This window comes from Phalacrocorax aristotelis, chromosome 3 (genome assembly GCF_949628215.1).
Source record: "Phalacrocorax aristotelis chromosome 3, bGulAri2.1, whole genome shotgun sequence".
Lineage (NCBI taxonomy): Eukaryota > Metazoa > Chordata > Aves > Suliformes > Phalacrocoracidae > Phalacrocorax > Phalacrocorax aristotelis.
The window spans coordinates 111,224,437-111,368,615 of record NC_134278.1 but is presented as its reverse complement, the minus strand read 5'-3'; the positions used below and the strand labels follow the sequence as shown (position 1 = coordinate 111,368,615).

Below are 144,179 nucleotides of genomic sequence, written 5' to 3'. Positions count from 1 at the left end.
TTTACAGGAACCCCAGAATAAAGATAACAAGAAGCAGCAACATGAAAAGATGGTAAGTGGAAGATACAATTCTTCCAGATGTAAAACTACAATGCATCATGGAACATGTAGACCAGTGGAAAGGAAAGTGAGTATCATGAGACATTTGAGCTACTTCTCAGAGGTAAAGAACTTCAGGGGCTCTCATTTTCATGGGATAACATCAAATTCCCAGGATGTGAAATCCTTCCATTTGATCGAAAGAGCCATAGTGTTTGGTTTAGATCAACCACTCCCTAATTAAATGTTTTTAGATTTTTCTCCATATTTTCAAATCAGAAAATTTTTATATGATGGACATTTCATATTTTTTAAGACAACATTCAATAGAAGACTTCTTTTCCAACTCTAGGAACAAATTTTTAAAGGGAAATAATGTATATTAGAGAACTAGTGAGTCATTACACAAATGTGTGAATAATCACTGGAACAAATATTCAGGCTTTAGATTAACATATTCTATTTTTATTTATCCTCCCTCTCTCCAATTTATAGCAGGGAGCCTTCAGAGATATGATAACATCATCTTTCATCTCAGACAGTAAAACAGGGAGCATGGATGCTAAGTGTCATATGGCACATTTGGATATGAAGGGAAGAACCAGTGCTTTGCAGTCAGAAGTATTCACCGATGCAGAGGAGCTGGAACAGCTCTGGGGCAAGCAGGTCACAGCAGCTGATATTGAGCTTGAGAGGATGAGGTGGGATTTTGTGCTGGCTAAACTGAAATATGAACATGAGGATAATGAAAAGCAAAGGCTTCATGAAGAGAGAATGGAGCAGATTCATCAACAGGCAGTAAAAAGATCAGTAAGTAGGGAAAGGGAAAAGGGTTGAAGGCAATAGAGGCTGAAACATTCACATTCTGTGTTAAGCAATTTGTAAGGTTTTATTGTTTTGCAATTGTATTTTTGCAATAGATTGTATTATTTGTTTATTGTGACCGCTTTTAAAGTTAGACTCGACTAGGTGATCTTTACAGCTGTACACATACTAAAGAGAATGGCGTTGTTCTACTCCCTACAATATGAACTATGGTAACTTTAATTGCTATAAAATATATTAACAGTTAACCCACAAATTAAGTTTATGTCATAAAGATCCACAAACTTTTATTTCCTTATTTTTCCTCCCTGAACAAATGCCACTTTGATCAGTTTCCTGCTTCTACAGCGGGATCAATTTCCTGGCATGGAAATTGATCAGTTAGATGACTCAGATAATAAATGCATGAGTAAATGAGTGGCTGACAGAATCTGCCAAATTAATGCAAATTTTCTAGACAATTAGTCATATTTTGCAAGCCTGTTTTTTACAGAAGCAGCTGAAGTTATTGTATGTTCAGGCATATGAATCTGCTGATAACAGTAGTCCAGCCCAGAAGAGACCATTCTGTTTGGCAGAGTTTAACAAACGGGACAGCTGCAAATCTTGGTTGCCTGGACTCTTCCTGATCACATTGGCTGTCTGTGCACCTGACTTTCCTCCGATTTAATGCAATTTGTCATTAGGCTGGGTTAGAAAGTAAGCAGAGTATCTGAATCTAAATCATCAACATTTTAGAAGCATTTGTATGTTTGTCTTCTCTTGCATGTTCTGTGCTCTAAATCAGGACAGGATAGAAGGATGTTTCACACTGTATTTGTAGCATTTGTGTTGTGGTTGTACATAGGAACTCAGATCATGCACAATAATGGCACCCAGCTAAGTACCACAGAAGCCCTGAAGTTTTCCATATACATTTTTTTTTTTTTTCCATATAGCTAATCCATAGGCCTGGATAGGATCTCACAATTAAGTGAAGTAAATTCAGTTCCAATGAAATCAATGAAGTTATATCAGAGGAAAACAGATGAGGATCAGGTCCAATATATATTTGATTAAATGACATGCATCTGGACTAAGGAAATTAACACCTGAATTCTTTTATTAAGACCTGAAAGTTTGACCACGGGCATGTGTAAATGTATGAAAATGACCATGCAGTGAAAAAACCCAGGCAAGAGTTTGTGCCACAGGTGTAGAGATAGACACACAAAAGCCTGACCATGGGCATGCACTTACTTCACATACACAGCTTTGTGAACCTGTGTGCTCATTCGTGCGGTAAATATGAGGTCACTTACCTTCATTTCAGAGAGAGAAAACCTAGCTTATGTTACGGGTATGGGTGGGAATGTGACCCCTATCACTTAACACAGTATAGCCGATTTGCTGGCAATTCACATGCTGGCTTATCTCACAGCAAATTTTTATGAACTAAGTGTGCCAGAGGGCCAGGTGTGCTCAGAGAAGCACATGGACTGGGCGCGAGTGGAATATGGTCGTGTGACATAATGTGTGTCTTCTTTTTCCACAGTGTAGCCGAGGACTCCGTGACCTACTCCAGCCCTCAAACCAGTATGCCTTGTTCCTATACTGCTTCATCATTATTCATGTTATTTATACAGTAAAGGAGCTGGCCTTCTACTTTTTCCATACCCATTACCTGTTCTGTTTTGCTATTGTGCTCTTTTTCATCCTCAAAAAGAGTTTCCAGGATTACAAAAATAAGAAAAAATGTTCTTAAAAAAGGCATCATATTGCACACTTTTTGCCCCTATTTTCAATGCTTTTTATTATCTTTTCCTCACTATACCAATCATACATGCAGGATTTCAGTGACTGTTATATGCACAGTAGCCTAATTACGGAAATCTAACTGATTTCCTCAAGAAAATTGTGACTTAATGACATCATTTGGCTTCATGTGGTCTTACCAACTTATTTGGCATCATTCAGGGGCATTAATCTCTACAAATAAAATTATATGCAGTAAGAAATAATTTTGGAATGTTTTCTTTCTATTTTATCTCACCTCCTTGGATTAAAACAGTGACTTGGGCTTGTTTGTAAGAAACTATCACGGAGCGGTTTCAAAGGTAGATTCATTAGCATGGAGGGAGGTGCTCAGGAGAATTTAATATTCTGTTATGTGTTCACTACCATGCGCTGAGCAGACACCTCACATTGGATTAGGGATGTCTCTACCTCTGGGATAGAAGCATTCCTGTCTGTGCTGTGCTATCCTCCGTAGTTACACAGAGTTTCTATCAGCAATAGACCAGCAAGCACTGGCGAGCCCTGAGAGATTGTGGAGTCTCCTTCTCTGGAAATACTCAAAACCTGCCTGGACACAGTCCTGTGCACCCTGGAGAGGGGGTTGGATAAGATGGTCTCCAGAGGTCCCTTCCAACCCCAACCATTCTGTGATTCTGTGATTCTGTGTATCGTGATTTCTGAAGTATCAAATGTAGCCCCAATAAAAAAGCGTTTTGTCTAGTGAGAATGTGACTAGACCCTTTTAATACTATTCCAGTCATGCAACAGAGGATATTTCCAGCAGAGAAAAGGTGAAGAGTCATCTACCATATGGTATGTCAGGTTAGAGTAAGTACAATCTTATCAGCCTTCTAGTGTTGTTAGAGCATAATTCACCCATATATCCCCATGCATATGCCTTACTGTGTTTTATTTAAATAAGTCTTGCCTCAGTCTACATTCTCTTTGCATTGTGTTCTTAACAGGAAAACAACCTAAATAACATTTGGTAATCAGGCTGGATATGCAAAAACCCATTCAGGTCAGGGTGAAAGGGGTGTAGTCTAGCCCTACTCAGGTTATCATGCATCCATGAGAAGTTTGACCTCAGTCAGGATGGAATTCTTTGGGCATGCCAGGGGCAGTGCATTTACAAAGCCAATGCTACATACAAGGCTGTCTGAATCACGGCAGTAGACAAAAGAGTGTCTTGGATCCAGGTGTCAAATGACCGGGTAGTTTCCTGACAGTGCAGAATGAGTGCAGAGTGCAGGATCTTCTCATATTTCCACAGTCTCTGTGTTTCTGAAGCTGTGGAAAGTTACAAGGAGGGTCCACTTTACATACATAGAAAAATCTGCAGAAGATTGAAATGAACAATGACACAATCTTCCTGACAGGAAATATAACCAGGCAAAGCGAGGTTGCTCGCTATAGGTATGACCTACATATGCAGATTTAGAGAACTAGACCAACTAAAAATAAGAAAGCGAATAAAAGCTTTATCCCAGCTACAGTTTCTGTTTTTCCAGCAAAAGTGACCATTAGCTTTCAGTGAAATCCCAGGCCCCCTCACCCACATTAGGATTTCTGTGGAAGGCAGTGATTTTACTTTTATTTTTGTGAATGACCTGAGAGTAAGACCTGTAAATAAGCTGCTTTCGAATCTGTGTTTTTCTCTCACTGAAAGCATAAGAGTGTCACCCAGACAGCTGAGAGAAGCCAGTCCTTTGTTTTCTGCTGAATCTGAAAATGCTTCCTGTAGATAACCTTGTATGTTAAAAAACATGGATAAAACCAAATACGGCTTGCAATAGCGCAGGCAACTTTGAATACTTCTCTTCATTGTTGGTAACTCTTGGGCTTTAATCAACAGGAGAAATTATATCAGTCTGCGTTTGATATTGTTAATTCAAATGACAACTAGAATTAGTCTGAGACATGAGACTACTGGAAGTTCCCAAATACGGAGTCTGCACAGAAGCATGATTTTTAATAAGTGTTTAATGCTAACTTTTGGGGAGAGAGAGAGAGAAGGAGCTGGTAGTCTTTTGCATTTTATTTACTGCACACAGAAGGTAATACTAATTAGTCTTAAGACAGCTGCCTCTCCATACACACATACTCCAAACACACACATATCCCCAAATCATAAAATCAAGGAGAAAAATAGGTTAGACTTTCCCGATGGGTACCCTCTAAGCCATTGTGTGTACCCATGCCATACTTTTAAACTTATTCCCACACAGATGAGAGCTAGATTTTTAAAGTGGTGATTTCTGTGTAGCTGCCTAGCTTCCGTGAGCTGCAGCTCAAAAAATTGTTGAAATGCCATGAATCTATTGATAAAGCCATGAGAAGTAGAAATACAGAAAAGAACAGAAAAATCCAGGCTCCTTCCTAACTGTTCCAGGTCCTTCTGAGCTTTGATAGGCTCTCACCCTTCACTGGGGTGACAAATACACCCTTTGAGCTGCCTGGCTGTGCCCTACACCCTTTTTTTACAACAGCAGGCACACTCATCACACATTGTATGGTTACATGTGAAACCACAGGAAACTAGGTGGTTTCAGCTATTTTAAGTCTAAAAGTAGGCAGTATTTTACGTCTGGTTTGATTTCAAGAGAACCACAGCAAGTAAAAGGAGCTCAGGGCTGTAGCAGAAAGCTATTCTAAAGTTTCAGAAGCCGCGACAAAGAGCCCCAAATCAACAATTAAGAATAATAATGTCATCATGACCATGGTTTGTGATTTATCAGTACCTGAGTTGGGCATTCCTGATCTTGACAAAAGCTTGCTAATTCACCTACTAGCGAAGACTACATTTCACAGACGTTATTCAGCATTCTCCCGTAAGGAGGCTGGTCAAAGGGCTAACCTGGAAGTGAAAGGAAGACACCAACCCAGCAGATTAACTGAAACTTGTTTTGTGTTTAGCAACTTCATTCTGGGGCCCTCTAGCTAGAAAGTTTTCTAAACTCGAAGCTGGGGTTTTTTAGAAGGTTGCAAGGTCAGCTTTGCTGCAAAAAGTTTGCACAGGCTCTTTTCAGTTAATTGGTGACTTCAGACCTCAGATTTACATTTTGAGCCCAAGATGAGCTCCCACCTGCAGACAGGCTTAACAAATCTGAGCAAAACCTTCCTCTTCTGGGTTTTTTTTTTCCTCTTTCTCTGCAGTAGAGGGCTAAATAGAGGGGACAAGGAAAAGGGCAGTGCAGTAGAAAGGAAGATCTTGCCAGAAGATCGTTCACTATTTTCAGTCCCAGCGCTGCAAAGCTCAGCGGGTCGAACGAGCCCCAGCTGAAAGCGGCCAAGCGCCGCGGCAAGATCGTTTGCTTTCACCCTACCAGCTGAACAAAACCCAAACCAGACGCCACCGAGAAGCTGTAGGAGCCGTGCGCCTCTTGGCGCTGCCGCAACCCGGGCCAGGGAGCCGGACAGCACGCCGTTCCCAGCCTGCCTCCGGTTCAGCAGCTGCCTTGGCTTGCCGGGGAGCCCCGGGAGCGGCGGCTCGGCAGCACCGCGGCGGCGGGAGCCCCGCCCCGGGCAGGGCAGGCTGCTCTTAGGGGCCGGTTGAGAGCACGGGGAGTGACAGCCGAAGGGAAATCACTGGCCGTCCCTGGGACCGTGGGACAAAGAAACCTTGGAGACCTTCAGCACAAGGCAGGGGTGAGTGACATGAGTCCTTCTGTATGAGGCGAGGGGGTGTTGTGGGTGCTTTTTCGTGCTCTGGAGAGTGTGAAATTAATTTTACTTTATTTTCAGCTGTGCAATCCCGGAAGAAGTGTTGCTCAGATAAGGAACCTGTAATAATTTGCGAAGAATGATTTACAAGTTGTAATTACAAGGAGTGAGGTGGGATAGGAGAGGAAAAGAAAGTGCCTTTGCTGAACTGCAGTAGTGGCCCGGCTGCCCGGCAGTACCTGTGTGCTCAGATGCACTCCCTGCCACCCTGAGCCTGGCAGGCACGGGTGAGGGAAGAGGGTTTCAGTAAAGGCAGATGGTGGGACTCCTGCCCACCTAGTTTTATGAAGCAGTTTGTCTGTGGCAAAAAGTTAGATGTAGTTTTGCTAGTAGTGTAAGGGGTTGTTGTTGCTCTAGATCAGATGCTTTTGCTCCAGGTCTTTTTGGGACTGGTTTATATGCCAGTACTATGCTTGTTAGCAGTCATGACCAGCCAACCTCTGTGTACACTAGATGTGCTCTGGGTTTGGGGGAAGCAGGGAGAAGAGACTTTCATGTTTTCTGATACCCTTTTTTTAGACTAACATAAGCTCTGCTGGAGAAAAATATTTTAGGTTCTGCCTACTGCCTTCAGCTTTATAAATTATTTTGTACGTCTTGTGGAGTAAGATAGGCTCCTTGTTGCATTACTGTTGTGGGAATGACTCCCTAACATACAAAGCTAGGGTGTAGAAAGTGTGTGTTTTTGTATGCAGCTGACTTGTCCTTCCTCTTAGTGGTGGGAGGTGAGGCCTGACTGTGGGTAAGTGCTGGCACCTGGGATGTCACTGGTCACAGACAGGTGTTGGCTCAGCCCTCTTAGAGGAGCCTCATACCCTAAATCCCAGTGCTCTCGATTTTATTTCCAAAGACCTAAACCATTGGGCCTAAATTACAGCAACATTCTCAAGTTACCCTTTTGTCTGTGCTTCTGTTGTATGAGGACTAGCTTTAACATGTGTTGCACAGTTAAACGCAAGACACTACCTCTCTGCAAAGATGCACTGTGTCTGCATAAACAGTTGTCTTCTTGGTTTTTCCTTAAAAAAGGTGTTTATGGTGCTGCGGTTAGGTTAATTAACTGTGCTTTTGAGATTTCTTTCTTGTTTGAAGCTTGGGAATTGTAGTTGCTTAGCACATCATGGACTCAACTTCTTTCAAACTACTTGGAACACCAGCCTTGGATGGGTGTTACTGAAGGTCATTTGGCTTCTTAAAAGCCATGGTGTCTTCAGATATGTTGTTACTTTATTGTTGTGAAGAGAATTTTGAAAGCCTGCCTTGGTGCTTTTGTCCAAGGACCCTACCATGTAGATAGTCTCTCTGCTACAGCCTGGTCCAACTTTCACTGAAACCAGTGAAAATGATTCTGTTAACCTCAGCGGTAGCTGGGTTAGCTGTTCTGGCTTGCAAAAGTAATCAAGAATATTACCATTGTAAAGGCTGATGGATAGTAGAACTGTAAAAGTCTTATTACAACCACACAACTCTCAAGGTGTGTACACTGGGCAGCAACTTTGATCTGAGTAGTTTGGTGTTTCCCATGGTATTCTTCTGTTGGCAGCAGAAGCTGGTGGAGTGTTTGGGGAATTTTTGAGTACTTCAGTGAGGGAAATAAGAAAATAGGTCTTTCTATGCTGTCTTCTGCAGCCTTAAAATCACTTTAAATTCCATTGAGAAATTTCTCCCCCTGCATTCTTACCTTTGTGTTCTGCCCCACCCCCCAAAAGTCTCATCGCTGTTGTGAAACTCCTGATATCCATGTGGGTTAACCTTACTGGAGAAAAACATTGAATGTGTGACCTCTTTCATCAGCTTAGGGAAGTTAATGAAATTGGACTTTATTCATGATGGTGACTAATTTCACTAAGATGGCTTCATGTGAATGCTTGAGAAAGATGGAGAAAAAGGAGGAGGTGCATCTCTAAGATGCTGAGGGTCATTCTGGGCAAAGGAATGGAATTCACTGGACTCCCATTTCTCTGCTGGAGTGAAGATGTCTGTGGGCTTTGCTGTCTGTAAGGCAAGAGCAGATGAATCTCACAGGTGTTGAGTGTGATGGTGTGCATCTGGACTAAGGGCCTTTGGAGGACATTCATGTATGTGAATCAGGATAGATGATTTGAAGTAGTACCATGCTCACAGCCATTTGTCCATCCCTAGTTTGGTAAGCAGTTCCCCAGTGCTCCTGAAGGACAGCCTGCATCTGTCCCCAGCGTGCTGCTGCTCTGCCTGACTCAAATACAAGTGCTACTGCACCTGGTCCCCAGAGCTCTGGGTGCTGCTTCCTGCACATCAGCTGGTGGCTCTGCCTCCAGTATCCGTGTAAGCAGAGGTAAATGGCTTATAGGACTTGGGTTATTTCCAGTCAGGTTGTCTCTCCACAGCCTGGGAACCACCATCAATCAGCTGGTGCTTAGGCTGGAAGTACCAGTATCAAAATGATGGGTCTAAAACATGGAGGGGCTGGAAGCAGTGGGAATTAATGGAAAGTTTTGCCTCTTTGTAGAAGCTAGTCTGCTCACTGGCAGGAAAGAAGGTACTGGAATGTGTTTAGGGGCTGACTTTTCCAAATGGCCTTCATTAAGGATTTGAAGAAAGGTAGAGAAGACTCTGGTCTGGTATAGTTTTCTATCCCTAATTGTTTAGGTGGTAGAACCTCTGCTCAGAGGGAAAAGCAGTAAGCAAGACTGACAGATAGCGTTTTGTTTGTTGGGTGTTTTTGTTTGTTTTTAAATGCCCAGAATAACCTTTGCTTTGAGGGAAAATTGCAGATTTTTAAAATCTATTTTTGCTGTGCTAGTATTTGGTCTTGCAGAATCTGTGTGATTGCCTTTCACCTTGATCTCTACTGCTGGTGAACTCGGAAGCAAGGAGAAGTGGTACTGACTTCTGTAGAACTGATGGTGCGTTTAAAGATGAGCATGTGCTTAATTGTATATTCTTTTTTTGTTGGACTAGATCTGTGTGCAGAATGCTGTTGCTTATGTTATATCATTTGTAAAAGGGAAATAATATTTCCCTCTCTTTTGAAGCTTGCAGGTGGCTAACTTGTAAATTTTGGCATGTATCCAGGGCTTTTTTTGGTGGACTGTACTATTTAAACACCAAGCATCTTTGACACATACGGTCAAATGGGGCAGAAAACAGGTGTAACAATAAATTCCTCTGTGAAGCATCCCTAGTCTAAGACTGCCCTCTCTTGGAGATTATCAGTTGCTGCACTGGGTGCAGAGAGGTTTCCAACTGAAGTCATCCTTCCATCCTTGCTTTGTAACTGGCCCTTGCTTTTGCATACTTTTCTTTTTAAATGTTGATTGTCATTGTCGAGGAAATGCTAGAAAGTTTCAAGATAATTCAAGACACTCGCTGCTATATTCACCCCAGGGCAGACAACTATCATGTAGGTGAGGTTTTTTCTCCCCCCCCAGCCCCTTTGCTTAGAAACAAGGGAGGTTTATGGAAGATTTGAGATAAAACAACCTTTCAAAACATTTGCTTAAATGTAGCATGGGTAGATTCCAAGATGACCAAACCTTGCTGAATTTTTGAAGGGATTTTGACATCTAAGTACGTCAATGCCATAAGAAATCTTGCCCTGTGTTAATATGCAATGTCGTAAATCTCCTTGCTGACCTTAAATGATTTTGAATTGTATTCTACTTAAATGCTTCAAGTAACATCTTTTTAGTAATCTGACCAGGGCAACAAGGAGGTATATGGACTAAAAGTTGTCTTTGGCTGAAATAATGCTGAAATGTTTGCTTAGATTTAGCTAGATTGGCCACATTAGGCTGGTAGACCTGTTTATCCAGCCTCATTCTGGTGCCTAGGACAGAAAATGTTTTAGTCATCTGTCAAAGTTTTTTTAAAAAAAAAACTAAATCACCTGGGAGAATTTTTTTTTGTTTTAAGTGACACAAACTCAGTGGTGTTGGTTCGCAAAATGCCCTCCAATCTTGCTGTTAAAGCCTGTCTTGATAGATTTTGGTGAGTAGCTTATTGTTTAAGGAGAAAAACATATTTAAACACTTCTGCTGGCCTAGAAGCTTATCCATTCTATTTTACCAGAATGCTACCATGGAGCCTGACTTTCCCCATACACCCTCCCACCCCGTTTCTTGGGATATCCTGAGGCCAGAGGAGAGATTCTTGCCCTGATCTGTACACATGCCCTTGACATTGAGAGTAAGCCTAAAGAATGGAAGGCACTAAGGCTTGTAGAAGAGCGCAATCCAGAACAGTGCTGTAGACAACTTGGTAAGAACATGACAGCTTAAACTGTTTTTGCTTCACTTGTTTTCAAGGACATCTTCTTGGAGCGAGCCTACCTACCTTTGGGTTGAGAACTGCAAAGGGTTAAATTATTTTTTGGCTTGACTGGGGTTGTGTTATTTGTCAGTTCTTAATGGAATATTGGAAACTTGGGATCATGCCAGCACAATCTTCAGTCAGTGTCTGGGCTGGACAAGGATTCAGACAAGCCATTAGCTGTCACATATTCCCAGCAGCATTCTTCAGCTCACTGAATCAGTATCTGTTGTTGGTTCTCCTACAGCAATTCCAATGGAGTAAATGCTTTTTCTTTTCCCAGGAGAGCAAGGAAATTAATTGACTAACTCCTGTTGGCTCACCAAAGTTGTAGCACCCTTCAAAGATGTCCAACTAAAAAGGGTGTTCTGAATTTCTGTCTCTGACAAGACTAGCTTTTCAAGGGTGAAATAAGTTATCTTTTGTGTGCTTCCTGTGCAGTGAAGAATCCCTCAGTCTACCAAGACCAGAAAATGCCCGGCTTTTGTTCTCTTCGCCCGAGCTGACGTTTGAGAACGTTCTCTGTGATGGTGGGAACATGTTCTTTCCAGAGCCTGTAGGGGGTGGAAATTATTTTGGCCTTAAACCTTAATTCAGAGGTGCTGAATATGTAGCCATTCTAATAGCAGGTGTTTTAAGATCATCCTTCCCTAAGATGCTTTAGACTTTAAGCTAAGGTGGAATAAATAATTTCAGATCAGTTGTTCTCCTGACCCCTGGCTACCATCAGAATTGTAAAAAGTGCTGTTCTGAGTGGATCCAATCTAGAATAGCTGCTGCAAGATTTGGCTCGGGTTTTGAATTTATATGTGAGCTTCAGTAGCTTGTACCTACCATGGTATTTCAGCATAGAAAATGGAAATAACTAGCTAGTCAGTTATCTGTACTGTTTAACATATCTCTCTGCATTTTGAAGACTAGGACAGCCTGTAGTGATTTATATAGAGATATCTGGTGGTGGTCTGATGTTTTCAGATCCTAGGGTTTTGGCTTCTAACTAGTGACATCTCAGCATTTTTAAGATAAGGCACGAGGTTAAACTTATTATCTTGTTTCCCCTTTCTTGCTGGAGAGGAGAATCAGCAGCACAGGAAGACCAGGGTGTCTTTTAGCATCTGCTCCGCTGAGGTGCTGGGTCTGATATGGATGTGTCAAAGTTGTTTCTCCAATGCCCTCTGCAGCCTGATGTGTTGCTGCTCCTTCTTTTCAAATAAGCTGGGAAGGAAGGAAGGAGGAGGCATGGCCCCGGAAGCAAAATTTTTCATACTATCCAAAAAACTTCTTTACTCTCACCCTTCCAGTGCTGAACACCTTGTGTGACATTCATTGCTCCTCCCTCTGTGTCATTTTTCATTCACAGCCCCAGTAACTCTCCTTGCCATTATTAACATCTCAGTCTCTACTGTTCCTCCACATCAAGATCCAAGTTAACATAAATGCAGATTGGGACAAAAATCAAGAGGGAGAGGATGAGAAGGCCTAGTAGAGACAGCAGCTGTGCGGAGGGGAAGACTTGCTGGGAAGGATTGCTCTGGAAGACACATTGAATGAGAGTCTTCTGCCTTATTCCCTTTTGCAGTACAAGGGCAGCATTTAGGTGTGTTTCACCTTCCAAAGGGCAATGTTCTTGCAGTCTCCTTTATGGTGACAGCAGAGAGCATCTTACAGGTTTGGAAGGTAGTTTAGCTGGCCAGTGACAGCCAGGCTCCTGTGAAACGTACCCCTTGGCGTCTCTGCCCCCGGGGGGGGGGCTGTGCAGAAGTTTTCTGCTGTAACTTAAAACTGCAGGGTTCCCTGTCCGACAGAGCAAGTGAGGGAGATCCAGTGTCAGTGCAAAGACCGTTTTTTATAAAAACAGAAAAAGGCAGGTCAGCAGAGGGATTTCACAGTGGGTTGCCGCTACAAGTTATGCTGTGAGATAAAACGCTCACCGGTCAGAGCGGGCAGCACTGTGCAACTGCAGGTTTGTGTAGCTGCTGACCAATATCTGGCTTCCAGCACAGCCCCGTGCGTGGCTAAGCTCTGGCTGCAGCCTATCCCTCCATGAGGTATTGAGGCTGTCTTTCCCTACCTGTTGTCAGGACTCTTACAAGAACCTAATATCCCTATGTCAAAATGGGATTGAAATTGGGAAGCTAGACTTAAAAAGGGAAAATAAAACCAAAACCCCCTCTGATAAGAGGGGCAAGAAGTACAGCAGAAATGACTGAATCTGCTGCTTCGATGGATGTGGTAAGATATTTTTTTTTCTACAACAGGTCAGGGTTTTTTTGCATTGCTAAGCTTTTTTTTTTTAAAAAAATCTGATTACATTAAGTCTGACATCAAAATAGTTAAAACACACTGGAAAATCCTAAGCCAGTATCTCTTATAATTGTGTTTCACACATGATATAAGCAAAACGCTTCCAAAGAGTGGAACGTACTTGGTTTTCTCCCTCATTGTAGGCTCTGCCCCTGTGTATTGGCAAGACAAACAACAAAAAGAGGGGCAGAGCCAATGGTGTTTGAATCCAGCTGACCTGTGATCCGTTTCCCTCATGGCTTACCTACCACAATGAGCTTCCTTTGTCCTGTCCTTGTGCATCTGGGGTCAGTACAGGGGTCTGGAGCAAGAAAGGCTATTTGTAATGACTAGTGGGGAGCCACATCCATGCTGGTTGATTAGCTGCTATGAGCCAAGATGTGTCCTAGCTAAGTTCCTCCTTTGAGGCATGAATCTGAACGTAGCTTGTCTTCTCAACTGCTAATTCTCAGGAAGTAAGTTGGGATGTTGTTATTGGATAGGCTTCCTCTGTGTAAAATTTGATTGAAATGGCTAACAGATTCAAAAATAGTAGCAGCAGATGAGATGAACAGACTGGAAAACATAGCTTGCTTTTTAAGAAATGGAGGAAAAAAGCTAGCAGAGTTCAGGAATCCTATTGTAAATATTCTTTTTTTTTCCCCTATACTGGAAGTTAGTGGAGAATTTAAAACCGTTTGACTCTCTTGACATGCAGGCGAATATAGAACCAAGACTGGAAATTTATGGGAAAGGTGGAGCATCTTCTTTCTGCTCAGCCTCTGAAGCTGTTCCCCAAAAGGTGGCAGTCTCTGCTAGCAGAAATATATTGCTCGCTGGCAGATGGATGCTTGTCCTTAGGGTTCATTCAGTTTTGTGTTCTGCTTTGGTTGGAGTGTTTTTCCCTCCCCTCCTCCCCCATAACCTTTAATCTTTCAAATGAGACCAGCAGCCTGTATATTTGACAAATATTTGTCTAGCACTGTAAATGCACACAGACTTAAAAATGACCTTTGAGTTAAACCAGAGCGGATTCCCACACAACAAGGAATTAGTTTTAGTTAGGGTTTTTTTCCTAAGCTATATAAACAGAAATTATTAGAATGCATGCTATGAATGCTTCATATCTGTATCTGTGGCTGGGTTTCCACAGCTTTTAAAAATCTTGTTTCCTAAAGATCATGCCAAAGGCCTGGACCTGTACCCTCCAGTTATAATAAAAGCTTTCTGACTTCTCCAGTGTTCAGTCAGTTTGGGGTCAGGTCTAAAGGACTTAAAGCTGTCCCTGTGTCATAATTCAGACCCTGGGGAGCTGGCACTCTCTTGTTACAGATGTTGTTCTGGCAGAGCTGTACTTGGCTTCCCTGAACTCTACAGCTCCACAGGCACAGTTATTCCTGGGCCACCGTTGGGTCCGACTGCAGCAACAAGCTGTGGATCTTCCTGCAGGATCCGGCCATTGGTCATCACAGGATGAGAGGGAATCCAGTTCATACCCTGATGTTTCCACCCCCACCCCCATCACATCCTTATACACATGATTTCCTCATCTACTTCTGTAGCCTTCTCCCTGGAGAGCTCAATGAATCTAAGGAAAGGAGTGGAAAATGTCTGAAGAAGCAGCTAATTCTGGCCTTCCATTTGGGGACAGAAATCCAAGTTTACCTCTTGGGACACTCTCAAAGGCATGTGCTGGTTGTTGCTTAAAAACAAATGGAAAAACAGATTTTCCAGAATGGTTCTTTTGCACTTAGGAGCCCAACAGTTGTATTTCAGACCCTGTTTGAGGTCAGACTAAATTAACAAGGGTGTTCTAGACACAAATTCACTGGGACTGAGCTGTTTCTACTGTGCTAACACTCTAAAGTAGCTTAGTCTTTACAGCATGACAATTTTCATGTCTGTCTGGTTGGAATAAAAGGCTCTTCATATGAATAATAATTCAAACTAGCATGGTACCATTAGAAATTTTATTAAACTAAGCTGTTTATATCAGTGAGTCTGTCCTAGGATTGTAGTCTCTTTAATTAACCAATGACTTTTTTTCTTAAAAATCTGACTTGCCTTCACTCAAAAATTATACAACTTAGAACAAAAACCTGGACTGGGGGGGGGCACAGGGAGGGATGAGGTGGGGTTTGTTTGGGTGTTTTTGACGGGGGGGGGAGAAGGTTTGGTGTTTGGTTTTTTGTATGTTAGTTTTTAAGTATGTATTTGCCTGCCGGTCCCTGAGGAACTGATGAGTGCAAAATCCAGATGCTCACCTCACTACTGACTTTTTGGAGGAGCCCTTGGTTCCACTGTTGCCTGCACTGAAGCTTCACACAATGGGATAAGTAGTCAAAAGCCAAGGGCACAGAAAATGACTAAGGGCAGCTCCACATCAGAGAAGGTGCACTAGAGCTAGAGAAGATTCAGATCAGAGTAGCAGTAATTGTCAAAGGTACTGAACAACCTCTGTATAGTGGCAGATAGGCTTGGGACTTCCTTTCTTGGAAAGAAGCCCTTGAGAAAGGATGGACGAATGTCTTTTAATGCCACAGGGAAGGAGAAGATGAAAAGGAATTAGTCATTTGCTGGTACTTATGAGATCCAGGGGATGTGAAAGATCTTAGCGGGTTTGGGGTTTAAAGCAAGGCAGGTGGTTTGTGACATCATCTAAGCTGTTGAGCAGAGGTTAGAGGTACTAGAACTTCACATGGGTTCAAGAGTCCTGGGATCAGGGAAACTCACAGGAGACCTGTGAATTGTGTTGACCCCAGCAGAGTGATCTGGTGAGGTATTACCACATGCTTGTGCTAGTCTTATGTTTCTCCCCAAGCATCTGGTATTTACCAGTGTTGGAAACAGGCTAACCTAGGCTGCAGAGACCGATGTGGCCAAAAGATGGTCCCATCTGCTATGGGTGCAGTGATCTTTAGATGCCATAATAACACATTTTCATGTGGACGAGAACCAGTTTGAAAGTCAAATTAGTACAGTCTTTAAAGGTTTTCTTTCTTTTTAAGCAATCATGACTTCTAAGTAACTTTCCTCCTTTTAAATAAATATTTTGCATGTGTAATAGGAAATCAGATGATCTGTATTATTTCATAATAGGTGTAGAATTTGCTTCCCTTTTCTACCCTCCCCCCTCTTCTTGGCTTGGCACACTGCAATTCCTCACTAGGGGCCAGATTCTGGGAGATGAATGTCCCAACTCCCACAGAAAGTTTCCTGGAGGCATTTGGCAGAGGAAAAAACACAACTTTTTCTATTAGAGAGGTTTTTTCTTTGTTTTTGTTTTCTCTTTCTTTCGTCCCCTTTTTCTTTTTTTAACAGATCAAATTCTGGAGCATTTTGCTTGTGTCTTAAATCAAAAAAGGAAAAAAGAAAAAAAAAAAACAACACCCCAGACTTCCCAGCTAGGTGGTTCCTGTCTCATGTGGGTAGAAGTACAATGTCCCTGTTGGCCGTGTGCACACTGCAGAGTTACTTAAATGCGGACAAGCTGCCACTGTTGTAAAATCATTCATTAAAGTGTTTCCATTAAAGCTTTTCAAAAGCCTCCTTTTCTTTCTTTCCCAGTTAAATTTCCATTTATTTGTCATCTGGCTTGACAAAACCAACATACTCGGTTAGGTGCTATCTAAGCTTTCCAGAGTGGTGGAGCGGTCAATAATCTTTGTCCCAAAGAGTTTTGGTTTAAATTAGATGAGAATGTCCTGTCTTTAAAAAAAGAAAAAATCTACCAACAAACTAGCCCAGCCATAATTTATGAGGCATTAATAAAGTTACATCAGTGTAACTTGTCTTTGTTATATTTCTAACATCTACTAAGGGATAAATTTCCTAATTGGATAAGGAAAGGAATGAAGGTTAAATGCACATTGCTTTAAAATAGACCTGGAGTTTTAGTTTCTTTGGATCTCTGTTGCAAAGATGTTTGGATCAAAGCTTATTTCTTTAATGACAAATAAATTGTATTAAACACAATTATATGCCTTTCATAAAGATTCAAAGACAGAGCTTGTCAGCCATGCAAATATTTTGGTACATGCATTACAGGTTTCTTCTGGGCTGGGCAACTTCTAATTTAATTTAATAAATGAGTGGGGGAGAATCATATTTATAATAATAAAATCACTTTTTCAGAAGAAGAGGAGCCTGTTTACTGCCTTCAGTGGGCTTTAGATCAGAAGCAAAATTATCAGAGTTATCTCTAATGCCCTTAAAATTATTGTAATAAACTTCCTTTTCTTCTCTTCAGTAGCCACGTGGAAAATCTTGTAATCTCTGCTAATTTTGAGGCAACAGTTTCCCTGACTTTATTAGAGGCTTTCCAGAACTGTGTTAATGAAACAATGAGACATGACAGGTTGGGTGTTATGGTCTAATAATGATCTGCCTTGGAGGTTAATGGCACTTGGCTTGCAGCCCTCCTGGTAATAGGCAGCGTGTGTGTTAACTGCCCAGGTGTAGCATTATTAATTCACTTTGGTTTACTCCAGGCTGTATGTACATCATCAAAACATTTGGCCCTCTGTTCTTCAGCCCCAGCATAGCCTGCTGTTTGAGGAGAACGGCAAGATTTTGCCAAATGAAAGTAACACATCTTAAAATAGGGACTTTCTAATGTGTTACTTTGTGGCATGCTGGGAGCTGCAACCTGCAGGAGGGGCAGGAGCAGAGACAGGGTGAGAGGAGCCTTCCCTCTCGTCCCTGGACAGTAGCCTGCAAAGCATGCCTGACACAAGGCTGCAGCTGGCATAGAGTTGTACTTTGCTATCCTCTCCCTCTACATTGCTCTCATCAGGAGATGGTAGACTGGGTGCACCGCTTCTGCTACATGCCTTGCAAAAGCTTCAACTTTGATGATTAAACCATGGGAAGCCGGCAGGCACACAGTCTGCTCCTAAACCTCCTTTCTCCCTGGCTTGGAGGCTTTACAGGTGGATTCGCTTCAGCAGGGAAGGAGGCTGGGGCAGAAGCAGAGTAGCACAAGTTTGCATGAGGCAGGGCATGCTCCCAATGACACTGGTGTGGAGGTGTTGTATGTCTTTATGTACCAAGGCAGTGTGCATTCACAAATGATATGCTTGTTGGTGCTTGAATGATTGTTTTTACTCCAGAAGAGGTAACATTGTGTGACTGCTGAATAATGTGTAATTAGCTCAAACCTGGGAGAAAGGGAGGGGGCACTTTGTTTACCTAAGGTGTGCTCCTCCTGGAAGAGGAGGAAGCCCAGAGGCTTAAGAACAAACCATGTATGATTTTTTTTTTTAGGTTACAATTCAAACCCTTCTCTAAATCCTTCTGCTATAGTAAAAATAGGAAAACTGAAACCAAACCATCTACTATTTTGTTAACATGGCCACATAGGCCTCGGGATATGAAGTAGAGTAGTGAGTATGTATTCTGCTTGGGTGGGAAAGAGAATGATGCAGATGCTGCTCTTGAATGAGACACCACTGCCTGCAACTCGGATTTTGTGAGTTACTTAATGAAACCAACCATTGCACTGCATCTGGTAGAAAAGGGCCCAGAAAAACAAATTCAGATCTGATTCTCACCTGATGAATTTTGCTTGTGGGTCAAGAGGACTGGGACCCTGGCATTCATTTCAGACACTACAGTTGTCATCACACTGAATAAGCAGAGAGTGAATATTTCTGTACTTTGAATCACTTGCTTAACTAAGAATCACTTCCAGGGCAAAATGCCTCCGCTGTTCAGAGGCAAGGGGATACAATAGCACTGTATATTTAGTTTGATGTTTGTCTAGTAGGGTGATTTCTTCTTGCGCTATGTTTTTTGTTCTAGTGGTGTTTAAAATGGGAGTTTTTCTTAGCAGCCATTATAACTAGACTCTGTGGTGGTGTTGTCTGGTGATAAAAATAGCCTTTTACATGGGAGGAGAAACTATTAATTATAGTGCAAAACAAATCCCTTAAATGCTCTCCAGGAAAGGCTAGACAACTGATTTGGAGTGAAGAATATTAAAATATCTCATCACTGCTGTGTAATACCCCCTGGCCCAGTTCTTTCTGCTGAAACTGCAGTTCCTGAAAAGAGTAAAGGTGCTGCTCCTGTGAGGTTGCTGCTGCTCTGTTCTCCAGACGCACCAATGTCTGAAGGGGTGTCTCCACATGAGAGCGATGTCTGCAGCCTAACCACGTGGGAGACCAGGTGTGCTGTGGGATGGAGGGGGCTCAGGAAGCCAGAGCTCTATTCCTGGCTTTGTCAAGGACCTGGCGTATGACCTGGGGAAAGGCACTCTGCCCCTCCCTGCCTGTGTTTCCTTTCCTGTTTATATAGCCTGTACACTCTTCAGGCAGAGTTTTCTCTGACTGTGTTCGGCGTTGAATGTCTACTCATCTCTGAAGGGCTATGGCCCTTAACGTCTGATGGTGGCTAAATTAAGAGATGGAGAGGTCCATCATGATCCTGGTGAGGGATTTGCCTGTGAACAGCAGACACATCTGCTCTTTCCTGTGAAAAATAGATGGTTCTTTCTGTCATGACTGTGAAGTTACTTCTTCCCCAGTTAAATTGCCTTGATCTAAGTTCCAGAGAATTACTAATACAATAACCACTGCTTTTGTTTTTAAAGGTCAGCATGGGCTTGAGAAGATAGGGTGCTGAAACAATAATTTGTTGCATATAGGTCTCTCTTGACGATTAGAGTACGTTATGAAACATACTTGTGGTATGGAGTAGTGACAACAATTTATGTGCAAGTTATAATAATTCAGGAAAGAGTACTTTGTTAGGGGAAAATACATCACCAGTGGCCTGAGATAAGTGAGGCTGCTGTATCCCCAGGTCCAACCAGCAGTGAGGCTGATGATGTATTCCCAGACAGTAGCAAAGGCAGCATCCCACTCCCCTCTCTGGCTGAGCAGGACAGAGGTCCTCTGCTGAGGGGTGGGGGAAAATAGATGTATATATCTTTTGGGTTTTTTTTTTATTTTGTTGGCCCTGGTCTCCAGTAGCAAACTCCCCTATGTTCTTGCCCCTAAAGATCCCTGGCTCCCAGGCCAGTTCACCTCCTCAGCTAGCTCTTTGCCAGCACTTGCACGCTCACTCACACACCTGCACTCGCTCCATGGACATATGGGCCTTCCTACCCATGATCTGACTCTAGTAGCTAAACTCAGACCCCTGTACACACATATGCATAATGAACAGGGAGTCCCTCACCTGGAAACAGTTAGATATGAATTCAATAAGAAGATAGGATAAGGTGCAGCCAGACAAGTGTACCAAACAGCCAGCTGGTTACATGCGACTGACCTTTTATATTCTGTTACCTCTCTATTTTACCCACACTTGTTCATCCCAAAATCACATAAATCCTCCTGGTTCCCACCTCTGGTGCCTTCCCTAAGCATTCCATAGTAAGTCTTGTGCAATCCTAAAAAGCTTCTCCCCCCCTCCCCATCCTACAATGTGTCCTCTACCCCTGGGCAGCAACCTCTCTCCATCCAAAAGGTGCTCTAGTATTGACCCATCTTGATGGGTTTCATGCCTGGACAGTGGGGCTGAGGCCCTGCTGGGACAGCCCCAGGAGGGGCCCAAGCAGGGTCTCCCTTTTTCAGAGTCCTTAACTTGGGTTCCCGCCTGCATTTGTGCCTCTGTGCTTCTTGGGGCTTGTTGGAGATCGGGCTGTGGTGGGCTGATGGCTCCTGTGATGGGCTTGAGAATAGCCAGGGCAGGGTATTATTTGGGCTTCCCCCGCCACTATCTCTCTGTGCTCATCTGGGCATATGCAGATGAAGTTTTTTATCACATAACCTAACTCTCCTGGGGTTTTCTTTTTAACTTCATAAATGGCTAGGGAAAACGTGGGCAACCAGGAAAACCCATATCTGTAGCTGGCTAATTCATGGCCACCCAATATGCTTAATGCCTAAGAACGACATGCATTATCCTTGTCAAAACCATGTAGTGAAACCTAAGGCAAAACAAGGTAGCTACTTTTCCATCTTAGCAATTCATCTCTTGCTTGCTATTTTTTTAAACATAGTTTTTCAAACTGTAAGTACAAAACCATAATTAGTATGCACAGCAGATACAGCAACTTCAAAAACAGAAATCAAGCAATACACCCGGAGACAAGATAACCACATCTTGGTTGTCACTAGCATGTTTACAGAGGCAATAATGATATACAGAAGTGAACGGCTTCATGGGAAGATGAGATAGGCGTTTCTGAAGGTTAACATAATTTCTGCACAAAAATTGAAGGGCTTTATCTGATGATGTTGGCAACAAACTCCTGGTTTTGTCCTTGTGGTGGGTTAGGTTGCTTATCCTGCTAGTTATTTGTTGGGTTGTTCTCTCTAGCAAGGTGAAAGCTAGTAGGTTGCTTCCACTCCAGTATCATCTTGTTACCAAATTCTTCTACAAGCCACCAACTTCGTCAGCCTGGACGAACGTCAGACCTGAAAACAAGTCTGCTGTCCACCCTCAGCTGTTGCAGAAATTACTTCTTTTGCAAATTACAAAAGCAAGCGGGAAGAAAGGCACAAATCGTGAGCCTTCCTCTTCCGTGCAATGCTGGGTGGTGGTTGTGTGTTTAGCACAGAACAGCCTTTTATGAAGAAGCACTTGCTCCAATTTGATCAGGCTGAGTGCAGAGCTATGGCTGGTTGGAGCTGGTGGGAGAGCTTGGTGTGGAAATACAAAGGGATTAGTTGACTGCAAGCCAGAATCAGATAATCAGATACTATCTCAGGTCTTGTCCTCACTAAAAAAATTGCACAGCCTTAACTGTTTCAGAGAACTGTGTTGTATGCAACCCACAAATACAGTTGCACTGGTACTGCCTTGTTTGTAGTATTTTATATTGGATTATTCTTCCCATTCATTCCTGCATATGAGACCATGAATGATGCTGGTAGAAGACACTTAAAGCTGTTTCTGTGTCACTGTACCAATTATCTCAAACAAATCCACTTTCTCACTGTCATAGTGACTGACTGCTGACCGGGGAGGACCTTGCATGATGGTACTTTGCACGTGTGGTGTGTCAGTACACACAAAGCCTAACTGCAGTCAATAGACCTTTACATGACTGATAACAGGAGTCATTAAGTGAAACCCACCCCAGACAGTCATCCCCCTACACCTTTGGTGGGTAAGGTGCCACGTGTGCTGCGCAGGCAGGGAGTCTGCCTCTTCAAGGAGGTCTGAAAAAGGGATGAGTGGAGATGAGGATCAAGTCAAAATGGGTTACTTGGGGAGCAGCGTAAGCTAGGGCCACAGAATTTGGCCCTGAAATGTAGTCTGGAAGGAGAAAGCTGTATTAATGATAACACTTTGAGGCGCAAGGGAAAGGAGGAATAGGATAAACCACTCTGCTGTGTCTTAAAAAAATAAATCCCTTGCATTTTTTTACTGACATTATTTTCCAGGTGCAGACTTGTAAGAGCAGTTAGAGCTACTCTGTGAGGTACCCTGCACCAGAATCCTTCTGTCCTCTCCCCAAATGGGAATTACTTATATTGTTCTGAGCAGTCGTAGGCTAATACTACAATGTTTACCCTTGGAGAATTTATCTATGATAATCTGGGTAAAGCAACAGCACTTCAAAGCAAAGATAAAACAAAGATATTTTTCCATCTGTGACCCTGTTATTCCACTCTATATTTCTTATTCTGTATTTTGATCAGGTAGTTTCTAATTTCTTTTCCCTTCTTCTGATAAAATAATTTGTAGGTTTAATTGAGGTTTTCTGAACTGAAAACTGATGCCTAGCACTTTTTTCTTTTCTTTTTTTCCCACGAGAACCTCTCACTTTGTGGTTGCTTGAGGAAGTTGACTTAAGCAATTTAAAATGTAGTTGTGGCTTATTTAGAAAGAGACACTGGCCGTTAACACAAAAATATATGCCTAAATATGCTAACAGGTGCAAGAGCTGTCTAATCACATGATGGCTACAGGAAACCTATTAACCATAGTGTTTGGGTTAAAGACAGGTCATGATGATAATTAAATACAGAAAGCAAAAAATCTTTTGCTGTATCTTTTTCTTTTTTTCCCCCCTCAGTTTTTCCTGCTACTGCCTGTGCTTACAGCTGGAAGTTGAAGTTTTCTATGTCCTAGAGTAAGTATGAAAGGTTGTGATACTGATTAAAATCAGTGACAGTCATAGCTGTAGTAGGAACAGAAATAGAGGTGTGAGGTTAAGCAGATGTCAGCATTCATTATGAACTTCTGTGCTCTTTCGGGTTTCAGGTCACAGCTTCCAAAAACTTTCTACATACTGCTAAAATCAAACTCCTGAAAACATATTGTGAAAAATCTTAAGTTATTGTCTAAGTTGTTGCTTAGATTCCCTTTAGCTCTAGAGGTCTTATGTAAGGCAATGTTTGGATTTGTTTTTTTAGGGCTAAGACTTTTCTTCCTCATTGTAAGGAGAGAGCACATTTAAAAAGTCCTTGGAGTAGACTTCAACCTTAATTAGGAGGGGTCTTTTTCTATATTACCTATTCTATCAGCCCTATAGTCTGAGCATCTAAGTGTGTAAATAGCCCATCTCAAAGCTCTCTAGCAGCTGAATAAAAGTCTGTTGGCTTTCTGCGTCATTCTGTAGGCAGGGGAACCCTGCTGATTCATCCTTAGCTGTGATCCAAAGCATTTCACACCCTTGATATTGATGTGCTTGAACACAAAAAAGTTTGATGTGCAGGGTACCATTTTAGCCTTACCTCCTCCTCCCCCTGCCCCACTCCAATCATGACTTCTAGGTGATATAAATTACCTGAAAGTTAGTTGGTGCCATCTTGCCACAGTACCTACTTTTGAATCATCAAAGCACGTTTATGGAGCATGTAACCACAACTGGGACTGAGCATAGTGACATTTCTGTTTTGAAATCTACTTCCTAAGGATGTTTAGGGAAAAATCCCAAACAGCCTTCTCCAGTATCTATCCTTTCCAGGGCAAGAAGCACATCTGCCTGTCTACAGCAAAGCCAGCGGTTCTCAGAGGTTAGGTCCACTGTGCCTGTGTAGTAGGGCCAGTCTTTCAGCAGCAAACGAGATATATGATTATGTACTGCCAGTGGAGGAAGGTAAGTGACTCATCTGGTTAGAAGGCTTCTTACGGTGCTCATTTTCCCTTGTCCCCAGCAGGGCAAGGCAACATGAAGAGCAAGATTTTTATTTTCCAAGATGCCCTCTGACATGGTGAGGTGACTTCACCCCTGTCTGGCCTCTGCCTGCTAACGACTAAACTGGCCTGCAGTGTACCCTCGGATCTCAGTGCCTAAACCTCCATCTGCGGTTCAGATGTCTCAGTCAGTCAGCTTGTGCTACTGTCCACGCCTTCGAAACTGTACAACAGATAGAAGTTGCTGGGTGTTTTCCTTAGGATTGCAACGGTCCTACTCCTTTCGGTATTACAATGGAAAGTTGATAGTGAGGTAGAACTAGTTAGAAAATTTGAAAGCTAGGTTTAAGTGCCAAACTGTGGGCTTTGATGCTTCTGCCTGGTGCTCCTTACTTGCAAGGTGGGAACATGTGAACAACAGTTCTGCAATGTTCCAGAGAGACACAAGAAAGCAGTTGCAATCTTTCATTATAAACTATTTCCCTTAGTGTAAAAACCCAAACACGTTAAGGCTGCTGTAGACACCTAACCTCTGTTTATACACTAACTGGATTTCTCCTTTAAACTGTCACATAAGGATTTTGAAATTGCAAGTGTCTAACAATGTTGGTAAGGAGAGATGATCCAGCGATTAAGGGACTGAGATCAGTTTGTTCTGCTACAAATTTTTTCTGAGCTATCAACATGTTGCTTAGCCTCTCTGGCTTTAGAGCAATTTCTCCTTGGCTGGCAAGCTATCTTAAAAGATATGGACAATACGAGAAAGTCCTGCCTTGTAGTCAAGTAGTCTGTAGTTCTTCCTACCTGGCTTGTCACCCACTGACATCTCAGAAACTCATCTGTGTAGGACAATCCTTTATCATACAACTGCTGTCACAAGTATAAAGTTTTGTATTACTCTTCTAGTAAGGAATCACTTCTATTCTCTTAAGTATTCCTTCCTTGTGTTGTTTAAACATTCTGATTTGTATAGGTAAAGATTTCAGTATATTTAAGTACTATTCCAATATGATACTTCTGTTATTTATCTAAGGCGGAAAAGATGTCTAAGATAGGTATCTTACGAATTTTTCCTGGAGAAATATGTCTGCTTCTCTGGATTCTCTATACCCTATGTGTGGTCTTTGCTTGAAGTTGGAAAGCACCAACCCAGATCTGCCTGCTTCTGATTACATATATTTTAATTGTATAACTGTAGGAGAAACTGTAGAGAAAGGGGCAGAAGGGTGACTTAATGCTAAGACAGCTTGTTCTGCTGTGGTCTCTCATGTTGCAAGTCCATTACCTTATTTGACTGGAGAAAGTATTCTGGAAGGTATGGGCTCTGTATTTTAGTAAAGGCAAGAAGAAATGGTATTTCATGCTATATTTACATCAATGATGGCAGATGTTGGTTTTGTTAGCAGAAAGTAAGGGTGGGACCAGAGTTATCAGAATACTATATCGTGAGCTGGAAATAGGGCCGATCCAGGCAAATGAGAGGTGGGAAAAAACCGGTATTTGCATTGCAAAAGGCCACACAGTTCTCTGCTGCTCAGCACAGTATTGAATAAAGCCACCACAGATGCAGCAGCATCAAATCTGTTCCCCAGAGAGGAGGAAGCCACCTTCTCTAGTGACTGGCAAGTCTTGAAGAGAGCAAAAACTTAATTTGTCTGCATTTCAACATTGTCTTTTGGTCTTACATCAGCTTTAAAACAGCTTTCTTCATGAGAGAATTTGGAGAGGAGGTAGACATTACTGTTGCTCGTCTTGCATAACCTCATGCTATTCCCTGCATGAGGAAACAGATAGCCTTTTCAACAGTTGTATCAATGGTATTTTGCTACCTGAGCCTGGTGCTTCAGTCTAAATGTCATGGTTGTCCCCATTGCTCACATCCTGACTCAAATGTGGAGCAAGCTGAGTGATGCTTCCAGGTCAATACTAGCATGAGGAGCGGGAGGATTGGTGTAGCATTAAACTTTGCCCAAAGAGACATACTGCTTTGTCTACTACAGAAATACGTGTGGGATGGGGTTTGAATGTTGGGCACCTCTTCTGGAACTCTTTTTTGGGTATATGGGTAGCAGAGTCCTTACATCTGGAGATACAAAGTTCTTGTCAACAGCTTGAAAGAGGCTTTGAGGTTGGCCATACCAGAAAACACTGATCTGTGGCAATCACACTGCACCTATTTCAAGGCAGCTTTACCAAAAGACCTATTGATATAAAGTACAGAAATGGAAGAGCATGCATGTGTCAGTCACAGAGGGCTGAACTAGGGTCTTTAGTTTCTAAATACATGTCCGTCTTACAAGGATTCACAGGAAGCCTGTGCAGAGCTGTTATTGCAGAGCTAGTATCTGTGCTGTGTTTTCCTGGAAGCGCTCGTATAACCTGTCAGTGCCTTAGGCCATCTATTCCCATCTCTCCAGTACAGATCTCTATCAAATGCAGTACCTAGTACAAACTTCTGGATTTTGTATACAGGTTGCCAGCAAGCATAATAGAAATCCAGGACTCAACTGACTGAAAGAAAAGAGATTGTTTTTTTTTTATGTGGTGTTTGAGCACACCCCGGTCATGTAGCAGGTCCCAGTGCTCCTTTTCACTTGCCACATTCTCTTTTCCCCTAGTATCACTTAATTTGTCATTCCTGCCCTTCTCACCAAGTAACTGAGCACCAAACAGCATTTTCTGAAAATATAGCTTCTGTACTTCTCCTTTTCCTCCCAGCTTGGGTCATCCTACCAGTATTAGTCTTTGTTCCTGAGAAAAGGAAAGCCTTGGAGAGTGGAGAAGGGACAGATGCAGCTGTGGTTCTGTACTCTGCAATGCAAACGAAAGACATTTGGAGATTTGTATACAGCAATCCGACTGCAATGACTGCAACACCCTGCAGTTAGGTTGGAGGCTGAAACCCAGCACACCCTTCGTGCTCTTGCCTGCCTGAATGCAGTGCAGAAAGTCGGAATTGCTCTTAGCTGAGGTCCCTGTTACTCTTGCTAGCAGGCACCGTGCTGATGTAGAAAAGTCAACATAAATGGTAAAAGGAATGATAATGTATTTTGTTACAAGGTGCACGACACAGCTTGGTTAAGCAACCTACGTGAGCCAAGTAGGTGTAGGAGATAGCCAGTGAGCCTGAATGGGGCCAGATCTGCATAGGCATGAATCAAGTTCACCTGGTTCACTGAATGTGAATCAGGAATGAGACACGACTACTAAAAGCAGCAGATGTATCGTAAGATACAGCCGAAGTACAAAATGTATTTGAACACTGCTATGGTTCTGTTGACGCAAGAAAATACCTTTGTGCTCTACTGAATCCACATTATTCCTCAATCAGAGGCAGAATTGAAAGCCATAGGTTTACAAGATCAGTATCTGATGTCCTTGGTCCTGTTGAGCTGTTATTTTGTTGGCATTGTCCAGTAAAATATTTATCTTCTTGAATTTTTTTCATTTCTTGTCTAATACACCCCATCTCATGGAAATTCACTATGTTTGGAAATAATTAGAAAAACACTAAATATGTAAGGAGACAAAGGAGACTGAAATACCTGACTTGGAAAGAGGTTACGGTAGTTGCTTGTAAACTGGAAGCTGGGTGTGGTTCTCACATCCACACTTCTTTTGTATTTCAAGCACTAGCAGGTCACATAGGTATTCACCTATGTCCTGTAGATATGCTCAATAAAAACGGCTTGAGAAGTATTTTTCTTATTCCACCCTGACAGCTGTGTTTGGGAGGAGAGTTTAACAATGTGCCTTTCAAGTTCATTGTCTTCAAATGGTTGCTGTGAATATCGAAGATGGAAGAATATTTGTACATTTTGTAATGATGAATACTACATAGAGCATTTTAATATCTAAATACTTTGTCATAGTCAGTAATGACCAATGCTTTTTTTCATTTTATTCCCAGAGAAACTGCGGCAAAAAAAAGCCTGTGTGATTTCCTCTCTAAGCTACCGTGGAGTTTCATGTGGGTGTAAGGGATGAATTTCAGTCTTGCAAGCAGAAGTCTGCATTACTACTTTTTTTAATTTAAGCTTATATTTTAGCTGTGAATTAAATATAATAAAAAATTGCTTGAATGCTTCTCTGACCAGAACTGAATAGTTCTTTGCTCGATTTTTTTCCATGCTTACGGCAAGGCAGACATGATTACTAACAAAGTCTCCACAATGGTTTGGCGACACATACTTACAAAAAGACATTGCAAATGAAGACAGTCTAGGATCAGTAAACAAAAGAAGAATAGCTAGACTAATTCAAGTGGTTTATAGTGTTGAAATATCTTGTAAGATACGAATTCACTGTGGGCATAGGAGTGAACAAGATCATTGTCAGGCATGATCTCTCCCCATTCCCAGCAAATTATGGTTACAGTCTGTGAATTCAAGCCTGAAAAATCTTGAACAGAACCAAAAATACATGAGGTGAATGCTTCAACCTTGCAACCCCCCCTAGATTTAAAAGAGGAAGTTAAATAGTAACTTTATAAGAAAGAATATAGTTTTTAAATTGGGCTAGCAGACCTCAATGCTGCGTTAGAGCTTTATTTTCACAGGATATGTAGGAGAGAGTTGATTTGGGGACTAATGGGAAGGAGGTGAAGGAATAGCTCTGGCAATGCTTTTACATCCTTTTGTCTGCCAATAGCAAGGTTATGTAGATGACCTAATGAATAAAAACAAAAACATTTAATGGAGACAAGGTACCCGTGAATTCCATACAAGACAGGTATGCCTTTGGTCAGGAGCTGTGATTGACAGTTGAGCATGGGTGGCCTGATAGGATCACTTTCAACAAAGAAGAGCTCATGTTCAGAAAAGATGTGAAGAACTTGGATGGAAACCTGCTTACTGGGCGGGAAGCCATGTGAAAGAGGGAAATAATTTCCAGCTCACTTATTTGACAAAAAATGTTAAACTCTAACACAAGGGTATTGCTTCTCCAGTGGTTTCTTAGGAGTATTAGAAGTTCACTTGCCCCTCTTCCCTTTCGCCTTCTTTCTCTGTTTTGAAGTTACTTTCAGCTGAGGAGATGATCTAAACTGTATCAAATGTTACACAGGGAACAATTCACACTCTCATACTCCAGACAGAAGAAACACTGATTCCGGTTTTGGGAGGAGCATGAGTCCTAGTATGTTCTCAAAACCCATGGGACTATCACAGTCAACCCTGTGTGGGGCACACATGATTTGAGATATCGGGAGTTCTAGTGTGGGTTTTGTCTGGTATGCAAAAGATGACAGCATGAAACCAAATAGGCAAAACTAGCAGTGAATTAACTAGTCCAAAGATCTTTCATCTTCTTTCATTATGACTGTGTGTTTTAGCAGGCAAGTAGGTACCACCAAGATCAAAGGCAGGCCTTTCCTCAGGGCGGTTCAGTGGTGTCTCTGAGTTGCCCTGTGTAATAATCTAAGACTAAACTTTGGGTTTTTTTTTAATGAATACTGTGCCCAAAATGTATATAAAGTCATATCTTGAGAAGACAGCTCTTACCGCTTAGGTCTAGAAGGGAGGAATTTTTCTAGTCTCTAGTTTATCTCTCGTAATTGCTGACCATTATATGGATAAAAAAAGGAGCATACCAGAAATTGTGGCTCTTGCCAATATCTCAGGCAGTTGAGCATTATAAGTGATAATTATGCTTCTGGCAACAGGTTGAGCCACATGTTCAGGAGCAGCTGCTATCGACCTGTTGGCAAAGTTAGTTGTTTCGTGGTATGATGGAGTGATTCTTGGCATCTTTCTAGGGAAAGAGGTCTTAAAATTGAGGGGAGATTACATTGAATATAAGGTGTAACGGTGTAAGAATATGCCATGATGATAGAAACGTACATCAGTAGTTGAGAATGGAGAGTCTGGAAAATGATGGCAGCTCTGCAGAGGGTAGAAAAATACTTCCTGGGCATGGTTAGTCAATGATTTCTCGCTCATCAAAAAAGGCCATTAGGAGTGGCATCTGGATCTGTTTCAAAGAGTCTGGTTCTGCATTGTTGGAATATGACCTAGAGGCTGTTCTTCTGTCACAGGTAGTCAAGATTCAGGTGCTTGGGATTTCTTTGCTAGCAAGTATTGTAAGGAAAGGAAATACAAGGTTACAGTGGAGGGTCACAGATACCGTACCACTGGCACAGGGAGGGGAAATGCATTATAATCTTGGTTCTAACATTTCTTGAACCTTCATATACATATATATAATCCCTCTTACTCCCCCTCCTAAATGGCCCAAAAGGTATCTCGGCGATTGTGGGAGCAGTTGCAATGATGATCACCTGCTATCACAACGAGCATTTTATGAGTTTCCCATAGATAAGTGGACCATGCAGGGAGATGTTTTGAAAGAGACTTAGTCCTCTGTCATCTCTAATGGATTCAGAAGCCAATTTTTAAAGGTTGTCTTTATGAATAGGAAAATGTAATGAGTTTTTTTCTTTGCGTTTTATACCATGCCTGAAAATGTTCTGAATGGGATGGTTTTGCATCTGCAAGTATGCTCAAACAGATAATATTTTCTTAATCATACATTAGCACAGATAATTCAGTCTCTAGACTAGAGTTCATTTGTGTTTTGTCATCCCTGAGAAGGGTAAACAATTCACATTGTCCATGAAATGCATCTTTTCGGTGGCATCTGTAGGAAAACTGAGTAGCACAGAGAAGAAGAATATGTATTTATGTTCTTTCCAAATATAAAACTGAAAGTATACAAGCTTTATATACTGTGCAGTGTATCTGTAACTAAATTAAATATAATTTAGCTTTATGTTTGTCTGAGGTTTACTTAACTAAATTGTCCACATTTATATAAGCAAAACACCTGATACCCGCATCTGCCTTCAGAAGCCCAGTGTTGACCCGACTGTGTGTCATCATGACCAAGACCATTTTCTCACCATGGAAAATTTAAATTCCAGCACCCAAAACCTTTGGTTTTAAGATCTTGTTTGCACTAAGTCACGACATTTTGACTCAAAGTACCTTCGAATGAGATCCCAAGTCTCAGCCTTTGGTATTCATGCACGTTTGCACATGAATGAGCTTACATAAACAGACGTTTGCGTGCTTCATTGCTTCACCTTTCTTAGGTAAATGCTTATGAGGAAATATGCATGCATCTGGGAAGAGGCATTAAAAACTTCTTATCAGGGCTAGACTGTTTCAGGGATCCTAGGGGGATGATAGAGTTTGTTTGCCCATGGTTTGCTGTCCTTCAAAAGAATATTGCCATAGGGCAAGCTGTGTAGAAAAAATAAGGTCATTTTCCCTGTTGCTTACTGGAGACACATAAAGTTCAGCTTTTTAATTGAGTATTGCACAGTTGTTTTAATGAAGAAACATATGGCATGATACTTGCACTGGTCTAGATGTTCTTTTCTGCTTACTCATCCCAGAGAGCTTAGTCTGTTATGGTTTTTTTGTTATAAGCATAAACATTTTCTAACCATTGGGGAGACTTTGTGATCACATCTGCTGATGTTAATGTTTCTTTTAGGAACTAATAAGAACACCTTGAGAAAAAATGTTTTTATATTGAGGAAAGATTGTAGAGTAAAATATACACAAATTATTGCTGTGTGTTTCCCTGAAATAAGTATGAAGGGTAAATGGGTGAGAACATGTAACAAAAAGCTGCAAGAGTAAATGAGAGAATATAGTGATGTTTCTTTTTTATTTTTGTTGTTAAACGATATTGTTCTCTTTCGTAACATTTGTGTTAAGCTCTATGCCCCAAAAACTAACTAGCTTTGGGATGTGTAAACGCTGCTTTGGGTCTGAAATCTTGCCTGAAATATATACGGGGGACAGATAGGACCTGTCCCTACCCCCCCAGTTATAACCATTAAAGTGTATAACCTTATATATTTTCTGCTGCATAAGTATTCTGCCTTTAAACCCATCCTTTTAGCACTAAAGCAGTTGAGGGGAGAGAGGGCACTTTGGGATTTTCGGCATTTATTTTTCTTATATTTCTACATACATGCCCTTCATGATACTCCATAGCATTTCTTGACAATATCCTCTGCAGAAAATTTTGAAAAATTTGTGGAATAAACTTTAAAAGTTTATTAAACAGTGGTAGCTCAAAATCCTAGAGTAGTATGGTATCTCCTACTTCTTGCTTTCCTAAGGCTCTTAACAACTGCATCCCTTACAATTCAAGACAGTTTTAAGGTTCCCATCCTACATTTAGTTCAGTGAAATAGGGTCACACTCTCAAAAATTTCTGTTGAATTCAGAAAGTCTCCACACTGAGATCAGACTGCACTATCTGGGGACAAGGAAGAGAAAGCGAATAAGATGGGAAGGGTTAAGCATGAAAAATAACCATAACAATAACGTGAGCTTTCCTGCTGGTGGCCTGTAGACTGTCATTTGTTCTGCAAATGGTTTTGCTTGTCCAAGCAATGTATGGTTGTTGGTTTTGAAATGGAATTCAGGCACCCTTACTTAGTTTTGTTTGTCTTTGCTTGCTTTGTGCAGCTGAACTTCCTTCAGAAGTGGTTCCTCCAGAGTATTTAAAAACTGCAAGAATAGCAGCTGGGCTGGGAGATGGTAAAGGAACATGTGTAAGACTAGAGCTCTAGATGAAATTCAGCATTTTAACTTCACAGAGGTAGATCTGTTAGCTTGGTGTGAGGGGGGCCAGCTAACTGCCCTAGATCTCATTGTGTCCAGGGTGGTCAGTGCATAGGCTGTAGTTTGAGTGGTTTAAATTAATATGTATTAACTGTTGCTTATGGACTCACCCCTGCTACGATTTATGATTAGAATTTGGGAGCTTAGCTGTTAGTGATTGCTTAGCTACAGTGACACAAATGCTGAAGACAAAGTGTTACTCTGTCAGATAGGGAGAGTGCTGTGCCCTGCCCTGGGGAACTCAGGGGAAAAGGGTTCTCATGAAGCTGTGATGCTTTGTCTCTAGTTAGGAAGTGCTCCAATCAGCAGACCTATTGATTATTTCGTGTGAAATGCTGGCTTTGTTGATGCAAGGGAAGATGGGCTGGACATGAAGAGGTGACCAAAAATTGCCTAGAGGATTCATATATAATGCTGATGTAACACATTGCTAAGCCAAAAAGAAGGGCACAGCAGTAGCGTGAAAGCATTACTGGAGAGTGGTAAGTGCTTAGAGTTAGAGGCTGATTTAAATACCGCCTCTACATTGTCATTCTGTGACCAAAATTCCTCTTTCTTGCTTTGTATTCTTGCTTTGTATTATTTATATCAATAGAAATTTCTGTAGAGCCACAAATGGCTTCAAGGCTTCATCCTTGGAGATACTTTGAAAACCAACAGGGACAGAAAATCCCTCCACCAGAGAGCTTAAAATCTAAATGGTCCAGTGAGGTAATGAAGTGAAAGGGGTGCTACCCCCATCCTCCTTGTTTGGCTGCAGAGCCTCTTTCCTTCCCATGGTCAGCAACCGGGAATCTGCTGTCCCCCATGCAACACACCCTCTCAAGTTTCCAAATGTAGCCTCAAGACTAACCTTCAGGACCTTCCTGAGCACCCTCAGGAGGTCTGCAGACCTCTGGTGCTAAAATGAGGCAAAAGCCACCATTGGCAGTTGGCTGGCATGGTCTCTATTTCTTAGTCCTCCTGCTGAAACTGATGCTCCTGCCTCTTGCACTCATGCCCTTTGGTGCACCCAGCAGGCTCCTGAGGTTGTAGAAGAGGAACGCAAGTCCCTGTGGCTTTCTGGGGCACAGGCTTTCTAAGAAGAGGTGCAATGTGGTGGTGGTGCTGTTGTTCATGTCTGTGCGTTCTTCGTGCTGCTTTTTGGCCCCCCCTCCCTCTGGTGCCAGTGCGTGCTGGTCCCCCGTTGCCGGAGCAGTGCCCAGCTGGGCTGTGCAGCTGGCATGGTGGGGGCAGGAGACTAGGGCAGCCCCTGTACCAGCTGCACCCTCACACAGGAAGGCCTTCGCAGGCTGTTTCCACATCTGCAGGAGAGGCGACGTGTCGTCTGATTTACCAGTTGCGTGTGGCTTGCTGCCCTTACAGCTGCACAAAAGCCATGGGACTCTGTCCAGTCCTCCCCCCGTGCCCCCCATGGGAGGATGAGTGTGCCCAGGGATGCTCATGTGGTGGTGACTACTGCCAGCTCCGCTGAGCGTGGGAGCTGCTGCCAGCAGCACAGACGGGGCATTCTTCAGGTCAGGGCATGTACCTCCGGGAGGGGCGAAACATGGATTGCACCAAAAAAGAGAGAGAAGTAGTGAGGCGTAGCAGGATGGTAAAGGCTGTGCTGCCCCACTTTGAGGAGTGTAATCACCCTTTCCCTCTCCCATATCTCTGATGACTCTAAACGATATTCCATCCTTCACCTTTAAACTTGCTTGAATGTACATTGCCATGTTACCTGCTTTTCACCCACGTGCTCTAGTTCACCTTGCAGTACTCCAAGCAACATGACTTACCTCTTTTCAGCAGAAAGTAGTTTGTGTTAGAGGAGTATTCATTAAACGCGATAGAGTCTTGAATTAACATCTAACATAAGCGCTGCTGAAAGAAAATGGATCCCGCCTAGTGTGCAGCAGGTATACTGAGGCTTCTTAAACAGCATAGTTTGGGAATAACCCAATTCCTTAATTAACTCTCTTCTTCTATGCCGAACCCAAGCTGCTCAGGCAGTTTTATTCGTTTCCCATGGCTGGGAGGCAGTACAGTGTTTAAAGACTTCAGTAAAGCTACATGTTTATTTTTAATAACACCTATGTCTTGAGACTGATTGTGGCAGATCACTGTCTGTCATTAGTCAGTCATCTTGTTTAAGCTTACTAACCAGTTTGTTGTCAAAAATACCTCTGTTTTGGAAGAATCTGACACCTTTTTGCTCTGTTTCTTTAACAGATGAGTTTGCTTTTCCTCAGCTGCTGCGCAAAGGGAGTCTGCCACCCTGAACCAAGCTCCCATTTGAAATAACTAGTGTATACCTATGAAGTATTCATGAAAGGATTCAGGCTTTTTGTTTGTTCTTTAATTATTCCTAATAACCATTAGAGGATCACTCGAGATAGTTGAAAGCCAAAATGACTTTTCTGCACAGAACTCTTCAGACCCATCAGCTCTCCGTTATTTACCTGCCATGATACTGCTGATGAGTGGCTCGGGTTTGCCTCCTATGAAGGAGAAAAACAAAAGTGCTTTCAAATGTCTTGTTTCTGTGGGTGGGTGTAGGCACTGGCTAATAGTCATGCACATGTGCTCTGGTGGTAGCCACCAGACTGGTCCTGTGACCCTCCATGTGCTCTGCCCCAGTCCTCTTACATCTGTTTCTGCAGCCAGGCCAGGCTCCACCTGGCACAGAGGGTGTTGTTATGCTGTGGGTGCCTTTGCTTGGGAGTGGGAAAGGGGAGGAGGTATACACCCTTTTTCTGTCTTCTCACCAGTGATGATCCTCCTTTCTCCCCTGGAAAGTGCTATAGGTTAACCCCGCAGAGCCCATACGGAGGTAGTGTTGTCTTGGTACCCCTAATCCTCTAAAGCCCCACTGATTCTCAACTAAGGATGTTATTGATGATGTGTGAAGGACTTGAAGTTTCTGTTGTAGCCTGGGATGTATTGTAGCAGGACTGTATTTCTCGTGTTTGGCTTACGGGTTTAGAAGGAAATGAGTTGCCTAGATTTTGTCTATAGATGCATTATGCTTTGAATGGGAGCCATCTTTCTCCTGAATTTAAGCCACGGCACTGTGCTTATTGTGGTATCATCCGGCTACAATCTAAAAAGATAACCTCAGCCCCTCCCCATCTCCATGCCTTTTTACAGGTATATCCAGTGTCTTTCAGACAACTCTGAGCCACAGTTGAACCTTATATATTTGCATCAGGCAGGTCTAGTGACACCCATAGTAACCTTGATGATAAATGTGGAGTACCCTATGGCTTCCTAAACTTGTGATGTACTTGACATTTATTAAACAGATGATCTGGGCAGGTACTTGGCTGTTTAGAGGATCAGAAGCAAGCCTTTCTATGATTACTATTATATACTGGCCGCTACTTTGCTTTCCAAAGCAAGGGTGGGATGGAGATTTGTATGTGATATTAAACAAAAAAACCACACCCAAACCCAAAAACCACCCAAAAAGAAACCCACTTGAAGATAAGCAAACTGAAGCCAGGAATGTTTTGAAATTACAATTTCAAGTTTATTGGAGCTGGGGGGGGTTTGACAATGTCACCTTTTGTGGCACCATCCCATAATCACCTGTATTCCATTGTAAGCCTCTGTGTGCGCCCCTCTGTACTCCTATTGACTTGTGACCAAAAAGCTCCGAGGAGCACTGGCAGGGGCTTGTATTGCAGCCTGGGATGGCTCTGTAATGAATCTCCAAGTGGGAATTTCCATCTCAGCTTCTAGCTTCTGTCTCCTGCTATATACATAGCTCCTGCTACCTATGTATGTATCTATATACGTATAGCTCATGGTTTAGATGGGTTAATGAACCAGGAATGTCCCAGTCCCTCCCCAGGTCCTAGACATGTCGTACGTGGCACGGGGGGGAACCAGCTCCTTGATGTGGGAGCATGCTCAGCACAGCACAAACTCCCTGCTGCCTGCAGATAGGCATTTGCTCACTGGACCATCCTAAGCCACCTATTTGGAACTTATGGGATGTATTTGTGATCCTACCAAAGCAGTTAATAAGATTTTATTTTCATTTAAGCATGTCTACAAAGTGGAAGGCATTGTGACTCCCTTACACCAATATACAGCCTGAGCTCCTCTAAATTACAGGGTATGTTGTAATAAGATGCCTTTCTGCCTTTAAGGTTTAGCAGAAGAATTATCTAATGCCATTTTTGTGCTATTACTTGCAAACAGGAATTGAACAAGCAAAGAAAGACCATTATAACTGTGGTATCAGAGACTGTTCAGCTTGAAACAAAGGGATTTCTTCACATTCCAACCTCATTAGTCTGATTAGCGGGCTTGTAAAATGAAGCATGAAAATGAAACATGACATAGACATGAATTGATTATACTAAAAATCTACACAAACTGCTGCTTGAAAGTGAAAGCATGACGGCCATCTTCTCTGAGCTGTTTAAAAAGGTAAGTTTTCAAAGTAGCTCATTTTTTAGAGCCTGTAAATTACATTTCCGTAGCTGGTAAGGGGAGACGCTAAGAAGCTGAAAAAATCCCAGTCAGTCAGTCGGGTGATTTACTTATTTATTAAATGAGCAGAAAAATCTGAAGATGTAACAAATTATCAGTAGAAAGACATGTTGGGCAGGAACACGTTATGTTTGGGTAGAAATGGATGGCAGCCCACTTGTTTCCATTAAAAAAATGGAGAGAATAGTCAGCATTATTTTAAAAAAGGCCTCTTTGTATGCTGTCTGACTTCTGCCTTCGAACACACTCTGTCTTGTTTCCTTGGTTACCACAAAAGTACCTGTTTGGTTGGAGCCTGACTAGAGATCCTGAAGGAGAGCGAGTTTACTCTTTCAGCATTAGTTCAGTTACCAGCTCCATGGGGTGCAGGTGCAACAGTGTCTCCTTACTAGCGATAGCTGTACAGCTACAAATATTATCTTTAAAATTTGGCTTTGAATGCCAAGTTTTCTTGAGAGTTTAGTCCTACAAGCCCATATTTTCTTGGTTATGGATTGATTTAGTCCTACGTACAACTCATAGTGTCAAAATATGGTCTATCCAGCTGCAGTGTGCTGCATATGACTGTCCACATCCCTTTTCTTCTCTAGCTCACTTAAAAAAATAAAACATGAACAAGTAGTTTGAATGTATGTTTCAGTGCTGCTGCAATGCTGCTTTCAAAGATGAGTCACAGTGGTAGAAATAAGATCCCAGAACTCATTTTGAATTGTGTGGTCTGCATTTCCAATAAGAGCATCTGGAAGAGGATTTCTAAATGCTGTTTGGATAATGTGAAAAAGTGAGATGGAAATATTCACTCAGGAGAAGCATTCGGCATCTTGGTAGTTAGGAAAGGGAGACTATGGCTGTGGGGTGCAGCAAATTGGGGAAGTATCTGATTGCTCTGGAATTAGCTGTTGTGAGTGAGGGCTGCGGAGCACAAGCGTGCTTGGGGGACCCTGCAGTGCTGCTTTTGGTCCTAGCAAGCTGCTGCTATTATGGTTTGGCTTGCTGGGAAGAACAGGGTAGGACATTAGCTGTAGCAAAGTGCGTGCGCTATGCTGTTGCCCTTTGGGCAGTGAAGCTTGGGGGTCTAGTGTGAAAGAAGAAAATACGTTTTTTGGAAATCTTCCTGGAGCAATTTCCTGTTAAGCAGCTTTTGCCATGCATGATGTTGCTCTGTAATGCACAGCCACAATGTATTCCCGTGAACCATGGAAGTAACGCATTGCCAGGCTTATTTACCCTCTTGCTCCATATGCAAGTGGATCGTGCGTTATCTGTGTTAAACCTAAGTAAATGGGTTTCATATAGGTGACCTATATTGAGGACAGCACATGAAATGCCACTGCACTTTTGGCCCATGACTCAATGTCTGCTGGGCACACCTGTGTCAGGGTCAGGAGTGCCTTATGGATCCTGCCATAAGCTGCAGAAGACGTGATTTCCAGGGGCTTGGAAATTGTCACCCCTCAGCAACCAGTTGGTAGTGTAGGCTTTGCAGACACATGGGATTTATTTTCTTGGCATGAGTCGGGGCAAAATTTTGCCCATAAGACTCAAAATACTCTTTGAGAGGTTTCCATGGAAAGGAGGTGTGATGTGGGGAAAGGGGAAGGGGAGGAAGGAGGATCACTTCTATTTTCTTGGAAATGTCCTGGGGAATGGCTCAGCAGGAGACCATGGAAGCATTTCCTCTCCCTGAGGTGGCTCATTTGGGATCCGCTCTAAACATACCCACCAGAAAAAGTGTTCTCCTGGTAGGCTTTGAGGAGGACTTGCTTTGAGCTGGTTTCAGGACAAGTCTTTCGAGTATGCCCAGCATGGCAGTCTGCCATTCAACTGTTGGTTCTTGAACACTGGGCACAGGCACTTTTCACCCTGTTTATTTTCAGCACAAGTTTGTGGAATTTATGCACTGAACAGGACAGAAGAAACCCTGGATAAACAAAATCATATTTAGCTAAGTGTGTGTGTTTCTAATACAAAACCTCAGTGCAAACAAACCCTGCCCAGCAGGGACTGTGTTGTAGAAAGAAGAATGAGAGCACTGTTGACTTGAACGTTCCGTCTTTCAAATGAACTGAAATGAGTTCCAAATATTTCATTAGTTCCTGGTTCCTCTGCTGTTACCCAGACAAGTATTTTATTTTTTAGATTTTCATTTTTTTCTGAAGATACTTTCTTCTTGGTTTTGCATGGGGGGAGGGAGAACATGTAAGGAGGGGGGAGGAGGTTGGAGAAGTCACTCTAAAAATGAAAGCACAAGTTAAAGTATTTATTCAGTATATTACGATGTAATTGGTGGTTGCAAAAGCCTATTTTCTGTCCCATTTTCAGAGTGGTTGGGTGGCTTTGCACACGCTTTGCTTGCTGTGGATCTGGGGAAGGCAAAAAGGGGTGCTGGACAGAGCAAAACCAGTACGTGGTTTTTCAAGGTGTGTCCTATCATTAAACAGAATCTGTTTTGCAGAACAGGGGAGAGGGAGGTTGACCAAAACTTGAAGTGTCCAATGTTGGTGTCTCCTTTATCTTTGAGATTTTTGCAGGGATCAGACAGGCCCTGAAAGAGGTGAAACCGTGCACTCCGAAAACTGACTAAAGATTAAACAAATTGAAGTTATGAATGGTGTAGATATGCTAAGTACAAGCAGTTCTGTAGTTGAGCAAGGCACAGGAAAGCTCATCTTCATGTTTGCAGCTGAAGTTAAAATAATGGAGAGTAACCTGTTTGCCAGTAAACTTCAATTGGTTTGCTTCTGTTAACTCCAGTGTGTTTTGGGGGTTACAGTTAAGGACAGAACTATCTGTGTTAGCAGTAAGGTGATAGATACAATTAGTATTGCCTGTTCTTCCAGGAATAATAAAGCCAATAGATGTCATGCAATGCATCTAAAAATGGACAGCGACAACATCCATTTTATGCTTTGTTTGATCCAGTGTAATACTGTTGTGGTGCTGCTGTGTGGAGGAGGGGCTGAATTAAAATTATATGTATTTGTATTGGTCAAAAGGCTCATCTTATGATGCAGCTTTCATGGTTTGCCACTTAGTTCATGCAACTTCTACTACAAAACAATGCTGCCGAGCTGTGGGCTTGGGTCTGGGTTTTTTGGCAATTGTGAAAAAGAGAGTAAGATTTTCATGCTGCTGGCTTTTGCACTAGAGGACCTAAAATAAAATTCAGTTGCATAAACAATTGCAACCGGGAAAATGCATCCCTCTTGATGTCTTTAGAAAGAGCTTTATTTTGGAAAACTCTGATGAAGTGGTATTGTGATACCTTTACTGTCACTTGCTCTGGCAGACGTAGGTGTGGGCTTTAGTTTGCCTGAGGGAGCATTAATCTTTGATTTTCCTGACATAGGAATTAAAACCAGAGATCCCCATGGATCACTGTCCTCTAGGGCACCCTGGAGTTCTCAAAGTTCTGAATGGCGAAACTCTGGAGCGAGTGCGTAAGGATTGCCTGAGGCTGAAAATACCATACAGTGGATACAGCTGGACTTGGAAATCATGCCCAAAGTGAGCTTGTTGGTGTCTGTCAAGCACGTAGTGATGTCTGGAAGCATGCTAACAAGTGCATGCATCCTCTCTATCTCAGGCTTAATTTTGTCCTGAACACAAAAATATTTGTATGGGGAGAAGGTTTGGGGAGCCACAAGTATGGATTATTTTCCCACTAGTATTAGCTCTATGGTGTCGATAGGACTAAAAGAGCAAAACCATACTGCTCTTCTTATGCCTCGGAAATTGTTCTGGCTTTACAGACAGAGTTCAGCCATCTGGAGAAATTGCTTAACTCTGGTCTCGTTTCTGAAACTGTAGAAGAAACTATATATACGTCTGAAATCTGTTAGGACTTTGCTGAAAGCAGTGTCAAGGGGATGATGAGAGCAGAACCTTTTTCATCCATACCCTAACATCACATGCTTGAGTAGCAAATGGTAGTGGCCATCTAATAGCTAAGGAAAACATTTGAATTGAATTGGTGGTGGTGGTGCAGCTCTCTGGGGGAGACACTAACCGCCTGTGCCTTGTAGCAATAAATCTGCTTTCATGTCAGGGCAAGGATTGTGGTCTGTCATGCCCAGCAGCTACAGCGGGAATGGGCATTGGACAATATATCTCTCTATCTACCAGGCTGTTGAGAATTTCCTATAGTATTTTGTTGTAGCCATTTTGTTGATAAACAGCGTGATCTTACCTGTATGAAATCTGGGGTGTAGGACAAATGTTGGCTCGATTGTTTTAAAAAGATAATGATAGAGTTGCAAATCAGCCAGAGCCTGAGACCAGCTCCAGTCATGTGCATGATTTTTCCAGGTGAATATCATAGTGTTGAACAACATAGCTGTGATGAGCTTTGTCTATGTTGTTGGAGCTGCAAGATCTGATGCTAAGAAACGGTACTTTTAAGCAGTGAAAGATGATGTACACCTAATTTTAAGCACTTCTTAAAAGGGGGGAGGCGGGAAATCAACATATTGAAAATGCTTTAATAAATACCTGTTTAGCAGCATAAAGCTCTGCTGTTGTGCAATCTAGGTGTTATGTTTCTGGTCAGGAGTTGGTGCTTTCGGGTGCAAAAATTGCAGTGTCAAAGCTTAGCTATCCAGGACATTCATAAGCATAAGGGAACACACATGCACGCCCACCCCAAAACTCACTAACATGTAAAGTGTTTAGCTGTAGTAGAAGCAGGGGGTGGAGAGGAGACGCTGAAGGGTGCTACTGGTATCTTCCTTAAGCTTAAGGAGAGTGGGAGGGACACCCCAAAAAATGGTGCCTGGCAGCACTATTTTACAATAGCAGTTACTGATTACACCTTTTAAAAGATGGCAATTGATCTGAACACATTAATCTCTACGTAAATTTTTTTTTTTTTGGGCACACGGGTAGGAGTCTGACATGTCTGGGTGCCCTGAAAATCAATGGGATGCTTTAAAAGGGAGGGTAACAGGCATACCACCATCCCTGCCACTGCTGGGTGTTGTGTGAGTATTAATTACCACAGATTTAGAAGCAAGGAGTTACTGTCTATGCCTGCTGAGCATCCCATCTAGAAAAGCAGGTGATGAGAGCCCACTTATACAGATTATTCAGAAGATTCACTGTTGTCTGGGAAGCTCAGCAGTGTCTGTATGGGCACTGCATACGGCGAAGGCAGTTATCAGAAGGGTCAAGCACCAACAGCTTCCACACAGTCCAATCTGAATTTAAGCACATATTTGGAAATTAATTTCTTACTGAGTCTGTCTACCTACAGTGTGATGGTGTTATTACACAGGCAAAACCAGCAATTTCTAGATCGAAAAGGATCAGCGTGTTTAACGGCAGCATTAGGATAAAGGACTGGGTGGGTGAAGAAGAGGCTTGGAGGGGGGAAGCCCATTATTCACGGGCTTGTCAGGATTGCCGGCATACGACAGTTTATGTTACTGCCACAAAAATGGAAGTGGGGAGCTACGGCAATTCAGCCTCTAAAACATAATTTTGTCAACCTAATTTTTTTTTTCAGAGGGTAGCATTACAAGAGGCACCTTCAGCTCCTCAGACAGAAATACACTTTTGAAATGGAAGCATCAGTCTGAACCATAGGACTGTTTCAGAAGGGCGGTCTGCAGGGCATCAGTTCTCAACTTGAGGAAAGCTGGGTATACTATAGAAAAAGGCTGGTGGTACAGCCCTTTGGGAGGCTACTTCCCAGCTCTCAAGTATAGGTGACTTTTGTTTGTTCTTTCATTCTTCAAAGATCAATGCAAACCTTTATTTTCTATAAATAATTTAATAAATACTTTTGTTTTACAATGATACAACAAATAACAAATTCATAGCAAACGAGTCACAAAGAATTTAGGATCAGTATACTTTAATAAGGTATCAGTGTCAAAATACATTTCCTTATCAAGTTAAAGTTCCCATACAGTTATAATATTGTCAATAAGAATTCAGCAATATAGATTATGAAATAATTATGATAAAAAGTATGATTAATATTAAGACATGGACTATTTTTTCAGAGTGTTTTAGTAAACTGTTAGGGTATAACATCTTTAATGCTGAAACTACACAAATAAGAAAAGAGCAGTATTCAAGTGTCTTTAATCCTTGAGGCCTTTAAGTCCTAGCCACTGCAAATTTGTCAAATCTGGCTTGCCAATTTTCATCAGATTTTGATGCTTACAATATATTTTTCCCACACGGTCATAACATCACTTTAGGAGTAGAAAATTTTTGGTATTAAACTCTTGAAAGCTTGCCTACAATAGGGACTATACTTTTTTTTTTTTTTTACATTATGTACCAATAACAACAGATCTTCAGCTTTTCTAAGTATGTGTGGTTAAGATTCACTTACACAGCGAACTCTGAAGTGCTCAATGAACCCAAGGCTCCCTCTCCACAAGTGTCAGTGCATGATATAAAGCAATTTTATAAACCAGGCTTCAGCAGAATCAGAAGTCTCAAAAGAATCTCTTTGTTCTAAGTTTCTGGGCCAGATTTTTACCTCTTGTACGTTGCCACTGTTCCATTTTCTTCAATGAAGCTACGATGATTTATACCAGTGGAGGAAACAAGATGATATAGCCCAACATATATCTAGGTCTGTATGTTTTAAAGTCAGAACTGCTCACCTGCCTTTTATTACTTTAATATTTTTGCTGTTTAAATTACAACATATTTAAAGTTTCAAATCCCTTTGCCTTTGAAAGCATTCAAAGCCTTATTTTTTCAAAATATGTGTATGACAACTAATGATAGCTGGAAAGGAACTCTGAAAAATGTCTGGCTGCCTTTTAATGACATTTCAGCTACTGATTAATGTAAGGCAAGTAAAAATGATAGGGACCTGCCTGCTAGCTATTCATCTCACCACGCAACCCTTAATTCTTTTTGCCTACTACTTATAACTAAGTGAGTTAGCCTAATACGCTGGGAAATGCTACTTTTAGTTTTAACAATTCCACGTTGCAATTATATTGCTAGCTAGCATGTAAAATGAAAAGGGGTAACATTAATCAGAGCTGTTAGTACTGGCTGCTGGTCAGATTCCTGCTATATCAGCAACACCCTACTATTAGTTCTAGCAGAAACATCTCTTAAAGTTGTTGTGTCCTAGATACAGCAAAAGTACCAAGAGATTATTAACTACTGACCCAGAGAGAAATTTAAAAACAAAAGCAAAAAAATAAAAATCCAAAACCCAAAGAGAACCCCAGTTTTGTATAAAAAATAAAGGGAGTAACAAAGAACAAAACAGGAAACCCCAACACAAACAAAAACAGATGTCAAAATCCTCCACTGGGGTAAATCTGTAGGACTCCCTTGACTGTAGAGCTAAGCCAGGTTAAGGCAGCTGAGAACATGGCTCGGAAAAAAAAAAAAGCTTACAATGTGCAACTTTCACAGATACCCACAAACATTGCAGTTCGCTATTCACATTTCTTTCAACAAAGTGTATAAAAAAAGAAGGGAAGGGGGGGAAGTGGAAAGCTGGGATTTTCCCTTAGTATACATTTCCAAGAGTTATGAAAGTTACACTACAATAAATGCTGGAAAACAAAGACTCAAAGGCTTTCCATTTGGCAGATCAACAAGAAACTGTGGTTGGAGATCAAATTTGTTTCATTCATCTTTGGCAATAAAAATAAATCTTTGCAGTACTACAGCCAAAGTATCACATGATGAGGCATTTATACCACAGCTTTTTATTAGCATGAAATTTGAAGAAAATTTCAGAGTATAAATTACAAGTAATGAGATAAGGGGAGGGTAATCAAACTCTCTAAACAACACTTTAATTGCAATAGAGAAAATACAGTAGATGTATTTCTTTAATATGAATAATAAAGTGAGTAACTTCAAAAGGCCACTATTTGGTAACGTGGACAGGTTCAATATCTAAGTAAAATCCTGTAAAAGTGTATTGGTATTAGAAATTGTCTACTTGCAAAAATATATTTAAAAACTGAAGCTGTTTTGAACAGTATAGGCCACGGGCTATTGCAGGATCACTCAGGTTGCCTGGTCCAGTGCTCTGAGCAGTTCACTGCCCTGCAGAAGCGTAGAGCTGCCCAAAACAGGGACGTTCACCTCACAGTCATATCTCGTCAACTCGGGCAACAAGTAGGGTTCAAAGGAGGGCCCCAGCAGACGACTGGTCATACCTGGAAGAGATTTGTGGAGTAGGTCATGGTGCTGAGACCAGAGAGACTGAGAAAGGACTTCTTTCCCTCTCCTTCCTCTTCTGTTTATACCAGTTACCATTTCATTTTGTGTTTACGTCAATAGGCCTCAAACCACCAGCAGTTACAGGTTTTAGAGCAAACCCACACATTGCTCTGCCTGTCACATGGACAGGTGCAGTTTTTCACCTCCATCCCCAGTTAGATTGTTCAGAGAAAAACAATACAGGTGCAGATGAGGAAAGCTGTAGTAAACAACACAGTGTCTAAATTGATACCCATTCCCCTTATATATTAAAAGGGGCATATATATGTCCCTCCTAATTACTTATTTTAACTTTTGGAAGATGTGTTGAGACTCTAACCTACAAAATCCCTTATCAACACTGCAGTGAAGTTGTTTAGTACAATTTAATCAATTCCATCACAAGACAAGAGTATGGCTGGAGGATAACCGGACCTCTGTGGTAAAAATGTATTGAAGGGCAAAAATAAATTTTCCTCATCATTTTACAAATGTAAACATTAAAGTTTCACACTAAAAAAACAACTAATTTTTCATTCTATGAAACAAGACATAGTTGGTTGTTGGTTTATCATCCTCCTCCATATTTTTTACAGTGTTTTCTTTCATGGAATTAGTACTGGAACCAAGTACCAACACTTTCCAGTTTCTGTATTTGACAGCTCTTACCTGATGCTTTATGAGCTGGCTGGACAGTATAGTCCTCATAATGGGAACTGTAAAACGGAGGGGGAAATGCTCCTGCTTTCAAATTTTCACCAGGACTGCCACAGGTGGGTTGCTGCTGCTGCTGCAGTTGATTCATCGGTTGGCTCAGACCTCTTGAGTTACAGACAAATTCATCTGATTAACATAGTAGGGAAAAAAAAGTTAAATTCAACATACGTGTACCTACACCTTGTCACAAAAGAAGTCCAGAAACAGCACTAGCTCTAGAAGTAGTACTGCACCCAAGATATGCTTGTGTAAGGAAACACAATGTTGTTGAGAAAGTGTCAGCTCTAGCTCTGACGTGTCTGCGCCTTGGATCGGCATGAGATGAGTTTATCTCCATTAAGCTGATCTCTGTTACCTCCAAAGCAAGGGTGTGAACATACATGAAACCATCTACCTGGTAGTTACCAAATGTACCTTAAATTGTTCAGCTTTTAGTAATACAATTTGATCTTTAATTTTTGCTTAGTGTAATATTTACAGAGCTGATTTACATTTCCTTTTGAAAGAGTTTGTTTCTATTCAGCTTGTTTTAAAATTGTGTTTCAATACTTAACATTGCAAAACCGCTTTCTTTTCTCTTACCAGTAAGCACACTTGTACTGAGAGACTTCTTTTCTGTAACCAAGGAACAGTTTTCCCCTTTGAGAAATTTCATTCTCTTCCACATTAGGTGAGATGGGTTAATGACAGATGGATCTCCCTAGAATGTGAAGAAAACCAAAACAAATAATTACACCGATGACCACGGTGAGTCCAAAGTTGTAAAGGGAATGCACTTCTTGTCATTACCCCACTCAGCTGTTGCAATGCTTGTTCTTCATAATCCAGTTGTCGCTTCAGTTTCAAACTGTTAGACAGAGCAATTCTTGCTGGGTTTATATCTATGCCTCGCTGCCCAAAAGCATCCAGGGGCCTATTGAGAAAAAGATCTCTGGGTGAGCGAACAGGGAGGCAAATCTAAACCATCTTGTTCATTTACACAGAATCTTCTTTCATTTAAAGACATTTAAGGTGTCTTTGACACATGACAGTGGACAGACCTCAAATGTCAAAAGTTTTTATTTCCTTTGGTTAGTCATCCCACAAGCTTTGGAAACTTTGGACTTCTGGGATCAAAGACTAATGAAAGTCCAGCATAAACAGCCTCTAGGAATCGCTAGGCAGACATAAGAATGCTGTGGAAAAGGAAGTCATGCAACTTTTAAGGATAGGATTTTGAGAGTAGGCCCCCTTGCTTTGCCTATTAAATACGAACACAGAGGTTGCTGTTTGGGGACAAACTCTCTCTTTCCAGATGCATATTCAGACAGTGGTATTTCTGCCAACAACAAGAAATCCCAGAAAGCAAACGGCAAGTAAACTGCACAGATTCATGTTTTAAAAAGATTGTTGCTATTTTATGTACTTCCTCAACGTCTTAGTATGAACAACACTGAAAACCCACTCTCTGCATGCTACCCAAGAGCTTCAGAGACGCTTCTAGCTATGACAGGAAACTCCCAGGAGTCTAGCCTCTGATCTATGTCTTATCCCATACTGTTCAGATGTGTAAGAAAGTGATCAAGGCAAAGATGGGCTGTAGAAAAAAATATGTATGCCAACAATAAATGTACTGTCATCCCTCCCTCTCCCCTTTTTCTGTTGTGCAAAAAAATGCATGCAAAATAAGAAAGTATGCGTGGGTACCAGCTTACTGCTAGACCAGTAAGCCTCTTCAGAATTTTTTTTATAACTGCATCAAGTCAAGCACACTTTGCAAAATCACTTAGGTAATCTTTACCCAACCAGCAGGAAATTCATTCATGCATCCTTACAGGCAGCAAAAAATTAGCCCACTTCTGATTCCCCTAGACTGACTGCTGCTGGGAGAGCACACTGATTTCCTAAAAAAATGCAGTCTGATGCCTATCAAAGAATTGACGGGCATTGATATCAAAGCATTGAATTGAGAAAAAAAAGAGAATTTTTCAATATTATGAGCCCCCTCCCCAGTCTTTTCTGAGTACCATACATAGTTATACCCCCAAAACTCTTACCTTTTTTTATACATGGGCATGCTGGGAGAATGTACTGGTGGCCCTGAAGCAGAACTTGATAGGGATCCTGAGTATTTATCCATGTGTCTCCATTTAGCAGGAACATATTCTAATGGGGGATCAGGTGGCCACTGGGTGTTTGGTCTTCCTCCCATCGAAGACAGGGGAGTGCTGGCTTGGTCATGGTATGGTGGCAGTGATGACCTGCTCATGTTGTTGAAGAACACTGATGACAGAGACCCATGACCAGGGTTAATGTTTTTATTTGATAGCTGTGGGCAATATTTCTCTGGGAGGAACTGATTCTGTGAAGCAGAAGCAAGGGGTTGGAAGATGGTACTCATGCTACTTAGACTCTGCTGGGTATTTTGTGCACTTTCAGAGAGAGGACGTTCTTCTTGGCAGATTGGGCTGAGCTGGAAATCTTCTCCATCCATAGGAATGTAAGGCGCCAAGGTTTCAAGGTCCAGTTCATTGAAGTCAGTCTGCACAAAAATAAAGATATCTTATTTCTATGACTAGCATACATGTTCATCATATCAAGCTGAAGAAAAAACCTTCCAGATAAGCAGTGTTTGCTAATGCAACTTGCATGCAGCCTGCAACATCACTGTGATCTGAACCAGATCTTGTGTTTCATTAAGCTTTGAGTAACTTGTCTGCCAAGACTCTACAACACGTGGCATGTAGTTCAACCTCAGGCTTTTTCATGCTAAAATACAAAACACAGCGTTCTCATAATCCAGCTACAAGAGAAAAAATGTGTCTAGAAAATGTAAAAGTTTTTAAAAAATGTAGTTGGAAGGACACTATTGCACTTAAAATTTTTTTTTTTTTTTTTTTCTTGGAGAACTAGTCATATTTAAATTCCTTTCTCCTGGTGTTTAACCACAGCAGAACAGAGAGGGAAATGAATGCTGGCCCACCAGTCAGCTCAGGACAGGTGCACTTTTCTAACACTTATTTTTCCCACCAGGCAAACCTGCACACCTGTGAAAGCAGATGCTGAGTCTGACAAAACTGAAGTTTGCAGATGTCAAGTCTTGCACTGCGTTTGATCCCGATCCACATTTCCCTCCTATCTGTCCACTCTTTCTATTGCCTTCATTGCTATTTCTGTGTCCAAACTTAGATGACGTTCCTTCAGGATATGGACTACAGCCTACCTGTATCTTACTAAGTCTGCAAACTGCACTGGCAAATTGAGGCACTTCATTTGGGCCAAATTCACCCCAGACATTCCATAGGACTAATAGAAGGAGATGAGTGTAAGGTCTGAGCTGCCTATTCCTTTCTCTTAATAGTTAAGAAACATAAGCTCTTAACAAAGGCATTTCAATTAAGTACCTAAAGTTAGGTGGGCTGAATCAGGCCTACGCCTTTTATACACTTGATGTAATGTTGTAATAGTGGAGGATTAAGAGAGTTATTTATGGAGGGAATTTCTACACTTACACTCTGATTAGAATGCAGGAGACTGATACTTTCTGTTACTTCATGTGCGAGTAATTGTCACATCTCTCTGAAATCCTCCAAAAGGTAAGATGAGGAATATATCCAAAATGACAGTTTTCATTTTGTAGTTAGAGGCGTGTGCTATGAGGGGCACTTCTTTCTCATTTTGAGGTTTTGCAGGAATTAGTTTACTTAACATTAGGCCAGATTAAAAAAAAAAAAATGCTGCCGCTTATATTCCTTATCTAGTCTATAGAAGCTTCCAAATTCTGCAAGCTCTCTGCTGCTTCTTTCTTCTTAGCAGTGCCACCACAGTGACACCCTAAGGCGCTTGCTTCAGAGAGGTAGGGATAGAAATTTACACCCCAGCTTTTGAAAGTGTGTATTTTTGTTAATGTAGTGCATCAAAGTTTTGGTGTACATGTGCAAATGTAGTTTGCATGTATGTTACTATATCTGCACATACAGCATGCATCTGTACTACCTGCTAGAAGGGGACTGATTCTTACGGCTTTTGGAAGAGCTACTAGTTCCTTACCTGGGAGTTGCACTGACTTTTTGATTCTGTGTCCATGGCAAAGAGTTTTTCAATCACCTCAATCTTAAGATCTTCATCCACAGAACTGTAATAATCTCCTGGGCTGCTTGGCTGCACAGAAATAAGAATTTGCTATAGGCACCAAGACAACCACGGTATTGGCTAGCATCATGCAGTTTATACTGTGCTATTCAGTAGCAGATCTCTCCTGTGATACCAGACTATATATAGTGTCCTCAGAACCCAAAACTGTCCACTTCTATCATATGCTTTTCTCCAACACTTGACGACTTGTCACGACAAAATTTGAGAGCTATACTGATTAACAAGGGCACCCAATACAGGAACCTAATTGTCATCTTAGTTTGTATGGGGTTTTTGGCAACTCAGGCCAGCAACGTGAGATGTACACTATTAAACACTTGTGTGAAGAAGGGAGACAGTTAACGCTACACCTCAATGTCTTGATTAAAATTGGACACATCCTCTAATAAAGGCCGGCTAAGAGTGGCTCTAGCTCTTGGGGACAGTGCCGTGAAAGCACATTCATTCTTTCAGTGAGGAACGCCATGGAACTGCTCTCAAAAGCTTGAGTTGGGTAAAGTTTCTGGACTAGAGACTATAGATTCTAGTTAAGAAACAGAGAGGCCATATGGGTCTGGGTCGATGGTGCTAGTGACCACACACCATTTTACACTGTTTTGTTTTATTTAAGGCTAACTCCATGAAAGGTAGTAGCATGTTCTTCTACTAGTTGTTTTATAGGTTATATTAATTACTGAGGGACAGCTGGGAGAAAATGAAGATTGAAATGTAAAGGCAGGATATAGTTCTCATCTGTTTCTGCTGTTGATGCTTAAGATATATGCAGTACAGGAGGAATACAGATCCACTGGGCCTCGTTAATAAGCAATGAGACAGGACTGCTAACATGAAAATATCATGTATGTATATTGATGTGACTTACATACAAAGTATTACATGCAGTTTTTTAAAGCTCTTCTTACCGTGGAACAGCTACTGTTGCTGCTTGCACTTGGAGTACTGTTGCCAGGTGCAATCTGAGGCATTGTAAAGGATGGTATCGTCAGTGTTTCACCTTGAGCAGTGTGGCTTTTCCCTTCCACTGGCCATGCTTTATTAGGTGTCAAAACAGCACTGGTGAAGGCAGGGGCTTCCTCAAACTTCTGTGTCCCTGCATGGAGTTTTAACAATATTAATGGATGCTTTTAGGTTGTGCTGAGTTATAATTGCAGCTATTCCCTGAAAGTAAACACTGCTCCTAGTTGCTATGACAATAAGTTGGCATAGACTTAATGCATGTTGTTTAGTCAGCAAGAAAGCCCGATTCTGCTCTCATTCACAGAAATTTTCCACTGGCGTGAGCACGTGAGCTCTTATAGCCATTACTCCTGATTTGTACACACAGCAAACAGACCTCGTCTGTTAAGTTTCTAAATACAGGCTCATATGTGGTTCTTTGCTGCACAAAAATTATTTATACAAGTACTAACCAAAATCCAGGGAAATAATGGCATCGCCGGGTGTTGGTGCCAGCTGAGCAAGTTCCTCTGGTTCCTCCTTTAACTTAGTAAACAAGAAGTCGCTCTTCTCTGTGCCAGGGATGCCGCTCTCATAGGTGGTGCCCATCGTCAGCAGGTGAGGCTTGAAGAGTGATTCTGTTTGGTCCATGGAGAACACAACATCGTTCTTCTCAATTTCACTAACAAGAAAATAGGTTTTAGGTATTTTGCACTCAAAAAAGAAAAAAGTAGGCAGTACAAACTGTCTAAAGCTGGGGCCCATACAAGCGTTTTGGCCTCTCTCAGTCGCACGCCAGGTTCTCGACAGGCGAGGCACAGTTCCAGCGTTGCTGAGCACCACCATCTCAGATGACGCAGAGAGTGTGTTCAGGACTTCTGTGGAATACTCAGGGCTTTGTTGCTCTGCTTTTTAAAGGGATGTAATCGAGGCTGTAATGACCCAGACTATCACTCAAACAAGTATTTCCTATTTTGGCCCCATCTAGGACCAAAAATACTTGAGTTTTGCCAGACGGAGGCAAAACTCCTGATTGGTCCTGATTTTTGAGGCAGAAAACAGCTTCTCCTAGCAACAGAAGATACAATTACTACTTAATTTTATGTCTGTGTCACAGCATTAGACAAACAAAACATATTAGCAGTTGTGTTACACAATAAAACCTTCAGTGCAGGCTTTATACTCTGTTGTATCAGCAGAGCAGCCACTATGCAGAAGAGAGAGGCTGTGGTGTATTTCAACAGCATGTATGGGAATGGGCATGCCACATTTTCCATCGATGGCTAACAAACATGACTAAACGGATTTCAGAATAACAACACCGAATAAATAGACCCTTCATAAGTTCCTCTGATTATTGCATTTCTTCCAGCACATGCATCCATACATGGTTTTTCTGTGCCATACAACTTACCTCAGCACATAGTTGACACAGACGATACACTGAGGCTGTAGGTTGCGCGTATTGTAAATCACCGTTCCTTGAGTCTCCAGCCATACATATCCGCCATGCTTGGCAAGCATACGGTACTGGCCCGTCACTACTTGACCTTTTGTACACACTGAGAAAAGGGGGCAGAGAGAAATAAATAATGCAGCGGGACAGGAACGCACAATATGTAACACTTGTTTTAAATAAACCCGATTCTGAGTTTTTATTCCGCAAAACTACACTAAGACATTCGTTAGCAAGGATGTTTACCTTTAGGAAAATTTAGCCATTTTAAATATAAAATGGGCTGCTAATTTGCGGTCTCAAGATGCCTGGCATTTGCGTTCTTTAGATGGTCTGAGTACTCAGATCAGAGTGTGGGTTGTTTAGTTGTGGGGGTTTTTTGGGGTTGGTGGTTTTTTGTTTTTTTTGGTTTTTTTTTTTGCATGTAATGTAAGATCCTAAGTGCCCCCAAAACAATGCTCGCTGACCCATGTGACAAATCAAATGTTTACTTAAGTCAAAATGTATTTTTGAACTAGCCTGTGTTTCTCAACCAAGGAACTGACAATAGTACAGCTCGGGTTTAAAGCTTCATCTAGATGTCTAAAGGGTTAAATCCCCCCCGTCAATATTTTGTAATATTTGAAGAGAATGAGTTTTCAATATGGAGCTTTGGACTTGAGATGTAAAGTTTTATGATTATGTTTTTTGCCTGAGGACAGTATGCCATGAAACTAATGCCCTAAAAATAACGCGGTTTGACTTAGTAAGGCTGGAAATTTGATTCTGCATTCTTTGTACAGAAAAATTCCTTGTGAATGTGGCCATTAACAGAAGCTATTTATTGTCAGTCTCCCCTACTTAGCCACCATACAAATGTACAAATCCGGGCCTGTGAAATGCAACAACTGTTTTGCAGATAATTGTTGCTGTGTTTATTCCTCTATCTCTGAAGTTTGTTTGTTTTCTTGCTAGGAGTATTTAATCATCCTTCATTTAATTTATTTAGACAAAGTAGAACATTACTTTTATTGATTAAATACTTCTGGTGGAACAAAATCAAAAGGCTTTCATTTCAAAGTGTTTTAGTGACTGGACTGTTCTGCTTTGCTTGTGAAACATAATTACACTGCTTCCTAATCATCAGCTCATCAATAAGAGTCACAGTGTAGGCGCCTGTTACATTACAAAGAAGCTTTTTACTGCTTTAATCTTTTTTATTATTATTATTCAAAGCATGTCACGTTCTGATATAATAAAGTACAGCAGAATCCCTCCATGGGGTAATCTCATAAATTACTAATACACGCATAACTACTGACTTTGCCATCAGTGCTACATTTAAGGTTCTACCTTCAGAGTGAATTTTTTTTTTTCGTAAGTATACATTACCTGTATCTTTACCGAACTAGTAATATCTCAATGAAATAGACTCCTATTATATTCCTTAACTTTGGGTGGAGGAAGGGGGAAGGCACGGTTGAATTTAATTGAACACAAAATTTGTTTTTTAATTGCTGAGACACACTTGAGAAATATGATTCACTTGGAAGGCTTGTCAAACTTCTGCTAAGTACTACCAAGTGGCGGGTCCCAGATGGTGACATTCAGCTCCCCACTGAAGGCAATAGCAAAATTCCCATTGGCTTTAATGGCAACAAGACCAGAGTCTAAATGGAAGCGATTACAGATTATTAATTGCTGAATTGGAAAATAGAGCTCTATGGTCAATCTTTTGTGTAGATTTATGTAACAAGACAGAGATTTTAATCTTGTTCGCATGAAGTGTGAAAAACTGGGTATGCTAAATATTGCCAAACGCATTCTAGTCTTCCATTTGATGGTGACTAATTGAGACTTTCGTACTCTATATGCACTACACTTCCAGCCAAGAACACAAACACTATTGTGGCTTGCTTGAATGTGAGGTTGTTATTTCACCTCAAGAAAAAAAAGAAAAAAACCAACCCTGCAGTACAGTAGAACTGCAATAAGCCGGATTTATCATTAAATTAGAAGGAAGGAAAGGGAAGGAGTTCTGCTTCTATGCAAGAGACTAATTTGAGGTTTTTCTCCCTCTCTCTCTTCAAACTTCAGACTCTTTATTTCCTATGCATCTGTACAACACTAAATGGTTGGCACTGTCAAAATTGATGACTGTATTACTGCATGAATATATACTCTATACATAGCACATTTCTAATAAAAACTACTGTTTAATCAATACAAGTGTGCTGAACATGAATTTTGATGTGGATATTTCCATGTATAAATGACCATGGCCAGGAAGAACTGTAAACAGGAAGTTCTGTATAGCTATGTGCTAGGAAGAGCTAGCGAGTTCTGTATTAGCTATATACCTACTTGGTTGCCCTGTGCATTAGACAACATCTCAATGGCATGCATTACAAAACCTAGGCATTTCCTATTTGGAAGGCTTATATGTGTTTTCTCAAGTCACAGCTTGCTGTCATTTTGCCTTTGCGGTTGCTCTCTGCGTTGGTAAGAAGCCTGACTGCCCCAGAAGACACAGGAAGTATTTAGCTTAGGAAAAAAGGGTCAAATTTGCTGACAAGGTAAAGTGATGATTCTGTTGTGGGCAACAGCATTTATCACAGCACAGAGTTTGGTTCTGTGCCTACAACAGTAAAGGTCATCCATGCTGATGCTGTGCTAGCAGAAACACTATGGAACAGTTTGAGTCTAAATATTTATAACCTATGCAGTGCACAGAACCTTGAGCACCCCTCTAGGTTTTCCCTCGCCTTCATTCTGCTTCTCTATCAGTCCTCATGCCCAACAGCAAAGTTTTGTAGGACCTGGCCCTTTTCAGCAGGCACAAATGGCATCTAGACATAAACTGTGCTCTACATGAGGTGACTCAAATTGCTAGAGTGAGAAGCAACCTCAATCAATACCTGGTCAAGATGGTTACTAGAAAGTCTCCAGAAATCTTTACGTGAACAAGCCCCAACTCAATGGTCCCATTTAATTAATCAGATAGGGATAACCAGCAAGGGCTCTCTCTCCCCTGTTACCACAAAGCTTGCCAGCTCTCATTTAGTTCCCTTCCTGCCATTGTCCCATTCTTAGAAATACATCTCAAAAATTCAAAACCAACAGGGCAGCATACCCATGGATTTCTCAGGATGACTCTCGATACCCCAGTATAGGGTATGGACATCCTTGTCAATGAATATCACTCATTCCTTTCATTGCTAAAAGCAGGAACACATATTTACCTAAGAAACAATTTTAACAAATACATTCCCAGACAACTCACTGTAGAGTAGTATGGTGTGATTTCCTCCCTCCCCCCTCTTTCTTTCTTTCTTTCTTTCAAAGCAGCTCTGGAAACAGGATGATTCATACCAACACTGTTTTACAGCACACAACTTTGATCACTGCCAAACATTCTTTCAAGTAACATTTCAACTCAAAGCTGTGCTGAATCCTTGCCATTGGAGCTAATGCATATTCCCGTTTTCCCTTAAGGTCAGACAGTTATTCTTTGCTGCTACTTTTCTCTGGAAAGCACAGAAATAATTTCTGTAAGTCTATTTGGTGGGCAATTCCCTACAGACATAATAAGTCATGCACTTTCTTCCTGAGGACAGAGACCTTTATCACAGTAACTAAAAGGTGGGGTATTTTTTTTAGCTTGTGGACTCCAGCCTAGCAGGTTTGCTTTGTTTTTAATAAAAAGAGCAGCAGAGAAGTTTTAGCAGTTCATTGCTGAGAACTGTCCCATGCACTAGATCAGTGGTTTTTAACAGTCAGAGGAGAGAAATGTCATTTGTACATTAGTCCACCATACTGTCTCCAGCCATAGCACCAACTCTAAGGACAGAGACTGAAGATGTAAATCCAATAATCTTAAGACACCTTATGTGAGAGAGAGAGGATGCATAAATGTGTGGGGCCTGCTGAAGAGAGGGAGCAGATCTCCCAGAACGATTGGGCTATTTTACATTAAAACCAGCTAAAACTGGCAGTTCACATAGGCATAAGAATAACAAGCTGCTGCTGCTCCTGGCAGTATATACTATTTGTATAATTAATATCCCTTTTAGAAATTCTCCTTGCACATCTGTTTTGGGTGGGGAAGATAGTTGTTAGTTGATAGCAGAAGAAAGACATCCAAAAATACACTGCAACAAGCTCTTCCTATTACCCTTTGCAGCTGGTTCTTCCTGCGGAGCCCGGTGGCACACCAGAACGATAGTACCACGAGTAAATGCACGTCTCACAATGCTAGTACCACCTAACTCAGCTTTTCAAATTCTCAGCAGATCCTTGTATTATCCCTCAGAGAGGCAGTGATTCTCCTCTCCACCATCCAAGTTTAGTTTTAATTATGGCAAAAATCAGACCCTCTGGAAAGATCAGCAGCAGGTTTCAGCTAGACAACCACGGTAACCTGTAAGCTTTCTTGCAAAGTGTAAATACTGTCCTCCAAGAATATCTGCACACAAGGTGCATTTGTATTTTCAACTGCTTACTGAGGTACCCGCAAGCTGTGCTTTACATGAAAACTATGAAGAAAAATAAGAATGTGACTTACAGTTCTGGTGACTCTTGGTCATACTCTCCGAGTCCAAGGCATGGTAGAACTCGTATGCTGAACGGCCCAGCAGCTCCTCTGGATGGTATCCAATCAACTCTGTTATTCTTGGTTTAAAAAAACCCAAATATTTAAAATTCAGGTCATCTTAGCCTTATGCTTACACGTGCAGGGCAGTTATCAGCTCTAGTCCTTAGTCTAAAAGAATTAAATCCACAATACGGGAAATTCTGAACTTCCAAACACATCAGGAGCCATAGAGCACTTCTGATCACGTTCTGAAATATTTCCATGTTCAGAATAAACTGCCTTTTACTACTACTGGAATAAAACCTTGGTAGGGATGTCTTTACATGTGTTGTAAATTTTCCCAGGCCTATTGCACAATATATCTTATACAAGGTCTGAACTGGAAAACCATTGCTGACGAAGTTCTCAAGCTGTCCACTACATGCAGAACTCCCAACTACCCCAATTCAAAAATCAAATGCATGTGAGGGGCATAGTGGTTGGCACCATTAGGTTTAAAAGTATGTGTACACTTAAAGACTATAGATAAAAGGGTTAAATCACTACTTTAGGTATTGCATTTAATAAAATAAAAATGCAAGGTGAGAAATTAAGGGCAGTTAACAAAAAAAAATCAGCTCTTCTACTTAGTGTTTCCCAATTATATGAGAACTTTAGCATGTGGATTAGGTTACTTGGGTGACTAATCCACAAACTAAGACCTTTTTCAGAGCCTTTCGGAGTACCCAGGCAAGGCAGGATTTCTCACAAGTTGCTGAATAAATGAAAATAGGTCATCAAACTGTGCAGATGATTTTCTCTAATGAGGGGGTGGAGGAAAAGGCTTCTTTTTGCCTAAATTCAATTTGAAATACCACTGCACACAACTTTACAGGAAACATGGTTTGTAAAAAATAATTCAAAAGCAAAGATACCATATCTTCTGAAAAAATAAGGAAACATTTCCGTTTTCCACGTCAACACCACTCTTGAATGCCTTTTCCTAGCTTTTAAACTGCAGTAACAACCTGCAACATAGCAGAGAGCAGTAGCAAAAACAACTACAAGTAGACTGCTAAGCTGTCATAAAGCTTGGAAAGCCAGGAGGTTTGCAAGGAATGGTCACATCTTGCAGCACATCACTGCCATCCATGGTAGTGCCCAGGTTTTACGCCTCGTAACTAACTCCCTTGGAAGGGCTTTATCTGTCACCACCACATTTGATTAGTGGAGTTGCTACTTTTAAGAGACACATCCTCAGGTTTGTGTACTCCCTGGAAGGACAGCCTTGGCCCAGCCCTCCAGACACAAGCATGTCTTTACAAGACAGACATGTAAATACTATAAAACAAACAGAGTAAGAGCATGGCATTCATCTCCCAGATCCTCCTCCAGCAAGGAAGACACATAAGATGGAGCTATTTTGTGTATGGTTTGAACGCCAAGGCATTGAGTCAGGTTTCCCCTCGCCTCCACAGAACTGTATAGCTCATACCCCCAGGACACCTTGGTTTTGTCACTCTGAAAACTACTCTCTGCCCTGATTTCCATGGAATGAACCTGGATTTAGATGGTTTAGTTGAGCAAAGACTGTAGTTTGTTTTACTGGGTTCCCCCCGAAAACTTACTCTTCTGTTTATGTTTACAGTTTTATTTACACTTAAGACTGACAAAGGGGAAATTCTTGAATCAGGTTTCAAAGAGTTGCTTTTTTGACTCTTCACTGACATGCCTCTCAGCTTTTAAATTGTACCCCAGCCAAATCTGTAACTTTTCTCTGAAACCACAATTACTTCTTTTTTAACAAAAGCAGAAGTTCTCATAATGAATTGGTCATCAGAGCTGAAACGTCAGAAGAAAACAACAAATATAGAAGGAGCTCTAATGAATATAAGCAAGGGTCCCAAAATACAGTTGCTGCTTGCCTTTACACAGTCAGCTGGGACACACTGGTGTAAGTGCCCAGAGGCTTTTGCCAGGACCAGTGTAAATATACAGGCTTTAAAAACAGAAACTATGGCCTTTGGTTATATAATGGCATAGTATCACAAAACCACCCCGGTTAGTTTGGAGCTCATTACAAGGGGAAGGCTTTTAAAATTCAGGAAGCTGAGGATTTACTCTTAATCCAGTCATTAGGAGCTGAGAGCCAAGTCGGGGTTGAGTGGGGAGAAGGAAAAGGAAATAAAGATAATGGGAAAAAAAGAAGCATCATATACCCAGCAACACCAATGCAAATCCAAAACCACGTTACAGCCTTCATGGGTGTCAACAGTGGAAATGAGATAGCAAGCAAAAATCTATGCCTTACAACCGGCTGAGGGACTCTTATCATATAGGAACTGCAACCTCTATGCCAAATTGTCTACTCCAATCCTGTAATTCCCCTCTCAAATTGCTCCTCACTGATCAGTTCATTATGAGTGTCCTCACTATAAAATGACTCTTCTTGTCATTCCATGGCACAGAACAACTTGTGGTGCGATCCTGCTGTGACAATGTCAACTTTAATTAGATCTAGTGTAATCTTGAAAGGAAGTTAGCAAGTGGTGGGTTGATATCTTTTTACTACAACCAAATAAAAAGTATACAGAAAAAATAAAAATAAGATATCAAAGAATATCCACAAACTCCACAACACAGGCCAAATTCTAAATCCATGCCTGGTAACAGTGAAATACTAATCAAAAGTAATTGTTTTAAAGTGGTTACAGCCTCTATGTCCTTGCTAACTGATCTGTTACTCTGTTACCACTATTCAGATGCATTACATTTCTCCTTGAACACCCCTGGGAGTGAAAGGACTTTTAAAAAAATTATAGAACGTTTCTTTCTCCCATCCCACAAAAACCTAAAACTGGCTGACACGTTTACTACATACATTTTTAAATACCACTATTTTATATCAAACACCCTCTCTCCAAGAATTGTTAGCAGTATTGTTTTTGGGTGCATGAACTGGCAGATCGAACCCTCCTTTACTCCTCCACTGGTGCTGCTGACTCCGAAAAGCTTAAAAAGGAAAGTTTGCAGCCTGCAGGCAGTGCAGGGCTGGAAATCAGATTAGCCAGTTCCATGCTGTGTTATGCACCAGGGCTGAGGCAAGCAGCTATCCCCGTCTCCTCCATCACACGCATCCCGTGACACTCTCGAGACATTTGTGGAAGACGACTGGCCGTAGATGATAGCCTGAACAGCACCTGGGCCACAAGGCAGCGAGTGCTTGGGCAAAGGTCTCTGCGCTGACCTCACATGAGCATTGCTTTGAGGTTCGCCAGCAAGGTGCACCGTCCAAGCTCCGTCGCAGAAATATATGCGCCCCATGGGACCAATAGGCCATTTACAAAATCTGAGTCCAGAACACTTCTACTTTTGCTTAGACGCCAGACAGAAAATTGCACTTTGTGCAAGCTGCGGAATGACAAAATTGGAAAACAAACTGTATGGTGGTTTTGGTTGGCATTCCTGCCATGGTAGGTTTTCTGTTTCCTTTGTATTTGTAAAAGCTAAATTGGTGCTAATCAGAAGGATGACAATTTTTGTTCAAGACGACAGGTGGGCTGAGAGGCTGTGTTGAATACTCGTTTATGAAAACACAAATACCTTTGGGGGAATCTTAATTTTGCCAGACTTGCCAGTTTTCTGAGCTAAACTTGTCAAAATCTCAGAAAACACGGTAAAGAGGTGGGCCGTAGCCCTCTGCAGTAGCAGGTCTGTCCCAATTACCACTACTTAAATGCTTTTTGAGCATTACTTCGCTTTCTCTTAATACACCCTGTGGAATAAAGGCAGTGCTCAGGGTGCACAGTGGAGAAACAAGTGATCTGAATCCTATTTCTAGATTTGTACAAATTTTCCCTACTTTATCTCTTTGAGACATGGCAAAGCAAACAAAGCTCACTGCTTCAAAGGCTGCATCTCCTAAGAGATGAGCTATGTCAAGTGTTTTGTTTTTTCTTAAAATTGTGCGTTTCTGTCTTTATAGGATTACAAAGCTTTTTATTGTATACCATTTCTTGAATTAAAATAGTATCATAGGAACCATCAGTTCTGAGAAGTCAGGCTCTTTGTGAAAGACTGCTGTAATGTTTACTGCTCATAAAAAAAGAGCTGGGTGTATATTTGCCGGGCCATGCGTGGACTGTGTGTGTGAGGGTGTGGATCTCTTAACAAAGTCTTTCTGTATTCAAACTGTTACCAAGTTATTGAAGTTAAATTGGTCTTGACTGGAACAAACAAACAAAGTTATACTTAAAGCAGAATGAGTTAAAAAAAAAAAAAAAGAAAAAACCAAAGCCCAACACAGCCACTATTCCCCGAGGTAAAGCACTCTGCCAGCCTGCTAAGAGGAGGCAGCAGGGCAGCATGGCAGTCCTGCCAAGTACCCAGATTTCCTCTTGAAAATATTCATGACTTCTACTCTAACCCAGGCCAAAGGGAAAAATAAAATGCAAAATCCTGGAACGCCTGTCCACTCCTTAGAGGGATGGCTGTCCTGGTCAGGTCTATCTGCCCTGCCAGGCAAAAATCCTAGATAGGTACATTCAAAACTTCACCCAGGACTCTGTAGGTCCTACTCATTTGGTCCACCTAAATCAAAGTTTTGTTATTAACAAAAGAAGTTGGTCATGTTTTTTCTGAAATATGGCATATACCAAGAAAAGCCAGTTTTGCCAAATGCGGTTCTTTGGCTTCAGATAACATCACTTCACTTTTGTCTCCATAATACATTTCCCCCCTGAGCAGGGATGGAGGGACAGGAGGTCCTTTCAAATGCTTATTTGCATTCTCACCCAATTCAAACGTATTCCCCAAACATAGGTCAAATGGCAAGCTGACTTAAACCCTCAGATGAGGTCCTGTGTCTGCATATTTCTGTTTTACAGGGACATAACTGGCAGCACAATACAACGCAGTTCCTCTCAGTTGGGCACAGCCTGGACCCCACATGTCATATTAGGAGAAACCCAACTGAGACCAACACTATTAGCATTGCCTCTTCCTGCACCATCATATTCTGAACCACCATACATCCTCCATTGCTCCTTTTTCTTTTTCAACTCTTCCATTAAAACATTCCAATCAAGAAAAAGTAAAAAAGACTATTAACTAATTGGGTTTCTTGAAACCAGGAACACACAATTCCCCAAAGTAAGCCATGCCTTCAAAGTAACGGAAAACACATGCTTTTCCAGGGAACTGGTTTGTGATGCAGCCTCCAGAGCTGCTGCCTGCAAATCTCACCCCATGCAGAACAGATTTGTTTCCTTAGCCTTCTGTCCACCCATTTATGCTTCCCACAGCAATTGTGGGCAAAAAGCGCTTCCCCCTCCCCTCCCCAGCACCCCAAAGAGATCGCAGGGAGAAAGGTGAAAAGCCAACACCACCTACAATGCCAAGTTTCCCTCCCTGCTTTCAAAACTCTGGTCCCCTCCAAAACAGTGTATGGTTCTCTTTTGTTATACATAAAACAAAAAGACTGAGACTGCACGTGCTGGGGCACCTGAAGTAGTTTCAGGCTTTACTATCAAATTCAGATACAGTTTTCACTTTCATTTTGTGGAATTTTTTTGCCACAGAAACATATTGCTGCTATTTCTATGTACCCATAGCCCCTGGGGCACTGCACTGGAAGATACGCTGAGGATCAGCTATGCCACCAAGGCAACAAAATTGTCTTTGTACAAGGACTGGCATTTTTTTCCTCACTGGAAATCTTCCCCAACACAAAAGCATTGTGCAGTTGAACTAAATCCTTACTTGGATTATTGAATTGTATCACTGATCAGCATTTCCGTATTACAGCTAAAATAATCCTTCCTGTAAACCACTTAGCCAAGATAAGTGGAGCAAGGGAACATTTTTAAATTGCTCTCCAGGAATGGCTGAAGCAGGCATTTAACAGAACAACCTATTTTTAATATTTATTTCTCACAAACCTTCCTTTACAGGCTCATCACCTTGCAAAAGCTGTTTTAAGAATACAAATACATCCCACCTAAACACTGGCAAGTCATAGGCCCACATATAAAAATTATTTTTGGAAGGCAAAATATATGGGCTAGTGTCTCACAAATTTTAAATGAGGGAAGGCCAGTCTTGCCTGCCTCATATCGCATCTGTCGTGTACCCTCCTGAGGAAAAGCCAAAAGAATCAAGGCACTTCATGTCAGCCAACTAGTTTTTGTTACAAGTGTTGAAAGGTAGCCAGCTTATATTTTGCATGTTGCTTTGTCACAGACAGACTATAAGCTTTCCTAAGAAGATGACAGATGTGATCCTTACTTTCCACAAGGATAGATTTCAGCTTCATGTACAAGGGCAGCTCTCTTCTGTACCCACTTGAGCTTCACACTGAAGGTGGGTGCTTCCATTATTAAGGTCCAGCACGGTTGCCATTCATTAAGGTACTTCCACAGAAACACTAGAGTTTCTCCAACTGAATGCTTCAAAATTAAAAACTCAATGCTCTCTGGAAGCAGACCTGTCCACACCAGATGAACTGCAGATTGCTGCGGAAGCCTGCTAGAGGAGACATGCTGCCCTCAATGATAGCAGTCCTGAACTGGAAAGACACAATCTTTTACGGAGAAATGAGGTGTGTCAGCCCTGCTGCTTCACTGCAGAAAGGCCAGAGCAGGTTGAAAAGGGGTTAGGCATCTGACTGGCACATGCTGCTTTTCCTCCCCCCACTCCTCAGCCTGGATTTACATTCCTGGCATAAGCTGCTCCTTCAATACAATTTGTCTAGCAGCACCAAATTTGATAAGAACAGCTGAGTGTTTTGCATTTTTGTGCGTCTAGTGATGTGTCACCTGTTGGAGAGAAATCAACATCCGCCTGGGAGGGAAACATGAGCCAGGAGGATCTGCTGGGAAGAACCTGGAAGGTGCATGAGGCCTCTTCCTTCTTTGGCCTGGCTGGCTTTTTACAGCTTTGTCATAATCTCAATAAAACATGAATTAAACTTCCAACCAAAACTACCTAGTAAAAGACATACTGTTTTGTTGTCTGGTTTTAAAAAGAAATCTCTGAAATTCCTTACAAGTTAAATCCTCCAGAGGAAGCTGTTATATTTCACTGCCATGTGAGAAGTTCTCCCTGTAAATCAATCCCACTATTGAAGACATAGCATAATATTTTATTCTTTTTAAAATAAGCATGTGTATCTTTAATGGGATAGTATGGGTCCCTCTAATTCTCATTTATAATTGCTTATGCATCAAGTCTTGCAGGGACTTGTGAATGCCGCAATACAGAAAAATCCTCTGTTACTCTGCTCTAGCCTGCCACTGAATGGCCCCAGCAATTCAGGTACATTGCTTTTAATAATGGGTCACTACCATATTGTTGCTCCTCCCTGCCCCCAGCAGCAAAATCCTATTGATACCTCAATGCTTTCATCCTCAAAGTATGAAAAAGAGGGAGGAAAAAAAAGTCTGGTTTATTACAGTTACATCAGAGGCATTTCTAGTTACAGCACATTTGCTGCTAAATTCTCAGAGAGGTCAGAAGGACAGTCACAAGTTTCACACTTGTAATCTTGCTCTCATCCACAAGTGCTAACACTGCTAGTTTATACGGTTGCTTCATCACATTGTTTAACACAATAATCTTGCTTAGAACAAGTTTTTAAAAAAACCTCTGAAGGATGAAAAAATAACCCAGATCTCAATCCTGTGAGTTTTTGTGTAAAATGCGAGCATACGTATAATCCCACTGATAACCCTATAGACCTCAGCATTTGCTAGCATCTCTGAATTTTAGACGAGTTTCATTAGACAGAAAACTTCATATTAAAATCAGAGATGATCTCATACACTTAAAATCCCCCAAAACACACCAAACCCACAGTAGTACAGACAGGACCTTCTGGGGAAACGGGGAACAGGAGGACATATCACGGGAAGGGATCTCTGGCTCACTCACATGCAGGGAAGATGGTTACCACAATATGTAGACAGGGAGAAGAGGAGATGGTATGAAGGACCATAGAGAACCCGGGGAAATCAGGCAGGCAGAGATGAGGGGGATCTCCATTTTTCCATTCAAGAGGGACATGTGGGGAGTGGAGGACACAGGCCCCTTGCTTGGCCAAGATCTTCCCCTCCCCTTCATTTCGCCACTAAAATGAGCAGACAGATAACCAGTAAAGGCTGTTGGCTTTTCATTGAGCAAGAGGCTGCAACCCCATTTCAGAGCTGCAGATGCTCTGGGTGCCTTAGCAATTCTTAGTTAATCTAGAGCATAAAGTACTTTCCAGCTGACCGATAATAGCATCCTGGGCCAAACCAACCATACGACAGTCCGTGACTAAGGTCCGTAAGGCATGTCATTTGAGACGTTCCCTAAAAAACGTCTCAAAAACAGAAATCCTGTGTTCTCTTTAGTTTATTAAATCCCAAGAAACTTATGCTTGCCTCATCTTGTCCTAGTGAACTCAAATTCCTCACTGAGCAGGAAGAGGAAGTACAGGAAGAGTACCATTTTGCCTAAACTGAGATTTGAAATGGATTAAGTGAGCCACTGAATAAGCTGTCTCCATACTAGACTGTACTTTCTTCTAGTCCTTAATTCCCAGGTCCACAAAAGAGGACATTTGGAAGGACTGCTTGTTTTGTTCAAGAAGCTAGAAACACCCATGAAGAGGAAAAATCAGTGGAGTTTACCTGTCATCACAGTATGTAAATTTCATGTCCATGCTATGGCGACTCAGGAAGGTCTTGCTGTCCAGGGGGATATCGATGTTTGAAGGATGCTGAATAGGCTCACACATTATTATAAGGCAGGTGAGAAGAGGCTCTTTATACCCACACAGAGTGTGAGGAGGGCAAGTGTTATACACTTTAACTTGTCCAGTGCAGTGCAAAACCTAAAATAATGATTTTTGAATGAGAAACAAACTTAGAATGTACTTTCTCTACACACCAAAATGTCTTTTAAAATCAAAAACACTTATTATGGCTCAAATATGGTACCTTCCATGTGGCAGACTTGAGGTTAACAGTTCTGCCTCTGTTGGTAACGGTGCATTTCATCCTCATGAAGAAGTCACGCTCAGTTGACATCTCTTTGCTTTTCTTTCCAAAGCCTGGACCTGTAATAAGGAAAATGGCAAATGAGTTTTCTCAGTTTTGCTTCTTGAGTTCTTCTACTTATAAGCATGAAGCATTCAACAGGAATAACAGACTAATTCTCAGATAATTTACCTGCAGAGACCATCAAAGATGCATGGACCATTGAAGAGCAGTTTGTAGAGCTCAGACCTAAAACTTTAAGTGGAACTTATATAGGACTTGGTGCATTTAAACCTATATTTTAGCTTGCAAGCACATAAATCTTTGCAAAGTGTTACACAAGTGAAAACTTTATGCTTGCCTTAACTTGATGAAAGGAAAACACTAAACAAACAGTTCTTAGTGCTATCATATATAAGCAATATTTGGCAAAACAAAACAAATCTGCAAGGTATTGAATAACATTTCATGATTACTCTGGGAATGAAAATTCCCTTTATGATGACTAACAGATCTCTACTACCAGCCAATTACTTAATTTGGTTATTTAAAAAGCAAACAGTGACTCTTCTCTATTTTCATTATTACCATTTTTCAGACTTAGATTCTCTCGAATTTCTTCATGGTCACATGGATGAGTGAAGTCGAAAATACTGTGTCCAGTTAATTCCACCTGTGCAGAAGTAAGAACTACATTTAGCCAAATAAAAGCAACTAATAGTATTTATCTGGTTTTAAATGCCACCTAATCAGATTAAACTGGTCACTAGAACTAAGTGCATCAACAGCCGCTTCAGGCTCATTTCCAGGATTTTTCAGAGAGGAATTAAGAGGAATCAAAGACGCCGAATTTGACCATGGTCTAAACAGTGGTGTGCAGTGGGTAAGAGTAGGTTTAGCTCAGTCTCCTTTATCAATACTTTGTGCTGTGTCCTGTATTTAACCTGTTTGCCTTGACTCCACAACCACATCAGATTGGTGACTCACAAGGGTGCACTAAAGAGCTCATACCCCCAACCACAATCTTCTGAAGATTTTGGCTGTCTTTAACAATGTCCCAGTCCAGGTGTAAGAGGACGCAGAGTGGGAATCAGGAGAACAGCCTTCCCACCACAAAAGCTGTACCCATTTTTTTAGTCTCCCTAAACCACCTCCTCTGCTGACATCCAGCCATGCTCACAGACACAAACCCTGTGACCCTTCCTTTGTTTATCCTATGCACAACTTCTCATTCTGTCCCCAAAACAATTCCTGTTATAGTCAGCACCACTGGTTATTTTCCATACAGAAGGAGAAAATACCCCAACCAACAAAGCAGAAAAGGGGGGAACCCAAAAAAGCAGCGCTCTCCCCTCTGCCCCATAGTCTAAGGCACAAGTTGATTAAATTACTGTTCTCCTCTCCACAGTAATATCTAGGAAGGCAAGTTTGCAATCACCAAAGATACTACAACTTGGACACGGAGAAGGGAAAAACACCACACTGCTGTCTGGTGTTCAGGGTACCTGCCTAAGAAATTTTATTTCCAGTCTTTTTTTGCAGTGACATGCAGCTGTTTTTCTGCATTTAGGCATAGGACTTGTTTCTAGGAATTGTGTTACAAAGACAGGAAAGTGTTAGGGAACAAGTTACCTGGGTAAGACCCATGTATTTGTTGACATTCTCTGACAAAAAGATCATGTCTCCATCCTGTGTCACCACGGCAATAAATCCCTCCAAAGCTTTCAGGTACAAGTTGTCCATCTGCTGGTCTGCCTCTAGTTCATTCTCGTTGTCAGCACATACTGAGAAAAAAAAAGAAAAAAAAAAGCATCTGAAGTCTTCAGCACCCAAGCCAGCCTTTTCAACACAAGCACATCCAGTTACAAGGCAACAAAATATTTTTTGCTGCTAGAATTTTGTTTCCACAAACCCCTTCCAATGGGGCCTTCCTTGAGAAGAAAGCTGTCTGCACACTGTATGAAAGGGATGTCCTTATCACTGGAAAGATATTTTCCTAAAGTTTTTTGCAAATGCAACAGACCCTCTATTCACCTTTAATGTGTTTCTGCAAGACATGCTTTCAGTACATAACACCTATATACCCAGACTCTGAAGCACATCTTCTTTCTGCACATTCTTTTGGCCACATGCAGCCTTTATATTTCCTAACAGGCAAAAAGTATAGGGCAAATCTTACAGAAGGTAAGTAATTTTGTGCATTCCTAACAAATGTTTAAGAAAAGACACTGCCATCAGGTCAAGTTCAAATACTTTTCCTATGAAGCACCTAGACAGAACTCTCCACGTGTTATGGAGAGGTCTGTTAACACTACCTTTGGTAGAAAAAGTAGAAGAAACCCACTTCCTCGAAGCCCTTTCAGGGGAATCTCTCCTTCCTTCATCCCATAAACCTCAATATTCCTGGGAAAACCACAGATCCGTCCCACCAATACCTACTTTTTCATCTGCAGATGTCAAAACTCCCTATGTGCCACTCCACTCCGACAAGCTTTGTCACCCACCTACGCTTCTCCTGTCCCACAAAGAGGAGAGCCTCAGACCCCACTTACATCCCTTACATTTGCCTATGCAGATTCATGAACCCAGTGCACCTTATCCATTTTTGGAGACGTGCCTCTGTTGTGCTGAAATCTAAAGCCATGCTAGAATATTTATTAAAGCTTTTTTTTTTTTTTTTCCAGTTACTTATTTTCCTGTTGCTTTTTGGCTGTGCTGTAGAGATAACTTAAGGCACTGCAGTGCCCTCATTACTGTGTGTGCTCCACATTGCTCGTCTCCTGCCATGGGAGGCAGTAAGTAGGCAAAGCCATGGGCAGGGAGGGAGGGAGGGAGAGGGATGCACTGCTCCTCCTAATGCTGGTCACCCAAGTGTCCACTCAGCACTCTTGCCTTCCCTTCTACACTTTTAAGCATGGTTCAGTGCCATGAATAAGAAGCCTGCAGGAGATGATTTGTAGATGACTAGTATTAAAATATTTCTGTGTAGGAGCTGGCCCATTAATTTCTTGACATGTTTCACGGGAAACTTCTGGGACTATTTTTTTACAAAACTATTTACAGATTGCATCTGGTCAGTGTACCTCAGGCATGCTGTGGTGAGGTTATCTTTATAGTTTTTTCAGTTAGCTTGCACATTTGCGATAAGTCATTGCAAATACGCGCAGTGGTAAGGCTCTGAATTCAGAGGAAAAAGCAGACAAACAAAGAACAAAAAAAGCCTTATTTCCTCAGAATAAAGACTAACCAACTCCAACCATACACTGCTGAAGATACAAGGCCATGGGTAAATCCCATCTAGATCAAAGGTGCTCCATAGCCCCAGGCAGCAAGGATGATCTGAGAGGGGCTGCAGTGAGCTGCTCTGTGCCCCTCCCTGGTGGCACAAGAGTGCTCCAGGCTGGGCCCACCACCGGGTTTTGCTGGCCAGAGGCTCCAGCCATAATTGCATCAGCCTTATTTGCAAGGACAGTGAGACTCTTAAATGAGTTTCTTGGAGAAATTGCTCTTCTTTGTTGGTTTAACATTGTAATTCCAGCATACAGTTTTTAGCACTTCTATTAGCATTTGAGAAGCATATTTAAATTTTTGTTCTTTCCCTCCCTGAAACAGCACATTTATCATTTCCCTTCATGCTTCTTGTTGAAATACTCATTTTGGAAGAAGTCTAGAAGCAGGTATGGGGTGTTGCTTTGTAAAACATTAGAAGTGGTTTGGGTTTGGCATTTTTTGGATAGGGAAGAGGCTGAGCCAAACTAATGCAGTTTTAACTTTGATGTATTAATGTGTTATCATTAAAGGACAAGTCCAATCTAAATATCTCCTGCAACTGCATCTGCTAGTACCTAAGGATGGACAGTGAGCAAATGCAGAAGGATGAGCATTTGCAATGCAGAGCACACTGAGCCACTGTTTGGAACAGATGAGTGGTGACAAAAACGATGCTGGCTGCTGCTTCTGCATCCTCCTCCTGCTCCTCAACATCCCTCCCCGGCAGCAGCCCATTACCCATTGTCCGCACACAGGAATGGGCAGGCTCAGCCCCAAAGCCATTGGGAGCTTTTAGTTTATCACCCTTTGCTTCTCTACATGATCATTTGGTAGCAGGAAGAGAAGACACTCTCTGGGGATGGCCTGCACAGGCTGGGGGATTTATCATTTCGTGTCCCTGCACTGCAATTCTAACTACACATGCAGGGGCCAGTTCCTCCTCAGCACAAAGCAACCGACGTCAGGAAATTACATCAGGGCTAGCATTTAAAATACAGAAAATACACAATAATATATTTTAATAGTACGCACTTTGACCACAATGACATTTAGGGAAGGGGGGGTGGGGGGGGAGAAGGTAAGTGACCATCTGCTCCCAAGCTTGTTTCTGCTGTGTAAAGAATGTCAAGGGTCTTTTTTTACTTTTCCGGAAGCAAACAAATGGTTTATTCAGCAGGGATCATGGCTATTGCCCAAGACAATCAGCCAAGTGTGGGTTCAGAGAAAAAAAATGACTTTTCAGCTCTAACCCCAGACCCTCCTTTCCATTTTTTTCCCCAGCTCATTAAGTTTGCATTAACAAAACATGACCATTCAAAGGCAGGAAGGCTATTCAAAGCATTTGTATTCTTAAATGCCTCCAACAGTGAAAGACAAACACTTTACTTGTATTATCAGATGATTAAGTTTGCTTTTCCATGTATATAAATTATATTACTTATACAAACACACACAGAGGACATAGGATCACTCACATCAGGGTAGCAGGTTCAAACCCTTAAAGTCCTAGCTGAGCACAGCACTTAAAGATACAGTCAGCTTTAAAGCACGTGGTTACAGAGTTTTGTGGAATCAGAGTTCAACTTTTTTTATTAAAATTACCTTCATTCAGCTGGAGGCATCTGTCACGTGGACGGGGAAGAGGGAGGGAAGAGGGCTTGTGCTGCTGTGCATCCCCTCTCACATAACCCAAAAGCATGACCAAGGTGTTTTGCAGACACCCTCCAGCTTCCCTGGTAACTCAGTAAACCCCACTGTATCCCCTCATTCCCCCTTAGCAGCCCTGGCAGCAGCAGGCAAGGGGAGCTTGCAGATACGGGTTTCTTGTAGTAGTCAGTAGGGCATGATCACATTTCAAAGATGGAGCAGCTGTATCAAGGAAACTGTAGGCACTATCAGGCACAAAGATAGGTGACAAGTACCTCCAGGGGCCACTGTGCTGCTGCTGCTGCTGGTCTATTCCTTGCCTGTCCCCCATAAGCATGCCCCAGCAGCCTGCCCAGGGAAGCAAGCCCAGGCACTGAGGGATGCACCAAAGGCGCTCTTGTCTCCTGGTGTGTCGAGGCTCTTTGTGGTAGCTGCAAACACACAGTCCCAGAAGGTATCATCTGGGCTGAAGACCTGAAGCATATTAGCTACCTGAAGGCCTTAGTCCGCAGTAAATAAATATGCTGGGCATCACTGTGGTGGCCCTATTATGCCCTGTGTCAGGTAACTCAGTGTAATTATAGTAATAATAAATAACAGTCCCTCATATGGCTGCAGTTACAGCATTATAGCTTGTTCCCTTTCTCCTGTGAAAATCACTAGCTACTAATACACAGAGGATATCCACACATTAGGAGACTGATACATCAGAAGCAATTCAGTTATTGCCACTAGCAAAAATCTGGTTTGCTTCAGAAAGAATCCATTTTGCAGAAGAAAAACAAATAAAGCCACCACTACTGCAAGCCTCTCCCAGAAATCCCTATTGTCTTTCACTTTAGCATAAGAAGTTTTAGCTTCAGATGGAAAACATTTGAGAAAGCTGGGACCAAATGAAAGCAGGTTAGCATGAGGAGGTGGGGGCAGAATTTGGTTTCCAGTAGGTCTGAGGTCAGGTGGTGGCACCCCATGAAGACTTGCCAGAATTTTCAGGTCTTAAAGAAAGGTAACCGTGGACTCAGTTTACCCCCATTTTTAGGTAGAGGTTTTGTTGTCAGCATTAGTTAGCAGCTATTTTGAAAAACAAGTCTTGAAATAAGGATGCGTTTCTTATTTTTCCTGCCACTTTTTCTGTCACTACTAATGGGAGTATTTCAGTTCAGGCACCATGACAGTATAGCAGAGAGACCAGACTATAAATATGCTGGTTTAACTATAAATTAATAGCACATTCAGCAGAATGAAGTACTGTAATATTGTTGTTCACATTATAGTTACATTCATGGATCCCAGCCAAGGTTGTGCTTATGCAGCACTGGGAAGCCTACAAAGGAGGGAGAAACCCTGTCTAGCTGAGATCGAGAGATCTTGAAACACGTCAGAGAGCCACAGAAAAGTGCAGTGGCCTCCCTGGGGTGGCTGTCAGAGCTATGGCAGAACCAGGAACAGAGCAACCGTGTCCCATATACCCATTTGATGGGTCATCCACTGTGTGTATTAATTGTCCCAAGACAGTATTTCTTGGTCAGGATCAAAATTTGGATACAGTATTTTTCAGACCATGTCTCAGTTTTCATCAAATTCTGATAAATATTTTTTAATCATCTCTATTTTGAAAAATTTTCTAACCACCAAAGTAGAATTTATTAATCAACAAGAAACTTTGAACTGTAATGGCAAATGATTATTGCAGTGTTTATGATAACCCTTTATGCTAAAAATAGCTCTTGTAAACAAGCTTTGATTAATTCCCACTGTCAGGATGTGCACTGTTCCCAAGTTTAAGAACACTTTTTCCGTAGATGCTTGCTCATTTCCTTCAGTCCAACCTCTTGGAATGAGTCTGAAGGCTCAAAAATCAGGCTCTCCTTACAAGAAATAACCACTCAGGTATAAACAAGCTCCTAGCAAACAACTATACTCCTCTCAACACCTTTGATCTGACTCAAAGGGGCCTTTGTGGTCAGGTCAGAGGTAGAGTGTGATAAAAAGGGTTTTTACTGGAGGTCACATCATCACGTTCACAGAATTTTCATGGCTTTGTCTCTAAGCCTGGATCCTACAAGTACTAGAAAGTTGCTTGGATATTGTGCGTGACAGACACCAGGCTACAGCTGCCACTCCTGAGGAGGGCTGTAAAAACTGCCTGACGCCAGTAGGCAGAAGCTAGGGAAGCTCTAACAGTGGCTCCATCCTGCATCAGAGCGCGCAGCTTTGAGGCAGACTCGTCTCTTCCTGGTTTCTTGTTTTGCAAAGGAAAGCGACTGATTTTTTTTCTTTTTTTCTGTCTTGACAGGGCAGTACATCCTGTTCAGGGGGATGTTTCAATGTGTTCAATAAAAGCTTTCAATTTAGATACATCAAGAAAAAGCTACTCTTAAACTTGAAGCTTCCTGAAAGGCTCTTACCTCCAAGTGCACAAGCAACTTTGATAAAGAAAACACTTATGTTAGAGTTGTTTTGATTGCAGAGTTTGTATCTAGCCAGATCATTCAGATGCTGCTCCCAGGAAGCTGCTTCAAGTCCTGCAGCCATCGGAGTTGAACGGTGGGATGCAGCACCTTGTCAGCCCAGGCTTCCTGAGCACACCTGTGGGTGCTTCTGGTGCACCTTCCCAGAAAAGGGACATCACTTGAAGCAGCTGGAGCACTCAGGACCCGGCTCCACTCTCATTCTTAGCAGCACGGCTGGCACAAAAGTATTTTTCCAATTTAATAAAAGCAAACAAGGAGACATGCTATTTTTAAAGCACTGTTTTGTGCCACAATGGTCTGAGATTAGATGCAGCTTGTCCAGACATTCAAAAACAATGCCCACATCACTTCTCCCTACAGTTTGTCCTCTCCCTTAAAAGCCTAGAGAAAAGCTATTTTTTCCCTTCTGGTCCCTGCTGGCTTTCCGGCTCTGTTGTCTCCCTCCCTTGAAACAACTTCACACTGGCTTCCTCGTGGCCTCCCTTCTCCCAAACAACTTCCCGTCTGCTTCCCTGTTCCCTCCCCATTTCTGCTGCTGTCTGCCTGCACAGGAGCAACTCCCATCCAGTTTCCTTTGCTGGATCTCTGACAGACAGAAACTCACTGGTACCAAAGAGTTCTGGTTCCTGTAATGCCTTTAGCATCAGCTTGGTCCAAATAAACCCTTAAAATTACGGACATCACATGCCGATGCTGCCTATACAGGCTTCCTAAAGTGGATTCTCTTCCTCATACTCAGACAAAGAGACAGTCTGAGGGAGCCTGAGCAATTACCACGGTGTTAGCTCTTAACCAAGACAGCCATTCTTTAGCAAAAGACAGTTATTTCTCTTTTAGCATCTATTCACCCCCAAAAAGCATTCAGCTAATTTACTAGCTATAGTAGAGAATAATAGGACACATACTGCTATCAGTTTTTCTGACTATACTAAAGGGTTTAACACCCCAAATCCAAAAGCTCCACTAAATGAGCATCAAACAGTCTATTTTCAGCTGCCACTATATGGGATCAAAACCTTTACCTGAAATGAACAAACACTGATTCTAAATTTATCCCAAACATTTGAATGTGATGATGGCAAAGATGTATGATGCCAACAGAACTGGGAGACATCTTGAAAAAGGTTTAAGAGGATCATAATTAAATGATATTTCTACTTAGCATTCCAGTTATACTGTGTACTGTTCCATGCACAACGTGGAAACAGTATCATAAAGCTATTGTTTCGGTTTGCTTCCTGTGATACTAATCTCAATCAGGCCGTCAGACGAACAGCCTGCATTTCTAAATGTTAAAGGCTTCCTCTCCAACATTCCCACACAGAATTGCCTACTGTGAAAATCAAAGGGAAACGTGTTACTAAGTAAAGCAGCAACTTTTATAAAGCAAAACCTGGTATTTTTTACCCTTTTGAACTCTGAGACATACAACCAGCTATTTCCTATTATGATAGGATACGAGGGCCAAGCTTGGGCCCTGCAAAGCCTGCAGGAGATGTGCACCCTGCAATCCAGAAGCCGGGATTTTCAGAGGCACGTAGTGGGAGAGCTCTCAATGAGGGCTCAGACTCGTGGGCTCTGCCATTCACCTGCTGGAAGAATGTGGGCATAGATTTCCCTTGGTCTTGGCTTCCTGACAGATAAATAATCATTATGCAGACACAGCTAGTAAAACAGCCCGAGTTACACAAGTGAAAAGCCCTATTCCAAGTCAAGGATAATAGGAAGGGGCATGAGACACTCAGTGGCACTGGGCTGAGGCTGGCAAGTTGCCTACAGCCATCTCTGAAATCCCATCTGGAGCATCAGCTTGCAGAAATATGAGGATGCAGTCCTGGGAAGGCCCCTGCTCTCTCCACTCCCAGAAAAACTGCCACGAAATGTAGAGATGCGTTCACATTTGAGAATTGTGCCCACAATGAGTAATTTAAAATACAGTCTCGTGTTCCAGTACTTTTTGATAGACTAAACAACACATAACAAAAATGCTAATCAAGGGGTACTTTTCTCTTTACTACCTTTTGAAGCATTTTTCAAGCTGCACTGCAAGTTTATTTTAGTGACGTGTTGTGTGTGTATATATATATGCAGTAAATGTTATATTAAAATCCTAATTAATGACAAAACAAATACTCCCACTTAACTCCAGTTTACACTAAGTGTCTAGGCCAAATAATCAAAACTATTTCCACAAAGACAACATAAATAAGCGGGGGTCTATGGGCTGGGGCAGGCGTTTGCTTCTCATGCACACTGCAGTTCTCCACCTCTCCGATTCCCTGTTCACCTGTCAGAGACGACACAATAACCCCTGTGCTCCCCGTCAGTCAAATCAGGCTCCTCAAATGTAACCCAGAATTAATGGCCAAATTCCAGTCTGCTAAACACGTGTGTGAAACGGGGGCAGCTTTGCTCGGGCTCAGAAAGGGTTTAGGCCAAAAGCGAGAACAGAGCGTGGACAGGCGTCACACAAGCCCAGTGTCCTTTTGCTCTCGTCAAAATGCGATGAGCAGCAAACTTCTTCATCTGAGAGACAAAAGCTGTACTGAAAACCTATCACTTTGAAATATATCTGACAGCCTTCTAGTGAAAGCCAGTGTCCTTATAAAGACCGACATTATTCAGAAGCCCACCATCAATAACTTAAAACTCTGCTTTTACAGGAACAGATCTGAAAATCAGCACCTGTCAAATATTAGCTGTATTAAGCAGCTATTGTACAGCAATCGTGTTAATCAGTCCTGAAAGGCAGTATTTTTTCAATAAAGCTCACCCGTCAGAAATGCTTATGTTCAATTTTACAGCTGTGTCTCCTGAGAGCAAGAAACATTTCTCTTTGGCCAGAGCAGTACTGTACACCTGTGACCCTCAGAAGTCAGGAAGTGTAAACTGTCAGGCAATTGCATAAGGAAGAAATAATACTCTGAAGTCATTATTCTGATAATGATAATGAAAGTTCTCTCTCTGATGCCACTTTATTCCAATGCCTGATACATTTTATCTTTCAAATACGCAGGGCTTAAATTGTCAGGCTTCTTGTTTAGCTTGGCTAATTTAATTGTTAGCTATACTCAGAACATAAGTAGTCGATGAGGCCTTTACAAACAAACAGTGGTTTTCTGTCTTGAGTTCTTTTACTTCAGTGTATTCTCATTGTCAGAAAATACCACCCAGCTGTTCCAGAAAATCCAGTCCCTATAAAGTACCTTAAGTTCAATTCCTCAGAATAGAAGCACTAAAGATTTAAAAACCTTTACCTACATCTCCAGTGTCTAAAGACGCAGCGACTGATGAATCTGCATTTGACTAACAACAAAAATTTTAATGACAGGACTTACTCCAAGTCAATACTTAGACTGAGGAAGTGCATCAGATTTAAGGCTAAGCAAATAACTAACATAGAGAAGGCCTGAAATATTAAATCACAGCCTGTCACTACTGCAATGTTTCATTTCCAGATTAATTCCTAACTGCTGGGTCCTGGTGATACTTCATATATGTATGTGTACGTACAAATATTGTATACATACACTGAGTTGTCACAACTATCAAATGATATGAGCCTTCGCCTTAACACTACAGAAGCACTAAATAAATGTTCTGAGATTATTTTCCCCACCAATAAATGTACACATATTTGAAAATTTCACTTTAAACTTAGCAGTTTCCAGGTAAGCAGATGACAGCATCAAACTATTTCATGTCAAGTTTCACAGACACACGCGTTACTGATATTTTCTGTCATAGCCCTTCAGAAGTTTGCTTTTCCTACACTGTGCCAGTCTCTAGTTCATGCCATATAAATACTTGAAAAGCTGAAGCTCTGTTTTTATGAGAAAGTTACTAACAAATTGGCTCAGTGTATGGCATGTTTAAAAACATTTACATATTTACGCAACTTCTTCAAGTATTAATTATACGACTAAACCAGAGATGATACACACTGTTCAGCAAATAAACTTTCCTTTTCATGTAAGTAAATGTTAAAACCACATTCCAAAAGCTAAGATGAAGATACCCGCTTTATACTATAGTCTTAGCAGAACCTAAAAAAAGCTACAAAACTTAGAAAGCACAGAGAAGCAGAAATGAACTTGTCATTTTTTTCAGACTAACCAACAACAAACCAACAGCATACTCTTCCACAGAATGAGATACTTCCTAATAACATTTATTAAAGTAATTGTTATGGTATGACTCAACTTTTCTGAAGAGAGGAAGTGTAATCGTGACCTTATTGGGAGTTTTGCCATTAATGAAGGAAAAGATGAAATTATGGGTTCACCTTTCACAAACAATGCAGGCATTGTTCTGTTAACATATTCTGGACACTTATAGGTCACCGTGTGAAAGTTCCCTCAGAAACATCAGTTGTTTTTCATTGATCTCACAGGCTACTCAAACCACAGATTTCCATTAAAGTGATTATTCAAATATAGGTGCAAAATAAGAACATTGTTAACTTTATCTGTTTTCATTGGCTATGAAAATGATGCTGGTTCACCTTTCCTACTCGTCCAACACGAGCAAGGTTCTGATTACACACAATCCATTCATAGAGTATTTAAAAGTTGTTTGCTTTAGCTATCTTAGTCTACCTTGTCATAAACAATCTGCCTACTACTCATTACCAGCATATAAGCACAATTAGTCCTTTCAAGCGAAGCATTAGACCTTCAGAACTTCCCAGACGTCTTTTGAATGCACTGGCACAAACATACTTGCCATGCTAAATCAAAATTTACTTGTTTCAGCATGGAAGCTTAAGATATATGTTTGAATTCTGATTAAACTCTTAAAAGTTCAAAATCCTGTAACTGAGCTTTATAAGCCACATACAAGAACTTTGTTGTATTTTTAGAGAGGCAAAACTGCACCAGTTGTTATTTTGGTAAAGAAGACCTTATATGACTAATATCACTCAGATTTTTCTATCCCAATTAAAACATATGTAATTCTGACAAAAAAAAAAAACCACACCAACCTATCTTTAAATCTAGTTGTGAGAATACAACACAAGCAGTTGTGTCCTGTGCTCAAACTTTAGGACCCAGTACTCAGAGAAGAACATGCACAATCTTACCAAGCTACCATCAACTAGCACTCACAACTTCTTTTAGCCAGATCTTACCTGAAGACAGAAGCTTGTGAGTTCGTAGGAAACTGATTGCCAGGCGCATTATGGATGCCTTGTCCAGGTGGGAACTGATGTTGTGGGGCAGGGGCAGCTCATGTGCCAGTTCATAGAAAACTTCAGTTTCTTTGCTTCTCCTGCATCTTGCTGCATCTCTTGATTTCTCCTTCCTCCTTTCTGAACTGCTCCTGATAGGTAAAGGAGAGAAAGGAAAAAGCATTTCTTGAAACGCAATTCACTACTTGACAGAGGCATTTACAAGAGTAAATCTTCTTGGCAATGAATCCATTCTGTCAACTGGTTTAAATCAATTGACCAGATATTAGTATCTATTTGCTCCTTTTAAAATGGGAATTAGGAGAGGACTGCCACAGCTGGAAAGGGCTCCGATTCTATAAAAGTCAGCCTTTGGACCCCCTAAATGAATCCCCACTGAATGTAACAGGATCAAGATCTGCTTTAGGTGAGAGATTCAAAATGAAATAGCAAACTATTATTCCTGGGATTCAGAAAATGTTAAAAACAAAAATGTCATTTGTTCAATCTAAATTAATTTACTTGAAAAATACTCTGGGATGAGGTGACAATCCATTCTAAAGCTGGAACAATTACAGTGCATGTCGCTGTCGTAGATATCATGACTTGCAATGGCTGTTCCTCACATTAAAATAAAAGTAATAATAGGGTATCAAACTATGTTTGTATATACAACTGTCTAAGCTCTTAACCTGACGCTGCTCTGGAAAACCACCTTTGCTTGACCATGAAGGATACAAAATGGGAAAGAAAATACTGTTGCCTGCAAGAAATCCCTCCTTCATAGAAGCTATTGTAATTAAATCACCTATTCTCCATTGTCTATGAAAACAGATTCCTTCTTGAGCAAAATAACATGACTGATAGAGCCAGCCTCCTTCAAACTCTTCAGACAAACTTCAAACAAGAACAGAAGAGCAGGAAATAACAAAGAGGAAGACATTGTATGAAGCAAGTATGCAAAACTAAGCCACTAAGGGACATAAAGCTAAATTTAATGTGCGAGAAACACAAGGGCTTTATATATAACGGATCTGGGATAGGACAGTTTAAGAGGGAACTTCACTGACTCTAAGGTTCTTTTATAGAGTTCTTATTTCAGAACACGAAGAAGCTGAATCCATTCAAAACCATCAGCTATTTCAACCCCATATAGCTCTGCTGATACTACAAGTTTCCTTCACTTGCACAGGTTGAGGTTTTGCACCATAGTCATGCCAGCACAGAATACATTTCTTTTCATGCAGACTCCTGTAATACTGTACCAGTGCAAACAGCACAGCTTGGATGAGCACAGAACAGGGTGTGGAGAAAATGAGCCCCACCATTTTTGCTGCTGTGGTTGCACATTCATTTCTAGAATCACCAGTGGCAGCTCTCCATTTGCAAGGCCACCTAAAAAAATGAAGCTTCTTATAACCTGCTTCTTCCAATATCAGTAAAAAATAATGAGCCCATAAACTAAAAATGGATCAACCAAAAAGAAAAAAATCCTAACAGAATATTTCAATAAATATATTTTTTCTGTGAAGATGATCATGAAAACAAATATCAATTGCCTCAATCCTAGAAACTGTTCCAATCATGGCTGGTCTCATACAAAAATGCATAAAATAGAAAAGAGTATCAATACATAGAAATGTATTCTAAAGATGACAACCACTTCCAGAAGGGCTAGAGTAGAAGCTTTCTTCTAGCACAGAAACCACAGGTGGCTTGGTAAATTAGAAAGAAGGAAAAATAGCCAGGGTGTGTGTTAAATGCTAGGAGTAAAATTACAGTAAGGTGTTTGCTGGGGCCCAGGCAAGGCTTGGCACTCAACCTCATCATCCAAAGCAGAAATGTGCTCACAACTCATCAGGAGGGCCCTCGTGATGCAGAACATGTGAAGCTCGGCATATGTTTAAGGATCAGATAGGTGCTCACCAGTGGATGTGCTAACAGGGCAAGGGGCCTCATAAATGCTTACGGTATCTTCTCAAGATCCATGATCAGCCCTCGGCAAACCGCTTTCACAATTATTTTGCCTGAGGTGAATATTTTCTAACACGGCATCTGTTACAGGAGGTATGCATGGGATGAGAGCTACACACATTTCAGTATGTAATACACGCATTTTGCAATGTAACAGCAGGATCTAACTTCTGTAATGACTTCGGGGGCATCGCTGGAGTGAACACTGACTCACCCAAGTTTGAATCTAAAGGATCAGATATTCACAAGGTGACCCTAACGCCTTAATTTTATCCTTGCCAAGTAAGAGTCATGCTACATCTGTGTAAAAAAAAAGTCCCTTCACACAGCTGTCTGAGAAGGTACAACAGAAAATGCTCCTGGGCAGGTGCTGGAAACAGGAGAGCCATGTGAACTACTTACACTGATGCGTCTTTCAGAGGTATGTCTTGTTCTGTAAAGAAAAATGTGTCTACACTGTGCCTATAAAGATGACAGACTGCAAACAAATCTTCTCAGTTTCTAGTTCTACCAATGAAATAGAAGAGTAGAAACAAAACAAAAGCAAACAAAACAAAAACTTCATGGCAATATTTGCAAGAATCTCCAATTGCAGCTTAGAAAATTTAAACTTGGACCATAAATGTTCGAGCTCTGCTCTAAATCTAGAGCCCACAGTTTTCACATTAGAACCAACCTGGGCAAAACCTCATTTAAATATGAAACTTTGGGAACCAAGGCCAAAGCTGTGTCGCAATTCATGCAATAACAACGGGTTGTATAAGACAGGGTCTCTCATAACGCCACTCTGGCCACAAAGAAAAACATTTAGTTTTGCTAACATCTGTAAATATAATTTTGAAGTGTGGCTAATGAGACAAGCTGGTTTCATTAACCATGGGCTGCTCAAGGTTTCTAATAACTAATGCTATGGGCAGATAATTTTTTTTTTTCCTATGTGCAGCAGATGCTTTCCCTCAACACTGCTTCTGACTGTCATGCTTGGTTTCTCTGCAGAGACACATCGTCATTCATTATACACCACACAAGAGCTTTCTCACATCAGAAAACAAGGGGAAGAAGAATCAGCCTGCCTGGTTGCTTTCAAACGACTTTCTTGTTCACCCATTATAATTTTAAATAAACAAATTGCTTGTTAAGCATTTCCCCCTGTGACTTCCCGCACCGCACCTCAATTTTCCTCCCCTTCTTCCCTTAGCTGTTCTGGTTTCGGCTGGAATAGAGTTAATTTTCTTCCTAGGAGCTGGTAGAGTGCTGTGTTTTGGATTTAGGATGAGAATAATGTTGATAACACACTGATGTTCTAGTTATTGTTAAGCAGTGCTTACACTAAGTCAAGGACTCATTCTCATGCTGCCCTGCCAGCGAGGAGGCTGGAGGTGAACAAGAAGTTGGTAGGGGGCACAGCCAGGACAGCTGACCCAAACTAGGCAAAGGGACATTCCACACCATATGGCATCATGCTGAACAAAAAACTGGGGTGGCGCATCCACTGCTCAGGAACTGTCTGGGCATCGGTCAGCGGGTGGAAAGCAACTGCGTCGTGCATCACTTGTTTTGTATATTCTTTTATCATTGTTATTGTTATTTCCCCTTCCTTTTCTGTCACATTACTTTGCCTTTATCTCAACCCATGAGTTTTACAATTTTTCCGATTCTCTCCCCCATCCCACTGGAGGGAAGCGAGCAAATGCCTGTGCAGTGTTCAGCTGCCTGCCAGGTTAAACTGTGACACTCACTCAGCACACCCTCACATTGCATTGTTATTGTAGTCAGCCCAGCACAAGCAAAGAGAGTCCCAAAGCCCCCCTATACCCCATGCCACTTGCCCCTCACAGCTTCCCGCCCAGCAGACATCTACGTTTGCTTGCTGTCCTTCCCAGGAAAACCTGCGTCAAAGCTGGTCATTCTGTGCTCACTCATCCTGGTTGCAGAAGCCTCCAAAATTGCAATTGAGTGACAGAATCTGCAAAAAGAAGTATTTTCACTGTTTTCATTTGCAGGTGGCAGGCCATCAACTTTCTTTGCAGTTACCTCCATTTTATGCATGGGATTAGCATTTTACCCCAGGCGAGGCTGGACTACCCTCAGCTAGAAAGTGAAAATGTAAATTCTTCACAACCTGCCTGTTTGAAGGCCAGGAAGAAAGGCTGACACCAAATCCTCTTCACACATCGTTAGGGCAACAGAGAAAAGGCCCAGTCTCTAGCTAATTTATGAATCATTCCCTCCCAGCACATAAACCACCCACTTATGTGGCAAAAAAAGAGCACACATGTGCGTCACTGCTTGGAGAAAGTGACGCAAGCAGAAGCAGAAACCTCACTCACCCAAACCCATGTCAGATTTTTAAAAATGCAGGGGGAGAGAGGGGAGAAAGCCATCACAATTCAATCCACCCGTATGCTGGTGCAAGGCCCGGAGGTACTGCAGGGAAGCCTCCTGGAAGCTCCCCAACACTCGTTCATTCAGGAGTCCCGGAATCTGGCAGGATAAGACTGCACTTGGCCACACACGCACCCTCACATTGCAATTGTAGCCTGACCGTTCCTGATAAAATGAAAAGAAAGGAATGGAGAAGCTCAAATCTCCACTGGAAACAGCGTGACTGAGATCAGGAATAGGTCTGGGAACTCCACTCAGGGCTTGGCTATGCCAAGGGTGGTCAGGAGGCTGGAGGAAAAGGAAGAAGGTGCTTCCCAGCACTCTCCCAGGGCTGCTGGATGATGCTCTGGGGCTGCAGTGCTTACACAAATGCAAGCCGTGGGAAATGGAAGAGTTAAGGCAGCACAGGCAGTTCCCTACCACAGAACACAAGTATGGCACTGTACCCCCAGGACGGCTGTTTACATGATTTCCCACTCCCTCCTAGCTGTGTTTAGTTTGCACTCTGAAAATAGAATTTACAGGCTGACACGTGTGAGCAAAGATGACAAACAACTGGCATGTATTTGCCCTTTCAGGTGAAGCCCACAAATTTTCAGGAGCAAAAGCTCTCCGCACTTCTCCCAGTAACCCAAACAACAAACCGGTCCCAGGGGTACACCCACGCACGGGAACAGAGCACGCGATCCCACCAGCCGGAAGCATCCGAACGGCTGTAGAAATGCCCTGCACGGATCCCGGGAGCCAGATTCCTATCCTCTTGCTCATCTCCGACAGTCCCTTGCGACACAGCTTCACTGAAATCAGTGGGAATGCCTGCAGATGAAGGTCTTGCTCACCTGGGATAAAGATCATAATCTGGCTTTCCAAAGCCTCTCTTACTGTGCGACTGGAAACTCCAGGCACTGCAACTTATTGGCAAAACCTGAAGCCTCGTGTAACCACTCTGGCTTCAATAACCTTGCAAAACTATCATGTCAGCTTAAGGACTGTCTTCCCAGCGCCTGCTGCTGCGACAGCTCCAGACTTCGGCAGCCAGGAGAAATGCTGGGGCAGCCAGCCCAGGCTGGGGGCTGCGCCGCTGCCACTGCCCTTCCCGGACAACTGCAAAAGTACCCATGACTCGGACACAGCAGGGATCAGCCCCACAAACACTGGGGCAGACCACCCCCTGCATGGGAGCTTGCGTGCAGGCATGCGGTGTCACTCACTGGTCTGAAGTGGGGTTACGCACCCACGCAACCCTCCTCGGCTCAGCAGAGGGACTGACCTGACATTTCAGTGCTGTTTCCATTGGCTGTGACCATACTCCCTCTCTGCAGTCTCAATCCTACTAGTACATGACCACCACCAGTAATCTCCGCTCACCACCTCAACCCATACATCTCCCTGGTCCTTCCCACGTGCAGCTACCCCCTCAAAGCCCTTGGTACCCACTCAGCTGATGATGGTGCTGGGTGGTAGGCTTCAGCAACCCTCCCTTCTGTCAAGGACATCGGTGACCTCCTTTAAGCTGACGGAGGGGACTTGCCAAGATAGCAATCTTCTGCTCAGGGTTTTGCTGCTCACAAGAAGTCCATCTGGGTTGATACTTCGGTTGTGTACACACACGCTTGCTTGCTTAAGAATAGGCAGCACAGTAATTGCACTGAAATACACTCCCACCTTCTAAGTCCAGATCACAAAAGTCTTTAAAGAAATTGTAATCGCAACTTGCATAAAAGTATCTTATATGTAACCTGGTAGCCTTCACTCGTACACACGTACTGCGTGACGCGTTCTTGCAATGCTTTGAAATAAGCGAGTCAATCTGAACTATGTAAGTTTACTTCGTGATTTTGGTGACCCTTGGACTTTGCTTCAAACTGCCATGTATGCAAGCTAGTAAAACAACAAGCATATTACTTTATATCCAATGGCTAGTTATTAAATGTTTCTAGCTTCAGCATTTTAAAGGTCAAGAATCCACAGTTAATTAAGCTGTCACACAAGATTTCTGTAGTAAATGCTCATTTCAAATGGTTTAGAGTTAAAGCTTCAAATGCTAACTTGCAGAGCAAGAAAAATACATTCTAAGGATGCAAAGATAAGAAAATATTTTACAGTACAGATAAATAAAAAAATAATCAGATGCTTAGCATAAAAATATTTTCCAATTCAAACCACTAAAATCTCAGTAAAAATATTTTAACAGGCAGTACTATCTTAGATAACAAAAAAAGATTTATTTCAAACTAGCAAATCCATTTTTTGCTGTGCACTTATATTTTGCTTTACCTTCTTGTTCAGCAAATCCCTAGATGACTTGAGCCAGGATAATATCTGAAAAAGAGTTTCACTGACTGTGAGGCACTGCACAGCTATCTCAGAACCACACCGCTTGACGGCCCTGGAGGTGTGCTTGCACAGACACTAAGCTGCCAGGAGCCATGCATACTTAGCCTTAAATTTCCTTTAAAAAGTATTTGTAATCATTCTACCTGACAAGCAGTTTATTTTGGATGGCACACTGTGCTTTTGAAAGCCCCTCCATTAAAGTAATAAAAGTGAGCATCAGTAAATAAAAAGTGGTACAAACAGCAGTTTGCTTGTTCTCCTGGAGCCCAGGCCAAAGTACCAAAGCTGTGAACGAAACCCATACAGGTCCCTCCTTTTACCTCCTTCCAGTGAAAATAATTATTTCTAAAGTCTGAAAAGAGACCTGATGCCCAGGTTCAGCACATGAGCAAGAGTCACGGGAAGGATCCAGAGTTGTTATTGGACCGAGGGAAAAATAAAAAAGCTTGAAAATACTTGAAAATATGTGGAGTGGTCATGGCAGGTCAGTGCTAAAGCAGTGCTGCTGCACATTGGGATATAATACCCAGTACACAGACAAAATAAATACAGACGATGCCAAAATGGGGAATTCATTAATAGAGGAAATGAGAGTTCGAAGGTAACAAGAAAAGCTACTAACAGAAAGGGCTATTACAAAAATAAGGAAATGAAATACCTTCCACCCTTCCTTTAAAGCTGCCCTAACTTACAGTAACTCATCGCTGACTCCTTGGTTTGATTGGGGGATTTCTTGTGTTTCTGTACATACCCACTAAGTAACAAATCACTGATAGTTCAGTAAACCTTGGCACCTACTGCCTTATCAATATGTGATGCAATTCTTTCCTCCGAGTTTAAAACCAAAGGCTAGATGAGAGTCAGGAAAATGTGAAATAGTGTCTCCGGGACAGACAAGAGTTCATGTTAAGGGTGAGGAACTCATTTCCATTCTCATTAGGCCTTTTCAAAGGATGCTTGGCACAACAATAGGGGACTTGGCTAGTACGACTGGAGTGTCAAGAGATGAGGTCTAAGTGAATACCAGACGTTTGGTGTCTTTGAGCATATTTATGATTCACTCAGTCCATGTCACCCTAGGACCATCACAGCTGACAGTAACACAGCCAGGAATGCATCTTCTTGAATGGGGAACACATCAGCTCTTTGGACAGTATAAATTCCACATGAACTTTAAAACCACATGTAAGACTAACTTCTCCAATGTCTGAAGCTCTGAGGGTATCTTTAGTCTTAATAATTAAGCTGCACTGGATTTGTATTTTATTTATTTTCATGAACATTCCTGGCATTTATTTCTGACAAAAAGCATTACACCTATACCGTTTTAAAATGCTTATACCACTAGCACCTTTTCTAATACAACTAGTTGCATTTAATGCAGCTACTAAAAGAAAAACTCTTTGCACCTGCAATTTAAAGTATCATTGTGAATACTGAAATTGTCACAGCAACTACATAGTACTTTGAGAGTTCAATGTTGAAAACCTTACTGAGGCTGCAGGAGCACTTAGATATTTTTAAAGCATTTGGGTTCACAATATGTCAACAGACCGTGATAAATTTAATCACAGTAAGCAAAACAATGTCTACAGGATTTATGCTCTACCATTTTTTCTGTCGTTTTATGAGTACCTTGAACCAGAAAGATAAGTTAGGATTTCAGCAGCCAGTAATCTGGTCCTGGGTTATTTTACGATGCTGTGAGTGCAGCCCGTCCTGCAGTCGCCATGCCAGCATGAGCCTGGTACCTCAGAGGATGTGCCGAACACATTGCTCCTGTGGGAAGGCACAGCCCCATGGAACCACGCAAGGCCCATGGCATGCAGAGAAGATGCCAGGCTGCTGTTTGATCAGCAGTTACAGCAGATAAAGGCATTGCCTTTTTAACCCATTCCCTGCATTAGGACTAGATGGCAGATAGATTTTTCTTGTGGCTTAGTTTTCAGGCAGAGCAGTTTCCTGCTCCAAGTCACTCCGTGCTCAGCAAGCCTCAGTGCCGGTAATAGAAAGGGTCAGGACAGGTCTGGATCACCCTTGTAAAGCTGCTGCGGCCCAAACTTAATTTGAGATCAGTGAAACACCTCCTATGTCTTCTCAAATAATAGGGAATTTGGAGAGGAACAAGTAGTCCAGCACAGGGTGAAATCTCAACCACAGGAGCACAAAGTACCAAAACTCAGTCTTCCCTCCTGAGACTGGTTTTGCACTGCTCTGCTCCATCAAGATATGGCATCATGGATTCCTTCCCTGTGGCAATCAGCTCCTTGATACCAAGATGGGGCAAGCTTCAGAGATAACCGTCAGACTAAACCACCCACCACCAAACCCACTAAACAATGCTACAGAAAGGACTGTTGGCCAAAACTGAACTTGCTTTCAAATCAGCAGATTTTTTGGGGGGTGATAAATGTTCTGTTCTGCTTTTCTCATAGTTTCCACTTACACATTCAAGAGTCCCTGCAGCACAGCTAGAGTTGGAATCACACCACAGCAGCCAGGATACGGTTATGACAGTGCACAACCCGAGATCTCTATCAGTGATTTGTGTTTGAGAGATTAGAGATCCTTATCTTGTGGCATTACTTGTAGTAATCAGTCAATTTTGACAGCTAATCTAGAGGTCCATACATATTGTTGCTCAGAAGCTCAGCAGGTATTGCTAAGATCTGTTTTCAGATAACTCAACTATTTACCTACTCTAAAAAACACATACCAAAGGATGTCCCTTATCTCTTCACCAGCGGGTTAAAGCTAAAGGTGAAGGAAGTGCAATTCGCAGGCTGGGGTGGCCCCCAGAAGTTACACTCAAAACCAGCCTCATTTTTCAGACGGGGCACTGACCACATACCAGCTCATACCTAACCACAGCCAGCATCATTTATCAAGGTGGCGCAACTGCAGGTGAACAAGAATGATTTTTCAATTAAGCTTTATTTCAAGCCTAAGGGACAAACATTACCATCACATGACTTTACTATCAGTGGTATGCGTACCTATGCTTCAGCCTCAAACCCAGTCAACCGTAAACAGTTGAGAGAGTCACCCTGAAAACTGTTGACAAATCCCAAGTTTTACGATCTAACACTGTGTTATGCCTTGGGCAATACCCACTGACATTTGTGGGTGAAAACCCTGGCGCTTCTGCTGGCTCGTACCAATATCCCACCACATTTTATCTCGTCGCACTGGCACATTTGCTGACAGGTTCACACAAGGGGCCTTTGTGGGTAGGAACAATGAGAGATTCGCACACAGCACAGGAAAATGGGTGGTGACCACCAAGGGCTGGAAAAAAGCCTCTTTCAAAGAAAGGTCTTTGAAAACATTCATTACACCCCACCCAGCTATTTTCACTACAATATTTCAGTACATAAAAACAACACAGGGAAAATAAACAGCCCACCCTTCAATATATTGTAGGTTCTCCAACCCCTGAAAAGAGATCAGCAAGCCATAAAGACACAGAAATGTTCACCAGACTAAGCATGGAAGAGGTCTGTAAGCACCCACCAAAACCTCCTCCCCCCACCTTTGTTCTCTCATGCATCTCCAGGCTCTCTATGCAAGCTGACTCAAGCAGACGTCTTTACTTCCAGAGTAAAGTAATCAAAATTTAAAACTGTATTGGCTGGTAAATAAACAATATCAAGCATTTATAGCAATCATGTATATACTGCCACAACTTTAAAAATTGCTATATAAGTGAACAGCCCTCCACAATGCATTTCAGCTGTGATTTTTTAAAATAATTCTGCCAATTAAAACAGTAGCTAGAACTAATAAAATAGTTATGACAAAACAGCCACAAGACAGAAAAGGAGCAATAAAGCCAATCCATAACGAAATGGGTCTCTGAAATCAGCAAACAGTTGAACACTGGAGGCCAGTCTTTGAAGGTATGGAGGCCATGCTCGCATACAGGCTTGTTTCCATCGCAGTCAGCAAGCAAACAAAGCAAAGATCGGACAAGTGAACCCTGCAGCCTTGGGAACACAAAAAGAGCTGCTGCTTCTACTAAGGGTTTGGGCTGCTCTGTGATGATGCCCTCTACAGCATCCTTCTCCCAGGCTCAGTCCATAAAGACAGCAGAGCATCTACGAAGGAAATTCGGCAATTCATGACACTTTGTTTCAAGCACAGGGCCCATGTTGGATGCTCTGAAGACTTCAGTGGTGGCACACACCAGCTCAAAATTAAGATGTTTTCTCTCCATTAGAGAATGCTCAAAACAATCATTAAAATTACTTTGCGCCATTGCCTGTTAATAAGCCATGCACTGTCCTTCCAAAGTGTCAAATCTTCTAATAATAAAGGTAAGAGCTGTTTTCTTAAAATAAAATCTTTATGAAATAATGTCAGCCCTTCTTACTTTTTGGACCTTAATAATTTTAATGCGCTCTCAGTTATGATAGAAGTTAATGATTTCTCCCTCTCTGTCTCTTGGCGACTTGTAGCCATTCACAGTAAGAAGATGGATGTCCAGAAAGACAGATTAAACAGTAATTTCTTTGGCAGGCAGGGAATAATAATTCTTGAGAATAACAATACAGACACACTAAATTTTGATCATTCCATGTAACAGAGTTTCCTCCACTTCCTGCAACAACGATCAAGCGCAGATCCTGAGAGCCAGGCCACGTTTTTTTGCCCTCTGGGGTGTCAGTTTTGTCTGTGCAAACATCCTGGGACACAGCTCGTTATTAGTTCCCACCTTCTGTTCAGGGGGGCTGTTATTTTATACAGTGGCTCTTTAGTTGTCCATCTCCTCTTAATTAAGCCATCAGGTAAGCTGGAGTGGTGATAACTTTGCATGCTGTGATTTTGATCTCTCATTACTATTCAAGTCTGTCACTAGTTTAAGTTGATAAACATCGAAGATTAGTAGCTTGAGCTGGGATAAATTGTATTCTCCTCTTACTACAAAGGAAAAGGATTGAACCAAAGGATTCAATCAATCAGGCTACTTCAGCTACCTGGCCAGAAAACCAGCAGTCACTTCAGCAAAGTTAGGCAATTCTTCTAAATTTACAGCTAAAATCAGAGGCTGTAGTCATATAACTTGGGGGCAAATCAGTGCCTTCTCTGTCCACCCCCCGACACACACAAACCTTCAGCTCCTGGCAAAGACTTTTTCAAGCTGCTGGCAAAGCCCTGAGGAGCCCTCCCACTGCTGACCTGCCCCTCTCAGCACCCTCCACTGTGGCAGAAGCCAAAGGGACGTCAAAACTCCAGTGCTCAAGGAGGAAGTGATTGTGGCCCCTCCACACTGAACTGCAGTATTCAAAATATTTTAAAAATTAAGGCTTGGTTCTGTTGGGAAATGGCCACTAGCTCTTCTGACACATCGCCCTGAATAATTACTCACTGAACACAAACTTTCAAAGGGAACTGTCAGGGCAGTCTGTGTCATAATACAAAGTGAATAACTGGATGCAGTCCTCCTCTTTTGGCATTTCTTGCTTTGTTTCCTTTCCTATTATTGCCTACTAACTCCTTAAAACTTCTTTGTATCTACAATCAAAGGATGGTTCCTCTAGATAAGAATAAAAGATTATAATAAATGGGAAGAAGGAAAACTAGGAATCATTTGGTGCGGCCATGGGAATTTGCCTCTGTATACACACTTCTCTGTGTTTTCTGGTTTTTACTTCAGAACTGTGAATTAACACATCAGTATTTCACCATCATTTCTGCTGGAGCTTTTATTCTCCTTGAAGGTAAGCAAACGAGATATATGCATATATTGGGCCTGATTATTATCTCCATCACAGTCCCATCACCCAAGAGGGCACCAGATACGAGCCCAAGAACAGTAATAAATTCTATTTATTCTAAGAATCTGTGGGTAAATCTCAGTTCTTCCAGAAAAGAAGCTACATTTTTTCTGTTGCTGTTTAATTCAATACAATTCACAAGCATCGGCTTACTATTAAGCTCCCTTGCATTCTCTTAACAAGAGACATTAGAACCAGGCAGGTCTTGGACATCTATCAGAACTCTGCATCTGTCAGGGTGTGGTACCTCGATATTTCATTATTTTGATTCTAACTGTATAGCAGCCAAATTTCTAATAAGAAAGCCCAAGATAAGCATGGTGAAATGCATGCAACTGTATCAGTACACGCATAAAGGATCATAAGAGTTACACAAAACAGATGGTACTTCCCAAGGCAGGAGCGAGGGTGCTGCCATCTGTTTTGAGCTGAGTGTCTCAATAACCACCAGCGCTGTTTTGTAAACAGACATTGTGCCTCCTTACAGTAATTCTTGGAAAATGCAATTTTTATTCTTCTTGCCCCTTCCTAAATTAAGTAACTTCATCAACTGAATTGAATGATTGTTCCAAAAATGACTTTCTCAGGAGAAGCAGAAAGGAAAAAAAGAAGAAAAAAAAGAAAAGAAACTGCACTCTGCCAAAACAGATGATTTTATTAGAAAACACAACTGGGATGGTGCAGAGATGTATGCTGAGAAACAATCATACCACAACCCTACCCCAAACGCTAGCACAGAAGAGGGATGAGGCAGGCGCAGAGAGAGAGCAACGTGTACCCGTGTTGATACAAGCTGAATCCAAAAGATAACAACATTGCTTCTTGCGTTAATGCATTCTTTTGCATTGTATTTGTATTCCAGTATATAGTTAGCTACATTTGTACAAAACATGCTGCTATGGCCAAAAGTGGTTAAAAAAAAGATTTGTATCCCTTCGTAGACAGAAAAAAAAAAAACCCAAATCATAAAGTCCTTTCATATAGAATATGAATAAATATTTAACTCTTACTTGAACAGCCATATGCTACTGTGAAATACATTTAAGACTACGAAACCTTTATAATGCAACACGTATGGAAAACAGCAGTAATAACTGAAGAGCAAAGCACAGCACACCTAGTGCAGTCAACCTAAATCGTACAAATATGATTTAAATTTGATTTACCATATAGTTTTTAATCAACGGCACATTTATAAAATAACAAGTCTTAGAGGAATACACTTCATGTACATCCTATTCATTTTATTCCATTTTTTTAAATCTTATTCATGATTGTGTGTAACAATCACCAATATCAGATTTTCCCCCTCATTCTTATTACCATTTCCTCATACATGTAATGGACTTCCACCAATTTCTGTTGACTCTCTCACCAGTCTTTCAAAGAAAACTTGAAAACATAGGGAAAAAATCACCAAGGGCTTTAAAAGAACAATAGCTATTAGCAGAACAAACCCACACAGGTGAACATCTCAACCAGTTTCTCCACCTAAAGGGGTCCACTATGTCAGATAATTGACTAAGAATCAAATAGGTGATTTTCATTGATGATACTACATAAAACTTATTATCTACCAATAAATGTTTATCACAGGTGAGAAGCGGTTGTTTAGCGTTAGCCAACAAAAGTTGGAAAAAACCCTTCTGAAAGCAGTGAGTAAAATGGACCCGCAGTGTGACAAGAAATAGGAAAGTCTGCTGATCTACATTTTCAATTAAGCTTCAAATCAAAGTGGAGGTAGAACATAGGCCCATGCCTCTGCAGATGCAGGGATTTTATTCACTATGATTACAGCATGTTTTATTACAGTCCTCAAGGAAGACATGTTTCCCAAAAGCTCTGCCTTATTAACAGCTGCGGGAGAAGGATGAATGACAGCATCAAACCTCATCAGCCCCTAAAGGAAGAAGGGTGCCAACAACTTGTCTAACCTGTAGATCAGGGGTTGCAGGATTCACTTGAATTAATACAGTTTGAATCTGAGCTTTTCTTTAAAAGAACAATCCAGTCAATTTAAGCAACTTTCAGGGATGGAGAACCAACCCACTGTAACATTTAGTAGGTTGCTCTACTGGTCAGTCACCTTCGCTGTCAAAATATTTGCACAATTTTATTTTCCCTCTGTAAGAATTAATTTCTTACTGTCTATTTTTATAGGTCTGAAGATATTTTGGGCACATAGGTGTGCCAACCCAATACTAGTTGACTTTCAGCCTCTGTTTTATATGCTGAAAAATCTCTTAACCAGCAGGTCTTGCATCACTGATATGTTCTGTGCAGAAACAAGGTGCAAATTCAAACATTTAACATGAGAAAACGTCAGGCTGAGTAGGAAAGAATGCAGAATTGCAAACTGGAGCCTGGCCAGAGGGGAGAGGAAAGACAGAGAAACAAGCAAGATACACTATGGGGTTTGGGGAGGAAAAAATAAAAAAACCCCACACAAATACCCTCACACCCCTGGCCCGGCTCCCAAGAAAATACAGTGTTTGTGTCTACTCTGGTGAATGCTATTTCTCCTTTAGCATTATGTATGTACCAGCCACAGCAAATCATTATTTAGGTGATTTTTAGAATTACACTGTTCAGTAGTACTCACTATCACACAACCTTGCCTTGCATGAACATTTCTACAGACAGCTTCTCTGGACACTAAAAACCAAAGGGTGGCTACATTGTTTACATGGAAAGGAATAAATGCCATAGAGCATATACCCTCTCCAGCTATTTAAATTACCATCTTGAAATGTTAAAACTCCTTACTTCCTCATTTCAGCATTAAAATCAAAACAGCATAAAAAAAACATTAGGAGGAGTGGGGAGTGGGTTGTCCCACACCTGCCCCATCAGACCTCAACTCAGAGCACCTCCACACACACAGAGACGGAACTGGAGCACATGAGGGACAGCAAAAAAACATCTGAAACTCCATCCAAACAGACCAGCTACTAGTAGGCAGCCACTTTTTGGCATGGGAAGGAACATCCAAAGTTGCATATGAGTTCTGTCACTTGGCTGCCAAGGGAGAAGGATAAAGATTTTGAAAAAGAAAGTAGGTAGAAACAACAGCTTTGGGGGAAGTTTAAATAAAACAAGGGGTCTGCAAGGAAAAGTAACCCTTCCTACAAGTCTATTACAAAAAGCAATGAAAATTTCACAATTTCATAGGCCAATGAATGAATTAATATCTAGCTAGTTTATGATGTAGAATTTTCAATGTCTCAATAAAACTGTACTTCATTATAGAAAAAAAAAAATCAATAAAATTATTGAGGACCATTTGAAATGGATACCGCTTTAAGGAACGCAAGACAGGCAACTAACAGAGCTTCATTTAATGATGTTCTCTACCACACAGAGACCCGAAGCATGGAGAGAACTGGAAACCAGATTTTTATCAAACCATCTCTGGAGGATGTAGATAACACAATTCAGAAAATCGGGGAGAGATTTGGGAGTGTCGTCAGCAGATTTAGGGAGAGGAAAGGGAAAGCAGACAACCGAAAAAAAAAATCCCATGGGTGTAGAAAGACTTCGAGAGCATGGAAAATATTTCCAAGTGCAGCCCTTAGATAAAGAGAGAAGTGGAGAACTTTTCACCCTAAGTGTCTTGCTTCACACAGGGTAAAAGGTACAAGTGTGGCTGAAATACAGGAACATCTGGACTCTGTTAAGTCCCAGTTATGCAAGCACTGATCATCTTAATTAACCAAGCTTTGAGAATGGTAGAAGGACAAAGACTAATTCTGTTTAACTCCATGAATAACACTTTTAAGAACAAAAGGAGGCAGCCTGCCCAGTAGCTTCATCAGCCTGATCTATCAAGTCTTAGTAGCTCAGAAGTGGTCTTAAAGGAGTCACTTCTCATCCCTACAAGGATACTGTAAAGGAGTTACTGCATAAAAACTTTATAGAAAGGATAAAAATTCACCCTCTATTAAGCAGTATCTTCATATAAACATATATGACTACAACTGTGCAGCTACAACTCAGTCCTGAAAAAAATCTAGACTAAATCTTTCATCAGGGTCTCTTTTCTGTTCACTCAAATATTTTTTCCCCATGCTGCTGCCCAGCAACTTTCACTGTCCTTACCCATGCCAAGCTGCCATGACTATTTGCTCAGTGAGCCCCATGCTAGCACTTGCACATTCAAGACCACCCCTAGCCCTTCTCAGAAAGGTACATGTTCTCCTGATGAGCACATCTCTCTCTTCCAAGGAACAATAGCTGCATTTACTGAAAAGCCTTTTGCACTGTCTCTTCGACTTCTGGCCTGAATAAACTTCTTTTCATGGCTGTCTCTCCAAAAAGGTCGAGTCTTCCTTGTGTTATCTCTGGTCTGACTGCTCACCTAAACTACCTGAAATGGCTAATTTTCTAGCGTGCTTCTATCTCCAACTATCACATTGCAGGCCAGGAGGTGCTGAGCATTTGCAACCCCCTCTCTAAAGGCAGATGGAAAGTACAAGGGCTTAGTCTAAGACCAGCCATCTGCAGGATTTAATTCCGCAGTAGCGTACATCTCCATTTTTATTTTACACCGAGTTTTCACCAGAGACACCGTTTCCCTAGAGCTTTCAGTATTTCATGCTAATGTTTTCAGTAGTTTTGTGGTCTACCCCTCTATTTCACCCTGTCATCAGGGAATAGGGGATCATTTTCTGCAGCGAAATTCTTTTGTCCAACATCCATTCATACCTACATGATCGCAAATATGTATGTAGATATGACAAACAGCAGAGCTACCCCTATTTCTACGCGTACACTGGAATTCACATTTTGGCCTTTGTCTCTAAATAAGCATCAGTTTCGATACTCATTTTGTTCTCTGATGTTTTTGTTAAGCAGTATGTAAACACAATGCCAACGCATCAGACTGCTTTGCTATCCAGCTATGGTAATACAACTTTGATGTTACTCATCAAAGTTTTACTTCATTGAAGTTGTGTTTAACACGCCATGAACAGAATCAGCTTGTGCATCACATCCTGCCTGTTAAAAGCCAGACTACAGCTGCTACTGTACACCACCAAGCAGACCCCTGCCACTATGGCTTCAGGTTATTGCCATAAATTTGGTTTTATATGGAAAATTTATGTTTTCTTCCATATGGCATTACTATTATTCCATTATATTGATATTTAATTATTATGCCACTAAATGCATCTTTGAAGGCAACTTTCACCTCTTTGAACAGTATTGCAAAAGAAGAACTCAATTATCTGTTCTGCTATAAACACATATTTAATAGCACACTTTTTTTCCTAAACACTTTGAGGCTGCAGAGGGAATAATGCATGACACAGAACAGACATAATACAGATGCAAAGCTCACAGTATTATAACATTTTTATAACAACAGTTTTTATAACAGCCACAATAAAGGACTTCAGAACAATACAGACCCATATCACTTACAAGATTAACACAAAGGTTTTTTTGTCAGATAAAAGTACTTTAGAAAGTTCACACATGTGATATTTTCTCCTACATTACACAGGAAAAATCAAGATTTTCATGAACAACATTAAAACAATAGCAGCTTTGCACCTTATGAGCCTGTGCCTGTAAGAAATTCTTGACCGGCAGCTCTGGCTGATACTTTGCTCAGCCACACACATGGAAAGAGTTTCTCCAGCTTTCAGGGTGCCCTTGGCTTAATTTTGGGGGCAGGGAAAGGGAGTTCATGGGCCTTCCCAGATTGCCTGGACCAACAAGGCCTGGCCTTCCCAAGGATTACAGCCATTGCAGCCACACAGCAAAGCAGCAATTGGCAGCAATAGCTGGAGAAAGGGCAGGTTTTCTGAAGGATGGTCAGAGGCAAACCATTTAGGAATGTGAGAGGGTAACTGTCCTTGACATTTGCAAACTGGCAAGTGCTGTACAGCAGTGTCCAGGCTGCAAACATAGAATACTTATAGGTACTGCAGCTAGAGTTCAGCAGTTGTTCCCTATTTAGGCCTTCACAACTGAATATCTTTAAATAAACACTTTTATGAACTACAAATGTACCAATGAGCATGTCCAGCTCTTACAGGAATCATCCTTCAAGTACCCTATAGCTAATGTTTTACTCTGGAGGTTGGCTTCCCATCATAAAAGTAATCTGAATTCCAAGCATTTAAAAAATGACGACTCAATTTGAGGAGAGATAAGGCTGGTTTACAAGGTGCCCTGGTTTTGTCTGGGATCAAGTTAATTTTCTTCCTAGTAGCCGCTATAGTGCTGTGTTTTGGATTTAGTGTGAGAATAGTGTTGATAACACACTGATGTTTTAGTTGCTGCTAGGTAGTACTTATACTAGTCAAAGACTTTTTAGCTGCTCATGCCCTGCCAGCGAGAATCTGGGAGGGGGCACGGCTGGGACAGCTGACCCAAACTGACCAAAGGGTTATTCCATACCATATGACATCGTGCTCAGTGTATAAAGCTGGGGGGGGCGTTTGGAGTGATGGCGTTTGTCTCCCCAAGTAACTGTTACACATGATGGAGCCCTGCTTTGGAGATGGCTGAACACCTGCCTGCCCATGGAAAGTGTTGAATAAATTCCTTCTTTTGCTTTGCTTGCATGTGCGCAGCTTTTCCTTTATCTATTAAACTGTCTTTATCTCAACCCATGAGTTCTCACTTTTCTGATTCTTGCCCCCAACCCAGTGGGGGAGAGTGAGCGAGCGGCTGGGTGGTGCTTAGTTGGCAGCTGGGGTTAAACCATGACACAAGGAAATTATAAGATTTAAATGTTTGTGCGTGTGTGTACATTTATACATGCACACATTAGAATCATCGTGTGCATACACAAACACACAGGGCTCAGAAGTCTGTACATTTTCCTTCCCATTTCCAAGTTTTTGTGAACAACTGGGATATGACTTGAAACTCCTCTAGGAGTTAAAAAGTTAAATAAAAAGAAAATAGACGCAGACATACAGAAAAACAGACAGAAAGGAAAGGAAAATATGAGTCTTGCCTAGACACATGACTCCAAGAACTGAGGCTTTTACAGTAAATACCATAACTCATGATAAGTTTCCAAGAGTTACCAGCACTGCAATAAGAGAAAGCGTTTCCTCAGTTTCTGATATTAGCAGATACATTCCTCAAGTTGGCATGGATAAAACGATACTGATAACAGCACTTGAAACTGTGTACATGCTTTGACTTGGCAATACTGTAGTACAGAAAAAGAAGGGGGGAAAAAAATAGTTACCTCTCAGAAAGTTAATCTTGCCGGGACTTAGCATACCCATAATTTTATTGCTCTAAGCCTCTCCTGAAAAGGCCCTTGCTAACATAGGAAGGGGGAGAAGAAAATAAAAACCAGAGTAGGTTACAAGCACTAGCAAACATTATCAATTTAAACAGCTAATGGCAAGGTCTGCTGTTATATTTTTATCATTGCTTTTCTGCAAATTACTTTTATCGGTGATGATTTAGCTTTTATTTCATTATCTGGCACGGCAGACAAAAGGAAAACAGATTTGTTTTACAGCAGCTCCAGCACTTGCTCTGTCCATTAACATTGACAGACAAAGGTAAATTAAAGCTCTTAGACCACATTTTCAGCATACGTGGTACTGAAACCTCTGTTTCTAACCAATATGTGTTTCTAAAGGAGAACAGAGTGCATGCTAGTGCTTTTATTCTCTCCACACAGTTAACGGAAGTTTTTTGTATTTTCACATTTCGTATTTTTTCCCCATTCAGTTCTATCTGCCTCCAAAAACGTCTCAGGGCAACTGGGGAGAATCAATATTTTAAACAAGGAAATTACTACATTTCAGACAGCTGAAGTATGAATTAGCACTTTCCTTCCTTCCAGTTTTCTTAAGACCACAAAACCACAGAGAAGTTGTGTTTGATTAAAATATTAAATATGCATAAAGAACCGTTGAAGGATGTTATGTTGTTCCAATGCTGCTCTTCATCTTTTTTTTTAGGCATGTTTTCAGCTATTCTACTTACTTCGACAGAGGTAAACAGGTTGCTTCATAGCTTTCATCTAGAAATAATAAACTTATTTATAGAAGCTAATGTAACTACACAGCTGTTCTAGACAAACGGTGGCCTTTCCACTTAAGCGACGGTATAAGGGCTTTGACTACAAACAATTTTGGAAGAAAAACAACGAAATATTATCAACTGCTCTAAAAATGCAACTAATAGTCCTTAGTAATAGCCACTGTCCTAAGTAATAAAGTCAACTCTGTTCTTGCATGAAATATCCTTTCACCTTTACTTAACAAAAAAAAGCCGTATTAGCAAAACAGAATTTCAAAGTCTGAACTGTCAGCCAAATGTCGTCTTGCTTCGAAGATGGCCTGCGCTATCATTTTAAAAAAGATTCTTTAATTCTAGATACTTGGGATAGTTTTAATTTGTGACATACAGACCACATAAAAAGGTACTTTCTCAAAGGCAACAAATAATGTCATTACTGGTTGTTCAGTCTGAAACTGCCACCAGAACCCAAGCATAAACATTTATTAACATAATGCAAAATTAAAAGGCAGTGACAAAGTATTGCAAAAAAAGAAGACTATTCTAGTTTGTAAAAGAAAAATTAGAGTTCTGCTATGATGATTTCTTTAATGACTCTTCAGTTTTGTGACTAATTACCCACTGATACTGTCAAAATGCCATTTCATTTTCTAATGAAAACTTTATTTTTCTTAGAATAAGTTTTTTAAAAGCCTGAGATAAATTTAGTTTAGTTTTTATGTCCCTTCAGAAATCATTACATGACCAATTACAAAGAAATTTTACTACTGGGGCAGGTCACGTTGATGAAAATAGATTAATATTAAAGCACATGGAAATTTGGAAGAGCAAAAAAAATAAAAGCCTTTCTTGGACTACCACCAAAGCAATTTCAAAGCACAAACATGAATATAATTTAATCATTTCCTTACGAGCAGGCTTGGCTACAGGGCTCCCAAAGTAATGATAAAAATGAAGTCACAGAGAATGTATTTTAAGAGGACCTTTACTTACAAGGGGGAGGAGGAAGAACATGGTAGTTGAATATTTTTAATCAGCTTTCCGCAGATGAATCTAAATCAAGCTCTTAGGATTCTTCCCTGTTATAACCCACTACAGAGGTTAAAGGTTGAAGCTTTCCCAGAGGTTCACTGTGCATAACAAACACTAAAAGTTCCCCAAATATAGTTTATATAAAACGGCAAAAAAGTGCTGTGGCCATTTACATCCCATACAGTTCCATTAATACTGAACAGGGCATAAGCAGGGCAGGCAAAAGCACAAAATCTCCACATTTTCAATTAGTTTATTAACTCGTGCCTGCAAAACTTAGTGCTCTTACCCTCTTTAAAATGTCCTGTGAAAGGATGACAAAACAAATCCTTTACTGCAAACATATAGACATTTTGTCATAAATAGTGTATTTTTTTTCTAATGTATTAAAATGATAGTGATCTATTATTAAGCATTACAAAGGGACTTGGGCGTTCTCACTTTTGTTTGCGTGTTTTGAGCAGAGGTCCAATGAATAATTTGAGTAATTTGAGATAGTGAGCTCTGCAAGCTGGACTGGAGGAACAAGTTCAACACCCTACAGCTAACCTGGGGGAATCCTGGGGATGTACAGTCGGTGGGAGCTTGGCTTGGCCGCTCTGCCAAAGCTGAAGCCTTTGGCTCTTACGCTGGGAATCTGACCTGTATGCTATGCCATGTCTGTAACTTGTCTTAAAACAACAGCAGGGACATCAGCAGGAGAGGGGGTGCTGTTGAATGAGTGTGCTGAACTGTCTAGGAAATCATCATTCCAAGTGCAGTTAGGACTCGTTCTACAACTGTCACTGATTGACCAAGAAAATAAAAAAAACCTTTTCCTTGAACTTTTTGAAACACTTAAAAAAAAAGTCAATATACCAGAGGTTGTTCCAGAAGGAGCCTCCAGCGTGATCAAAAAGGCAAAGAGAAACTATTGAGTTTCACTTGACCTGAGACATTGTCATCATCAGCAAACTCAATTTAAGGAGCTTTTTCTGCCCCAAGCTGTTCATACGGCATTAGAGAAGAGCAAAGGGACATTAAAGATGTTGTTGCACGTGCTGTGCAGCCTGACCAGGATCAGGGAAGAGTCACAGGGCCTGAGGACAGAAGTCTGTTGCTCCACCACCCAACCCATCTCCAGCCACTCACCCCCCACGACATTTCCTGTGGGCACACAGGTGATGCAGAAGCCATCATCAAACACTTGAAGGTTAAAGTCTTCACAATATGATGTGAATGAAAATTTTGCTTCAGTTGGTTTTGTGAATATAGTTGGTACCTGTAAACCTGTCCTTTTCATGCTCAGGCAATCTTTGACATTACTGTGCTCTACAAATATCCAGAACTTGCTTGGCACACGATGTTGTTTCAAAAACAAGAACAGCATTGTAATTACTGTTTTGCTTTGTATGTAAGTAGTGGTAACCACAAAATATATTTCAGGCAATTTGCTGCATATGCAATTCTGTCTAGCACATAAACATCCCTCTCAAACAGAGCCTATTTCCCCACATTAGCTACCCTGGTGCACCCCCAGCTTTTTGGAGCACAAATCACCATTTCCTCTCCTCATCACTCCCTGCCTATACCAGTGCTCTCCTGTCTGTCAGTGCCTCGCTCCCTCTCCTGCAACACTCTACAGGTCTCCATCACAGACTTTACACTTCCCAAATAATAACAGATGCATAGGAGAATCTCAGCATCAGCGTATGCTAAATATGCTAAATATGCACAGTTCCTCAGTAAAGTCACCCTACAGGAAGCAAATGCAAAATACTGCCTTCCATACATATGGCACGGTCCTGGGGACCTTGTTATTAAATCATCATGCTTCACCTTTCATTTTACCTGTTTCCAGATTTCAAATGTGGCTCGAAACAGACTATGTTACTATTTCCTCATGCTGCAATTTATTACCAAGTATTTCACTCCGTGGATTGAACAGTAACAAATGAGAGCACCAATTTTTAAGCAACAACAGAGGAGCTCAATAATTATTGCAAAAGTTAACAACAGAGTCCCCATAATCCTTGCAAAAATCTATTTGTTCATGATTCTTATTCAATCCCTAAAACAAGAATTTCAAAGAGCCCTAAATGCTGTTTTCTCTGCCTTCCAAGGCTATAACTCTACACCCTAATGATGCTTCTCCAGTTTATCAGGAGATGATGCTAGCCATGGCTAGTATCTTATCTCTGTAATCCCACAGTGTTAGGCCAAGGTTAGAGTTGTGCTAAGGGTATGTAAAATGTGCTTTGCTGTGGGAAAAAATAAATGCCATTTGGAGAAAAGGCAGAATAACTCTTAGAATAATCATGGTTGCTAGTAGCAAATATTTATTTTCCTGCAAAACAAGCAAAGCAGAAGCAACAAAAATACTTATTTCGTAAGAGCCCTTATTAACCATCAGACTGAAGGTTGACTCATACACATATTAATGTTAGATATACAATGACGAGGATGTCTGTCCAAAAGCATGTATGGCCAGTGAAAACCTCAGGAGGAGGTTTTGCTGATGATTTGGATAGACTGAAAGCTCTTTTGCGTCAAAGTAATTTGTGGCCCTACTTCTTCAACCCTTTCTACCCTCTTGGGGTATCCCTGTCTACAGAGGAGCACAGAGGAACAGCCCTGGTGGGCCAGGTGAGAGGTTGATAGAGCCCAGCATCTTCCCATCAGCCTGTTTCGATCAGCAGACACAGAGAGAAGGAGACAGAAGGCAGAGCGATGCTTCCCCAGAACATTCTCCCAGCCTCTACACGCTTGACCATCGACCTTCACCTGAGTACTATCCCCAAGAAGGTTAGTTCAGTGAAACCTCTAGTGGCTACAGACACTTTTGATGACATCTAGCATATACCCAAGCCTCAGCAAAACTCTCTGAAATGACGTGCTGTGGTAGGCCAGTGTGACACTCGGAGCTAAAACTGCTCATCAGCTTCCTTCACAGCTCATGATCCCACCCTGCCAGCCCTCCCATGCAGCAGGTAACCTACAGCCGTCTCATCAGGAGAAATTCATGAAGGTGAACAGGGCTCCACAGGAAGGGCAGAGCCCCCTCATCCCTTCCCAGCCCCCAGGCAGCACTGGTGCTGCATATGCCACCTCCACCCAAAGGACAACCTCGCCAAGCCTGAAGGAACACTAGCACCAGAAAAAGAAAAGCATACCTCTTGTCCTCTGTTAAAGCTCCCATTGCATTAAGCTTTTATTTGCCTTTGTTTCAAAAATGTTCCCATCCTTACTTATTAAAGGAAATAATTTTTTTTTTTGACTGTTCAGAGAAACCGACATGTGAAAACTGTTCTTCCTGGGACCTTTTTGTTGACATTTCAAAAAGGTGCGTTTTCATCATTTTATTCTGCTCCCCTCCTCCATCATCCCCTGATGCTTTTAAAAATGCAAAGAAAAACCAATGCACCATAAGCAACAGTAACATTTACTATTCACTTCTGCTTGATATGGCAGATCTGACAACCAGAGAGCTTTTCAGATCTCTATTTTTTTGTGGTATGGCTAAAGCTACATTTCCTCACCATAGCATATGCTAGGTTTTAATGTTAATTTTACAGTTCTTTCATTTCACTTTTTCAAACCACATCCATTTAAGCTTTTTAAGCATACTTAAACACACAAATGCACTAACTGTTATTACGACCTATCCTCTAAGAGGCTAAGTATACTGCAATATTACTTCAGACAGTAGGAGAAGCTGTTCCAGACCTCCTGAGGTCTTCAGTACTTAGCAAGACCGGATTTTATGGTATACAATAGAATTGTTATTACACACCTACAGCATTCCCTCATGTGCACAGCTCCCTAATTACAGCATACAAATCACAATATTGCATGAGACGTGGCATGTTTTGTGGTGACGTCCTATGTTTGGCTTTCCCTGCTGACAGACTAGAGCCTCTGGGCAAGTTCATTACAAAAATTAAAATGATACGAATAAAATAAAATAAATATCAGCAACTCTTTCTCAACTGTGATACCCACATGAGGGTAAATAAAGTCAGAAGTACGTCCCATTCCCCTCTGCACAACACCGATGAAGAGGTTTACAGATTTGGCCTGCTTTGCCAGCTGCAGAATGCCGTTCACGAAAAACGCTCTAATGCTCTTTGGCACCGTAAGCATAACCCCATTTCTGGTGTTTCCAGTTAGTCTTTACACAGTCTCTTCCACAGATAAAAGGTTTATTCTTTCTCCTGTAAAAGTTCAGCCTGAGAAACACTGAGCAAGATCTTCAGCTTCAGAAAGGGGCAGGCATGTAATGCTGAAAACACCCTGCGCTAGGCAAGCTGCTCCTTCTGCCTTTATCTGTGAGCACAGGCATTTTGAAAGCGTGTATCTGCCCTAACACATCCTTCAAAGGAGTGCAGTATCTCACCGCATCAGGTATCTCACTGCACCAAGAGCCGAGTGATGGAGGCTGCCATATGCCTCAGAGATATCTAACACCCCCCTCCTGTGGCGAGGCACATGTGGATTGGCGATCAGCGGGCTTAACACGAGCTCACATGAAGCTCGAGATGTGGCCATGTACTCAGCCACACAAGCAACACAGGGTGTTCCCCAGCTTCGAAAGTAGATTACTGTGTACAGCTACATGCTTGTTTACTTGACCGAGATCCATATTTAGACATGTATACAAGTGCACAGTCCTGAGCTGTTTATTCAGACAAAACTCCCACTGAATGCAGCAGGTATGTGTCTGCCTGTGCAGTTGAGAATTAAACTCTTAGATCTTCTGCAGCACCCATTTGCACATTTCTAAATCGTCAAAGAAAAAGAAAAGAAAAAAAGAAAAGCAGGGAGAGTATCACCATCTGACTGTGGACCTCTCCAATCGTCAGCTATGCTTGGATTCAGAGAGCACATGTACATCTCTAACATTGCCAATACACATACTATGGCTCACTTAGCAATCGAGGCTTGCAATTCTTTGCTGTGGTTGAGCCCATCTATTTTGACAATGAGTTTCTAAACCTCTTTATTCTGCATGCTGAATAAATTTCAAACTCTGTGACTTTATAAGCCAAAACATTTTTTTTCTGAAATCTCTTAAAACTGCTTAGATAGATGGTTTACAGGGGGTGCAAATATTTAAAAGAAATAGACCATTGGGTCCTAAAATTTCTCTCTAACTGCTTCCATTTAGAGGAGTAACCCCTCTTCATTGACCGTGAACTATGTTCTCTAGCTGGCTAAGCAATGCTCAGCCCAACACCTTTTGTAATTCTTATGCTTCTTCCTTTATCTTAGGGCCAACCTAGCATCAGTCTACTTCTACCATGCAATTCATACTTGTATGGCTTATCCAGGACTCCAATCCCAAAAGTGAGAAGCAAGCTTGGTACTGGCACATAAAGTGGCTTCTCCATCACCGGCAAAAACATGTGGAGGTGAACCTGTTTTTTTCAGCACCCTTGCTGCTAGAGCTGTATGGTCAAGCCCTACTAGGAACTCTGGCTTTACATCCATCTGCCAAAAATGCGGTATATTTAATACATGTCCCCCAGAAGTGTTGGTATTCATAATACTATAAAATGGTCTGCTAGATGTCCGTAGTATTGCCACTACTTACTTTGACAATTCTCCAAGCATTATATTAGCTAGACTAGAGTCATTAAATTGTTGATCCTAAGAACATGAGAGAATAAACCACTTTTAAATGACCAGAAAAGTTTCCTCATAACACACATTAACCAGTAAAAGTGTATTTCCCATTAAATTAATCAGATTAATAGACAGTGTTGCAAGAAGTCATGTGTAGGCAGCATGAACTTTTCTGTCAAAGTTACTATGACAACTGGATAACCTGGATTCAAAGAGATGACGGTGTGAGATAATTTAAACAAAATCTTGCATAACTATGCTGACTATGTCAATTTTCATGTTTTGGCTTTAAATGATTCTTCTGTTCCTTCACAGCAGATAGCATTTAACTAGAAGACCATACACAATCTGAGAACTAAAACATACAAATCAGTAGTCTACTGAGTAAGTTTATGAACACACTGAAGTGACTATTTTGTAATCTTTGCTCTTCAGCTTTTCAAAACCATGCTGGGAATGGGGTTACCAAAGAACATGAGTAACAGTTCAAAAACTGCGTTTAGAAAGGGGGCCCTAGAAGGTGTCATGTCGGATGAGTGTCTTTCTGAAAATGAGTTACTGTCAAAGATCTGTAATTACGCACAGTGTTATACGTATAACATTCCCTTCCAAAACATATATACAAATAATCCAGGCTAATAAATGCCAAACATTAATAAATACATTTCCTTCACCAGTAATGCTAAAATAATGCATATTTTAACAGCAGACAATTGCAGAAACAACTTGTGTGGAAGCACTAAAAATCAGCAGAATTAAAAGACTATTTTCTTAAACACATTGTCTTAAAATTAATGAGTTAATTAACAAATCTTAAAATTAATGTTTGGGATACTTGGAGCATATTTTCAAGGTGAACGTAAGGTCTTTTAACTAAGTGGCTACTAGCAATAATGAGAATTTAACAGTGCTCGTAAAATGTACTTGTTCATCAATACACTGTTCGTGGTGCTGCCTCTCCCCCTCTTAATTACTGCCTGTATTTGTTAGAGAAATTAGAGCAACAACGGTGCAAATTTCAAAGGCACAATCAATCCGAAGTCGTGCCTCATGCTTATCTCATCACGAGGCTGCAGCAGTCAACTTTATTGCCTTCAGACATGTCGGCGTTGCCATACGCCCCCGCCGCCCGTGGTTTCCCCATGGAAGGGTGCTTCCATCAGCGTCACCGCTGGGACACCTCCTGCCACTGACATGGCTCAGCTGCACGTTTGCAGGACTGGCCGTTTAAAAAGTCAACCGTATAAACCAGGCAGTGACCAGATCAAGCCGCAGTTATACAAGAAGCAAGGAAATATTATGCAAGACCACAGGAAGTCAGAGGAGACAGCATTCTGGGCAGGCCTGGCAAGGAGTCTGTGTGAACTTCAGCTGACAAGCAAAGCTCGGTCATTGGCGCCAAATTCAGCAGCGAACATTCCCAGTGCTGCAAAGGATAACACTCCCCATGTTTTCGCCAGTGGGCTACGCTCCAGGACGCCATGTACCTGATGAAATTCAGATAAACCTGGGTTTTATTTTTCGCCAAGTCTTCACTTATTTTTAAAATTTGGAGCATATTTTTGTCCAACGTTTGTTAGAAGTGGCAAATGGTTTGTTTTCATGGCTTTGCTAATAGACCGCTTGTTCTTATGCTCCCTGTAATTTCAACTACAATAAGTGACCTACAAAGAAAACGTTTGGCAGAAGCTTCATTCTTTCCATGCATCTTGCCGATCTCTACCTCCAGGCACTCTGCTAATAGGATATGCAAGGGTTATGGATCCCTTTTCCTTTCCAATGCAGTGGCATTAGGGAATGACCACTGCAAGCGGACTTGGCGCAAAAAAATGACACCCACCTTGCACAAAACTATACTATTTTAATCCGCTTCCATGCGGAAAATAACTGGGGTGGTTTTTTGTATTTTTGAGAACCATCTCATCCAGGTCCTACTTGGAGAAGACCTCCATTAAAATGCAGCAAGCTATTTCCAAAATGGCTGAAAATATTGGCCTTAATCTGGCAAATGTCCATCATCTAGCAATGCACGAGTTCATAGAACTTTTATGATTTCTTCTAGGATCCACCTTTAAAACATCAATGATAAAAAGCTGGAGGTGGGAATCCATTTTGAGGTTCACACACACACGCTGCCAATAAGCAGCGCAGCATGCAAAGCCTTACACAACATAAAACAATTACCAATTGTGATGAGTGTAGACAAAGCATTCTCAAGAGAATCTATTTTATGTTTGTAATTGCCCTCAAAAGACACACAATAGTGCTCTCCTTCCAGCAAATACATAATACAAACAAAAACCAAACAGTAGTACGGCCTTAACTGGTGATTCTGAGACATATAATAGATTGCTGGTAGATTCCGATTGCCACCACCAATGAACCAATTTTAGAAGTTTTCATCATTACCATCGCATATGCGAACGACAAACATACACAACTCTTAACAAGAGAGTCCCATCTTCCCCACAGTTCACACATGAAAAGGTTCCCATAACCTACTGCTTTTGCAAAAATAATTAAATGAGCATCACAGCAACACAGGGAAGTGAAAATGTTAGTGGTGGCAACACCTTCATTGCTACTGCCAGTATAACAATGCCCAAAATTAATCGTGAACCTGACAACCAACAGCAAACCACACACAGTTGGACCTCTCCAACCAAAGCAGACCCTTCTACAGCCGGATCCAGAGTTATAGTTGTTTCTCCAGCGGGAGACAGCAATTCCTATCCAGCAGAAAGAAGTCCAGCTGCACTTCTTGGGGCCCGTGTCAAGCATACACTGGTGGTTTTAATGTGGCCAGTCTAAAACATCTCACAGTATCAAGTGTTAGTATTAATCATAGGCGCACAGCAGTTTCTTCATCCAAAACCAGTAAAGTCTAAGCACATTGAAACACTCGGAAATGACCAGAGAAAGGAAAAACATCTTCTCTGTATCTATTTCTACCAAACAGCAATGCAAATCTCTCACGGTGAATTTTTAAAACACCACAAGGGTTAACTAGAGAACCATACTACAAAAGCAACAAGCTGTTGTGTGAACAAGGGCAATAGCAAAACCACATTTCTCCAGCTCCTGTAGACTCCTGTTACACTGGTACCTGTGGCACAGCGAGCTGCAAGCATGGAGCTGGCTGGAGTCAGCACCCCTGAGGGGGAGCCTGTGACTTCTTCAGCCATAGGAAGTCTCGGGTCTCTACAGGGGAATGCGCCTGTGCTGCAGCCTTTCCCTGAAGCAATTACAACACTGCTTCTGAACTCCTATTCCTAGGAATTTAATATCCTTAAGATCTTTACAGCTCTGTCAGGAATGGAGACAGAGACACGCTGTAACAGTATAAGCCTTAATTCTTTAAGAAAACAAGCTAGAAGAAGATAGTTCTAATCACTGTCTCATCAACTGTTAAATCTTCTATTAAAATTTCTTTTGATGACTGCATCTCCCAGTAGCTTACCCAGCCAAAATCCTTCTCTGAACTTCCCATATGCAATTCATAGTCAGCTACAACAAACTGTAATATACCTACCACCACAAACAATAAAGTGTTTACTTTCTCCAGGGTGGAGGGAGAGATGTTTTGACTCTCAGAGGCTAGTATGTCTGTAGGTTGAGGCCTTCTCTTTATTTTCCTCCAGTACAGTAATTTCATATTCCACAGCTTCACTGTATGGCCCACAACTCCTGGTATGTGAGCAAACTAAAGACTTTCAAAACCAGAGTGTACTGAAATAGATTTGCCCACCAAATATTTTCTTCTTAGAACTTCATAAATGAGAACTCACTTCCCACACAAACAACAGTGTAGAATAGATGCTTGCTCTGCTTTCCACATACCTGAGTGTTTGACCATTTCATTTGCTTAATTCATCAGCTAACAGAAGTAGAACCCAAGTGAAATGACCATGAAATTCCCTTTTAAGAGGGATAAAGGTTCACACTACACACAGTTTATATCCTATCTTTCTCAAAGGCATTTTAACAAAGTGGTACCCAGAGGTCTCAGGCAGGAAATGAACCCCATTTTGATAAAAGTTCTAGACACATTATCAGACTTCAAAGGTTTTGGGGCTGGAGTTATTTTGGTACAAAAGCCAGAGCACTCAATCTGTTAAGTAAGGTACAAATAGAAACTAAGAAACCCGACTAACAGGAGCACCCAGCTCAACGTACAAATGACTTGGTAGGCTCATACCATGGCTGTAACCTCCTCAAAATGCAATACAACATGAAATCTTTTCATGCTTGCACTGTATTCATTACATCAACTCCCTCCAAAAGAACGCTCTATAATGACTTCATGTTGGGATGATTTGTTCTTAAAGCTTTTAACATGTCAGGCTGCAGACACACTTCCTCTTTCAGCTCAGTCTTTAGGTGGACCTCTGCTCCACATTAGCCACCACTGCACCCGAAATCCTTACTGTGACCTGAAATGCAGACTTTGCTCCCTGATCATTTTATTCCCTGGGTGGAAGGGCACTGAAAAGTCACTACTTTTTGAATAAACACCGTTTGCTGTGTCATCCACCTCCTTTAAAAAAAATTAAAAAAAAAAAGTCAGACAGCAATAGTGCTGATCACTGTGGTTAATTGCTTCATGCTTGCCTTTAGAGCAGCTGGAATTTAGTTACACCATGTTTATGGTGACGTTTAGGTTTGGGGGGTGGGGGATGTTGTCCTAAGATTTGGCAGGCAAAGGGAAAGGAGCAGCGCTACACTGATAACACAGCTTCTTGCATTATCTTCTTCAGGGCCTGCGTATACAGTATGCAAAGCTGCAAATAAAAGCCTGTATAAAATGTTCAGCTTTTCTCAATGCCTTTTCTTTACACCAAAGAACATGCCTGCTCCCTCTTCAGGCCTGCCCTGCCACCCGCACGCAGGAGAAGCCTTAACGTGAATGAAGATCCACAGGCTTCAGTCTATGCAGTCTGTGTGAAGGAGCTTGCATACACTAACCTCTAAATCCATGTCAGATTAACCCTGTAATTCAGCACTGCTTTCCTTTCTTACAGCTCTCAGTTCAAAAGAACTGACAGCAAATGATTGCTGGCTGAAACCCTACTGAACTCCCCATCTCTAGGAAAGACTGGTTTTGGTGTGATGGTCAAACCCTCCTTTTTGTTCTTGTTTCACCACAAGCTGCTCTCTTGCCTACTTCATGATGAAATCTGAAAGAATAAGGGGTTTTATAATCTCCCAGACACTTTCAGGGCGTTGCAATCCCCTACCACCACCACCCCATCTCCTCAGTTGCTTCGGGCATCTAAATTGCATATGGATCTCATACAACAGGAGAGCCAAATTCAAAGGTGAAGCAAAGGAAGGTGCAGGTCACCCATCAGCAGGTGGGTGTAACCTACATATTGAGGGATAATATGGTGTGGTGCAGTAAAGAAAGCAATTAACTAGGCAATGTAAGAAGAGCAAGAGATAACCAAACTCCTTCCATATGACAACTCCCTGTTTAAAAATTTTCAAGTTAGGTTTATCACACAAGCTTCTTGCCAACATCACTACAGCATTGTCTTAGGCACAGAAATAGAAAGTCCCTACTTTGAAAAGTTTACAGTCTAAATAAATAAGACACACAAAGGGTGGAAGGAAGGATATACTACCATCCCAGCTTTCCAGACCAGGGAGCAAGGATGATGACCGACATCAGCCACCCCATCCACACTACATTACCAACCCAACACCACCAGTCCCCAGCAGGACAAAGAGCTGGGGCCGGGTGAGCAGGGCCTTTGGAGAGGGTGTTGGAGGGGAAAGGAGATGGGAGACACAGCTGCAGAGGCCAGAACCGCTTGCCAAAGATGCTGTTCAGGGGCCAGGTCAGCAACCAGACACAGCTTTCACAACCAGCTCCACCGAGAGTGGCAAACAAACTCAAAGAGACAGAATCCAAGAAACAGTTTTATTCAGCTTCACTGCGCTTTGGCCCACGTCCCCATGCAAAAGAGGCTTTGTTCGGGCCAGCCGTGCAGTTAAACAAAAATAGGATTGGGGGGTTTATTTTTCTTAAATGGGAAATAATGGGTGTTTCAAAACATAGCATTAAGTTTCCCTCAAGCTATCTGCTTTTGCTTCGATTTCATTTTCAAGCCAGCACATGCCTAAGCGAATGAGATAGTCTCCTTTTGTGAATCATTGGTAACATAAATACGGTTTTGCTATTATGTAAAAGCCAGTAGCAGCATTAAGACAACTTGAGCATTGGAAGGATGTTCCCATAAAAACGTCTCTTTAATTAGTAATAGCAATAAATACATCCTTCAAATAATTTTCAGGGGGCAAACCAAGAACTAGAGTTATTAACAGTAACTGAGAATCTTACAGCTGTTGCACATAAACAGCCTACCAACAACTGAACCAAGCTATGTTCCACCAGTCAAGTGATAAATCTGCCTCCAAATCATGCATGTAGAAGTGCTGTGTTAAGCAATAAAGGGGGCCAACCCCCACAAATGTCTACCTTTTCTTAAAAGTGTAAGTAATGCTATTTTGTTAAGACCGGGCATCATCATCTTGGCCAGGTAGGGTATTGGTTTCCATCTCTGCAAGTGAAGGTCACCCATCTCATGTGCAAAAGTTGGCAAATTCCAACCCTCTGAATTCCCCGACGTATGAGTCAGCTTAAAGGATGATAGGAAATGGGTCTCCTGGGTCAATAAGGGGATATACTGGAAGAAGTAAACCAAGACCTACATTTGTCATGGATTTCCTTTGCAACAGAGGTTCCCTTTAAGGAGAGATGGGAAAACCCAGGGACAGCCAGAGCCAACAGTAGGCAAAGCCCTGCTGCTCCTCCAAAGACAGCTCTTCTCTTCTGGTGAAGGCAATGTGCAGAGGCTGTTCTCAAAGGCTCACCCCTTCCCAAAGGCTTTCCCCTTCAGAGAATTGAGCAAATGCAGCCTTTCCAGAAGAATCACCTGGCAAAAACTCTACAAGAAAAATACCCGAAGCATTTCCACCAATTTCCAGTCTTCTCTCACGAGTTATGAAACACACTGGAGGCAACTAAGTCCTTCGTAAAAATCCTGGAGCATAGCTGTAATTGGTCACTGGGTTTATATACCAGAAAAATACTGCCTAAAGAGTCGTGGCATGATAAAGCCACTTTATGTTGAATTTCTTCTCACACATGTATGTACAATGCTGTCATTCCATGGTTCATTCAAAAACCATTTTTGTTCTAAGCAAGCTTCATATCAGCTTTAAGTCAATACTCTCCATAATTACCTAAGAATCTGAAGATACTGTCATTGCCATCAGCTGACAAGTGTATTATTTCATCATAATGGCACATAAAAATCTAGCCAGACACAACAACGTATAAAATCTCCTAAGACGTTCTGGTATTTACAACAAGTATTGGATACAAATTGCATGACAGGTAAAAGTTTGGCACATTCCTAGCAACAATCCCCATTTAACAAATGTAGAAATACAGAGGGGGTGGGGTTTTTTCTAGGTGTTTGTGAATGTCACAAAGATCTTTGACCTATTGTGACAGCAAGTACCCAATAACACCAAGAATTTACCGGCAGAGAGGGCGATACAATTGTGAATGAATGGACAGGGCTTGAAGACCAATACCAGCCAGGAGAATGTCCCAAACACAATGAATGAATAGGGCTGCTTTGTAGTTTATCATACAAATGCAAGTGTGAACGACAACTGTGATACCAAGAGTTTTTAAGTACCTTTTTATGGCAGTCAAGACCTTAGATATGCTAATGACTGAAACAAAATACAAGGAATGTTCTTTAAAGCATACTTCTACTAGCTTAATAAAGAACTGCCTAATAACCATCCACTTCATACCTCCTTCAGCTTATTACTTAAGCAAATATTTATCTTACAAGCACATTAATAATCTTAAAGGAAAAATACTATACAGTAACTTTTGAACAATATTAGACAACCTGCACCAAAATCTTCAACTCTTAATGGCTTTTTCCCAGTGCTAAGATATTAAAAAGTTGATAAGGCCTCCAACAGTACAAATTAGCAACCGCTTTCCCTTTTAAGAAAAGAAGTGTAATAGGGCACCATTTTTTAGGTTTCATGCAACTTATTCAGGCCACTGCATGGCTTCTTAAACTGAAGTCATTCAGCAAATCACCTTCCGTGTATTAAATAATATATACTATGGGACTCAGAAGCTGACTATCTAAAGAAAATGTGTGTACTAGGCCAAAGGTGGATATCACCCAGGATCACTATATTTCAAGATATTATTATATCTGTTACTTAAAGCAATAGCTTTTCTGGGAAAGGCAAACATTTCTATCTCTCACTGTACGTAGGCAGGTTTTCAAGAATGCGACTCTGAAATTATCAGTCCTTCGAGAACAACGAAGCCAGAAATTCTGCCACATGCATTTTCACCTCTCCCACATTTTGACCTTCTTGTTTGTCAGATCAGGAGCCAATAATGTGGGCCAGGGGGTGGAGGGCCTTTATTGCTGCATTTTAGATTGTACTACTGCCTTTAAAACGCTGTTCACATAACCAAAGCTAGAGAAGGCCTTTGTCATCGCCAAGTCACACTTCCTCTCTAACCCAATCCAAAGAAGACTAAATATTTTCATCAGACCTGGTAATTTGTTTAATTGGTTGCAGTTTTTGAAAGACAGACTGCTTTGAGTTCAAGGCCTCAAGTTATAAGGTCTTCATGAGTAGTGTAAAAGGAATACCTAATATTTTGCTTTAGCAGATAAACTAATAAGAGTCTTCCTTAAAGGAAGACAGGAATTTGATTCAGGTCAAGCCACTAAAACAGATTCATGTATCTGACTTGTGGCTTTCAGTAAAACAAAGAAGATCTGGAATAAAAACCCAATTGAGTCAAACATCAGAAAAGAAAGAAAAAAAATCTTGAACTTAAGTGATCTTTAGCCTCTTCTTAAGTATCATTCAAATGAAATTTAAAACATCGTTTTAGATTAACAAAGCAGCGCAACACAGGAATTCAGAAAGTTTATTAAAATTAAGTCAAATCTAAACTGTTTCAGCACTCTCCAAATGTTTTGACAATTTCTCAATCCTATCCCTTCATTTTAGTCTAACACTAACTCTTGTTTCCCCTGTGCACGGGAAATGATTTTCCAAGAAATTTTTTTTTTTTTTTTTTTTTTTACAGGAAACATTCACTCCTCCAACTGCATCTGCAGCCCTTCCAATGCTCAGTAACCCATTGTTAAAAACTTGCACCTTATATCTTACCTTCATTTGCCTAACTCTAACCAAATGTATTTTGATATATTAGATAATGAATAACAAATGAGTAACAAATATTTACAATAGATTAAGTTCACGTTTCAGTAGTTCCAAATAGTTTCTAAATGATCCTGGTAATCTTATTACACATACACCTTCACACAGACTGCTTGCTACCAAGTGCCATAAGTTACACCCACATGATTCATCCATTAGGAGAGTGGCTCAGTTTAAAAAAAAAAAACACCACCAAAAAAAACACACCACCACAAAACCCAACCCCCTCCATATCTCTTCTAATTTTAGCCTCTCCTTAGATAACACAATTTCCTGAAACAAAAAGAGAGGGTCAGACTGCCCACACTCTTCCAGCTCCAAAATGTTATTTGTAGAAGTAGTTGAACATAGGCAGTAATTCATAGACAAATATAAAGGATATAAAGGGATGCTGCAGCGCTCCAGCTTTCTGTTCTGCCGGGGCTGCGGAGAAGGAGGTGAAAGCAACAGGGACTGAGTGATTTTTGGAAAAAAATTGAGGCAGACAACAGATCACACTGTAGGACTTGGCACCAATGTCTTTTCTATAGAAATAACCCAGTAGGACAACCCACTAGAGCATGGGACTCAAGGCCGGGAATATACCATCACCCCACATCCCCCACCACTATGGCTCTGGCTTCCAGGGACAGCCTCCAGGCCAAAAGAGACAGCTAAGATGTTACACTGGTCACTGGTCATGGGCACGGCGGCATGGAAGGTGAGAAACAGCGTCTCATGGGATATATTGGTCGCTGGTGCAACCCTCCCCGCAGCAGGAGCGAGCTAATGGCCACCCCAGTACGAGCGCGCCCAGGAGAAAGTCTTGTTTTCGGTTCAAAGAAACTTAAGGTCGGGCTGACATCAGCCCAGATCAATAAGAAATAGCACCATCTGCCCACCACCTATTTCATAAACACATCCTTTGTTTTACAGATTTGAAGGACTGAAGCAGATACTCAGAGAGGAGTCATCGTTCTGTTAACTTCACCTTCATTTGGTACACTGTAAAATGAGCACCACGTTCATAGAGCAAATGGTGACCTAATCGCCACTACACCTAGTTGGGAAAACTAGCAGAGGAGACATATTAGTTGCTGTGAGTTATCTTAAGACCACGGCAGGGCAATAACTCTTAAGCTTACTGATGATGTAGTAAAAAACCAAACAAACCCCGCAGCCAAATCCCATACATGGCCGCAGCCCAGTTGTTCTCTCCATCACAATCCTGCTTTACAGCCTGTCTGCATTCTGGCCTGGGTCTTTTATTCATGTAGGTCACAGATGTGACAGCCCTCAAGAAGTGAGGACAAGGCATGGGCAAGACACATTTTGAGGGATGCCTTTACTTCTCCTGTATCTTCTTGGAAACATCAAAAAGCTGTTGAGATCTTTTTGGGAAACAGCTTGGTTCTACAGATAACTCCACAAATACTTGACATGAAAACATATGTTATTAAAAGTCTCTTTGCTTGAAAGCAGATCACTATATAAACACATACACAGCAGAACGAAGAAGCATTTGTAACTTGGGAGATGGTTCAACATAGTTGCATTAGGAATGAAAAACACCAAGGAGCCATACTGTCCTGGTTTTGTCCTCTTAAGAGCAAAAACAAAGTAAGAAAAGAGTTTTTTCCTCCTGCCTAGATGCACAGAACTCGTTCATAACGCTGCAATAAGCCAGCATTAACTGCAGACCCACAGGGTAACATAAAGCATCTGTAAGGTTTCTGAATTTTTCAGACTATCTTTTTGGAGGCAACACCCTAAACATTCCCCTAACCAAAGAAAACTGCTGATTCCACATATTTGTGCACAGAGAAAGGGTCAAGACCAGGACACTACTTTGACTGAAGATCAGACATAAAAATTCAACTAAAGCAACTTTGGATCTTGTCTGCCAAAGCATTTGATGAGTTTCTATAGAATAGAATATTGAATATTTGCTGTGTCATGTAATGTAACGGACAGAGAAGCATAATGGATATGTTATCCTTCTCCAAACTCTTTGTAATTACAGTCAGGTAAATTAAATTACAAGTCTAGCTGTTTTAAGTCCTAAATATGCACATTTAATCAGAATTTATTATGGTAGATTTTGTTTCAGCTAAATTTTCTAGACCTAAATAAAGTCGCCAAGAAAAGAACCAAAATTATAATTAGATTTGAGCTCAAGTAGTAAAAATCGTAATTAAATGAGAGTTACTTTGGAACAGTAGTTATTTATCAGGCAATTGGCCTGCTATACTTCATTAAACTACTTTCCAAATGCACAGTAAAATAGTTTCCCATTTTACCTACTTCAGAAAGAGTCTCCATGAAAAGTAGCCTGGTAAATTCAAGAAAGCTGTTATTTTTTCTTATATAAGAAGTCAAGATTTTATAATCAGCAGATAACTACTTTATTATCTTGCCTTTTAAGCAAATGGAGCACAAGATAGACAAAGGAGAAAAAAAAAAAAAAACAGATGCAAAATGATCATACTTGTACTTTTGCCTAATTTAAAGGAAGGGTTCTTGTCACCTTTTGCCAGCTACTGGGAGTAAAATTGTTTATGACTACGAAGATATACAGGCACTATGAATATTGGAGTAATTTACAGAATAGCATTTCACAAATAACTTTAGATGAATAAAAATACTCCATATATCCAATTATTTTTAAATATGACCTGCCTTTGTATTGCTTATTTCCTTACTCTAATGTTTATCCTAATTCTCAGTTTTAAAAAGGTTATCCATTTGAAAATCATAGCAAAAAGTTCAACACTTACAGAGTTCTTCCCCCACTACACCTAACAGCAGCTCCTACTTGGAACCTGAAAACAAACATACTTCATGTTTATGAATCCACCATAATAAAAAAATATTATAGAATGGCAGAGAGATCCATTTTGATACTCATGATGGGTCTCCTAAATTAACAGCATAACCCCAAAACTTCTATTAGCAGAGTACTTCCAATATGCAAGATATTCCCAATGATCCAAACAGGATAAACAAGATGGAAGACGACCGACATCAGACGATGAAGTGAAAAGAACATGACAAAGAAAGGTGCTGTTATACTAAGGGTTGTTAAGACTGTTAACCTGCTCTTGCGCTAAACATGAGCGGAGCCGGCCCTTGCAGTGTCCCTGCAAAGCACAAATCCTCAGAAGCCCAGATAGCTTTGGGAGGGCGGTGCACACCAGGAAGCATTTGCATTGCACACCACTCCAAAGGTGAAAGCCATTCAGCCTTTATTTTGCTCAAATGCTTTGGCTCCATAGAGGTGAAGCCACAGCAGCTGGGCAGAAGTCAAGCTTTTCTAAGTAGGCCAGGATGCCAAGCCAGAGCTCAGGCCAACCTCTGCTACATGCCACTGCGGGCAAAGGGAGACAAGGCACGCGTGCAGCCTGTCGTTCCTCATTCACATGCCCTTGGGCCACCCTCTTGTAGAAATGCCCTTTCCACATCCATAGAAGTACAGCAAAAGCGGCGAATGCAGAAACCAGAGGGGCAAAATTAGAGTATGATGAGTACAATCTGCCAGAGCCATTCAATAAGACTTGCAAGCTACGAAGCACTCACATTTCTAGTGCTGAAACGTAAGTCAAAATTTCTTAATGCACTATAAACATGTGCTAAACAGGCAATTTCAACAGATTGTTCGTCGTGAATTCAGGAGATTACATTTCCTTTTGATAACTCCAAATAAGAAAAATTGCAAGGGCAGATGTTAACGTAGAACCAAACAGGAGTAAATTAAATGTGCGGGCTACACATGGGGAGATGTTGAGCAATAATGAAAAAATTGTCCAAGTTTTGTTAAGTCGAGTAATCTGTGCAATAGTCTGCCAAGGAAAGCGTTCAAAGCTCCGTCAGCTGAAGTACATAAAGTGAGGTTTACAAGAATATAAGAAACAACGTACGTTGGCAAGTGGATGGACAAGATCATCTAATTCACCACTGTCACAGAGTAACAGGCAAGATGTAGTATACCTGCTGACAGTAGTGACATACCTTAAAACAGAAAGCATATCAGGTAGAACACAACCAAGACTGTATGTTTCCTGAAATCTGCAGTTTAACACCTTGGCACATCCAAACGCTCACATTTCCTGGCATCCATTATGAGCGAGCGACTACCTGAGTTCTGGGAGAGCGGTGCAGTCAGGACTGTTCCCTCATCCTGAGGAGAAGCAGCCAAGAGTGACCTCAGCTTGGCAGAATCACTCTCCTGAAGTAAAGGTCAGTGAAAATCGAGGCACGAAGTGTCTCATTAGAGGGGCTCAACATCCAATAAAGTCCAAAGTGAAACGGTAATTTAAAGCGGTTTGTTACCTACTCAATAACTGGGGGGAATCACGTTTGCTTACTATCTGGACCAGAAGAAGTTAAACTGATGCATCCTTAGGGGGACAAAACAGTACTGTATAATTATGCAGGGACCACTAGTACAGAGTCTCCCTGAGCTACAGAACTGGGGGGTAGGGTGGGTTTTCATACTACCGGAAAACCAACACAAAAATCCTCAGACAACACAACTGAAAAGGTGAAGTCCAATGATGGATCCTACTCAGTGGTACCTGATTTTTCCTGAGCCTGGTTTCAAACTTCTCTCAACGATACGCTGCTGTCTATCCAGAACAGACCATTTAACACATCATCCATTCCTAATAAAATAACTATGTCCCTCAAATAATTCAAAAACACATGTTGACTAAATAATTAAAAACCACACCAAGATATTCTACAAGACTGCCCTAATTAAATTGGAACCAATCTATTAATTGACATTGTACTGCACAATGATCACAGATATTTTTTCCTTAGCTTTTATTACTTTGCCAAAATGTGTTTTACTGTTTTACTACTCCTTTTCCCAGTTTCTAATTATTACTGTTCTAGGAAACATCAGACTTTGTATTTAAGACTTTGCAGATAACGATTTTTTTTTTTAATTAAGTTGAAATAATAATCATATTAATCTCAGCTCAGTATCTTGGACTAACTTTAAAAAGGGAAATCATCCTATTGGAAGCGTTAGAACATTTGTTCCAAAGGAAGCAACTGCTCTTTTCTACTGAAAGAGAGAGCTTCAAATGAGAACCTGAGGATACTCTTCAACTTAAATGGGCCATTAAAAGAATCAAATATTATCTTCCATAGTGCATCTGTTTGACAGTAAGACAACTGCTCCTCTAAACATATGGCCCAGAGCTGCCTGCAAATCTGGTAAACCAGATTACCCCCACCACCTTTTCTCCCTCAAATTGATTTATAAATGCTATTAGCGAGTCAGGTTAAAGTTCCTAGCTGCATATCTGGATGGAGATCAAGCAAATAATACAACCACCGTTGAACTCAAGGCAATAAATCTATTCTATAATAGTATTGGAAAATTTAGGGGAAAAAAAAACCTTGCTTGAACAGGCTACATAGGGTACATCCCCAGTGGGGACGTACACACAGGGAGTCACAAGCAAGCTGTCTGAAATCCCTCATTTTACAGACACCCTCCCAGTTCTTCCACAAGCATTCATTTACACAACAATTGCATGAACCAGGTAACAGCCTACTCCTGAGAGAGACAGAAAACTGTCACCGGAATGTCACCGAGATTTACGTAAAATCAGCGTTCACACTTTACTCCTGTGAAGTTTCTACGTTGTATCTGAAGAATATTTCCACAAAGCACTTCGGCGTGCCGTCCTCCAAGATTAGGCAGCGCTCAATCCCTCACTGTGTTGAAAATAAGAGGTTAAAACTGAAGAGATTAAGAGTGCCTCATTAAAAAGAGGTGATACAATGAACCCAGTGTATTTTCAATATGTACGCTATTTCATTCTTCTCATTCCTATAAATTACTATATCATGTTTTTATAACTACATTGTAGTGTACTATAATTTTTTACTGTCCTGTTCAGCACAAGGAGACACAAAACGTACCCGTATTTTACACCCTGCACTGAAGATTGATACCTAGAACAAAATACACTTGAGGCAACTGTTTAACCTTAATACACTAGCATTTGATAAACTGAGGCTAGCTACGTGGAAAATGTATGGTTTATACTACAGTACTTCCCCTATTACATTGGCACAGGGTGACTCAATAAAAAAGGAGCTATTAGACAAACCAAAAAAAAAAGTTTAGTGCATCATCAACTGGAAAGTACACATGACAAATAACAAGATAAAATTCTTAGTCTGTAAATCACATCGTTTATGAACATAACCTATCGTGAGAACAGTGACCTGAGCCAGTAATAGAGGCAGCCTTGTGACCGCCCGCTGTATAAAACAGACCAAAAAAATATCCTGTTACGAGACTTTGTGGAGGTTTATTCACTTGCTTAGCCTTCACCATGTCAGCGCCCTCACCTCATCCACGGGAATAATTTATAGGCTTGGAACCACACGACTAGATACTTCCCTCAATCTCCACCTGTAACTTCTGTGTTAGGGATAATGAGTTTTAGGTTGACGTTGAACCTCAAGAACCAAGGAAAAATACACTCTTTGACGCAACTACGAAAAAACTATTAAGTTCCTCTTATTCCATTTGGGAGGTTCGTTATGGCCGTAGGGAAAGGTCTACCTTTACACCCTCCTCGAAGCGCAGCACCCTGCGCGGCGCCCCTGCAGCCAAGCCCGCTGCTGACAGCTGCGGATCTTCCAGAACCGCAGGAGATGCCAGTCCCCCGCAGAACGCGGCCAGCTTCTTGGGCTGGAGCGAGGATGTGTCGAAACCTATCGGTTTTACACAATTAGTAAGCGTTTACCTCTCCTGTCAATTACATCCACGCGACTTTAATTATGAAACGTATGCTGCTAAGGCGGCTACCCCACCTTCCTCGACTGGAAACCAATTTCCTAATAACTAGCTCCTAATTGATACTAAGCGAAGAGCCCTGCCGTAACGCCCTTTAGAGCCATCCCGCACCGGCAGGCTGCCCGGGGGGCGCAGCCGGCCGTGCCCGCCCGCCGCACCTGCCCGCCCCGCGGGACCGGGACCGGGGCCGGGGCCGCCTTCGCTCCCGGTGGCGGCCGCTCGGGACGCGGCGGCCGAGGCAGGGACCGCTCCCCGCAGCGGCGGCGGCTCCTCCCAGGGCGCTGCTCGCCGCGGTGCCGCCCGGCGGGGGCAGCTCCCCCGGGCAGGCGCTCCCCGGCCCGGCCGCCGCTCTTCCCCCGGCGGAGGAGCTCGGGCTGCCCCGGCGGAGCCCGGCGCTGCCCCCCCGCCCCTCTCGCCCCAGCCCGGGCCGGGCGAACGAACTCCCGCCGCAGCCGGTCCCCGCAAAGGCTCCAGGTCCGGAGCCCGGGCAGAGGCGCGGCGGCGGGAGGCGAGGCCGGGCCGTCCCGCCGGGAGTGCCGCCCTCGGCCCCTGCCCGCGGGGAGTCCCGCCGCGGCCCCACGCGGGACGGCGCTGCCGCGGGCGAAGCGCGGGAGGAGAAGGAGGGCGACGAAGCGGCCCGAGCAGCCGAGAGCCTCGCCCACGGCCCCCTCACCTTTTCTTCTCCTTGTCAGCTGTCATCGCGGCGGCTGCCGGCTCTGCGCCGCCTCTCGGGCCGGGCGGGCCGGGGCGGGCTCAGCACCTGCCCGCGGGACGGAGCTCGGCGGGCGGCGGCGGCGGGGAGGGCCGGAGGTCCGGGGTCCGGTTCGGCCGGGTCGCCCCCGAGGCGGGCGTACAGTCTCAGGACACTGCCGAGGATTGTACGGCCCGCCCGGGGGAGGCGGCGGCTGGGGCGCGGGGCAGGAGCGGCGCGGCGGCGGCGGGCTGTGCGGCTCGGCGCCGCCCGCAGAAAGTTCTCACTTTAAACCTTGGGCCGCCGCCGGCCGCGGGGGCAGGGCCGGCCCCTCCGCCCCGGACCCGGCCCGGCCCGGCCCGGCCCCGCCGCCGCCGCCGCGCCCGCCAATGGGGGCCGGCGGGGCGCCGCCGCCGCGCCCCGGCCTCCCCGCCCCCGGCACCGGCACCGGCCTCGGCCTGCCCGGCGGGGGGTCGGCGGGGCCCCCCGCCCCACCGGCACCGCTCCGGCTCCGGCGGGGGCGCCTCTTTCTCCGACAGACACCCTTTTATTTTTTTCCTTCGGTTGTTTAACTTTCTTTCTTTCCCTTCTTCCCCCCATAAGGCGTTTTCACCGCGGTAGCTCCTAGCGCGCCCCGTCGGTGCGACCCTAGGGGCGGGGGGCGCCGCCGCACCTGCCCCGCCGCCACTGCGGAGCGCCCGCCGCGCTGCCGGGGGGACCCGGGGCGCCTCCGGCCTGCGTCCCTGCTTAGAAAAGGGGTGTGCTGCCTGCGCCCCTTGGGCGCTCAGCGCAGCCCGGACGCGGGATAAAAAAATTAAAAACTTTAAACATTCAAAGGCAGCAAGCGCGCCGCAGGGCTGGCACTCGCAGCAAGGACGGTGCTGGCTTCGGACTATTGAGCTATCCCCCTCGTGTTTCAGCTCCCGTCACACACAGAGGGGAGGGCGGGCGGCAGCCATCGGGGTTAAAGGGATGTGCAAAGGTGCTGGACGATCGCGCTTCTGCCACCCTCGTGGGACTTCCTTCCACGCCCTGGTTTTTCAGTTTTATTTTCTATGTCATGCTGCATATTTCGACTTACACGTTCTTAAAACTCCTCGTTGTTGACACGCAGCAACGTATAAGAAAGAGCAAGAACTGGCTACTTGCCGCAGCCAAAGCGCATCTCATGCTAGCACCTGCTATGGGTTGCTGCAGGTAAGATCAACGTAAAACCGAAGAGACTAACTTCTCTAGAAAAAGGATTATGAGAATTTTTCCGAGACTGGCTTTCATCCCAGTAGAAACTGCAATCTTATCCTCATGTTTTCCAAGTCCTACCTTACATTTTTACATCTCAAACCAAAATGCACACCTTTGCATTAAACTGCTCTGGGTTTCCCGTACTTCTGAAAAATGGAAGTACTGCAGGCAAAATGAGCCGAACTAGATTTATTTCTTGGTTATTCAAATTTGAGCAATTTCCCTGTGCCATGTCACAGGCTGGTTTGTGTACAATGGGTCAGAGTTTTTTGTTTGGCTGGTTTGTTTTTTTTTTCCTTTTATACAAAATGAATGTTTAAAGAAATGCATTTGGGTTTGAATTTGCATATTCTGCTCTCAAGTCTGAAAAGAGCTACACATGCTTACACAGCAACAGCCTAATTATGTGGTAACAGTTGGGTTTTTTTCTGGTTATACAAGAGAACCTAAACAAAAGAAACCCACAAATATTTAAAACCTAAGTAAACTTAGTCAAACAGAATTTGTGTATGCAGGACTAAATTTAACCTTCTGGGAATAAGAGAATGCAATAGGATCAAAGAGCCAAGTCACTCATTTCCTAGATTAAATAGACCTCTTCATCCTTCATTGATCTCTGTTGATGTCAATGCTCCTTGCTGTATCTTAAAGCACTTCACTTGGATAAACAACTTGCCTTCAAAAATCAGACAAGGAGAGCAAACTGGCTAAATCTAAACCCCTCAGTAAAATTCAAATATTCCAGGTCTAGCCCACTGGCCTAACTCTTGTTGGCTCTGCCTATGTGGATATAGTGTCGTTGATTAACAGTCCAAATCTCTCGCTCTCTTGACCAGCAAGGCCTGAAGGCGGTTTGACAACAGGAGAATTCACATCTAAGCGCCACTCAGGAACCACCACCTGTCCTCCTCTGTGGAGACAGACTGGTGGGCTTCAACACTGCTGATCAATGCCAGCAAAACCAGAATCTTGCTGCTGTGTCAGGAAGGAGAAGCAAGACTGAGTGATTCTTACAGCTCCATCGCAACTTCAGTTCCTGAAGCTGTCCACATTATTATTTCTGGCAACTGCGCTCCCCATCTTGACCATGAGGAAAACAAATGGTCTGTCTTCTGGAGCTTACTTTAGTTGATAATCCCCTCTCTTTTCCATTACTATGCAGGAAGGGAAAGATCAAATATGTATTAAATAGCACTTTCGTTCTACTTAACCCACCCCGTGACCATAAGGGGCCCCATGGCACCTACAGGGACACAGAAAACTTTTCTCCTTGCTGGAGAACAGTAGAGAGAATCACACCATTTTATTCTCAAATACACCTCGTTACTGCTTTGATCTCCTTTATGATCGTCAGTATTTGTTAAGAGTGGCAACCACCCTAAGGCAGAATTTCTCTGTTCTTAGACTACTCAGAAGCTTTGATAGGAGCCACACCATGAATGCATTTACTCTACAGAAGCGCAAAATTTAATCTGCAGGAGATGACAACTGCCAGGAAAGCCAAGAAAAACCTCAAACTGACAGTAAGCACGGTTTGTCCTATTACTATCACTATTGTAAGAGCTCCTTCTGTTTCGTATGCCTTTATTACTCCTTACATTTTATCTCAATTTTGCTAGATACTACACTTAGCTTAGTAGGTAAAAGCTCATGGAAGGAGAAGTAGTACTCAGAAAACGTCATGAGATGATCTTAGCAGGGGTTAACTTCTGTCTCCCCTCCCAACCCCCACAACATCAAGGTTTCCAGCAGAATCAACAACACAGATGGGCCTTCCTTACTCTCGATGGTCAGAGAAAATGTAAGTAGCTATGTTGTCCACTCTATTTTGGAAGTTATATGAGGTGACTCACATTGATCCTGTGTGAATTATTCGAGACATATAGGAACAGAAAGTTTTTTTATTTCCTAAAAGCAACCTTCAGATGAGGTAATTGAAATGACTCATTAACATCTGCTGGGATAGCAGTTGCTTGTTCTTGAAGGGTCCTTCAAGTCTACAGGGGACCAGTTCATGTCAATTGTGTTTGGACTAGCCACTATGGAAAAAAACACAAAGATGACTTACAAAAATTAAATGGTGGTGTGTGAGCGATTTTCATGACCCACCCTCAAGTTTAAACTACACTGAGAAATTAGAAAATCTGCATACGGTAGTGATTGGGCCCCTGGTGCTCAGCTCACCCTTCTGGCATTCCCAGGCAGGAACACCCAAACAAGAGGCTGGCAAGCTTCTGATTACTGCCATTTATTCTGAAACACACCACTGATTTAGGACCAGTTATGCTACATTGTGTTTTCTCAGGACATGCATATGTATGTAATCAACCATCCAAATCAGTGCTTGCACCAGTTTGAAAGTGCATAGCTATCATGAGCGAAGTGAAAGCAGTTCTAGTACCCTGTTTTATGTTTGCATGCTACTGGTGCCTGTACTGACCAAAAAGTGCTGGTAAAACATAGAGAAGTTCAACATTGTTCGGCAATGACTGCTCCAGAGTAGTCAGAAGAATACATGGATGCTCCATCCCTTGCAGCAGAGATGTAATCATTAAAATTAAAAACAGCTATTAAAAACAGATTGTTGAGAGGGTTAAGTGTTTCAGATTCATTAAGGAACCCTGTTAGTTTTCTGTCTTTTTCTGGCTCCTCAATACTGCAAGGAAGTATGACAGCAAAACATTTATGCTTGTGATAACAAATAACGACATTATGGGAAACGGAAGGAGAGAAAGGAGAGCCTGTTGTTGCAACATAGCTGATCCTTTGAAGAAGAGACAGAATTCTTCACTTGTACCAGAATAAGTTACAGCCACAGAACATTTATTACATGCAGTAGCAAATGAGACAGAAAAATACCAAACTTTGGGTTAATTTGTTAGCAGGGCAAGAGTGATATTTATAAGCTGGATAAAACACAAAAGGTCATGGGATAACATGGGGACTACTCAGACGGAGATATAAAAAATGAACTGCGGTGCAAAAAAAAAAAAAAGAAAAAATTTAAGGACTGTTCCTTGTGCAACTAGTCACACTCACACAGGCCTTCTTTCATAATTACAGGTGTGTGCCTGTGTCTTAGTATAGATGCACCTTCTGCAAAATCAGTAGCTGTGTCCTTTCTCTGCAGTGGCACCAACCACTTGCCAAGGTAGGGAACAGCACCTCAGCTAGCACACCTGCAGAGTCTTTAGGATTACTTTGCCTTTTGCTAGTTTCATGCTACAGAGAGAATTCTTAATCAAGAATGTACATTAAGGCACATAGATTGCTTTCACACAAGAACAGATGTTAAGGACAACCTATAACAGCACTCCCCGTCACCCTAGGCAGAAAGCAGTATGCACTCTATAGGCAACACTGGACCAGCCAGTTTAAAATGTAATTTTGAGGGAATACATTATGATGTTTTCAAGAGCTTCCAAACACCGAGTGCACATCTTCAAGCAAAGCGCACAGATAAGCTCCAGCGTTTCGAGGCATTGATTACTTACAGACACATTCCAGGCGTTTCAGCCATGACACTCACATGAAAAAAGACATGATGGCCAAAATGTTGGGAATGTACCTGTGAATATTAAATGGCTTAAAATTACTCAGCTTATCTTTTAGCCTTTTTCAAAATGACATACTGTAGATGTCTGAAGCCTATCCCAAGGAAAGGTGGTAAAACAAAGAAAGTCTGATTAACATAGCAATGTGTTGCAATAGAATCAGTTTGGAAAGAAAACCGATGATGAGTAACTGCACAAAAACAATCCCGTCCCAATACTGGGAACTATCATTTTGAAATTTTGGGAAAGCTCCACCAAGAAACCAAGGAGAAAACAGATGCAATCCATCTTGTTAAATGAAGAAGGCTTTTGTTTTGTTTTTTTCCCTTGACTTTCAATAGCTTATTATTTAGAAATACCATGTTTCACAGTTACTATTATTTTTTTTATTGGCCTGTGGAGAGAAAAGGCTGAACACATTTCCTAAGCAGGACCCTGACTATCTAGAATGGAAATAACTGCCGGGCAGCCAGGGCAACCACTAAGGGCTTAAAGTCTTAGAGCACACATGAGAATCCAGTATATTTTAAAAAAACAACCGAAGAGGAGTGAGCTTAATCTGCAATGTAGTCTGTTACTGTATGCTTTTTTGTATATAAAGCAATAATAGTCCAATTTATTGAAAATGAAGTATGAAGCAGGTATGGCCTTCACTTCATTTTCAGAAATTCTTTTGCAATGTTTCTGGAAGGTAGGCACCATACAGATACAACATTAAGTATTACCTCCTATTCTATTTTAACCTATTTACTTCACCCTCCATATTACCCACACTAGATATCAGGGCTAGGATCGGGCAGAAGGGGTCTGCAGCCTCTTCCTGCTCCCTGACAGTAGCTGTGAGAAGAAAATATGGACACAAGATCACCAGAGGCATGTTTTAATCAAAGCCAGCAAAAACAACAGTAACATTTAGGAGATGGGAAGGGAAATGGTTCTTCTGGGTGGATTTTAAAAGACAAGTTTTGTAGCGATGTTTCTAATACTGATCACCTCCTGTCCCCAAGAAACAGTTATCACTGAAGAGGAGGAAGAGGAGCAACATAAATGAGAGCAAAAGCACTCTGTTCCACATGAATGCCCACAGAGATGGAAAGGTATGATTGAAGATTTTTGCAATACAGAAGCTGATACCGATGCCTAGTAGTTAACATTCAGTCACTTAACAAATATTTATTTAGAGACAGTGTAACATGCCTACTGCAGAACTTTGAGTTTTAAAAGGAGCCAAGAGATTCTTTTACTTTTTTTTAAATTTATTTTAGGAACCTTAATATAAAGGCAATGCAGCTCTCAAATCTTTTAATCTCTGGTGGTTACTTCTAGAGGGTTTGCATGGCACATGGGTGGTGCTCAGGCCTGTACCAACTTTCTGCATAGCAGTGAATTTCCCTCTAACATAATGCCAATGAAAACTCAGTTTAGAATGAAACTGAAGCAGTGAGCTCTCTTAATCCCAGCACTAAATGCTGATTTGACCCTAAGCCAGGCAAATAGATCTGGGCTTTGTTTTCATTCATCAAAGACTAATTTATTTTAATGAAGATCTTGATAAGTGTTTGTTTTAAAACAGTCATTCTTAAATTACTGATGTTTAACAAAGCCACTGAACCCATTAACCATGTGGACACTTGTCACCTACATAAGGTGACGAATTATTACAAAACTTTTAAAAATCCTGAATTCTTCAGGTGCTGCAATACTAAAAGCCAAATCTCTGCCAAAAAATTTACCTTTTCTGGGAGCAGAACACTGTCAGAAAAAGATAAATTCCTTATCACTGCATCCTTTGAAAGATATCATACAGTACTGCTGGAGCTCTTGGACTTCTAGGCCTTTTTCTTTTGTCCTAAAAAAAGGCTAGTTTTTAGTGGGTGAGGTTCTTGGTAATTGAAATCCCAGCCCAAAGGTACTGCTGTACAACTCCCACATGTATCCTGGGTACTCTAAAACCGTAACTGATCTAAGGTAGTCTTAGATACAGTGTATAACCATAACTAAGACTCCCTTAGCTCTCTCTAAGTCAACAGTGAAAACATCACTTCCATGAGAGTATGACCTGGAGCAAGAGCCTAACTCAGGTCTTGGAGACATCTAGGACAGCCTCCAGCTACCTGGCACACCCCCACTGCCCAGACAACCCAGCTGCTCGTGAGTTGCCTCCTCAACGGCTACAAGATTACACCAACCTGACTATTTAAAGTGCTGGTAAAGTTCACCTTTTTCCCTTTCACCCTGAAACTTGTTCTATTTTGGGGAACCACTCCAAGACCCATTTGGCACGGGGCCTAACATTTGTTTGACAAGTAGATCTGCTCCTGGAAATATTTATAGGCTCTTAAGTAGAGACAACGCGAGATATTGGTAACAGTACAAGTGATTCACATGCAGACAGAGAGTTGGATAGTTGTCCCCCTTTTTCCCCGAAGCCATCTCTGTACTTTCTCGTTTTCTTCCGGCTGCGTGCTTTGCGTGAGGCAACTGTTATCAATAATGACCCTGGCTGCACATACTAATGGACATTTCTCTTCATTACACTGTAATATATAATTTATGATAACATGCTATTTCACTGAGAAAGCAAAAAATAAGAGTAGGAGAAAACTGCAACTATGATATACCAAGTCATTTATTTCTGTGGAGAAACAGATTTAATTCCATTGCTAGTTGCTTTGGCAAGGGAATGCTCTAACATTCTCCAAACCCTTAATCCTTGGTTTTCAGTACTCATAAGAATTAAAACAAGAAGAACCATTACAGCTTGCTGCAAGTTAGCATTAATGATGGACCCAAGATAATTTAATCTAGCAGGGAGCTTGGTCACAACACATACATTCAAATAAGAGTTCATCGTCTCATTTTTGCATACTCAAAATTAATATTAAGCAGAAGCACCACTAACGAGGGTAGGTATTTATATCTCCACCAAGCTGGGGACTGCATAAATACCCTTACGTAGTCACGGATTCCAAGCTACTCTTCATTTACATTGTACAGACAACTACAATCATTTCAAATATCTGGAAATCCCATTCAGTAACATGGAATCTAAGACATTATTATATGTGGGTTTTCTTCTTTCTTTACCAGTGGCAAAGGAACTGCTCCAAAGACATTATCTTTCAAACAGTCCTAAAATTAAGTTCAAAAAATGCTAAAACCTCTGAATCTCCATCTCCAGCAAGTTTATTAGAGCTCTATCTATCATCTGCTCCAGACCAGCTGCAACAAAAGATTTTGCTCAAGCTATGCGAGTTGTTGACTTACTTGTCTATAGGACATATCACGTAAGTGCAGCAGCAAAAGGAAAGAACAATGTTAAAAACTGTTTTTCTCTTCAGACAGAGAGACTTTGGGAACGCAGCTAAAACCTCCAATTACATTTTTCAAATAGTGGAGCATGTTCGGCCAGTACAGCCCAAAATCTCGGCCAGCCTGACAGGCTCAGCAGGTTTTCTCACTGAATTGTGTCACCAACTCGGAGACAAGTATAGCAGTCTCAGACATGCCTTGCATCAGAAGCAAACAACGAGCAAACGTGAACACTGTGCTTGAGTTTTCAAAGATGCAGGTGGAAGTTTTGCTGCAAGAGTCCTACAGAACATCCATGCAAATTATGAAACTGAAAACAGGACCTCCTGCCCCCTCCCAGTTAACACTAATGGCATCTACATCAGTCAGTGTGAGACACTTCCCAGTGCCAGCGCAAGTTGTTGTCATTATGCTAAATGATCAATGGTGGGATTTTCCTGATACCCCACTGACACCAGTTTTCAATAAAAGCAGCAGGATTTTGAAATCATAGCACCTATTCTTGTTATCACAACAATTCAACTCAAAACCAGCTTGGATATCAAAGCGTCTCCCAAAACCTACACAGTTCCAAACAGTGATTGCATGAAGCTTCATCTGGTTATCCAGATGTATGATTTATTAGGATTCTTTAGAGCTGTGTCATGTAAGGCATCTGAGCCTCAGAAAAGCATTGGAAAAGTTTGTGCATATCACACTGTCAGAAAAATAAGAAGGACATTCATAATCTGTAGCCATGTCCAAAGGTAAGGTAACAGTTGGGAGTCAGTGTCCTACTTCAATAAACCGTGACTTGTCCTGAATACTTAAGTAAAGAACTTAAACTTAAGTCCTTCATTGACTGGGTACTCATGATTTGGCTTAACGCGGAGTGCTGGCGTATTTCCATAGTTACAGGCACATAAGTGACTTCAGCAGAGTTCGCCAACAGTCTGAATTAACTCAGTGTTCACATTATTAACACAGCTCTTACTTTGTACCTAAATATTTTTGTTTACATATTTTGTTTAGTCTTCATTTCTTTGTTTAGGTTCTGTAGTTGTCTCCTAAAAATGTTCCCAAAGATGCTTGTGAATGGATGCTTTTTGATGGAAATAGTGATTTTTTCCGTCTGAACACACACAACTTAAACAGAAGTTTATATTCACATTAAAAGCTAGTTCACATTAACAACAGTATTATTTTAAAAGTGATTTTTGCCAGAAAATACCCGATAACCCTGCCATGCAACCTAAAATAATGAAAACAGAAAGACAACCCTGAACTATCTATTCTACAAGGCAATTTTCAGTTCTTTTCCAGGAAACCTGGCAAACAAATAAAGTAATCTCCCAAGAGATTAAGAAATAAGTAATTTATGTCAGAACTCATACACTTCTTTAATAAATAACAGACACAGATTATGAAGTATTGAGATGAAAGTAGTGAGGCTGGAAGTTGTGCTGCTCAACTGGCATGAAGCATGTAGTGTTACTGGCAAGTACCAGAATCAAAGTACCGAGCTCAGAGGTTAGAGCGTGTTCTCGTCCCACACTTGTGTGGGATAACTTTCACTTTCTAGCTGAGTTTTTCGTCCATAAACACCACAAACGGTTAGTTCCTATTAGCTTTAAACAGAAAATGGAATGTGAAACACCCCTTTTATGATATGGAAACTTCAGTCACGCAGAAGATGATGATATAAAAATAAAAAAAAAAAGAGACAGAACCTTGAAGTTCTGTTCCAACCGACCAAAATATTCCATGCCTTGTAAAAGGGGTCTGTTTATTTTTCTCTTGGAATTTCTCTTTTTTTGCCCTATGAAAGCTGAGTTAATTTTAATCTTCATGTTTTAGAAGATGTCCATAAAAGGATCCTTCAAAAGAGTTCCCAATTCTGCCAAAATGGCAGAACTGGGATTTCCAGCAGTTTGAGGTTGTACCCAAGCTGGGAGGAAGCAGAGAGCTCTCTAGGCGTTGCCACAGGACTCCCCCCTTTCAGGGAAACAGAAAGGCTCCCATGTTTTTATCTGCCACCTGACACCATCAGTGCTGTTTCCTAACTAGCTTTTGTCCTGCAGGAGTCTGCTGAGAAATGCCAGCTCCTTAGTGTCCTTTAAATCCTCACCCTCTCTCCTCCCTCTTTCCATCTTCTCCCACAGACCTATCCCAGATTCTCCCTTCAACAGCTCTCTCCCCATGTCACTCTTCATCCTTTTCTCAAACTGACAGTTCACCTTCACTCAAAATGCTCCATTTAAAAAGACTAATTAAATACAGTTGTCATAAATTGACAGCTATAAGCCAATAAAACAGCATATCACAGGGAAGTCTTCTAATATCTTTTAGATAATGCTTGGCAAAAATCCATCACAACTCTTGGTAAATGCTCTCATGTTTTATCCTCCCAGTTGAAAACCTACACTAAGTGTGAAATGGCCTTGCTTCTACTACCTGTAACATGTTATATGATTTTTGAAATCAGTAAGAAGTTTTTTCAACTTCATTCCCTTTTGCCTGGGAGTTATTAATGATCTGCAGTCTAGTCAGCTCCCACCCTTCTGCTTGACTCTTCAGGCAGGTTTTCTCTCCATGTGCCACTACAAGCAGTTTTCTGCTCTTTTACTTATTCCCAGATGGATCTCCTGCAATTTCTATATTGGACTAACTGGAAAGCACCATAAAAGCATCTTCTGTGTAAAATACAGGGGAAGCATAAGTTCTGTTAATACTGCCTGAAATTCTTCAGTTCGTAAACTTAAGGATCACATTAGTCTTCAGAGTTACAAACATACTAGATACTGAGGTTCAGTAAGTTATCCAGCCAAAGATCATTAAACTGCTGTCAGCATCACTGTGCTCCAGGTTTGCGCCTTGCACACATAGTCTCCGTTTTTACTTTGCTGTGAAACTGCATAGCGAGCTTCATCTTGGCACTGTCCAGTTTACTAACCATCTCCACTGCTTTCCTTCAGGTGCTGCAAGTCTCCATTGCCTCGTGCTTCCCCAGTCTTTGCACAGGCTGCAAACGCTTGTTGGCTAGTTTTTGTTTACTCCAAGGGCGCTATTAAACATAATCAGAGCTGGGTGAAAAACTAAGCTTTTCCAAACCTTTCTAGAAAGACTGTCCCTGTCACAGTTACATTTTAAGACCTGTCAGTCACACAGTTTCAATACACTCAGTATCTTCTGCTAAACTGAGTCATTTTAGTTACTAATTTAGACAGTGTATGACATCAGTTGAACTGTTTTACAGGAAGCAAAAAATGTTACTTAAACACTCCTGATTTATGGGAGCAAACCTTCCAGAAAGGTTTTGTTTAGTGGGGTGTATTTTACACTGCAGCACTGTTGTGTTAACTAAGTTAATCTGTTCGTTCTTTACCAGGTTTCATACTAGTCATTCAATTTTCTTCCCCAAAATACAACTATAATTTACCTTTCTAAAAATGCTGCTACAATGTTAAATTGTGGGTCAAATCTCTTCATCTTTTCCACAGTTTCAAATAGCTATTTGGGGAAGAACTCTGTATCCCAGAGACCCATTCATCCGGCTCTTTTAAAACTCTCAGATGCAAGTCATTTCAGCCTGTCAATATGTAAGCCAAGAAGCTTTGTTATGAGTGGCACTGAAATACTTTTGATTTCATCATGATATTTCTATGTCACTGGACTTCTCTCAAATACAGTACACAAATATAAATGCTCAGATTTTTAGCATTACTGCTTGTTATTCTAACATTTAAGCGAACTAATAACATTTTATTAATTCATACTTTTATATCCCTTTCAGCATAGGCTCCACCATTCATAGCTCTACCAATGGCCCTGCCATTTTAAATTTCCTTTTCTTGCAAGTTCTCTATCATCGACAGCCTGATCTGCATCAGTCATTAGTTTGGCCCACAGGGGCAGCTTCCTTACTGCAGGGCAAAGCAGTAGCTTTTGTGAGTGCCTTGCAACACTTTCTTAACAGTCTCACTAGAATTAAGAAAAACATAAGGGATGACTTCAAATTATGAATCAGCCAACTGATCTGATGCCAAGGAGGCCAAAGTGTTTAACATCATCTTTGCATCAGCATTTACCAAAAGCCAGCTGCGAGTAGGCTGCTGGAACAGTGACACTAGCGACAGGGATTATGTATCCTGCAGATTAGACAGAATTGGTAAGAGAAATACTTAAGTTAAATGCTCTCACCTTATGTTTGCAGTAGAATACCTAGAAATTGGCCTAAAGTAAATGCAGAACCTCAAACGTTTATCTTTGAGAGCTAACAGGGAATGGCTGCTGTACCAAAGACCCAGAAGAGGCAAACTCAGTGGCTACCTCTAAAAGAAGGGGTGGTGGGGAGGGGGGTTGTGTGACCAAAAAAAGAGGAGATGTCAAAGAGAGGAGATGTCAAAGAGAGGAGATGTCGAGATTTCCAGACTTAACTTAAATCCCTAGAAAAATTATATGGTAAATAGTTAAACTAATCTGCTGTGGAAGGAAACAAAGAGAGTAACAGCAGTTACTTTTGATCTATCAACAACAAATCTTGCCCAACCAAATTAATTTTCAGCTGGAACACAGTTGCAGGCCTTCTAGATGACGGTCATAGCTCTCAAATTCATTAGCACTGTCTGGCAAGCCACAGAATACATTGATGCATCCTTTTATTTTTGGCAGTAATCCACTGGAGAGAGAGGAGTTTGTGGGTGTAGGTTGGATGATAGCATTAGAAAGGAAAGTTAGTTTTGGTAAACCTGGAGAAGTGGGGGAAAAGGTGAATTCAGTAAGAAAAACGCAAGTTACTAGGATACCTGACTGCACAGATACAGTTCAGAAAACAAGAGGTGAGGCAAAAATTCTGCAAGAAATAATTTGGAGACTAAAGAGTGGATCATAAAGTGAACATAATTCGGCATTTCCTGCTCTGTAACAGCATCCTTGTACTCAGACATCCGTGTGAGAGTCCAGCTCATAAGACACATGGAAAAATTCTGCCACTCTGCTCAGCACATAGGTCTCAGCCATAAGGCTGAACCATACCTTTCCTGAAATGCAGTGCTCAGAAGTGGATAAAGCCATAGAAAGACTACGAGAGATCATGAGAGTGGTCAGAGGTCTTCGGCATGACCAGGACAATAACAAACTTTAAATATGGAAAAGCTTCTGGGGGAAAAAAAAGAAAACAGGTAACCATCTGGTAATCAAATGTGGTGAGAAGGACAAAACCAAGACTTTTAACTATCCAGAGTTAGATTTTAGAGAAAACTAACTTCACTAACAGGAAGAGTGAGCTGTGACTGGACATTGACTTAGAACACCTCTCAGAAAAGACGTACAAATAGCTGACAGACATACAGCTGAAAGATCCCATCTTCAGGTGCCTTGGGTCCTTTTTTTTTTTCTCACAGCTGTCATGAGAAGGCCCAGATTCAGCAGCACAAAGTTGGCGACAAGCATACAGGACACCGCTCACAAATTTGTGCAAACGGAATAGAGTGAAAACATAAACCACACAATTAAACTAAATTGTTCCCACTCCATTAATTTTATGATGAAAGAGGAATTACAGAGAAAATGTTTTTAAAGATGCATCATCTCTTCCCTCCTCCCTGATGGTGGGTACCCATTTCCTAGGTTTGAAAACTTTTCGTTTATTATTTACAAAATATTGTCCTGTTTTACAGGTTGCAACACATTGGTATTGTTTTTATTGTGCTGTGTAGATCAGATGTCAAGTTTTCCAGAGCCTTCAACACCCATGATCTGTTGTTTATAGCAGACAAGCTGGTACCACATCCCATTCCTTTTCTTTTATAAAAGTGATCAATGCACATAAGTTTCAGTAAATCAATAGTAATTCTGCAACAAAAAGTGTTCATGCTGAGAAGAATGTGCTCAGTCACTGAAGGAACAACAGCCTGGCTGTGTAGCAAAAGGATTGGGGAAAAAATCTAAATAGTTTAAATATATTACTTTGTATATTTTCAAAAAGGTTTTATGACAATCATGTGCAGTAATAGAGATTGGTAGAAAAAAACACCAACCAAAACCAACAAGAAACAAGAAGAGAGCCCTAATACACTGCAAGGCAATTGAATCAGTTATCATGAATCTGGACACATTTCCAATACAACTAGGAACAACAGTCCACCTTGTTTTTTCTGAAAGTATATAAAGATATTGAAGGAAGCCTTTTTCCCTTAATGCTCTCCAAGTAGCAATTTATAGAGGGAATTTCTTGGCTACACACCTATGGTATTGACAAATAACATAAATATTATTTCGTTTATTTTTGCTATGTGAAAGGCACAATTGTAGGGAGACACTTTGTTAAGAAAACAGTTTTCTGAAGCACTCAACTGGTGCTAGAACAGCAGGCGAAGAGCTCTACTCTTTCATGCATTTCTAAGCGTGTTGAAATGGATACTTGACAACTAGCTTCTGTTGGAGCGAGCTGCGTGGTGGAGGAAAGGCTGACACGTGGACGGGAGGATCTGTCGGTGTTCTGTGTGACTGTGCCAAGTAGTCTGGTTATGCACATGTTGGGGAGAGCAAGCAGGCAAATTTCAAACTGACAGATACACATGCACACTAAAGTAATTCAGTGCCTCACAAGAAGGCCAACAGAAGCGTACGGGCAAGACCTTTTGATTTTCCTCAGATGGTACAAGACAGTAGTTACAAAAACATTCATAAGCACTTTTTCATTGCTTCATTATGCTGCTACTGTGCAGAACTACCTTTTAGTAGAAGTGGGTAATGCTAGGAATAACTTCAAGGTTAGGTTATCTTGTATAGTTATGACAACCCATGAGTCAACCGAGTTGAAATTGCCTGGTTAGGTTTGTCAGGGCTGTCAGCCAGATGCCTGCCCACCTTATTGCTTACTCTTCCTTAGAATGCAATAATGAAAAACTGGTTTCCAAGGAAGGCTACATGTGTCAATGGACTACTATACTTGAGCATAACGTCAATAACCTTGCCTCCTGGTGAGCGAATATCAGCCTTTGAGACTTCACAACTGGTTTCAGAGTGCCTTTGCCACAAACCTCCCGTTTATGAAGTTCTAGCTGTGACTAATCCCATTACCAGCCACCGCTGCGGGTAGCAGCCAAGATGATACACATCTCTCTATATTACCCTGATGTGCCATGTTCTGGTTTCCAGTCAGGCTTTCTATTATTTGTTTTCTTTTAAATTCAATATATTTGGGGGCTTTATATTATTACTGTCCCAACAATAAACATTGCTATCCTCAAATATAAAAGATTTGAAATACAGGAAGCAAAAATTCCATAACATTTTGCTGGAAGAACAGCATTAAATCTTTGATGTAAATAACTGTTGACCCAGACCCCACCTGGTCCTTGATGCACAAGGAGCAGAGCCAGCGGAGGGAGGAAGCCGCTACAGCTGGGCTGAGAGAGTCCAAGGGAAGAAAAGGCAGCAGTTGTGCTCCATTGAAATGCAGACTGCCTGCCAAGTTCTCCAACTGCACTGCACCAGGAAGTATTTTTTAATCAGTAAATAAAAAGAAGCGGGGGGGAATGTGGTTATTAGAAACAGGACGACTTCTCTATTAATTGGCATTTTCCTAGAAGGACTGATTGTCTCTCAAGATATTATTTTTTTTAACGTTCTTTCAGTAGTAAGAAAAATTCTAAGTAGTTTAACACAGCTGTCTCACAGAAGGTTGTCTCTTGTTTACAGTACATTTTTATACTGTCTTTTAAGCACTGAAACAGAAACAGACATCTAAGTACATGTTACCATAGTTTGCAGAAGTGATGAAATATTAACTATTTCCCGTCATATTTTACATTATGTTAATTTGTTTTATCTTGCACATTTGTCACACACATCCTCCCATCCACCACAGAGGAAAAAAAATATATTTCAGAGTTATTCATGCTTACATGTGCTCAATACAGCTGACATTAAGATAGAACAAGTCAAACCTTCAGAGAAATTGCACCAGTTACTCTGCCCGAGGAACTGGCCCTCAGTCCACACAATATGTCTTGCAGTCCTCACCTTCCTAAAACAAGTTCTCTTCATCACCCTATCACTTTTTTTGTAAATATTCATTTAGAAGTTAAAAAGCAAACAAGCACACACGTGCCAGAAAAGATAATTTAAATTGATGCTCTATCACAATAATCCTTTGTTATTTTGATTTGTCTAATTTAGGATTACCTTCAAGTTTGTTCCCTTACACAATCACCCAGTTAGCATGGGAAAAACACGGGATCACGGGCTTTAACCACTTCTCAAATGAAAATAATAGGTCAGAAGATACTCATTGACCACAGTGGAAATTAGATCAAACCTAAGTACTACACTGCTGAAACACAAATTCCACAGGCAGGCAGCGCTGCAAGTTTGTGTGTTCCATCAGCAGACGAGCTTTTACATAAGATTTTTATTATCATGAGAAATTCTGACAGAGCTTTGGATTAATTCTATTGTAATGGTTTATTCCCAACTTTATAGTCAATACTAAAAATACAGAGACTCCCTCTAAAAGCAATGGCTTCCAATAGCAATACAGACTAAACTTTTGTGCACACAAGGTATCAACATGAAGGCAGAAACTGGTTTACGTGTCCAGTGTATATGGTTACACCATAAGAATGCATTTTCTTCTTTATTTAATTGCATAGTTTGCCAGTTCCTAGCAGCAGAAGACTAGAATGCATGCAGATCCTTGGTTGATGTAGATCAGGTGCCTCCTTTAAAGTCAGCAACACCATGATAAATTAACTCAACCAATTTACACTAGCTCAGGGTTTCCTGCCCTGGAAAAAAAAAACCTATATAAATACTCATAGATCAGTAAATAAGACTGCAGTACAAACATGCATCCTCTTCCCCCACACCTTTTGTTAGCGAATACCATGTTCTCCCCCTGTTTATAGCATTCTATGTAACCCCCAAAAATGAATGTAAATCCCAGAAGTTCTTCCCCTGTTTATAGCATTCTATGTAACCCCCAAAAATGAATGTAAATCCCAGAAGTATGCTCCAAACCAATCATTTTATTTTTGCCTTGTGTTTTATTTTAGGTTTGATCTGCGTTCATTAATACCAACCCTGGCTCACTCAGAGTAATGTGCAAAAAAAACAACAAAAAAAAGCTACAACGTGCTAGAGAGGTACGTTGAACCAGAGGCTGCCTGCCATGAAATCCTGATCTTTCTTCTTTTCAAAAGGCAGAAATGCAAAACATTGTTAACACTGGGTTATACAAAGATATATTGCAGATATCAGATATAGATAAAGATATATACAAAGATTCATGCAGCGAAGTATCATGATTGGTAACATGTATAGTTTACCCCAAGGCTGGGGGTATTTTAACTGAAGGCCATGGAAAAGGGATGATTAAATTGAGTACTTCTCTGGATTGAGGGCTATACATGTATAGGAGTCCCTCACATCTTTGCATTTTGCATACACCATCTGTGTATGCAGGTCCTTAGAAATAGAGGCCTCTTAAGAAATACTTAAAGGCTTATCACTATCAATTGTCATTAATATTGATTAACTCCAAAAGCACTAAAATACAAGAGTTCTTACAACTGCACTGATACTGTGAAAAGTTTTGTTTGGTTGTTTTTTTAAAATCATGTGAACACATGGCAAAGAATAAAAAGATTGCACTTTTCCAAAACCAGGAAGTGCATGCACATTCCCCAGCAAAAACCCAGCTCCTAGTCTTGCTGTTTTCTGTGTCATGAATCCTTTCTCAAGGGACAAACCAAGGTTTTATTCACTTTATCCTCAGACCTCAATGCATGGAGAAAATTATAGATTAAACTTTTTCCATAATCTTTACTACAACCATACTGGTCAACGGAATGTCCTTTAAGGGGACTCGTCTACAGCAGATCAAAAGACTCAAGAAATTGAAAGGGTTTAATTTTTTTTTAAAATGTTAGCTAATGCATTTATGACATTCAGTTATTCATCAACAGTTAAAGAGACAGACTATCAGGCAGCAAAGCGAGAAGCTTGGTGCAAGGCTGTCGGAAGAATAGGTTTGATAGTTCTGATGTGGTACAACTGATATGCTTATTGCTAGATAAGAGTATATGGCCGCTGTTAATCATTTGCTGTACACCACCACATGGGATTATTTCTTTCATGTAGGGGTGTCTCTCATCCATAAGAAAAGAAACCTCTCTTCCTCTTTGGAAGTACATACCATCGTGCACAGCAGAAACAAAAAACCTAGGAATACACATGTATAAAAGCACAAGAAATAAAGGTGGCCAGAGCTCTCCTCATCGAACCACCACCCACATTTCTCAGCAAAATGGGTCCCTTCCATAGGGAGCTTTGCACAGGTAGCAAGGCAAACCAGCACACTTCCTTCACAGTGCTTTTAAGACGGAAGAGCTGCCATCAGGCTACGTGCTTTACAGGAGGCCCCACATCTTTATCCAGCATGGTGGCTTTGCTGCTGAGGAGCATGTGTGCGCTCCGTCGGCAGAGCCCCATTGGCGTGAGTTGCCATTGGGCCGGTGAGGCTGTGGCAGGGCAACTGCAGAGGAGGGTCGTCCCTGACCAAGATGCCAGTAGCAGCTAAGCCCTTTGCATTCTTGTGATGCAGTCTGTATTTACTTTTGGCCAGATCATTAGCCAAAGACATGAGGAGATAATACCTTCTTTATCCCTTTATGAGCAGAGCAAGTAAGGAGCAATATTAGGGGCATTTGAGGTAAAAATTACAATCTGGCTAGACCTATTCCTCATTTTCATAGGAAGATTCAGGGTCATCTGCAACCAGGAGCTAGTGTACGTGTCTGCATCAGCGTATATAGCTATGCTAGTTAAGTTAGGTTCATAGGCAACTATTTCATGTTATAACAGCAGGAAAAGAAAAAAGAGAACAAAGAGATATCATCTTGAATTTAGAAAGGCCAGCTCTCTTAGCTCTGCAATGTAAAGCACGTGCCCGTGTAAGTACATGAGTAAATCGCATAACAACTCCTGCTTGAATGCAGGTATGCACTTCAGCGCTTGCACTTGGCTGGATCCTTCATTTCCAACTCATTTGTGTAGATTTTGGACATTTCTTAAGCAAAGGGAATTTGTTGTAAGAAATTACCTGCTTAATCTTCTCAATAATGAAGAAGCAAGCATCGTTTCCCATTTTGTTAGCCTTCCTGTTTTAAAAGTCTCACACTGATACATGACATTCATTTAAAAGGAAACACTTTCAGGCAATGAGAAAACAATATTTGTTTTAAAGAGACTGCAAGACGAAATGGCATATGCAGCTCTCCTTCAAAAAGGACCCAACTTCAAGCTGTGGGTGTGGTAGGTACTTGCAGTATTTAACCATGTAAGTAACAGCACTGGGATTTTTAGATCTTGGATTCTTTGTCAGATAACACATGCAGATGAAACTACCAGTGCTCCAAATGTTTCATGACCACAGGACAAATTTTTTCACAGGCCAACAGTTTCCCTTTCTGCCAGAAAAAAAACCACCGAAGACTCATCTGGAGGGAGAGTTTCCACTCCCTCTAGAATGACAGTCTTAATTCAAAGCTTTACTTGCATACTACTGGGTGAGAAGGTGTATCTGCTAGGAAATGAGACATAAAGATATCTACATTTAACAGGAGCGTTTTAAACTTTAAGAAGTGTGTAACCTGAGCACCGTTAAGGTGAACATGGAAAACGGTTGGATGAACCACTGGAAGGATTGGGAGATTGTTTTTAAGGAAACCAATTTCAAAAAATAAAAATCACTTCACTCAAAGGTAAGAAATGCAAGAGTTGAGGTTCCAACAGCAAATACCATCACTGCTGTTTTTTTCAAAAATGTTTTCCTGAAAAACACGTCATACTGACAGCCTACTGTGGAATCCCTCAAAGTCTCTGGGGCTTTGGATTTGCTGCAAGTGGGTGGATTGCTGCAAGTTGCAGGACTGAGAACTAACCACCAAGTTGTGAATGTGCCCAGACTGTGTAATCACACCATCATTTAACAGTGACCCTTATTTTTATCTGCATGTTTTCCTCAACACCCTTTATTAGTGCATCACCAGTGTCAGGCTGGGCCTCTTCAAGAATGGATCATATCTTTCAAATTTCTTTCTTCCTCTGCAAGATGTCCAAAGCACTTCCTAAAGACATGAAGGGAACTCCCAGGGAGCTCAGCTAAGTGGGATGCAGTCATTGTGCAGCAGACTCACATGCTTCTGCATTTGCTAAATATGTGCCGTAAAATCAAATGGATATGCTGCTGTATTAACATTGTTTTCCTGCTGCATATTTTGCATGTGTTGACTCTGCAATTTCCAGGTGTATAGCCTTAGCCTTGCACTACCCTAGTCTGGATCTTGTGTATAACCCATTTGCAAGAATATTACAGTCCCAATTCTGTCCTTTGAAATATTAAAGTTGTATTTTGAGTTCCTTGAGTACACAGCATTTAACAGTAATTATTATAGTACAAAATATTTTTAAAAAATTTTTTAATGGTTATCCCCTAATATTAGTAATGTTTTTTTTCTAGAATTATGCCAGCAATTCCTTACAAGCTGCCTTTTTTTCCCCCCCTCAAAGCACTTTTATAAAACTGATTTAGTAAACTGATTCTTTCAGGACAGCCATTGGGCATTTTGGAAAAAGAAACTGAATGCCTAAGAACTTTGAGTTAAACAACATCAAAAAAAGCCTCCACCCTCCTATATCTCCCCAGGAGAGTTTTTGTAATACTTTCTAGCACTTCAGGAGAGCTGCACGGCCAGCACAGGAAAGCTCCAGCAGGTGACTGGAGGCCCAGAGGGGCTCAGGTTGGTGTAGACCAGCAGCCCTTCCTCCTGGCATCTCACCCCACTTACAAGAGTTGTCCAAAGAATTAAGGCCTTGCTGCAGGAAAATTACTGCAGCTCCAGGAGACCAAATGACCTTATCTAACTGTTCATCACAGGTGAAAAGTATTTCTACCATCTGGCTTCCCACACCCATTCCTGTCTTACGTCATGCCAGGCCTTATGCTCATCAGACTATTCATATCGGTCACTTTAACTCATTAACCAGAAGGAAACTAACCCATTAAAAAAAAACAACCCAGAAATTTGTGCTGGTATTAAGACTGAATTATCTCAGAGTCCAAGCAGCATACAGCTGAAGCAAAGGAGTGAGACAGACCTCTTCCTCTGTGTGGAGAAAACTGATGCAGCTGTTTATTCCACCCATCCACTTGCCTACCTGAGTAAGGGCACTCAGGGACTCTAGCTTGATTACTCCCAGGGCAGAAAGTTATTTCCAAATCAAGGCTAAAAAGAAACAATTGGCTAGTGATTCCAGCTGTGCGACAAGGGCAAAACCACAAGTTCCTGATGTTTGAATGCATACATCTGCAGCTGCCTCCTCTACCAGAGGAGAAACACACAGCCTTCTTTACAGTGGCATGCTGAAAAAAAACCCCAAAATCACCACTTCTCTTAATTTTC

The 144,179-nt window shown here is 41.6% G+C and overlaps 2 protein-coding genes and 1 long non-coding RNA gene across 4 annotated transcripts in view; 2 read left to right on the top strand and 1 right to left on the bottom strand.

Moving 5' to 3' along the window:
• Window positions 1-2,814, top strand: part of TMEM247 (transmembrane protein 247) — a 6,043-nt gene extending 3,229 nt beyond the window's left edge. Inside the window, exons 2-4 of the mRNA XM_075089801.1 lie at window positions 1-52; window positions 535-849; window positions 2,399-2,814. The exon at window positions 1-52 is cut by the window's left edge and continues 182 nt beyond it. Of these exons, the coding sequence (XP_074945902.1) occupies window positions 1-52; window positions 535-849; window positions 2,399-2,608 (577 nt within the window). The 3' untranslated portion in view covers window positions 2,609-2,814. The remainder of the gene's footprint in view (window positions 53-534; window positions 850-2,398) is intronic.
• A 40,183-nt stretch (window positions 2,815-42,997) lies between these two features.
• Window positions 42,998-122,937, bottom strand: EPAS1 (endothelial PAS domain protein 1). 2 transcript variants are annotated; one of them, XM_075089084.1, is made up of 16 exons: window positions 122,606-122,937; window positions 78,691-78,881; window positions 67,801-67,952; window positions 66,757-66,841; window positions 66,130-66,248; window positions 65,821-66,023; window positions 57,143-57,249; window positions 52,558-52,705; window positions 51,617-51,825; window positions 51,110-51,297; window positions 50,103-50,213; window positions 48,110-48,594; window positions 46,863-46,986; window positions 46,656-46,773; window positions 46,026-46,199; window positions 42,998-45,313 (listed from the first exon to the last, which is right to left on the bottom strand). In XM_075089084.1, the coding sequence occupies exons 1-16, from the start codon at window positions 122,629-122,631 to the stop codon at window positions 45,162-45,164; spliced, it is 2,592 nt and encodes an 863-aa protein (XP_074945185.1). In that variant the 5' UTR covers window positions 122,632-122,937; the 3' UTR covers window positions 42,998-45,161. The 2 variants fall into 2 exon arrangements, with proteins under 2 accessions (XP_074945185.1, XP_074945184.1); XM_075089083.1 differs by lacking the exon at window positions 122,606-122,937 and adding an exon at window positions 84,526-84,599.
• On the top strand, window positions 46,741-51,298 carry LOC142055301 (uncharacterized). The gene is made up of 2 exons (XR_012659890.1): window positions 46,741-46,820; window positions 49,086-51,298. It is a non-coding gene; the product is annotated as an uncharacterized LOC142055301 (long non-coding RNA).
• Window positions 122,938-144,179: the final 21,242 nt, after the last annotated feature.

What these genes read in the sequence shown, in the direction of transcription:
- EPAS1 (XM_075089083.1), bottom strand. Translation starts at nt 84,584, where the DNA reads ATGTCCTTGACAGAAGGGAGGGTTGCTGAAGCCTACCACCCAGCACCA. An exon ending in TCAAGTCTGCCACATGGAAG is followed by an intron (nt 66,024 to 66,129) that starts GTACCATATTTG and finishes TCATTATTTTAG; the next exon opens with GTTTTGCACTGCACTGGACA. An exon ending in AAAGTCAGTGCAACTCCCAG is followed by an intron (nt 48,595 to 50,102) that starts GTAAGGAACTAG and finishes ATTTTTGTGCAG; the next exon opens with ACTGACTTCAATGAACTGGA.